We start from the raw sequence: 144,179 nt of genomic DNA on the forward strand, positions 1-144,179 counted from the left end.
ACATTCCGCCGATTCACGGACAGTGTGGAGTTTGATCGGATCCCATAGAGTGGGGGGCTTTTGATCGGCTCGAGGGTCTTTTGATGGGGGGGGGGGTTTCCTACTGTACGGGGTAATAAACAGTATCCGCAGGGCCAGGTGGTGGCTTGGGAACAGGGAAGACAGACGGGCACACAGGAAAAGGGGGGTTTGCATCAAAGGGCCTGAGACTATGAAAGGAATGAAGGGAGGTGTCGCGCTGGGAACAGGATGGGATTCTGAGGCCGATCTGCGCTGAAGAGGGGTTTATGACCCAAGGCATGTGAGAGCGAGGGGGTTGTCAGCGTGCGGGGGATGCCTGCGAGGTTAGGAGAGAGAGAGCGAGAGAGAGAGAGAGAGAGAGAGAGAGAGAGAGACGCGCTGGCTATCAGCGAGGGGCAGAGGGGCCATGGTGCTCAAAATGGCTGCCGCTTACGCGCAAGGCATGTGAAAGCGGGAGTGATCAGTGTGTGGGGGTGCTTGTGTAGGTGAGGAGCTGTGTTGGGGGTCAGGGGTGTGCAGAGGGTGGTTCTGGTCAAGGCAGCTAAAGTGGTGGGTGTGTGCGACAAAGAGTGTGGCATCGGGGCGAAAGGGAAGATGGCGCGGAAAATGTTCACCAAACCGTATTAATTTTCCACAGTCCTCCCTTTAACATTTCTAAGACATCTTGCTGGCCTATTTCCTATCTATGTCTACTGTTGTGGTCATAAGTAAGGAAGTGATAACCCAGGTGAAGGAACTGTACATAAACATCACATTTTTAAAATCTTTTCATCTGGTGGGCGGGCTCATCGTTAAGCTTTGTTGCAGGAAAGTCATAGTAATGCAATATCAGACAAAAATTATGCAGTGAGAGCGTTGGGTACAGATCATAGATGCTTGTAGTCATTCGGAATAGGAGCCGATAGGTTACCACGTAAGTAAGTTCTTTTTGTACTCGGTTGGAGCATAGTCAATTCAATGGTGGTTGGGAGAGAAATGAGACATAGTAAAAACAATAATCAGGGTTCCCAGTGTCTTATGGTCGTGGACCATTATTAGTGAGTTCTCAGCATTCTTTGTCGTCTTCTGTTGGCACTGTTGAGCACCTGTACTACAATTCGTTCTTTAGTAGGAATGTCCATGTGGGTTGAGCCGTTGGAGGTCTGCGGGCAGGAGAGTGTCTTTGTTTTGTTTCGCCAGACCTCATGGGAGAAATGCGTTACGGTTTTGGAGCAGATGCATTTTCTTCCATAATCCAGAGTGTGGTCATTAGAAGGAGACAGAAAAGGATTGTGGTGAAGGGTGCAATTGTCTTTGAGTTGTGGAGTCTGTCTGTTCTTGGGTTTCTGTGGTGGGTATTTCCTGTTGCTTCCATCATCTTCAAGGTGCTCGGTACCGGGCAGAACCACATACTTCGTTTAGCTTCTCTTTGGGGTGACCCTTGGTGGTGTTTTTAGGTCACCGTTCTGAGATTTAACACAGTTCGTGGTCTACTTAGTCGGGGCTCCCTCCCTTTTGACGCAGGAAATACCCTTCTCCGGATGGCACAGTAGGATTTAGAGGATTTTGAAAGTTCAGGTGGAGGGAGGGGGGTGTGTGAATAGTCCTTATGGCAGGTCGGAGGAGGAGGGGATGGAGCAGGGCCAGATCGGGAACAGACCAGGGGGATGGAAAATTTTAGACAGGCGGGTCCATAATCACGTTCAGAGAGCGGGGACTTTTCGGCACGCGTCGATCATAGAGCAGGGGCCTCAGGTCAGCCCTTTCCTTTAGTTTTGTCGGAAACAGTGCCTCGTCCTGCGACTCCTTACTGTTGTGGTCTCTCCTTGGCCTCCGTCGCTGAGGTTCCACGATATGCAGTCAGGCCGCGTGATCCCACATCCGGTCTCTTTCTCCTCCGACAGTGGTACCCTTAAATGAGTTTGAAAAGACAGTCTTTAGAGATTTTGCAGAGGAAGGTAATTACGTAAATCTATTTCTCTCCCAACACCAAGCAACTGGGGTAAACATCCGCTACATTAAGGTCTACAGCCAACGTATAAACAATTGATGATGGGTTTGCTGGGTTCCCAACAACTTCCCTTTGTGACTATTTCTTTGGCGTTTTGTCGGTTTATTACATTCATTTGTCGTGGTACGAGGTCTGATACCCATTCATTGCATTCGTTTATTACAGTCATGTCAGTTCTCCTGGTAGAGACCCATTTCCCTAGTACGAGTCTTGCAAGGCTAGACCGGTCTTCAGGGCTTTGTATTTTACGGAAAAGTGCAACGTGTTATTCACCATAGTCTGATAGGCATCCTTCTGAGGAATGAACATAGGCTAAACGATTCTCCATTACATCAATGCGTCCTATCTTTCAGCTAAACATCTTATTTTCAACAAGGTTTACTGCAACAAGGTCTTTCATTTTTCGATCTAATTTTAGCTTTGTAAACATCATTCTAAATTCTACATAGTTTCTTACAACCTGGCTACTTTATTAAAAACTCGGACTCGTGATGACTGTTCAACCCATCCTTGGGGTGAGCGAGGTCTAATGGGAAACAACTAGGAATATAGCGAACTGGGGCAAGGGACATTTTTTTTTTTTCAAACTCTCGTCCCGGGCAGTTGATACAAAACTGGGGGCATTCTGGGAAAACGGGGATGTCTCGATCACTTTTACTGTTTGGGCGTTGAGATAATTTCGGGACAGGGAAGGTCGCGTTTACCGGAGATATTTTATCATGGAGGCCACTGACAAGTAGTTCCCTCAAAATGGGTCAGATTAGAGAACCTTAGTCGTCTTACCTGTCCCTTTCTTTTCGGTCAATCTAGGTTTCATCAATATTTAGCAGAAAAAGAGAGGTAGTCACGTGGTATCGATGCAATTTTTATTTAAGACAAATTTGTGCAAATACTTGTGGTATTTGGAGCCAATCAGGTGGTGCACCAGGGGTAGTGGTTCGCCAATTAGGTGCCAGTCGCTAGGAAGATTGAAAGAGTGGAGGAGAGAGAGAGAGATAGAGAGAGGCAGATAGAGAGAGACAGATAGAGAGGGAGAGAGAGAGATCGCAATAGGCTAAATAGTACACGTGGTATGGAGAGTGGCCATGTACTATTTAGGCTATTCAGTGCATTACCCAACATGAGACATTTTGGGTTTGTGTTAGAATGTAGAAAGCATGCAGTTTGGGACGGAAGAGCATTAGGCCAGGTACATAAGGACATGCATTGAGTCGGGTGTCTTTAGGTGCCATCTTGCAGCGTAGATCCGCTTCATGTATCGGACATGGCGTGGCTCCAGATCTTTACTATACCCTAGTCGTTATTCCAATGTAACCTGTAGAGGGAGAAAAAAGGAAGAAAGGGAGGGGGGACAACATTCGAGCATATCAAATGTACGGGCACGAAAGTTATTTACTTACCACATACTCGTACTTATCTCCTCGGGATATAATCCCTAGGGTCTTGGTTTCTGAAGTCAAGGGGGCGGGCAGTGTGATAGGTTGTTCATGGGGGGTTCGAGGGTGGCATTATAGATCGTGTGTAGGGAAACGCTAAAAAGAGGAATCAGAGGCGCCTAGCGCGAGGTACCTGGTTTTGTAGATGTATCTAGCCATCGGGATCCTTAAATCATTTCCAAAGCTGTGATGTTCTAAGGCATATCAGTTCTTCGGTCAACCCTGTCCCTTAGTACCTTCGAGCACCATACCTTTATAACATTCTATCATTCACACCGCTTTACTTTACCCATTCTCAGAAGTCGAGGTCCTTCTTCACGCGTTAGTTCCTGAGCCTAGTCGCATATTTGGAGGCAGCGTATCATACCTTTTGATTCGATCATCAATCCAGGGCCGAACAATCATTTTCTAATAACCTTGAAAAGAGAGCAAAACGGTTGCGCACAGAATAGCCCTCCCGCCGATTCCCACATTTACAAAAGTATGCGATACCTGTTCATAGTTTGGAAAACCTTTATTTGCATAATCGTTCAGTAAGTAAATATGTGAATGCAATCGTATTTGGTCGAACACGGCGATGGCTGAAGCACATACAGTAGGGGGGCTATTTTGCAGTATTTAAAAACATTGAAAAACGTCTACTTAGTTATTTGCAAGAAACTAAAAACGTCTTTTAATAATTGAGGGATCATAGGGTATTTATTTCATAAATTGAAACACAGTCAGACTAATTGCAATCACATTTCCTAGATGTATACCGTGGGCGTGCGTCGCAAGCTACGTTATGTATCGGTTACAATAAATATCATAATAAATCGTACATTGAAATCAACATTTTAACGGGATCCTTTCAAATGTTCGCCAAGTGAACCCTCCTCCCTTTTTCGTCAAGTGTACAAAGGTTCACATACATAACTCAGAACATCAAGTCTTGTTAGTCAAAGAACACCACGAGGTGTCCGTAAGTTCCTATTGAAACCGGCGCAATTTTGGGCGATGCCGGGTTGGTTGCACCAGAATCCCTTTCGGCAGTTCAAAAACCTGTGCTAACAGAGGGGCTGGTAATGTGGACCGTCAATCAAAAGGGGGGGGAGTTAGAATCTTCCCTACCAGGTCACGTTGAGGTTCAGCCGGAACTCACTCGAATTCGTTAGCCCACAATGTTCCCGGATGGTTCAGACTGAAGCTGGTGCTGACACGAGAGCACCACCATCTTGTGGCTATGTCGTGGTCGTTTCATTTGTGATCAAGGCAGTTGTTCCCCACCGGAAGCCTGTAGAGGCCGAGGGCTTCTGGGACTCTGGTAGAATCTTCAAAGCTGTGGGGATGTTGTCGGAGGTGGGGGCTCGTGCCCAGGCGGGCAAGCGCCCGAGTTGCAATACCGGACAAAGTTACTCCAGCGGCCTAGACCCGCCTTCCAGAGGGCCCAGACGCCATTTTGAGACCCTGCAGCCGCCGCCCTTCGTCGTGTCTTTCAGGAGTGGAAGAAACTTCTTGTGGCGACAAAGACAGAACACCATGCTGTTGGAGCAGGACATTTGGTTCGGGGCGCCAGGGTGCAGCTGTGGAGCCTCCACCTGGGGAGGTGAGGGAGGCTCGTTCGTGCCGCCTCCCTCTCCCAGCGCATCCCACGCCGTCCCTTCGAATCAGGGGTGCACATGATGACCACCCTACACCCCTGACTCCGACTCTTGGGGGACCATTGTATGTTCGGTGCTGCACAAGTATGCCCGTCGGACATTGTATGTTCTGTGCTGCGAAAATAGGTCCGTCGGACATTGTATGTTCTGTGCTACGCAAATATATCCGTCGCCCGGCTGGAGGATTTCGGCGCCGGGCCGGGGCTGGGAAACCTCCTACCTGTGGAGGTGGGAGAGGTTCGTCCGCGTCGCCTCTCCCTCCCAGCCCCCCTACACCAGTTCAGCGGAGGAATTTGCGATGGCCGGACCAGGAGATACGAGGGAGGGGGTCATCTGCATCCGCCCCCTCCCTACTCGTGGCCCGGGGACGTCTCCCCAGGAAGGAGAGTATGGGAAGACCATTTCATGTCGGCCCATGGAGCCTCCTGTACCTTCTCGTCGGCGATTTCCTTTGGTCTATGGCTAATGGCTGGCCCCGCCCCACACGTGCTGTGTGTTTCACCTTCCGGATGGGCGGGACCGTTGACTTGTTACATTTTGAGAACTTCCGGAGTGAGCGTAATATGTTTTGTATTGTTCCTATTAGTACAGTTTACTTTAAAGAATGTTTTACTAGTTTTTCTATTTATCGTTGGTTGTGTGTTATCTTTATCGTAATTAAATCCTAAATTATATAACAGATGCTTGGCTTCCCTGAGTCCTTTTTCTAACGGGAGGTTGTCTACGCAGGCCTGTAATTGCTTTTGTTTTTCAGAGTGGGGGGGGGGGGGGGGCAACAGGGAGCAATCAGTCCCAGAACTCAAACATGTCGTTGAAATTGGTCTGACGAAATCTGTGCCATCGAGCATAATCAAACGTGGTGGTTCTATCCGTCCTGTCCGTGTTAGTCTGATTTGTTTTTATCTCGCGCCTTTTCCCTTTCTGCCGGCCTGTTATTTCTGTCGACCCTCCGCTCTTACCTATGTTCTGTAGAGTCGGGCATTGGGCTTTCCAGTGCCCGAGACATTTACAAAAAGCACATTGGTTTTGCCTTAAATCTGTTCGTCTTGTGCATAGTGTCGGGGGATTACTTTTGGGTCGTTGTGTCTCGGGGTTGTCCTGTCGGCACATCCCTTTACACCGTTCTCTTTTTGTGTCTAATCCTCGGAACTGTGTCGTCGCTGGCCCTTCCTTTTGCCTACCAGACGTTTGGAGGGTTGTCTGCCGCGTTTCTTTACCTACTCTGACTTCGTCTCTTTCCTTTCGTTGCGTAGCTTCTATGCGCCACATACCGAGACTATCGAGCATAATAGGCGTTGTCTTATTATTACGAAGGGCTATTTCTACTGTTTCTATTTTGTCTAAATCGAAGGATCCTATCAGTGGCCACTGTTTCTCTTGGTTTGCTTTGGTATACTTGTGCCATAGCTTACTATAGGCTATGGTGATTAATCCATACTTTGTGAACATGTCTTTATTAGGGGTGCCTTCCAGCGGGGCTAGATGGTCCACCTCTAATAAACGGTCCGGGCTGAACCAGCTATCCATCAGTGGGGAGAAGACAGGCATGACGGATCACAATGGGGATAATAGTCAGCACTACCTATCTTATCACTGCGTGCAAAGACTAGACAGAATATTTCTATTCTACGTTGTTTGCAGGCAGTGAATACCTCAAGAACCAATATCGGGCAATCAGTGTTTGGTCAATAAATAAAAATAAAAAATGGTCAATGGGGAGAATAAGTAGGCCTGCAAAGGTCTGCGTCACCTACCCTTTCACTATCTGCAAAGAGGGGGACCTATTCTTTCCTGTTTGCAGACAGAGAATCTCCAGAAAACGATCCGTAACAGTTAATCAATGGGGAGGGGCAATTGATCAGTGGGGGAGAAAGATAGGCACGACGGGTGCGTTACCTATCCTTCACTGCTTGCAAAGAGAGAGCCGGTTGTTTCTCCGTTTGCCGACAGCGAAACTCCAAATAAATTAACAAAGAATAATACTAGTATTTTTCCATCAATCATCAATCATTCCGCAATTCGTCGGGTTTACACGACCTTACCCGGACCGTATGGACAGTTTCTTGTCTTCCGAATCCAGCGCCCGATCGTCCTCTTCTCTTCGTACTCCTCGTGGCACTCCTGATGGTTCCCAGTCAGGACCGTAGATCACTCGAGAGAGGTCCGTTCGGAACCAGTGAAGTTCGGATGATCGGCTGTCAGACGAGGGTCTATCGGACAGGGTACCTTCCGATCGTTGCAGTCGTTCACTCTGTCGTCAGGACCTCTCCCACTGGATCCACGAGTCACTGATGGGCCCCACGCTTGGGACGCCAATTGTAAAAGGGTACAAAGACAACCAGTAACCAAAGACCCTTTTGTGTTGCCCGGCGGTGTCGCCTCTATGACCCACCAATATTAATCAATGAAGAAGCAGGCGCTGGAGACTGAAAGGCAGGAAACGAGGGTTTATTCTCTCCGGAGGAGAACACATCAAATCGGACAGCAAGTATCGTCACGAGGTGCTCTAACCGCATCTCTGAGGCCTGGCCTCTTATACACAGGTTTATGATCTTTATTGCACGTAACACATTCTTGCAACACTTTGATATGTGAAAGAACATCCTCGTAATCTCCCCTTCAGGCCCGTTCCCACATACATTTACAGTTGAATTCCCCACCCCGGTCACAACAGGTGATGATTATCGCGCAGCTGGACATTCCGCCGATTCACGGACAGTGTGGAGTTTGATCGGATCCCATAGAGTGGGGGGCTTTTGATCGGCTCGAGGGTCTTTTGATGGGGGGGGGGGTTTCCTACTGTACGGGGTAATAAACAGTATCCGCAGGGCCAGGTGGTGGCTTGGGAACAGGGAAGACAGACGGGCACACAGGAAAAGGGGGGTTTGCATCAAAGGGCCTGAGACTATGAAAGGAATGAAGGGAGGTGTCGCGCTGGGAACAGGATGGGATTCTGAGGCCGATCTGCGCTGAAGAGGGGTTTATGACCCAAGGCATGTGAGAGCGAGGGGGTTGTCAGCGTGCGGGGGATGCCTGCGAGGTTAGGAGAGAGAGAGAGAGAGAGAGAGAGAGAGAGAGAGAGAGAGAGAGAGAGAGAGACGCGCTGGCTATCAGCGAGGGGCAGAGGGGCCATGGTGCTCAAAATGGCTGCCGCTTACGCGCAAGGCATGTGAAAGCGGGAGTGATCAGTGTGTGGGGGTGCTTGTGTAGGTGAGGAGCCGTGTTGGGGGTCAGGGGTGTGCAGAGGGTGGTTCTGGTCAAGGCAGCTAAAGTGGTGGGTGTGTGCGACAAAGAGTGTGGCATCGGGGCGAAAGGGAAGATGGCGCGGATAATGTTCACCAAACCGTATTAATTTTCCACAGTCCTCCCTTTAACATTTCTAAGACATCTTGCTGGCCTATTTCCTATCTATGTCTACTGTTGTGGTCATAAGTAAGGAAGTGATAACCCAGGTGAAGGAACTGTACATAAACATCACATTTTTAAAATCTTTTCATCTGGTGGGCGGGCTCATCGTTAAGCTTTGTTGCAGGAAAGTCATAGTAATGCAATATCAGACAAAAATTATGCAGTGAGAGCGTTGGGTACAGATCATAGATGCTTGTAGTCATTCGGAATAGGAGCCGATAGGTTACCACGTAAGTAAGTTCTTTTTGTACTCGGTTGGAGCATAGTCAATTCAATGGTGGTTGGGAGAGAAATGAGACATAGTAAAAACAATAATCAGGGTTCCCAGTGTCTTATGGTCGTGGACCATTATTAGTGAGTTCTCAGCATTCTTTGTCGTCTTCTGTTGGCACTGTTGAGCACCTGTACTACAATTCGTTCTTTAGTAGGAATGTCCATGTGGGTTGAGCCGTTGCAGGTCTGCGGGCAGGAGAGTGTCTTTGTTTTGTTTCGCCAGACCTCATGGGAGAAATGCGTTACGGTTTTGGAGCAGATGCATTTTCTTCCATAATCCAGAGTGTGGTCATTAGAAGGAGACAGAAAAGGATTGTGGTGAAGGGTGCAATTGTCTTTGAGTTGTGGAGTCTGTCTGTTCTTGGGTTTCTGTGGTGGGTATTTCCTGTTGCTTCCATCATCTTCAAGGTGCTCGGTACCGGGCAGGACCACATACTTCGTTTAGCTTCTCTTTGGGGTGACCCTTGGTGGTGTTTTTAGGTCACCGTTCTGAGATTTAACACAGTTCGTGGTCTACTTAGTCGGGGCTCCCTCCCTTTTGACGCAGGAAATACCCTTCTCCGGATGGCACAGTAGGATTTAGAGGATTTTGAAAGTTCAGGTGGAGGGAGGGGGGTGTGTGAATAGTCCTTATGGCAGGTCGGAGGAGGAGGGGATGGAGCAGGGCCAGATCGGGAACAGACCAGGGGGACGGAAAATTTTAGACAGGCGGGTCCATAATCACGTTCAGAGAGCGGGGACTTTTCGGCACGCGTCGATCATAGAGCAGGGGCCTCAGGTCAGCCCTTTCCTTTAGTTTTGCCGGAAACAGTGCCTCGTCCTGGTTAGGAGAGAGAGAGAGAGAGAGAGAGAGAGAGAGAGAGAGAGAGAGACGCGCTGGCTATCAGCGAGGGGCAGAGGGGCCATGGTGCTCAAAATGGCTGCCGCTTACGCGCAAGGCATGTGAAAGCGGGAGTGATCAGTGTGTGGGGGTGCTTGTGTAGGTGAGGAGCCGTGTTGGGGGTCAGGGGTGTGCAGAGGGTGGTTCTGGTCAAGGCAGCTAAAGTGGTGGGTGTGTGCGACAAAGAGTGTGGCATCGGGGCGAAAGGGAAGATGGCGCAGATAATGTTCACCAAACCGTATTAATTTTCCACAGTGTGACCCTGCTAAAAGGGCCAGATTGAACATTCCTGAATTGTTTTGATGTATTAAAATGTATTGCTCACATATATCCAGAAAGGATAATTAAAATAATCCAGTTGAGAACATTTTATTAGCCAACAAGTTCATCCCAAAATTAATCCTTCTGGTTCAAGTCACAAAATATGTATTGTTTCTTACAGCCGATTAACAAACTCTTTCCTAGATACAGTTTATAGAAAGTTCATCCACCTGTTCTCCTTGTTTGGTAGGCACTTCCATGAAGGTTTGAAGGCGGTATTGTTGCCAGTATGGAATTCCAAATGGTGAATTATGTTAGGTAGATCGTACAGACATGCCCCTCTACAAGTGAATACGCCCTTCGAAGTAACTCTCACACGTGACGCTGCTTGCATTTGCACCATACTACAACGTTTTATTGTCTCACTAAAATATTTCTTTCCTTGAGCATCAGCGATGACATCATCATCACGACTCATAGTACATGTATTTGACGACTGTACATCCCTGATCATCTTCCCTCCCTTAATTGTGAAGCGCTCTGATATCCCTCGGGATCATGTTCGCGCTATATCAAACTTTATAAATAAATAAATATTCTACTGTGCAAACTTCTGTTAGTGCAATGCAGTGCTATGTATTTGCACTCCGAACTTTGCTGGCAAATATTTCGGAAGTCCGGGACCCTGTTTGCTCTTTTTCCTCCACTTTTACGTAAATTGCATTTTCAGAGTTAACATCTAGATCCTGACAACGTTCCCTTGCCCAAACACTGCTCGCTAAAATCCCTTACCGGCTGTGTGTGAGCAAGGGCATACCTGAAATGAGAAAAGCACCACTCAAACATTTTCCATTATTGGCCTTTTCGATGGAAGAATGGCGTATTTTCTGCCAACATGAGAACCGAAAAACTCGCGCTCGAGATAATAAAAACATATTAAATGATTCATAGGTTCCAAGGTCTCATTTAGTCGTAGAAATTGGAACTAAATCTGCAACGACCTAAAATTGATTGGACAAAAGGTACCAAGGTAGATGTTTTTTAATACTTGCATTCGATACGAAAAATCCCCTTACAAGAAGCTGCGTCGAATTCTGCCCTAGCTTTTTCTGACAGTTCGACTGGATCATGGATGTGCTGACGTCAGACAGCTGTCAGATAGAAACTAAATGCGTCCCAGATGATGGGGAAGCAGCTGTGGGGGGTGTGCGCAGCCAGAAAACGTACACTGCGGGCTCCTGTTTCTCCCAACTCCCACTTCGGCCTGCATGTGTTGTGGGGATCAGTGTGGGATCGACGGGTACCGATTAATCGAGGTTTCCTCCGAGCATACATCAATGTGTCACTCGGCCCCAGGACAGGAAGGCGAGCCTTTCTCATACAGGAGGAAGTGAGGGGGCAGCTCGAGCTCGCAGGAAATGAAGCGCCCTCTTTTACAGTGCATTAAAAACCTGGTGGGCGGGATCCGACCTGCTTTTACAGTCGCGCCCCCCATTGCTTGCAAAGCTGGAAAGGCAATCAATCACAGCGTGACGTCAGAGTTGCCTGCCATCAATAAACCTTTGTTGGGGCATTACTAAAAGGGAGGGCTTCTTCCGATGGTTCGTGGAGAGACACGACGTCAACATCTGCTTTTAATATGAAGTCATTTTAAAGGATGTTACATCTAGCAAAGCCAATGGCAAATACCTGGCCTGGGCAAGAACTGGAACAGGTTGGATTTCCATTTTTACTCACCACAACCACTGTCTTGCTGACAGATCACAACAGCTCGCGATCTTTATTTAAATACGAGCCTAATCTATTGCACCAAGCCTAATTAGAAATCATATCCTCACCATGAGTTAGAGGAAGGGGATCCCACCGAAAGCATTGGATTTAGTGAGCATTTGTAAAGCCACTGTGGGGCATACTTACAAGCCACTATCGCCACCACAATGTCACTTGCAGTGACGTTGTGTTGGCGATAGGGGCCTCTCCTTATTTACAAGGCAGCGTTAATGCTGCCTTGTAAATGGGGAACATCCTTTACCACGAAACGTTTACAACGCGGTACCATTATCACGCAGGTTTTACAACTAAAGTTGTTACGACGACTTTCGCTGGAGGGCGCTCTAGAATAGGGAATAGTTTAATTTACTATCCAACACCTTACCTACTATCCACGGGGACTGGAGTTGGAATAGTAAATTAAATTATTCCACTACCCAGTGCCCCCCAATGCAAGTCGTTGTAACAACTTGCGTTGTAAAACCTGCGTCGTAACGGTACGCGTTGTAAAAGCACGCGTTGTACCGTCATACATCCTTGTAAATAAGGCACCTTTTCACACTCTATTTTGCGTGAAAGGGGAGGGCAATGGGTGTTGTGGTGGGCGTTCCACCGCAACACCCATTTGTTTTTACGCTGCCCCCTATTTAGAAGGGCAGCGTAAATAGGAGGCAGTGCCAACATTTAGACCAGTGAAAACCTGGTCTTAAACAGGCGAAACGAGGATAAATTCTTTATTTCCCCTCATTTTTGCAGTTGCCATGTGTGCAGCCTTCTGCAGCACACATAGAAACAGCAAATTGCCTATGATTATTTATGTGCAGGAAGGTGTCCCTTCCTGCACATAAAGAATCCGTTAAAAAAAAATGCAGTTTTGCAACTTTTATGGGTGCTGCATTAATCAGTACACATAGAAATGACAAAATGGCATGTAAAGAGTGTTTATGTGCCGGAAGGGGGACCTTCCCGCACATAAACAATCTTCCTCCCAAAACAGACACCCTTGCACTATGGTGCAAGGTTTCCTGCGTTTGCGCTAGGCAGCTGAACTCAGTGCCAGTGCCAGGGGAAACACAGGGGTGCGCCACATTCTTGTGAATACGGCACATCCCTGTGTTTTCAGAATGGAGTGGCGTGGCGTTAGCAATGTTTGCTTTATGCCACGCTTCCACATTCTGCTGTAAATGCGCCCCGGTATTTTACTTTTGTAAATAGTTTTTGCATTCAGAAGCTCAGATTTTTTGTGCAAAAAAGGCTGTGCACACAAACCAACACAACTGCAGAAATATTTTTACTAAACCTTTCTAACAAAGTGGGGCATATTTACAAGGCAAGGGCAGAGCATGGTGTTAAGCACAAAATGCTAACACCATGCTCCGCCATTCTGAAAACGCAGGGATAAACCGTATGTACAAAGATACAACACATCCCTGCATTTTCCCTAGCGCTTGTGCTAAATTCAGCTACCAACACAGGCACCGTGGCACCATAGTGCAAGGGTGCCTTTGTTGAGTAAATGATTGTTATGTGCAGAAAGGTATCCCTTCCTGCACATAAACAATCATTAAAAAAATGACCATTTGCACCACACATAGAAAAGCAAAAATGAGGAGAAATGCCATGGTAAGACCAGGTTTACCCTGGTCTTAATTTTGGCACGGCTCCTCTTTATGCCACCCTTGTAAATAGTGAGCAGCGTCAAAATCAATGGGTGTTGCAAAGGAAAGCCCACTGCACACCCATTACCCATCCCTTTCACGTTAAGTTTAGTGTGAAAGGGTGCCTCATTTACAAGGTGGCGTTAAGCAGTATTAAGTGGCTTAACGCTTCCTTGTAAATAAGGCAAAGCCCCTATCGCCACAGGAACATCGTTAAAGTTACGTTACTGTGGCAATAGGGGCTTGTAAATATGTCCTAATGGTTCTTAACTTTTTTACTTCTGTGAACGCCCACTGATAACTACTGAAAGCCGTGGAACCTCAAACCAATATACAAAAATACAGAAACAAGTACAAATCAAACAAACACAGAAAATATGAAATATTTAAATATATTCACTTACAATTATATGAAACTCAGATTTTTAATCTTAATGGGAAGGTTAAAGCTTTTCAAACTTTAGTGTAATTTTTAAAATAAGAAGTATTAAGCTGGATAAATTCTTCTCGCTGCACATGCGCAGCTCCCACAAATCCAGATAAGGGTATCAAATTTTAGCTTCAAATTTCAAATGCATTTACATTTACAGAGCGTTTTAACAGTTTCAACTTTCAATCTTGCTTTTTTAATATGTATACTTTACTAATCTGCGAATAATATTTAACAATCGCAGCCCTCCGCCCAGGTATGAGTGGTGGACCCCAGGGATCCTCAGACCACAGGTTAAGAACTGCTGTTCTAACACACACACACACACCTGTGCATACAGACCAGCAACCACAGGCGCCGCAATGAACATAAAGCAGGAGTTATACATAATCCTGTGATGCAGAAGAAATAGGTTGATATCCATCAGTCAGGCACGGTATGATGTGTATCTTGTTGTGTAGTATGAGGACACCGGTTGATTTCAAAGAGATAGCTGTTTCCATGAAAGGCTGAGCAGCTCTTCCAATCTTAGATCTAGTTTTCGTTTGTATTCTGGCATTTATGTTTCCGATTATAAATCTATAATTATATGTATGAGAATGCAAAGAGAATGGAAATAAGAAAATGCTACTCACATCTGACAATCTGGAGAAAATGGGCACTGTTAGCATGTTTTTAATGCTTTTGATTAATCTGTTTACTTTTGCTGGGAGCTACTTGTGATTGAAGCCTATACTTTAACCAGTGTTATCAATAGATCACTAGATAGAAAGATGTCACAAATGTACAAACGGTCCAACATGAATAACTCATAACCAGGTGCAGCTGCCTTGCTGCTATTGGGCATACATTCTATCACTCCTGTGACTTTAAAAACTGGAAATTGTCATGCTGGATTTTTAGACTGTGTTCTTATATTTCTAAAAGCAAAATTACAACTTCCAGAGTCAAATTTATTTGGTTAAAAAGTTATACCTGGGTAATTGTTTTACACTACATAGGCAACGTGGTAGCTTAATATATTGCTAGGTGAGTGGAAATTGTATTAAAAAAAAAGTCTCCTCTTTATGAAATAGGAAAGTGCATTGTTTTTTGATTTGCAGCCCTAAAGTCTCAGAGCCTTATTTATGAGGCCTTACACAGTCATTGCATTACTTTCTTGTGATTCTGCTGTGGCGTAAACAATGCGACACACTGCGCTATATTTATAAAGTCACACATCTAGACAGATGCATCACTTTGCAAACCTCTGTGCTAAATTATACTTGCTTCAGGAATAATGTATGCAGGGTGGGCGATCCCCTTTAAAAAAGGCTTTTTGAAGTGGCGCACTTGTTTCAAAGCAGGCGGAAGGACTGACGCAGGTCCTTTTACATTGGACTAGCTCATGTGTAATGACAGATTCCTGGAGTTGCATCTGTTTTGTGACACACTCCAGCAATTCGTCACTACTGCGCCACCAGATACATCAGGATTCCTGACGTATCTGAACAATCCTTGCAACATGGAGCGCCGTACTGTAAATACGGGGCATCCAAAGTGTCGCAAGGAGGGCGCACTGAAAAGTGCTGCATCAATGTTTTCAACCAGCGATGCAACACTTTTCATAAATGAGGCCCTCTGTATTTTTCAGCATCAGCATGCTGGGCAATTAGTTTTATGTACACTGCCCCTCAAATATAATATCTTTCTTGCCAGTGTCTATTTTCAACCATCTCGATCCAATAAATCATTGCAGTGAAAGCCATGAAAGACCACCCATATACAAACCTTAATTTGAACAATTTCTGTGGAGAAAAAACTTACTTTCAACTGGCGCAGGACCAGTGATGACAACCTATCTAATTGTAAGAACGTTGTAAAAAGCCATTCACTGTTCGTGTAATATGACGCTGGTACCTCAACCAATAGTAAAGCCAGCAGCTTTAGATTTTCGGTTTTATATTGGAAAATTATTATTTTAAAGCAACAAAAGCTCTGTATAGCTTTTAAAGATCTTAGAGCTGCATTTTACCTTTCCCACGTGTAAAGTTATGGCATGTTCTATTAAACTTAGGAGTTCCATGTAATCTTGCACAACTCCTAAGTAAATTGCATGTGAATAACTTTGCACAGGTCTGCTGGGGATCGAATGCTGAACTAACGGAACGTATCCCGATCGAAAGAACAGGGGAGAGGAGTTGGCCTAAAGGCTAGGGTGGTTGACCTCAAATCTGGGGAACCAGGTTAGAGTCCCGGCAAAATCGCTAAACATCCTGTGATTCTGGGAAAATCACTTATTCTCCCCCTGCCTAACAAAAATGAATGTGTCCTCATGTAACGCAACTGGTGCTATGTAAAGCGCGATACCCAATACCTTCGGGTCAAGTTCGCGCTATATAAAACTCCGTAAAAAGTAAGTGGAGTTCGCCATGGCTGCGTTCTTGCACCCACGCTATTCTACTTGTACATAAATGATGTTGTTGAAGTCCTAGAAAAATATGTAAACGATTCCCCAACCCTAAACAATGGCTTCTTGCTGCACGATTGGTGAAGGTTGCTGAAGGTGGCGCTAGAGAGACGGGAACAAGAGAGGCCGAGCACTCCGCTCCACTTCCACTCGGATCTTCAGGCGGACGCAGTGGTCGCAGTGAGCAGAGCGGTCAAAGATAGAGATTTTCTGCATTTTTGTGCCGAGCGAGCCGCACAGCCATGCAGGAGTGAGGGGTTGGAAGAGCCAAGTGGGACTTTGTAGCTGATACTGCTGAAACTGCGAGCCGTGGACACACCGGCACCCGCATCCGCACGCGGAGCGGAAACGCCCCAAGGATCAAAGCGGACTGGGCGGACGGGAGGCGTAGGCGGCAGCAGGAGTGGCGGCGTGAAGCATGAGGTGAGGTCAGTGAAGCAGTGCGGCAGCGGTTTAAGCAAAGCGGCTAGAGTGGTTAGAGATCGAGAGGGCGGCACCCTTTGTAGAACTTGCAAATGCGTGCCCTAAGTCCCTTTCTCTCTACCGCCGTCTGCTAGTAGCCGCCAATCTCTTGCAGCCGCCAATCTCTTGCAGCTTGTAGCTACTTGCTGCGGCTCGCCGTGCCCCACCCCCCCACCCCCTCACTTGTCCTCTCTTCAGGTCCCAACTACGGTCACAAGCAAAACCTGGGCAAAATCTGTTCTCCTCACTCTCACTCCCTGCTGCAGACTTGGCAGCACCTAAGAAAACCTCGACAGCTCTGCACCAGCTCTGCACCTTCAATAACCCAGCCTTGCTGCTCAATGATAGTTTAGCAGCAGCAGCTGAACGGCAGTTTAGCGGCACGGAAATCCCGGCGCCCCAGCCTGCATTATTGCTTGCATCACATCACCATAAGACCACCACCAATTCACCAGGGGGAATCAAGGGGCAGCCGAGGGCAGCCAAGAGTGGTTGAAATACCTACTAAGCTACCAATCAAGCACCCACCAGCCCATCTACCCATCTATCCATCATCTACCCGCCTAATCCACCTAACCCGCCAACCTTGAAAGATCAACTTTAAAATTCTATTGGATTTGAAACAGCGGGTGGGCGGCGAGACGTGGGCGCAAGTGCGGAGAGAAACAGTGCACCTCCAGCTTTCAGTCTCCAGGCTACAGCCATAGGCAGTCAACGGCACCAAGGGAGCCAAGGGAGCAGTACATAGGACGTAGGAAGCCCACCATGAGGTCTGGAAGGGTAAGAAAACCTCCAGTGACCCAGTCCAACAAAAGAAAACGGACCAATACAAGTACATCAACAAGCCCAGACCCACCCGCCATGACCAAGCAGACTAAGCTGATTAAGAGGACCGAATCGACCCCCCGGGAAAAAAATGCGTCCGAAAACACGAAAGGGCATGAGACCTCGCTGGAAAGCACCGAAGAGGGACCCAGCATCGACTCGGCTGACGGGCAGGCCAAAGGGCCAAGTCTAGGAGCAGAGAGCAGCCTTGCCCCAGTATTTGAAACACCTAGGGCCAACAAAATAAACAGTAGTCCATCTTCAAAACAAGGGAGTCGCAAGGGTCAGAAACGAAAAAACAATCAAGAACTAATCAAATTAACAGGACAACAAAGCGAAATAAAACACAATTTTCAGCCCAAAATCTATACAAAATTAAAAAATTAAAAAAATCCGGGAAACGTAATCTACTCCTCTAATAACTCTATAACTGGTCTTCAATCCCCTTTGCAACCAGCCACTGAGCCCAATGCCTGCCCCACCAATACAGGCCTCACCATGGCAGAGATCCATATGACACCAACACCAGAAGAAAGAACTACCCAACTGGATACGGAGCAGAAAATAAGACCAACCCGGCCCATCAACAAACTAGAACATCACCAAAGGATGGCCATATCACCCAGCCATCCCCACACAAGGGACACAAAGAGGAGCTGCAACTAACTAACCCGACACAGGCATCAGTCCCAGTGAGCGAACAACCGAAAAGTTGTGACGGGAACTTTGAGCCACACAGAAGCAATCAGTGCAGTGAGCCCACTACAACAACCCAACCTATTTCCGCTGAAGAAACAGCTCTAGAGGACGAAAAAAACCATGAAAACGTAGACCATCTAGACCAAACTTCTCAAGTAAACACTGAATCAAAGAATAACTCCAATATAAGGATCCCAGATCACCTGGAGCTAAAACCAGATCATGCAGTCTTCGCACCAACTTCATCCCCAACCAAAGATATGACCTTCCTGACCTCGGAAGAATGGATTGACCTGGAGACAGCTTACATCGGCAGGCAGCCAATAAACAACATCAGTGAAGTAAGCACGCACTCGCTTCCCGAGAGGACTACGGATTCAGTCAATACTTTTTGGATCACTCTCCTTAACACAATACAATTATCTTCAACGGCCCTACAATACCAATCCGATAAGATGGACTTACAACTATCTATTCTGCAAAACCTAGCAGAAGCGACAATGGGAATAGACAGGAAACTAGCCGACCTGAACGGACTTATAAAAAGAGGACAAGATTCCGTAAAACTAACTGAAATAGATAGAACTAGCTGTACGTGTCCCTTAATAATAGACAAGCTATCATCTTTACCTACGATGCTGAGTAATCTTCTGGAAGAAATAAAACTAAATTCCTCAATACCCCCCCAAGCAGAAACCAAGTTGGAGAGGCCCGACCAAAAAACAAATGTAGCGAAGTTACCTCCTACAAAGAGAGGTCCTCGAGAAAATATTTTAGATAAGCAAAAACTCAATTCCCCAGTGAGTCAAATTAACTATGCCATCTTTACAGAGAAAAAGACCATCCAGAACGCCCTTACAACTGGACAATCAAACGAACCAGGGGGTATGACGAACGCAAGGGCGCGCCGTAAACAAAAAAGGAAAGTGTGCAACAGAAAGGTCATCGTGGATGACCACGGAGAAAACTGGAACTCTTTAGTACTGGATGGCCAGGGGCAATCAGTAACGACCGATAACTTCGATCCTCAAAGGAATGACAACCCCCCCAACAGAAACCAGAAACCCCATTGTCAACAGATGAGTTAGAATCCCCTATTACCTGTATAGGCCCAACTGAACAATCAAAGAGAAAACTGGTAGAAAGCGTAACCGAGACTGCAGTCCAAAATCAAACTGAGTCGGGATTAGGGCCATCGGATGACCACTCAAAGGAAAAGAATAAAAATCCGGAGGATGAAAGAGATGACCAGGAATGTCAAAACTCCACCAAAAAACGAAACGATCCTGAATAATTTTATACCACGGTGTCCCTGTAATAAGGTAAAGAAAACACTAACAAAACCAAACATCCAGATCTCACGTAATGCAAATATCGGTGACACGCTTCCCAGTGACCAATCTCCTCAGGGCACTCCACAGCCCACACCAAACGAGCAGAACATCAAACACTCAGAGCGGAAAAACGCAACTCAGGAGCAGCCTCTTGAGATAACGCAGCCCATAAGGGAAACAGACTCAGAAACAATCTTCTTCATACCCGAATATAAATCTAAGGGGAGAGTTGACATCTTAAATAGGGGCAACATATTAAAATTAATTAACACAATAGAAGAACTAAAGACTATAAACACCTCTGATCTGCTATCAATTGAATTCCATCCAGCAACAAATTAACAAGGGAACGAGAAAACAAGGGCAACGTGGAAAACCAAAGAGCTAGCAAAATTGATCATGAAGCACGTACCTAGTTTCTCCAAGTGGGGAATTCAGCTTGAACCGGAAATAAAACCAGCCTACCCCACTCCACTATTCGAAGACCGGAAGGAAAAACGACCTCTATTAGCTACATCAGTACTCAAAGGAGCACGAAGCTACTCCCCAGAACGGGAAAAACATCTGAGGAAACTGCAAAGTCCAACGTTCCAACGAACAGCTTCTCTCAAAGAAACAATTACTCGGACAATAAACGGAAGGGTCACAAACTGACAAATCGAGCAAGGTTTAGTGGACAAAACTGCAGGTCCCTACAAAAGAAAATACAAATTCAAAATTTGTAGTTGGAATATAAACGGCTTAGGCGACAAATTGGAGGATCCTGAAACACTGAACTACCTGCAATCTTTCGACCTGATTCTCCTTCAACATGGGAGCCCAGCGAAATAACTCTGCAAGGATTTACAGCTTGGACACACCTGGCCCGCAAAGAATCACATTATGGCCGTTGCTCCGGCGGTCTGGCAATCTTCACCTCAATACCAGTAATAGGAGAAATTAAATTACTAACCACAAACCTTACTCCGCCGAATGCAATTCAGGCAATATCAATCACAATAGGAAAAAATCAGGAAAGTCAACAGTTACTCGTAGTCAATACCTACATTCATCCTAAGAACAAGCTGTCTGGGTCAAATGAATTAGTCCAAGAATTAACAAGACTCATGGAGGACGAAGAAACGGAAAACATACTAGTGGGAGGTGACTTCAACCTCCAGTTATTCGGTGAACCGACAACGGACGAGATGACGCAGGAAATGGATACAGTATGGAAAATTCCTCCTCAAAAAATTCCCCACAGTTATAAACACAGCAACACTGCATCCAAGCTATTAAAATCTCTAGAGAAATTGAACCTGCGCGCTCTTAATGGTTGATTCAAAGAGGACATTCCTCCAGTACCAACATTTCACTCGTCACTTGCCTCATCCTATTTAGACTTTATTCTAGTTACACTCCGGTTGTATGACAATGTACAAGAATTTAAGATAGGCGACAGAGCCTAGAGCGACCACCTGCCGCTAGAAGCCAACTTAGCACTTACCTGCAAGAACGAAGCAACCGAAATCAGAAGTATGTGCACAGAACATACTACCGACTACAAACGATTACGATGTAAGATCTCGGACATAGTAACTCTTACAAACAGTGCAAAAACAACAATACAGGAAATACACAATACAACCGACAACCCCATTACCTTATGGGAAAAATTTACAACGGTACTAGGAGAAAAGCATGCCATAAGGAAGAAAGACCAAAAAGGGAACACTATTAGGCATATGTTTGGCAAAGTAATAACAGTAGAAATAAAAAATATCAAGCTCGAAATAAAGAAGATCCTCAAACAGCTCCGGCAAGATTCAAACAATCCGGAAATTCAACTGCAGTTACGCAGGTCAAAGGCATTGCTACAAAAGAAAACTTGGCAAAGGAAGCGGGAACTGAACGAAGATCTATGGGCAAAAATTTTACACAACTCAAAACAGAAGAACAGTTCTAGCTTTTGGAAGATGATTCACAGGCTCCAACAGCCAGACCACAGAGGTATCACTTCCGAAAATTCCGGAATCGGTCTGGGCCACCTACTTAACAATTCACTTTAACACAACTGACCCCGCAAAAAAGAAAGCCGGAGGGACAAACTCAGAAGAGGGAGCTTCCCACCAACCAGGAAAAAATGATACTCAGGCCAAAAAAAGAAAAACAAGCATCAAACATGGAAACAACTGGGCCACGCATTCTAGCAGAGAACAATGCCATCCGCAAGATAAAATTTCTAGTAAAACAGAACCCGGACTATCGCCCCAAGAAACAACAGACACGATCCTCAAACAAATTTCAAAGGGAAAACTCGAGGGGGCGCCAGGACCAAACGGGATCCCTCCAATATTATATAAACAGGATCCGGCCTTGTGGTGCTCCACATTGATCCCAATATTCCGTGAAGCAAGGGTAATAGGAAGAATACCAGCATCTTGGAGCGGTTCGATAATAAGCCCAATCTACAAAAAAGGCGCAAGGATCGACCCAAGTAGTTACCGGTTGATTGCCCTGATAGATGTAGAAGCGAAGTACTACGCAAGCCTCATTTTGAAGGATCTAATAACATGGGGAACAAAAGAGAACATCATCCCAGCCACTCAGACGGGCTTTCGGACGGGTCAGGGAACCCTAACCAACATCATGGCACTAACCCTACTGTCCGATGCAGCAAAAACGGCAAAAAGCTCTCTGTTTGTATGTTTCATTGACTACAGCGCAGCATTCGACCATGTAGACCGACACAAACTATGGCGGAAGCTGAGCTCATGGGGAATCCCCGCATCCCCTTCTACAGCAGCTGGAAATGCTGCACACCGACACATGGGTCCAAATAAAACTGGGATCTGGCACACATCTATCGAGGAAAATAAAGACCAGCAAAGGCCTAAAGCAGGGCTGCGTTTTAGCGCCAACACTGTTCAACCTCTTCCTTGCGGATCTTCCTGAAGAGTTAGAAACAGTTACATCACACGCACCCCGGTTAGGAAATATCACGCTCTCAAATCTGCTTTACGCAGACGACCTGGTCCTTATCAGCCGGTCTCCTATTGGCCTTCAAAACCTTCTAGATAAAACAAACACATTTTCCAAAGCTAACTCCTTAACAATAAATCTGGACAAAACCAAGGTCATGCCAATGAACTACAATAAAAAACAGAAGCCCGCATGGTATCTGGACAAACAAAGACTAGAACTGGTAGCCTCATATAAATATCTAGGAGTCATAATAGAGGGCAATGGCTCCTCCAAGCATCCACTAGATGCCATCCGTAGGAAGGGCATGACCTTTCAACTATCAATAAGACCCTTGCAGAAAGTCCTTCCCGACAGGACACTAGCGCCACTTCTACAGGTAATAAAAGCTCGCCTACTGCCTATGCTCTCCTGCAGCGAATCAATGCGGGGTAATGATGCAAGCACTCTGGACAAAACTATCAGTCGTGCATACAGGGCAATTTTCCATCTCCCTAAAAACTCCTCGCCTGCCCAAATTAGTCTTGAATTCGGACTATTGAAACAATCTGTGGAGAGGAAAGGACAATATGTAAAAAGTTGGTGCAAAATCAAAGAATCGGAGCAAGGATCGTTAAATGCGAACCTATGGACTGGGCTTCACGCCAAAGAAATCTCCCCAGCAAGGGCCTACCTAACAAACTCACTGGAGAGCCTAGGATTAAATATGCTCTGGGAAACAAGGACGGACTTTGGGACTTTTAAGAAAACGGTGACAAAGGTCACAAAACTGGTCTCCTCCCTCGAGGACAGAGCCACCCTGACCAGGAGAGCACACGGATGGGTAGTGCTCGAAGGGTATGGTACCATCAAGCCACAAGAATATCTATCAAGGGGTCTTACACAAAAAATAAAAAGCAAGTTCTTAAATATGCGCCTAGGCAACATACCCATAGCACATCACCTGGAACCTTGGAAAAGGCCTGATCCGTCTAACGCATGTCGCCTTTGTCAATCTGCAAAGGAGGATCTTATACATATTATATGCATCTGTAAAGCTTTTGCGGATGTAAGGCAGTCAATGCTCCGGCCCCTATGGAACCAGAAGGGTGTAAGATCATGTAGGCAAGCAGTAATGCTCTGCTTCAACCCCAACGAGACCCAGTTAAACTGTAGAACAGTTAAATATTTTGAAATAGTGGCCAAAAAATTAAATGAAAAAGTACAAGGACGTGAAAAACCAACCGCACTGGGACAAAGGTAGCCTTCTCAAACGACCCTTAATAAAACTATAAAGACTGCTGAGCGAAAATTAATTAAACAAGGGGAACAGAGATCCTGCAATTGCCTTATAACTACAAGAGCTACAACTAATAATAGCAGTGATCAATAGGAAGACCCACTAACTGATCACAGACTCTGAGATTTTATTAATGTGCAACATCCTTTTCGTTAGGAAAAGTTTTACATAGTCAAAAGACTTTTAATTTTATTTTAATTTTTGTGTAAAATTGTGAGTTTTTATTAACTGTGCAATAAACAAATTCAATTCAATTCAATTCAACCCTAAACAATAGGAAGGTACCAATTTTACTATTTGCTAATGACTCCCTCCTCATCTCGTACACACTCATGGGCCTGCAGACCTTGGTTAATAGATTCTTGTACATCTGCAAGTCTGGGGGTCTTAAAATAAACTTCAACAAGATCAAATTTATAGTGCTGGGTAAGGGGGTAAGGAAGTATAAAGCCATCATACGGGTGGAGAATGACGTACTTGATAGGGTAGACAGCTTTGACTATTTAGGGGTGCGATTCATGGAAAGGTTCAAGTGATTGGGCCAGATTACCAAGAGCAGACTTTTAATCAAGCACAGGTCTAATGCCATCATTAGGACACAAAAGAGAATAGTGTCACATGTAGTATCGCCAGTTTTGGAAATATATTGTGCTAAGGCACCAGGGGCTGCACTTTATGGGGTCAAAATATGGGGCTATGTGGACGTCCAGCCCCTGGCAATGGCGGAAAACAATTTTGCTAGAAAACCAGTTTGTCTCCCATCCAGTTTACCCCTTATCCCGTTGCACATTGAATTGGGGTTAAAAAGAGTAACTGATGTGGCTATATTAAGAATATTAGTCTATTGGGTCTGCCTCTGGAGTACACACAGAGTTAGCCGATTATAGGAACTCGCTCTATGAAGTACTAAAGTTGCCTGGTACTAGGTCTCTTTCCTGGGTTAAACTCGTGTACACTTGGATCGGGAAGTTAGGACCTCATAGTTTTTGGGCTGATCCCACCAGATTAACCAAAGCAGATACAAATGTACTGAAAGCCACTTACTGGGCACATATTAACGAAGAGCTTGTAAATAGAATCCCTGTGGGATCCTTGACTGTGTTTCTTGATTATACATTTTTACCATCTTTTGAACAATATCGGGATTTCATACCCACTTCTTTACCCAAGAGCCTGTTCTTATGATTCCGCTTTAGTACACTTCTCTTTGGATCATTTACCCATGAATGGAGTAAAGAACATGGTTTGCCTTATATGCAAGCAGGGTGATGAGAACAAATCACACATACTTTTTTTTTTTGCTCAAAGTATTTTACCTCTTGTCGCAAAAGGATTATTCCCATATGTCATGAATTGGCGGTCTCTCAATACCAGGTAGCACGTAGAATTTTTTTAAACTGATACATCTTTTAAAATTGTTCTAGCTGTTAGTAAACTTTTAGAGGCAGCTTGGTACAAACACAAAGTAATTACAAATGTATTTGTAAATGAACTATGGACTTTCTCTTTTCTTACACCCCCCAATTATTATTAAGTATATTATTTTCAGTAGAATTTGATCCTAGTGTTAGGATTTTTATTGTGCTCTTGCTCTGTGTATTTTTTGTGGACGTCTTTTGCTGCTCTTATCTTGCACTATGATTGAAGCACAGATCACTTTAGTTCTTGACAAGATTCTACCAGCTGGGTTTTGCCTTACAGTTTTGGGGGGTGCTTAATTTTGGAACCTTTGCTATGTTTTTTTTCTTCTGTTTTCCTTTTAACTCTGACTCATTTATCTTGTTACTATGTAACTACACTTTTTTAGATAATCGATCTGGGATACGATTTTAATACTTAATTGCCCTGTTGCAAAAGGACTCTCATCATCTGTATTGTATTAATCTGCCTGTACTGCAGTTCCTATCCGCTCTGTGGCTATGTAATGCTTTTTACACAAGTATCTTGATATATATTTTGTGTATTTAATGTTTTGAATGTATGTAGTTTTTATGCTGGGATGTACATTTTGATGGTTGTAATAACAGAATAAAGTAAATACATATATAAAGCCAGCAGTTCCCTTTGTCACACATCCCATATTTTCTCTGTTCGGCTGAATGATGCTTAGCAATAATCGAAAGCCAAAACTGAAAAGGAAGCCAAACAATTCCTTTCACAGCACAAGCTCATAAATATCATGAATAACCTTTCAAACGTTTAACAGGCATTTATGAAGAGGAACTCCAAACATCTACCACTACTCTGGCACATTATTTCTCTGGAGCAGTAACGCGTGCCTGCGCCTTTAAGAAACCAGTGTGCCTCGTTCTCATGGTTACTGTGATGGGGTAATGGTTCAAGGATACTTCAGCCTATCTGGTCCTGAAAACACCCTACCAATGGTTTGCTCTGCGTTCTGTATGGCTAGGCCAGCCCTGAGCAGAAGATCCTGAATGTTAAATGCTTCACCACACCTTTGTTATTGTAAGAACTGAAAACAATCTCAAAATAATTCTAGATCAAATGGATATGCCTACTTCTCTGTACTTAAATATGCATTGCATCACATACCTCTAAGAATGCACATCTAAAAGAAGGGATCTTGACAATCCAATGACAGCATCTTAGCAAAAGCTGCGTATCACTGTTAAAAACCTCTGCATACAAAAATTGAAGAAAGGGAATAATACTGAAAAACAACAAAAAATCGATTTGATTAAGGACCTCTACACATTTATAAAAATGAAATCAAACTCTGCTCAGAGTGAAATTTAATAATTCCAGAAGCAAATATTCGTGACTAGAAACTTCCATGGCTATTTGTTTTAGTGCATTTTAAAGTAAATCTTTAATTTGCATTTGACAATTGTAAAGCGTATCATTTAGTGTGGTAGTATAAAGTGTCCTCCAAATTACCCCCCCCCCCCCCCCCCCCCCCCGTCTACATAAGAGATCGCATTTTATCATGGCAGGTTGCCATAGGTACCAATATGCATGTGTTCACGTTTCTTTGATTAGGTATGTTGTATGTGCTTCCTACAGAAACGTCTCTTGATTCGATTTTTAGTGTAGGCATTTTATTCTGTATGTGGCTTTTACCCACACTTCCATCTCAACACCCACACCCAGGTGCAGCCAAGCAAAATAGGGTAACTTTCAAAACATGAAAACCATACTGGCAAAACTCACATAAACTCTGTAATTCAATCAGTCAACAATCTGCCTGTCATCTTACATTACATCCCCTCAGCTGCCTGCCTCACTGTAAGGCTGTTTACAATTCCAATAGATTAATGCACTTATTGTCCTCAGTTTACATAGTAAATATGCATGCATGACGTCTGTACACTTAACTGTTGCCTACATATCCCAACTCGTTGATTAGACCTTGAGTGGTCCATGTTCGGTCATAATGGGTGGCAAAATACCTTGGAAAGCAAACATTAGGAAAGCCAGTAGATCTGGCTCGCATCTGGAGTCTTAATATTAAAATTAATATTGCCGGTCATGAAACCCCCCCACAAAAAAAAATGATTGCTTTCTATATACAACTATGAGATAAAGAATTTAATATGATTCAGTGTAATACCAGATGTAAAATAATCCCTCATGCAATGCAAGCACTCCTTCGGCAGTGGTTGTATACAATAAGTGGCCAATAGTAAGGGGGGAGAGAGAAAACCTCCAAGGTGGAGCTAAACTTCCCTGTACGTATATTTTGAAAGAATGGATAGCAATAAATTGAGTGACAATGTGCTATAAAGCCAGACCTGAAAATAAGATGACACAATATTTCTTGTGGTAACAACACAATATTTATTGTTGCAATATTGGACTCGAAGGCACCTTTAAGAATCATCAGAACAATTTAAACAGAAACATTTGAAATGAGCAAGGCCTGGAAATATGGGCATTTTAGCATTAAGAAAGGCAGCTAAAAGGTGCAAACAATCATCATGTCACCATATATTTGAGATTTCACAGCAGCAAATATTACAAAAAACATAGAGAATGCAGCAATAACTGGAAATAGTCAAATAAACTTTAGAGACAGAGGCAAACCATGTCTAAAGTTCTCCTTTTGAACCTGCTCTTTTGCATAAATACTATGGGACAATGTCCTGTTTATTGGACCATTTCTATGAATCAGATGGGCTATTGGTCCAACTAGTGAAGGAATTGTAAAGAATCGTTCTATATTTGAAATGGTGATTGCACAAAAGTTATCAACCTCAACCAATGGGCATCCAATTTCCCGCTCGCCCCTGAGCATGCGTGCTTGTGATGACTTTGCAGTCAAGGAGCAGATCATCCATCTCAATGCACTGAAGGGTGTACAATGCCCCCATTGTGACTTCTGAGAATGTGAAGAGAACATATATTATGTCCACAGTCAACGGATTGCATTGATGTTATTGCATGACTGCTCAGATCTGTGAAACATGGCAACACCATCAGCCTAAAACTTCAGTAGAGACCATTTACTCACAATGTGGAGAAGATTGTTATAAGAATAGGTGTGTATGTACTTTTTAAAGACTCATATATTGTTTCATTTACCTCTTAAACTGTATGCTTCTTGATTCTGAATGGTTTTTATCAAATGTAATCCTTACTGTTTGCTGGGTGTAATTTCTACTCTCTTTGTTTAACAGCGCATGATGTTCTTATCATTTTTATAAGATCAGCGTTCATGACTTTTCTTTAAATTTGAACACAGTGGAACTACGTCATCTCACTTTGCTAGTCTGATATTTAATCCCATGATAACAATCTAGTGCTGTGAGCCTCTCGTTATGGTGGAGACCAAAAAAAAACAAGAGAGGATCAGAAAACAAAACAATACAGGTTTCTGAATCAGGCAAAAAACAAGTGCATCAAGATGGCTGCCTCTCTTGGCTTGTGTGCATGGCACTGGGGAAAGGACTGAAGAAGCTTCCTCGGAAACACTTTTTTTGTAGTCGATGCAGCTCCTACCTGATTGTATGGTTTGCTAACAATGCAAAGTAAGGTGATAATTTGTCTTTTATTAATAGAGAACGGATATAAATGAGTGCAGCAACATTTTTTTTTGGGGAGGCTTATTTTAAATCAAGAGTAGGACTATATTATAGGCAAAGGAACAGTAGAGACTATTTATTCAGAAGTGCTATGCATTTGTGTAATATTAGCAGTAAACAGACAATTCTGTAATTTTCATAGACGTGTAGTACTGCTTTATTTAAATGAAAAAATGTCACATGTTGTCACTACAGGAGTAGCCAAACTTTCCTACATGACTCGTATTGCATCCAAAGAACAGCTTAGTGCAGAATTAGGACTCCACTCTCAGCCCCCCATAATTTTTCAGTGCTCCCTCCTAGCTGACCTGCTGCTCTAGGGCATGCAAAATTGTGAATTAATCGCAAAAAAGGAGTAAAAAAAACGCCCTTCGATGATAGTTTCAAAGTATATTTATTTCAATGGGCTTTTCGAAAAGTTAATATACCACCAATATAATAGTGAGCCATGCTTTGAGAGACATACTGCAAAAAATACTCTTCGAATGCTTGACTCAGTGCTCCACCAACCAATTTTTCAAATTCATATATGGCTGCTGTGTTTGCATAGGTGCTATTGCTACTCCTCAGTTATTAACGGATAATGCTCTCTATGGGAATTTGTATGGGCCTAGCGTATTCAACCAGTGGAAAAGTACCACTTGTCTGAAGACCCCTTAAGTATGTAATGGCTGAGTGAAGCCCTCTCTCCCATAGATTTTGTACCTTTCATAGGCTGGATCTTGGATCTCCTCAAATTCCTGGCATCATTCACTTGGATAAAATGTAGGATCAGGTCAATTTTAAATTATGTTGTCATCATTGTGTAATTTTGGGAATTGTGCATTATGCTTCTTATAGGAAATTTCTGAAATTATGCAATTATGCCAGTCATGTAATTACACTGCTGTTTGATAGCACAAGAGTCCAGGAACAACGCACACAACCAGAACTCGAGTGGCTTTTTTTTGCGGCGATTGTGTATTTTTCACTTTTGTTTAGTGCAAAATGTGCCCCCATGTCAAAAATGTATGCTAGGATGCATTTCACACTAACATATAGTGCAAAATGATGAACTGTTATTTCACAGAATTCTTTGACATTTTGAAAATTTTCCCAAAATTTTGCATAATGACACACAAAAAATTATGCGAATTTTGCACAGCCCATGTAGAGTGTGGCACTTCCACGCAGTGCAAGTATGAAATATATCGACAGAGGCAATACAATCTGCAAAACTTTAGCTATTCTGATCCGGCAATTACAGGACATTCTCTACATTTCAAGCTGTCCTTCTGGTTGAAACTTTCATGATTCAAATTACAAAGCAATAAAAATCACTCAGATTTTCAAATTAAATAACCACGGATAGACAGACATTTTATGGTGTATGCCAATGTGTTGCATCTGACCTTTGCTCTCGCACCAAAAGCCCAAACTGTAATACTTATAAGTGTTGGAATGGTGTCGCACCAATTAATTATAAAAAATATTTCACCAGCACGACATCTTTCACATGAATACTGTTTCTTTCGACAAAAGTAAATCCCATGTTTTTTAAAGATGTAATATAACAATAAGTGGTGGTTTCATGTGTAATTTGGCACACTAACTCAATATCAGGGTTCTAGAGATACTTTTAAAAAAAACACTCTGACTTCAGGTTTTTTCTTTCATCATCATGTTTCCAAAGCCTTGCGCTGGGATTTAAATACAGAGTCAACCCTTAGGTCTCCTTTGCATATTTTGTGATCAGGGCCTTTATGCTGCCAACTTGTTAACTGCACAATTAAAAGATCCCTGAAATAAGTGTAGAGTTGCCAATATTTTCCTACACAGATTCTGTGGGCACTTCGATTTTCTTCAAAAGAAGAGATTATCTAAAAACATCCACAGGTTGATTTATTAACAGAACACAAATATGCTGGCAGGCTGCAAAGTTTGGTTTTAGCTTAAAAAAGTATAAAAACCTTCATTTCTAGGCAAAATAAAACTAAAATGGGACATATTTTCACCCTTTAAAAACATTTACGCACTTGAGGTAACAGGAAAAAGTAAAAAAATACAGAAAACTTCACGTGACCGATAACGAAAAAAAAGCACTTCTTCATTTAAAAAAAATCATTTTTTTTATAACCAGTGCTTGTCTGAGAGTAAGTTCTTTAAACAGAACTTTAGGATTTTACAAACGTTTTTAAAAAAAAAAGTCCTTTTGAAAGAGCCCGCCACTGCTGAACTAAACTTTCTGCATTATTTCTACCTAAGAAAAGATGCACAAAGGGTGGCAATACTTCATTGCAATTCCTTTTATGAAAGAAACAGAATGGGGGCCTTGGAGCACTCCAAAAACAGCTGTCAAGCTGAGGATAGTCAGAATGCACTGGTAAGGCAGGCTCAGGTGAGAAAAGGTAAGTTCCCTTCCATGTTCCACTGACCACAAATGGCTTCTTGAAGAAAGCATACAACAGTTTCAAAGCCTGGATGATCCACCTCCATGCTATGCCACGGCCTTAATAGCAAGCGCAGGTCACGATCACAGCAACATCTCTTGTCTCGCCATGTTTATTATGTGTCCGACCACTTTGTAGGACATTCCCATGCTTCAAAACCAAGGGGAATCCTTGCTCTTGTCTTGCTGTTGTAAACCTAATAAAACATTAAAAACTTTTTTTAGGAAACAATACAACACATACTGCATACACTATTTAACAAACCGTATCAAGACACACAAACCATATTTGATGTCTTATTATGATTTTGCATTTCTACTCAATTGTGAATTCATCATATTTTCTGCCACTGCCCCTGATTAAGGAAACACATTACCAGTTTAGTCTCAATTGATGTTGTTGCTCTGGCTTTATAGTTACAATGGAGTGGTGAGGAAAGGTTAAACTTCAAACACATCCCAGTGGTGGTAAATAGGGTGCAAGCTTCCTCAAGTCACTATGTTGTATTTTCCTTTTCCACAGTCAGTAAATAGGTCAAACTCCTTATAGTGCTAATGTTTTTCTCTGTCTGAATGGCACTATACAAATAGAAGCATTGGACAAAGTCAATAGATCTCGCTTATGCGAGACCTATTTGCCCTGTCAATGTTTTTAAGGAATGTTGCACAGCAGAGTGTGCTACTGTGCAACATGGCTTAAAGTCATGAACGAAGTACTATGACGTGGCCAGTGCTGACCCCCTCATACATTTGTTTTTAAATCCATATTGCACAGCAGCCCTCTCTGCTGTGCAATATATTAAAAAAAGAGCAAGGGGGAAGCATTATGAGGGAGAGGGAGCAGCAATAACTGACAGAGGGGGGTATAGGGAAAACAAAAATGAAAGCGGTGGAGGGAGTACCTGACGAGGGCAAGGGGATTGGAGGGGAGAAGAAATAGTACCTCCATCATGTCAGTAGCAGTGGACAGACCGTGATCAAATTGAATCAATATGAACTTGGTCCCTGCTCCGCAGAAAGGAACAGAAGTCATGCTTGGCCTGCACTTGCCAATTAGGAAGCTGCAAGGAAGAGAGGCACCAAAGCCAACAATTGTGAGCAATTGGCAGGCTCATGGCCCTTTTTGTAAACATTAGTGTCCTGCAAGCGAGAGCACATGTAGCACATGTGCTGTCGCAGACCTGACCTAACTAGACAAATAAATGAAAAAAACTATGCAGGGCCTGACTGGCCATAAACTCATCCGGCTAATGCATTTCCCTGTTCATTCATGGCATCTTCTTTGCAGGTGCTCAGATTTATGTTGGCATATCTGCAGGTGTGATGGTTGCTGCCCATTTATAGGCACACCGTAGACGACTAGGACATCTTCGGAACGGCCAGTTTTTCACAAATCTTGTTTGATAATCTACTCCGAGCTCAACAAGTCTCAACAATTCCGTCTTCTCACATTGCCCTGGAAGATGAGCAAAGGGTGAGATATGCTTTTCTCACTACTTGGTGGGGACACACGGCAGACTCCTGAAATGCAGGACAATCCTGCTAAAATCGAGAAAGTTATCCACCCTAGCAGCCTCCTCAGCAATAAAAGTCCTAGAGTTTGATATCGCGCAGAGGGAAAATAATTTTACTAGGTACTCTCAGCCCAAATGGGGAAAAAAGCATTTGCTCACAGTTACAGGGGACGTGGGGGCCCTCATTCCACTGGCCACATTAATCCCATAAATACTGCCCATAGAAACGATAATACTGCAGTATTTGTTCTTTTGCAAGCACAGTACTGGACCGCATTCTGAGTTTTGCCGATTTGAATAGGGGACAACTCTGCAATACCATATTCTTCCCCCATCTTGATGACCGAAACCTAGAAATTTAAAGAATGTGCCTGCCCACATGTATTCAGAATTTACCTGGTAAAATTTGGCAAAGAAGAACTACAGGGTCTGTGCGATCAGTTTTTTCTATAACACATTTTGTAACTTAACAGTGCTTACAACGGTAAAGTATGAAAATACCAGTAGCCCAACATGCTCAGCGCATAGTAAAAAAATAACTTATTTTTTCATACTTTCTTAGGTGGGAAACTCCATGACCTGCTTTGAGGGAGGCTTACTTGCTCACTTTGCTTGGGCGACCTCCTAAGAAAGACTTTGGGCGCCTTCACTTATGTTTCCTTCCTTTTTTTAAAAAAAAGAAAATGTAAATAAATTGAGCACTGAGAAGTACTGTTACTGCTCTCTCTGCTGATCCCGTCAACATTTTCTTAACAAAATGTTAACTTGTTTTTTAAGAGTGCGAGTATTTAAGGTAGATTTTACTCCGGCATAAATCCCCAGTCCATGTAGAGAACAAGAGTTTCTGGGAGCAAAGGTTGCTTTTGTGAACCACTCCCTGCCTGTTTGCCACACAAACGTTAACTCCTGCACCATGCTCCACACAGACCCCTCTCTTTTCCACGCCTCTAAGTTGACAGGTTGACATTTCAGTTTTGACCTCTCTGCGAGCCTCGTGGGTTTGGGGATTGCAGAGCTGATTGACTGAACGGAACAGTTGGGGGCACCCCCTTCATACTGGATTTTGAGCGTCGTGAAATGTCCTAGCAAGGGCTGTGGGAGCTCAGGGCCCGGCTGCCGAGTTGTCCCAGAGAGCTGACATCTGCAACAGATGTTCTAGCTCCCTGAGCCAGTTGGAAGCGCCTGCGTCCCTCGCCCTTCCCCGTCTCACTTTCTTACACTTGTAATTGTGTCCGCAGTTACCACTGCGATCCCCATTGTTTTCTAAAATATTTTGACAGTCCTGAGGAAACCCATCATCGTGCCGTTCTCAACAGCTGTTTTTGCAATAATTAAGGAACGAGCTGGAAGCTGCGTGGCTCTTCCGCAGAAACGCGAGGTTCAGCCGGAAGGAGGACGCGGTGAACCACCGCGCACTAGTGAGGCCTACACACGTGTCTTGTCGGCCTCAACGTGCAACTTAAAACCTGGGAAGATTAGGAGGACCGTTGATACCCACGCCTGGGCCTACTTTACAGTTCTCACGACTATCACACCAAACTTTGAAACATGTATTGTCATAAGTGAGGCAGAACGTACTGATTAGTATGCAGGTATTCATATTAGGGGTACTAATGCACTTCTGTTCTACAAGCTTTGTCTCTGTCCCACAACAGCAAAGAAAAACTAAATCTATCTGAAAATAACACTTAATGGATAAAGGAAACCTTTCTGGCTACAGCTTTGGCAGAGTGACTTTTGTTGCCGCATTTTGAAGAGGGGGCCGCATAATTGCATGAGTTTTTACGTGCACTGTTGAGCTGCCTATTTCACAATAACTGTGCCCGTAGTACATTTTGAGCGAGTCTGAGTCAAATTACCAGGCATGGGAAGCGAGCCTCTTTCACAGGTGCCTGGCATAGTGCTCACAGCACACACGGAGATGAATTTGTAATGGAACATGTAGGAAGCACTGCTTTAATGCCTATGATCGACTATTTTGCTAAAAAATCAAAGTCCCCTCCTATGTTAGCAGTGTAAAATTCTGATTCTTCTGGGCCCGCAATCCTACTCAGGTTTAAGGACAAGGTTATATCTGAATCAGGATTGTAACTTGTCAAAACTGACCACACAGCAGGAGGAGGGGAGTTTACAATCCTAGAAATTCCCAAGCATGCAAAGAGATGCATCCTGCTCTTATTACAGGAGATCTATTTTTTTCGCACCCTCATAACATGGGTGTCAAAGCTGGGGTTCGAGTGATGCAACAGATGGGTACCAGGCAAAGTGCACCGGCAGGCAACAAGGGTAGGTGGGTATTTGCCTAGGCCTACTGCCAGCTCTTACTCTGAGGGCTCACTCTGCCCCGGTGTCAGTCTGCCAGGGACAGTGCTCATTTTGAGGTGTCAGTCTGCCAGGGACAGTGCTTAATTTGAGCGGGTGGTTTCCAGCGCTCACTACCTGTGCTTAATTGTTAGCTCCAGCTCTAGTGACAGTCCACCACATGGTGGCACTGAATGTCAAATTTTTATATGAGCACAAGTGAGTTTAATAAGTCAACATAAGTTAAAAAAAAATAATACCTGGTGCTCACGCCATTAATATACCTTTGAGTGGTCTGCAATAGTCTGAATTGTCATACTGTCGGAGTGCAATGGTTAGTAGTGTGTTGATACTGTCATTGGCAACGCTGGCAGGGGCAATGGGTGGTGCGTGCTGCAGTGGCCATCCGAGAAGGGTCCTGGCACTTACATATTTTTACAAATGAAGCACTGGGCAGGGACTATTATGGAGTCAGTCTAGAACCTCTGCCGCCTCGCCTGCCTTGAAGAAAAAGCCTACTACACAGCAGGTTACAGTGGCATGTAGGTGACCATGACGTCACCACTAAGTGCCACCCCTTACAACGTGCAAAGAAATGCCTGGACAAAACTCAAACCTGGCTACACGTAGCACAGACGGGCATTTGACCCTGTAACTGCCCAGTATGTTTTCGATTGGGCTGAGTGGACTTTGGTGCTGAGCAGTGTAAATGCTGCACGCAGAAGGGATGAAATAAGTCACCAAAATGATGGCACCCTAAAGCACAATTTTCGATTTGGCTGTAAACGCTTCTATACAGCTGAATAGGAGTGACATAACAAACCCTGAGGGTGCCCCCTGCAAAGTACACAGACAGGCCCCCCTCTAGACTCACTCAGGAGCTCTCAGGCCAGGGTACTGTGCTGAGGCCCTTCCCTTGCACTGCGGGGTCAACAGGGAGCTTTGTTACGCCCCTGCAGAATGGATTCTGAGTTTTGCATGAACATCTCAATTGAGAGTTCTTCTTCCCCCCCCCCCGCACTCATTTTGCCAGGAAAAATATGGCTCAGTATGTGAGAAAAACTCACAGCCGTGCGGGTGTAAACACCGGTTCCTGCTGTAGTTCCTCATTACTGAGTGAAAAACTCAGAATGACACTGTAATTCTTCACCTCGGAAGTACTGTCCCCTCTGTGTCAAGGGCTCAGGGTACAGGATTACTAATGCGGTTATCTCTCACCTCTTGTAATGACGGCTACAGTAGGAACAGTCTGAAGAAACAACACAACGATGAATGTATCCTTGTCTTTCTTAGTAGTTATATTGTACTACTGATTCACTCTGCTGTTCTTCAGTTTTAAAATGACACGTTTGATGACATCTGACGATTTTTAAAAACGATTTTCCTTAAAGAGTAATCATTCTTCCACAAAAAAACACGTTTTTTGAGACTTCGGGAAAATATAAGTTTTTTTCATTTTCCACAGTGTCTGTTTCTAAAAGTAATGTACCTGCTCATGTACATTTTACAGCATGTGTGATTGATACAGGAAACTCAGACATTTTTAATAATGAAAGATAGTAAGTAAATTAAGCATATTGTGGTATCCTCCATTCCTATCTGGAACCTGGAACACTCGGAGTGAAGAGTTGTTCCAGGATTCCAGATGAATCGTTTGGCTCAAGCTTGATAGTGGTATATTTCTTCTCTCTTCAAAAAATCTATCTACTTCTACTACCTGGTTCCTGCATCATCATTTGGTGAGAACACTTCACATATCTGCAGGTGTAAATAATTGTGTCCACTTGGGCCTATGGCCCGCATGTGAAGGCATCCACGTCCAGTCATTAGGCCCAGTAGATATTTATGGAAATGACTCTGAGGTCTTTATATCTTGAAGTGACTCCTTGCTCATGAATGAGTATTGATTAAATGCTCCTGTTAGTTTTTAATTGCACATATTTACTCAACCCCAATCCTGAATGAAAAATTGCTAATACCTACCTATTATGAGTGGTAAAGAATGTGCGTCTGCATTGGCTTTTATGTTTTTTCTTGAGGTGCTGGAAGGACTTTGAAAGTGGATAGTCTACTGACAAGAAATACTCATCAACATTTAGACTGCAGGCTACCTTTCGTTTGGATACAAAGTGACCTCACTGTCTTAATGTTATTTGAGCTATGGATAACAGCAAGCACCATACAACCAAATGCAATTGTCAAGATCAGGCTATAAGAAGCCTGGTGCTGACAGCTACACAGGGCCGATTGGAGGCAACATGGAAGCTGGTTGACTTAAAGTGGCTCGTACAGCCTACCTACACTATTTGAAGTCACCTAAGGAGAAGAGCACGTCAGGCGAAACAGGACGATGATCACCCTTCAGAAGCTACCAATTTAAGCTTCCACTCAAGTTGTTGTGGCCACTGGAGGTAGTTTCTGATACCACCCGGCATGCCTGCATTTAAGAGAGACAGCTTGTCATATTTTTTAACTTGGGGCTTGGGCTGATAGAGGCCAATATTATATGGAATTTAGAATTATGCTAATAGAATGAAAGGATGAAGCTGACAAGATCTGGTAATAGGCCAAATCAACCATTCAGTGGGAGGGAGGGGGGCTTGTCAGCAATGACCCATCAGAATCAAATGGACACCCCTTTCAGAAAGTAATGTAAGGAGTCACCCCATTTGTTTGGGGATACTGTTCGTAATCAGGGACGAGGGAGTTGCATTTCTAGTCCATGGTGCTTAATCAAATGTGAGGTTTGAATCGAGTCTTCCATTATCTTGAGTAAAGGCAGATGACAAAGGCTACATTTTACTGACGAGGTGCCGGGGAAAAGGTTGGGATTTGGGTAAAGAACAATTCATGGAAAATGTTAATCTATGTGGCAGTATTTTAATCCATTAAAAAGGTGGAAGATAATGCTTCTACTTCACCAGAAATGAGATTGAATGAAATATAAATGGTGTCAGGTTTAAAAAACTTTCTCAACTTTTTTAAAATGGCTACCTTCAATAAGAGTTTACGTTAGGATTGTTTTCTAAAAGTTTATAAACACAAACTATTTCATCTTCTAAAAAGGTGGGATTGGTTATTCAAAAAGTTAGACAATAATTTATAAGCTTGAAAAAGCAGACAAAGCTATATCGTTGTACATATGGCCCAAAGTGTCTTGTCTTGTATCCAACAAACAAGCTGGAAACTTGAAGTACCTCAACTCTGGTGGATTAAGAAAGAAAAAAGTGCTTTGGCGCGTTTCACGCCTCCCAACCATGCTGCTGCCCTTACACTTCTACATAAGGACAAGGGATGTGCACACATGTTATTCCTAGAGCAAAGTCATATCCCAGTTAGTTGCCTCCTTGTAGTTCGTGTAGTTTCCCACTTCGACTGCATGCATCTACACCCTGGAGTCGATTTTTTGCTGCAAACTGGTAATGTTTTCTCTTGACTGCCACTTAGTATTGAAACTGGATGTGCCACCGTATTGTAAGTTAACTTTAAAACTGTTTCTTTCCGGACTGGATAGATATTTGCAATATTCATTTTTTTTCTGCCAACGCAAAAACACCTGAAAAACCTTGTTTTTTTTAACATGAAAAGGCACATTCAGAAAACTTGGCAAACACCAGATAGTAAATCCTAGTAGTTGTGAGCATTTTGGGAAAATTGTGAAAGAGAAACTGCAACTCTGAACACCCCAATAAGAACTCTCCCCCCACCCCCACCCCTATGTAAACAGAATAGTGCATTAGTGGACTACACTGTAGCTGACACAATTTACCATCTCAGCAGCCTAACCAAGGCCTGCAACTAACATCTGCGAATTGAGCAATCCATATGGTTTTTCCTTTGTAAAAATATCTCTGCTATTGTTGTGTGACTCAGTTTTTCCACATTTGCAGAATCTTGCCATTCTGCGAAATGCCAGTTCTGCAACTTATTACCGCAGTAGTGGTCAGCTGTTCTGGGGAAATGGGAAATGAGCATGCTGGGGTCCTAGTAGGATGAAGAGCCTGCACGCGAACTGCTTTTTCCATTGGAACATTTGGGAGCAGATGGAAGCAGTGTGATGCATGCTGCAAATATGTGATCCTTTGCTCTGAGTAAGTCACAGAATTCCCTCTGCGACAGTCAAGGTGCAATGGAAGCGCATTTACTTCTCCAAATGTTGACATGTACTGTCTTTCAGAGACTCACCCACATTAAATAGGCAAATTGGAAAATACTATTTTATGCCGGAAGATGCTATCAGAATAATTTCACGATTCCAAATGCAGAATCACATTTGCAAAGTCTTCTGATTTTTCAACAATGTGAATTAGGAGTTTGTTCACCAAATTATAATTTGCAAATTCAATTTTTTCACAAGTTGGTGAATTAGAGAAACAGGTTATATTTTCTCCAGAGTACTTTTTGTCATTAGTACATTGTTTTTTGAAGATGTTTTTGTTGTTGCAGAAAAGGGTGTTTTTCACAATTTGTTGATTTCAATTTTGGATTCAAAATCTGCTGCATTCACATTCCAATAAACTTTCCCATTCCTGCTCTGTGTAGCAAGGTACTGCCAATACCAAAAACAATGCAAGATATTCTATTTAGCTCATGCTGTGCTCAGCTTCACCAAAGATTGAAAGTCTGCCCAGAACTAGAGAAGTAAGGATCATGGAAAAAATCAGCTTCAGTGAGATGCATGACTGGTGGTACTTGAGCTAACGGTTGTGTATAACTGTAACCAAAATGGTCCGTGTATTACTAGAGATATTGTTTCACTTATTTCAGAAATAAACTTTTTGGTTTATAAAATCATCCCCTCTATCTACGATCAGCTTTTCACCCAAATCCTCCCTTCTACCTATGAACTCCTTTTCATCCATAGTACTGCAATGATACAATTTAATTTTCTGAACCACTGCGAGAAATTTGGCATATATTAAACCGTGTATTCCAGCTGTTGAATCTTCTGCTAACTAAGTGCTGTAAGGCAAGTCGGTAAAATGGTAAAGTGCTGCTCAGGGTCGGTCTGGCCTTTAGGGAAATCAGGCAGTGGCAGAAGATCTGGTCTGAAGGTCAGTGTGTGGGCTGTTTTTATCCCTTTGTGGGCCTGTTTTAGGGTCTGGAGGGCTGGTTTTTACTGTTGATTTCCCCGATATTACCACAAACATTGCCTGCCGCAAGCATAAATGCATTCAGTCTCCCATACCTTTCAGAGCACCTTTACAGCGAGTCTGTACAAGTTGAAAATTGCCCCAATTTGCAAATGTGTGCCACTATATTAGCTAGCGCATTTGCTTATGGGGGCTGCTTGGGGCTGACTCTTAACCCTCCTCCTGTCCTTTACTCATCTCAAACCTCCTCCTACTGCTATGAACTCCCCCCCCAAAATAAGTAATAACTTTCTAGACCCTTCCTTCTTCTATCCCTCCACTATTCCTTTACAATCCAATTAACAGACTAACATGCCCATCGCTCAAATTAATTTCATATTTTCCTATACTAATTCCCCACTAATCCTGTTTGTGTTCCGAAGTAGCGTGCTACCTGCCGAAAAGCGCCTCAACACCTCATCAGAGATAGCATCAGCTATATAAATGCAAACCTTTCACTCTTCTATCCCTCCACTATTGTTTTTTTCAATACAAATAACAAACTCACATGCCCACTGCTCAAATTAATTTCATATTCCCCTATACTAATTCCCCACTTATCCTGTTTGGGTTCCGGAGTAGCGTGCTGCCAGCCAAAAAGCGCTTCAACACCTGATCAGGAATAGCAAGCGCTATATAAATGCAAACCTTCCCTCTTCTAGTCATCCACTATCATTTTTCAATCCAAATAACAGACTAACATGTCCACTGCTCAAATTAATTTCATATTTCCCTATACTAATTTATCACTAATCCTTTTTGGCTTCCGGAGTAGCGTGCTACTTGCCGAACAGTGCTTAAACACCTCATCAGGGTTTGCAAGCACTATATAAATGCAAAACCTTCCTTCTTCTATCCCTCCACTATCCTTTTCAAACCAAATAACAGACTAACAGGTCCACCGCTCAAATTTATTTAATTTCTCACTATACTAATTCACCACTAATTCTTTTTGGGTTCCGGAGTAGCATGCTACTCAAGGAAAAAAGAGCTTTGCCACCTTGTCTGGGGTAGTAAGTGCTATATAAATGCAATTACAATATAAATGCAATTACAATTCACTTTGATCCTGGAGCCTATTTTATGTTTCAGTACGACCTTGGTGGGCCGAGGTGGGACAAAGTCTACATTATGTATCTACAGTGATGGCTTAACTGCTGATTGACCTATATTATCATTTGCAAATCATGAACGGCTTGCCAGCATAACATGGCTACATACAAAGATTGGTTCACCAAGCACATTCGATTCTTCATTCAATGTTTCATTTGAAGGAATAAACTAGTACAATACACAGTAGTAAATCAACATGCAGTGCAAACATGTCCAAGTGATATCCAGAAATGTACGTGCACTTGTTGATTGCTATGGTCCCACTGTATCTTCTGGTCACACGATTATCCTGGAAGTAGCCATGTTTATTAAAAAATCGCTACATATGTAGAGGACACTAATGTTATTAATACCCATACTAATATGCTCCTTTCATTACCAAAGGGAAATAAAACAGTGAGTTAGCTCCGCTAATATCAGCATGCTACATTTCCTTCTATTTTTTAAATATGTTTTAGGACTTGCTATTAAAACGTGTAAGAAGAAAAACCTATACTAGTTGATATCGTCAAATCTGTTGTGAGTCATATAAACTCACCAAGCGTGGCTTATATTTATGGTTCTTCTGCTGAATCTTCAACTCTTGGCAATGCCGGACCGACTTTGGATTTGTTCTTTACTGGCATTTCCTACTGCTTTTTTTCCTATCTTTTAGGAATTCTACCTACACCCCAGCCCAATTATCTTTACATGGGTCGCAAGGCTCTGTAACAGGTCTTTTTCATTTCTCTCTTTAAACTGCCTCCTTTGGTGGTATTACCTAATTATTTGGGTTCTCCAACCACCTTTAAATGGATGATACTCACATCTTTTTCTCATTTACAACCTTCAACCCCACCATCAAATGTGTATCTTTAACAGTCGTCTGTCAAGGGATTTCTCTTTGGTCCATTATGCAAATTCTCATCATACTGAAAATTTATTTCTCAGCTACTGCTGCTCCCATCTCCTTTCCTGAAATCTCGTCCTGCTCAAACTCTTGCATGCGTCTTGAGTCATTCTTCTCCAGCAGTGCAATGAATATCATGTTCCAGGTGTTACAAATATGAAAAATCCACCCTGTCTCTGCCACCTCCACTTTACTAAAGCCTAAATCAATGCAAACGGGATTTGGAAATTCAATACACATATTTTTAGGTGGTCTTCAGCTTTACTCCCTCACCTCATTATTTAATAAAGTTATAAATGTAGCCTTCACCACCCTATTTAATTACCCAAGGCACAAGCAGTCCTCTTCTTACTGTTGACAGAGTGGCTGGACATCTATAAAAATATATTGCTCTGCCCCTAGGCTTCAATAAACTCATAGGAACCCCTCCCAGACACCTCTCCCACACAGTCAGCTGATATGTCTTTAAAATAAAATCAATCTAAACATCCTTGCTGTCCCCAAGCCGCCAAGTGCTACTTCAAAAATCCGGTCCTTCAACATCCTGGAAACCTTCATCAGGAGCCTAGTTCCAACGTACCTGCATTTAGTTCTTTGCTAGTCTATCTTAAAACCCACTCGCCTTGTAGATGGAGTGAAACTTTACTTATTGATCATGCTACTTTAAATATTTTATTTGTTTATTTATGTATTTTAGAATTTTATATAGGGCAAACAAGACCCTTTTGGGTGACAACGCATTTTGTAAGAATAGCAATGGGAGGTATGTTACAAAAGGATAGGTAGTATGCAAAAGCACAGTATAAGTCACCTAAGCAAATGGTGAGAAAACAAAGGCAGATATTGGCATGGATAGAGCCCTACAGGAGATAGAATGGTGTATAGATGGATGGGAAGCACAGGAGAAGCAACTTGGATCACGGTTGTGTGGACAAGGGCGTGGCGAAAAGCTACAACACACAAGCAGGAAAGAGTCATTTATGAGAAGAGAGAGGATTGTTCTCAGTGTGAGGGGAATTTGTTCGCTAGTAGAGTTTTTACTTCTTTCCTGAAGATGGAAGTGGATGGGTTGCATCTGTTCTCGGAGGGCGAGAGTTCCAGATTTTGGGGGCAATTTCTTTGTTATAGGCTTTCTTTTTGTTAACTTTTTGTGGTTTAAGAAATAGGGAGCTTGTGCTCTGGAAGGTCTTTTTCCACCTAACAGGGTCATTGTCTGGGCCAGGTAAGAGGGGGGATTGTGGTGCAGCGATTTTATGAATCAGACATGCGATTTTGAGATGAATCCTGGCATCACAGGGTAGCCATTTCAGTGACTGGAGGTAGGGGTGATATGATCACTTTTGTTTCTGATCCAATGATGAGGTCTGCCAAGGGGAGGAAAGGTTTTAGTTTCCTTGGTGCTGGCAGTTGAAGGTGCTTTTGCATGGAGAGAGCATTCTCCAAGGTAATACCTAAGGATTTTGCAAAGTCAGTGATGAATGGAGTACAGTTCAAGGCAGTGAGATGTGGGAGGCAATCTTTGATACTATGGGCGATGGTGGGCAGTGAGATCATTAGGAATTCTGTTTTGAGGGCATTGAGTTTGAGGTGGTAAAGAGTCAACTAATGTTGTGTTTTTTTCAGGATGTTGAAGATACTGAAGGTGTCTGGTGGGGCGATTTTCATGTACATCTGGGTGTCATCCACATACCTGTGGTAGGAGATGTGTGAACGTTTGAGGATTTCGGTTAGGTTCTCCATGTATAGATTAAACAATGCCAGGAACAGAATAAAACCTTGGGGTACACCCAGGGACACTAGTGACTTATCAGCAAAGAGGTTGGTTGATTAGAATGCACTGAGATCTATTTTGAAGGGACGAGAACCATTTTAGCACAGTATCAAAGAGGCCCATCCTGTGTTCTAAAAGGTTTATTTATTTATTTATTTAATGATATTTATAGAGCGCGTGCAAATACCCGTAGGCGTCTCGGCGCTGGTATGCAATGCTGTGTATCCCTGATCAGTAGATTGGTATCTGGGTTCACTGGTTGAATAACCACGTCTTCAGTTTCTTTCTGAACTGGAGGAGCGTGGAACTTATTTTAATGTGGTTCGGTAAAGAGTTCCAGATTTTAGGGGCTGCGATAGAAAAGCGGCGATCACCCCATGAGACTGTTCTACTTCGTTGAACCACAAGTTGGTTCAGTGAGGAGGACCGAAGTGTTCTAGACGGGTTATAAGGAATTAGTAGTTTTTTGAGGAAACGCGGTCCTTGATCTTGCAGGGTCTTATAAACTATGCATAATGCTTTGAATTTAGCCCTGTTTTGAATGGTTAGCCAGTGGTAATCTTTCAGGGTGTCCGAGATGGGAGTAAACTTGGGTTTTTTGGATAGCACGCGTGCCGCTGCATTCTGCACAGTCTGAAGCTTTTTCGTGACTCTGCTTTGTGCATTAAGCAGAAGACCGTTGCAGTAGTCCAACGATGTCAGGACCAAGGAGGTGACTAACGTCTTGGCTGCTGAATCTGGTAAGTAAGGAATGATCTTTTTTATTACTTTGAGCTTAAAATGGGCGTTAGCTGCCACCTTGTTTGCATGGGCCATGAAACATAGCTTGTCATCAAATGTCACTCCTAGGTTTCTAACCTTAGCGGTGGGGGTAGGAGGGACACCAAGAACCGATGGCCACCAAGCTGCCGACCAGGCTGGCTGAAGGTTACCAAAGATGACCACTTCCGTTTTATCGGAATTGAGCTTCAGGCAATTTCTTGCCATCCACTCACCGATAGCAATCATCCCCCTTTGGAATCTTTCTGCTACCTCCTGTCCATCGCCCTTTATGGCCAAGACCAGCTGGGTGTCGTCAGCGTATGAGGTGAGGCTCATCCCGTGTGCTTTGATGACACTAGCAAGGTCCGACACATAGATATTAAATAGTGTCGGACTGAGGGATGAGCCTTGAGGGACCCCACACGGCAACGACAATTCCGCTGATTGGAAAAGGCCCATGGTGACTGCCTGGGTTCTGTTGGCCAGAAAAGAGGCAAGAAGATCCTTGGCAGTTAGCTGAATACCCAGCCTTTCGACACGGTCGACCAAGATCTTATGGTCGACCGTGTCGAAGGCAGCTGAAAGATCCAGAAGGACAAGCAATGCTGTACCTCCCTGATCACGGATGGTTCTTATGTCGTCAGCTGCCTTGATGAGAGCGGTTTCCGTTCCGTGGTGTTTGCGGAAACCGAACTGTGTATCATCCAACAGATTGTGACTCTCAATGAATTCCGAGAGTTGCTGGTTCATGGCCTTTTCGGTGACTTTTGCTAGAAAAGGGAGGCTCGCAATAGGGCGATAGTTTTTTAATTCACCTTTATCTAGACCAGGCTTTTTTAGCAGGGGTTTTATCAGTGTGTTTTTTAATGAAGCAGGATAGATTCCAGATGTCAGTATAGTATTACAGACATGTGTGATAATGGGAATGACTGTGTCTGGTACGGTTGCAATTACCGAGGTTGGGCAGGGATCCAGAGCTGACCCAGCTTTGATCGATTTTACTATACCCTTAATTTGGTCGGTGGTGAGGGGTTTAAAATTGGTCATGGTGTTTTTCGGTGTGATCATTGAGGACGTGGCAGGACTGCTGGCGGGGTCTGAATTAAAAGCTTGGTAAATGTCATTGACCTTCGTGAAAAAGAACTTAGATAAGGCATCACATAGTACTTGTGATGGGGGGGGGTTGAGATCTGGGGTATTTCCAGAAAGGGTTTTAGCAATATTATATAGCTGTCTGCTGGAATTTTTCGCGGTCTCTATATTGGTGGTGAAATAGTGTTTTTTTGCAGCTACTATCATAGGTTCAACTGGGTATCACGATTGACCATGTCAAACACTGCTGAATGGTCAAGTAAAATTAGTAGACAAGATTTGTTCTAGTCGAGTGAGCATAAGGCATCACCAACAATGTGGATCAGGGCCATTATGGTGCTATGACTCGGTCGGAAGCCAGATTGACATGTGTCGAGGAGTTGGGCCTAAACTGGATACTTCTGCTAGTCTCTCTTAAGCAGCAACATTAGAAATTTCTTGTCCTAATTTGCAGTGTAATGAAACCATAACATTTAAAATAGGGTTGGTTTCCAAAACAGGTGAAACTCTTATATTTATATCTAGTCTGTGCTTTTCCAGCCACAATAATATCCAAAATCAACTGATTAAGAAGTGGTGTCAAAGCCTAAGGCACTCATTAGAAATTACCTGGTTAATTCCAGTCCCAGTTTTGTAGCAACTACTGCATCTCCCACAGTTTTCCCGGGCCAAGCCTAAGGAATAAATTCTCATTACATTTCTAAGCATGTGGATTTGCTGAAAAGAGCATTCATTTAACATGTCATTTAAAATTATCAGTACTGATACTTGAATTGGAGACAATTATCACACTCAGGCTATCGAATTTCACCTGGTGAGATATTTAGCACAACTATGGAAAAGAAGTCCTATAGTGTTTACCAGCATTGATCTAATAGTCAAATTGATAAATACTTTACCACTAAAGAAAGAAATTACTAAAACACGTTTTTTCTTTGCACTTTCTACTGCAATGTTGCCACTTCAAAGGGATTGGAACATCATGTTAAAAGTGTCCAATTTAATGAACTCCATTTAGGATTTTAAGAGAAATGACAGACTTCTGTGGCTTTGCTGGGATTCGAACTTGCTATCTGCACGTCACTCCAGCAGTCCTCACAAAACTCTTATCAATCTCAGTAATGTTGCCACCAAACTGTCTATTTTGGACATATCTTTGATATAACCTTCACCCATCATTATTTATTGAAAGAGTATAGAATAGCGGATCCTAAAATGCGGAGAAGATGTGGTGAAATGGCCAGAGCTGCCAACTTTCGAACTAGGGACCAGGCTCTGCTCTTGGTACACACTCATTATGGGAAATACCCTTTACAACAATGCCTTTACCATACAACACTGTTACCACGCAGGTAAGTATTTGTGTCTTTATGAAGCATTCCTTTACCATGGCAGGAGGGTAGAGGCAAAAGGGTAGTAAGGATAGTTTTAGGGTTTAGGAGTGGGTAGTGGTAAATGGTGTTCAGGGTAATTTGAGGGTTTAGGAGTGGGTATTGGTAAAGGAAGGTAAGGGTAATTTGGGGGTTTATGGTTGGGTAGAGGTAAAAGTTGGTAAGGGTAATTACATGGTTTAAGGTTGGGTCGAAGTAAGGGTAATTTTAGGGTTTAGGAATGGGTAGTGGTAAAGGAAGTTTAGAAGTAAATTTAAAAGGGGTTGGTTCTAGAGTCTGCTGCAAAAGAAAAGACTTCAATTATAAAATAAATGATATATTAAGTTTTGGGGTGGGTAGTAAAAAAGGGAGGTATGTATAATATTAGGGATGGGATGCATGGTAAAGGTCTCCATTTTAAAAGCATTGTGCAAATGCCAAGAGGTACTGGTACTCTCCCTTTCAAATTAAAGAAGCGCAGATACTCAGCACCTAGCACTACCTGCCCATTTAAATCGCTGACCATGCCAATGAAGTGGTGGACAAAAGACTGTATGGAATTGTACTATAGGTTGACATTATCAACCTCAATATATTGTCGTATACCAAACAAAGAGGCTCAAAATTGTAAAACATAGATCATATGTTTCATTTGAAACCTAAAAAATATGTTTGATCAGCGAAAGTATTTGGATGGTCAGGTCTCCTGCATATTCATAGAAATCTGTCACACAGTCTGTTAAATGTGCCATCTAATCACCTAGGACACTTGCTCCCAGTTGATCTCAGTGACTTTTAAGTATTACTCCCCGGGATGGTTGGTTGCCATGAGAATAGGATTTTATTGGGCTGAAGTTTTGTGCTACCACTGAAAAGTTTGATTGTATTGCGCTTTTTGGCTGGTGGCAGAGTTTATACTCAATATCTCAGAACTGAGTTGGGTATTGTGGCAAGCCCTTAATAATGACTATAGGCCAGATGTGTTTATTTTGAAATGTTAGGATAAAGACACTAGACCAAAAGCAGGGCCGGACTGGGAACCAACACCGGCCCTGGCAAAGTGCTAGCCGGGCCTCCTGGGGGGCTAGGAGTGCGGCCGAGCTGTTTGCCAGGGACGGTTTTGGACAATTTTGTTACAGAGGACGATATTACAGCTATGCTGCAAAAACGACCCTGTAAAATAATCGACCCCCACCCTGGCGGCCCACCGGGGAAATGCCCGGTGGCCGCCATGGCCAGTCTGTCCCTGACCAGAAGTATTTATTGTGAAAACCATAAGCTAATGTTGATAGGCATTTCAGCGTAGATTATCAGTATCCTATATTATGACACTTGATCACTGTTGATTTGAATATCATTTAAGTATTACTCCACAGGATGGGTCCACTAAAATGAAAGAATATGCATTCCTGAGAAGTAAGAGTGTTTAACCCACTGTATAGCACATCATAATTTATTTATCCATTGTCAGTGTGACACTGCAGTGTTTATTTCATAGAATGTGGTACAGCAATATAGGACATAGGCAATGACCATAAAATGTGACTTAATCTGTTTAAGATGTTTTTTGGGAGGCAACAAACAGATGTAACAGGTTCTCCCTTATTTAAAAGGTAATCTACAATGAAGGGCCTAAGAAGGGCTGGAATTACCTCTGATCGAAGAGTGCTCAGAGCCCTTGCAAATAGGTCCATGTCCATTCAGACCAGCATTGATCTGCATCCTATATGAATATTATAGCAGTTTGCTGATTGATTGGCACCAGTGTGTGTACATCCAAAAGTAGTGATGTTATGATGCACATGTATTAAATATGGTGATTTTTTAAATATATTTTTCCATTGCTGACTCCAAATAATGTAATTGCCTATAACAGCAGTCTAGCTCATAGATTATCTGAAGAAAACTTCTGGCAGATACACTGCAACGGTTTCATCTATTGCCAAAGTTACAGTTCTGTGATATCCCTGATAGATGGGGCTCCTTTATCAGGGGCAGTGATAGTTATTTCCCATAAAGTTAGTTTGGGAGAGGTAGAGAAGCAATATTTTAGATTCCTGAAATAGTGCTGATTATGTATGTTATGACTGAGTATTCATGCATGACTCTAGTTTGGAAAACTCAATATACATGATTCAACATATTATGGTGGAGCATTCTTTTTTCAAAAGTCAATCTCCACCAATAAACGATATACTATCTGAATAAACAAATGGACTCAACTACCTACTTGCTAGTCTTTGTGGAGAAGTGTGGCGCACTGGTTAGAGGAGGCAGACCTGGAAGCAGAGGTCAGCCCGGGACCAGGGTTCAATTCCTGGCTCGGCGGGGTCTTGACTCCCAAAATGTCCATGGACTCAACAATTCTCGCACCGGTGCCTACTCAATTCACGGGTTCACACTCTGCGACTCTGGGCAATAGCTTGCTTAATCTCCACAACGGCCCCTCGCGGTGGGATGCCTGTTTTTCACCTTGCGGATACCCTGCCGGGTTATCTCACAGGGGAATACCAGGACGGATTCCCTAAGCAAGCGCTTAGAAACCGGTTGGTGATTTGCGCTATATAAATTCCTGTACATTTACATTTACATTTAACATCCACCAATCCTGGAAATACCTCCATGCTAAGAACAACCAGAGTTGCAGGTACTAATCTTTGAGAATGCATGCCTGACAAGTCACTCCTTAAGAAATGCCGGAAAACACAATTAATACAAACTGCATACTCCTATTATTGCTTACAGTTTATTTGGAGAGATGTTGTCTATCCATTTACCACTTCACTGACTTTGTCAAAGCCAGTTGTATTCATCGACTATCGACAATGTGAGTATGGACCAGGACGTTGCTTTAATATGGATGCCTAGATCTTCAGATCTGCGTCTATTTTCCAGAATTTAGCAAGATATTCTGAAATGAGTACCACTTTATGAAATATAGTTACTCCCCTATTAATGTAATACATTGTTACAATTTTAAAAAGAGAATATTTACAGGAAAACATCTTGCCTTGTGGTTTTTAGCACAATATATTTTCCTACCAAACTGCCTAATGGAGATGGTCTACCTGGTTGAACAGAACTGTTACAATTTGAATCAAAACAAGACACAATAACAGCAGAATTTGAACACCATTTTTTACTAGGGCAGTGGGTGCTTGGCCTTCCACTTACGAATCATGTCCACAAAATGCTTGTATTAAAGAGTAACCTCTGTGGTACATCATTTGACAGTAGCCTTCCTATAGAGTCCCAGATCTGATGGTTGTTGTGATCAGCCCTTAGTTATGTGAGTTGTAAACTAAGCATGGGCGAATTTTGCGAATTCGCAATTCTCGAATTTGCGGATTTGCGAATTCGCGATCCGCAAAATTCGCGAATTTGTGTGAATTTGCAGATTTTTTTTTGCGTGTTCGAGGGGCGCTTTGCGTGTTCGCTGGATTTTTTTTGCGAGACCGCTCATTGTTGTGCCCTTCTGCCCTCTGCCCCACGCGTTTTTGTGCCCTTCTGCCCTCTGCCCCACTTGTGTTTGTGCCATTCTGCCCTATGCCCCACTCTTTTTTGTGCCCTTCTGCCCTCTGCCACACTCGTCTTTATGCCCTTCTGCCTTCTGCCCCTCTCCTGTTTTATTTTAGAATGGCGCCGGCAAGCTGCCAGCGCCATTCTAAAATAGTTACTAAGTTAGCTGCATCAGGAAGCACTAATAGATAAAATAAAGCAGGTGCTCGAATTCAGTTAAACTCCAGCACCTGCTTCTATTAGTGCTTCCTGTTGGAGCTAACTTAGTAACTATTTTAGAATGGCGCTGGCACCTTGCTGGCGCCATTCTAAAATAGTTACAAGCTTGAAGCTTGAACTTTTGCCCCCCGGATCCGTTCCGCTCGCGGATTCGCGAATTTTCGGCAAATTCGCGGGAGTTCGCGGATTGCGAATTTGCCGAAAATCCGTAAAATCCGCGAGCGGAACGGATTTTGCGCCCATGCTTATTGTAAACACTTTTGTTGCTCCTGATCCTAAATTATTGGTCTTTGCCTTTTCACGGCAATGCACACCTTCCTTAGTAGATTGGTGCAAGATTTAAACTTCATTCACAGTGTTGCAACGTATCTGTTAGCACAAACCCCACTTCAAACACTTTCTATATTTGTCAAAGCTCCAAATCTAATTTAACATACTTGCCTTTAAAGTTCTTCATAATTCAGATCTAGAGTGTCTGTACTCGGGAAGAACAAACAACGGGAAAGGGTAAGTCGTTTTAAGAACGGGCGGCTGCAAACTCGAGAGATTAAGTGGAAAACGGCGAGAATAAGATGGATCGAATATAATTTCATATGGAGATTGGAATTGTGAATAGAAAGCCATAGAACCAATTTGCACGCCCTGCAGGATTTACACGGATGCGGATACAACTTTTTCAACTGACGCCTGATACTAAAAGTAAAAATACTGGAGACGTTCTCATTTCCAGACAGGAGGTTGTAAACTGAAACAGAATTGAGCCCTGAGGAAGCCGATGGGTAACAGTAACCTCGGCGTAACGTGTTGGCATGGGATTGGAGTTGGAAACGAATTAAATAAGAAGAAACTTCTAAAGAGCCTGTTGATTATATTTTTTGTGCTTTGAAGTAATGAGAAAACTGTTAATGTTATAATAAGTGGTGTGCTACAATTTATTTGATCTTTAAGTATGCCTATTCTTAGTTATGTGAGTTGTAAACACTTTTGTTGCTCCTGATCCTAAATCAATGGTCTTTGCCTTTTCACGGCAATGCACACCTTCCTTAGTAGATTGGTGCAAGATTTAAACTTCATTCACAGTGTTGCAACGTATCTGTTAGCACAAACCCCACTTCAAACACTTTCTATATTTGTCAAAGCTCCAAATCCTATTTAACATACTTGCCTTTAAAGTTCTTCATAAGTCAGATCTAGAGTGTCTGTACTCGGGAAGAACAAACAACGGGAAAGGGTAAGTCGTTTTAAGAACGGGCGGCTGCAAACTCGAGAGATTAAGTGGAAAACGGTGAGAATAAGATGGATCGAATATAATTTCATATGGAGATTGGAATTGTGAATAGAAAGCCATAGAACCAATTTGCACGCCCTGCAGGATTTACACGGATGCGGATACAACTTTTTCAACTGATACCTGATACTAAAAGTAAAAATACTGGAGACGTTCTCATTTCCAGACAGGAGGTTGTAAACTGAAACAGAATTGAGCCCTGAGGAAGCCAATGGGTTAACAGTAACTTCGGCGTAACGTGTTGGCATGGGATTGGAGTTGGAAACGAATTAAATAAGAAGAAACTTCTAAAGAGCCTGTTGATTATATTTTTTGTGCTTTGAAGTAATGAGAAAACTGTTAATGTTATAATAAGTGGTGTGCTACAATTTATTTGATCTTTAAGTATGCCTATTCTTAGTTATGTGAGTTGTAAACACTTTTGTTGCTCCTGATCCTAAATCAATGGTCTTTGCCTTTTCACGGCAATGCACACCTTCCTTAGTTGATTGGTGCAAGATTTAAACTTCATTCACAGTGTTGTAACGTATCTGTTAGCACAAACCCCACTTCAAACACTTTCTATATTTGTCAAAGCTCCAAATCTAATTTAATATACTTGCCTTTAAAGTTCTTCATAAGTCAGATCTAGAGTGTCTTGAGGAGAATGTTCACTAGTAATGCAACACTAAGACATGACCTTAAGTCAACCAACATAGGCAGGCTTTTCTCACCTTGTGTTTCTCAATCTATATTAAGATAACAACCTTCTGAGTGTGACATATAGAGTATTGCTAACTGTCCCAGTGCCCTTAGGTACTGCTAAATCCATAGACTATTTGAATACTTTGAAACAAAAGTGTTGCTCAGCATCACAAAACCACTACTCCAATCTTTAAAGCAGAGTGTTTGGTATTTTTAAAGTTTTATGAATTATACAGTGTCATGGGGACCTACATGAAAAGTTGATTGATTAGGTTTGGATATACATGATTACATCACAAGCAACATGCAGCAGGCTATATAGGAAATAAATGCAACTCTAGAGACTCACCTGTGTCAAAGCTAAAATTGGGAACAATGTCCACTGTGCCATGAAATGCTCCAGCCCAAGTGGAGGTAGCAGTGGTAGCAGTAGTAGGGTCAGTCTTTGCAATGTCGCTTTGTGGAGCAGGAATCCTGGCTGCTCGTACAGAAGGCATCAATAAGGATCCATATCGTGGGTCAAGATGTGAGCTAGGATGGTGATGATGGTGCATATGTGGGTGAGAGTGGTGATGCATGTACACGTCATGCATGTGAGCATACGAAGGGCTTGCCTGAGATGTCAATGGATAATGCCATGTTTCAGATACAGCAGGAGGATGCGATGGTGCAGTCTGATGAAGGCTGTGTCCAGGCCAGCTGCTAAGATCTGCTGATGAGAAAGTACATCCTACAGTCACTGGTAAGTCAGGGTGTACAGTACCCAAGCACGGTGGTGGTGGAGGCTGGTAGGAACTGGTCCAAAACGAAGAAGGAAAATTGCTACGTTGACTTGAATAGGTTGAGCTCTCTGATAAACAGATAAAAAAACAAAGATTATTCCAGATATAGGTATGTTTTACAATCAAATCAGCTTTTTGCATTATTTGAATTGCCTAGGTCCCTCCACAATAACCAATAAAGCACTACATCACATTTTATTCAATAGCCACAGTTGGAAACTTTTTTATTCACTGAGGGTAGGGAGGAGAGGCCTGCTGTTGTATTCCAAGATTCAAGAAGATTCCGAATGTCACCAGCATGTTTGGCATCCGCACTTGAAGGCACGTAAAACATGACATTGACGTAGATAGCCAAGGGATGTTGGGAGAAGAAATGAAAAGAAAATTACATGCAGTGGCTTAGTTTGACGCACACACCTCAAGAAAGACATCTTTCTCGGTAGAAAGAGTGTATTTAGAGAACTGAGTCTGTATTAACTGCAAAACAATTTCATTTGTAAAATAAGTGAAAGAGTTTGTTGTGTGGTTAAGAAAATCCATTGCAAAAGTAAGCATACAATAAAAACAGTAATCTCAACAGTAAAACTAAGTGGTAAATAACATCAATGACATCTGAATAAAGTTTAAAAAAGGCTCTTTTTTAACTCTTATGTTTGACTTTTTACTTTATATGTTGGCATGAGCAAATATTCTTGGCACTTCGGCTGTTTTTGTGATTGAAGTACTTACCCACCCTCAATAATCTTAAGGGGTGGACAATTCACTCAGATGTCCACTGCTAGAACAGTAGTATGGACAGTGGCAGCAAGAAAACTGGATTTTAAGAGACAGCGTTCTTCATAAAGTAAATGAGAACACACGCATAAATACTTGGCAGAAACCGAATGAGGATAAATACTGGATCTTGTAAGAATGAACAAACAACAGGTTGAGCTGTAACAGTTTGCTTGAAGACAAGATAATGTGTGCTATCATACCACATCTCTAAAAGATTTAAAGGTGACAGAAACTCAGGCAGGTGATTACTCCAAGGTCAAGAAGAGGAAGCTACAGAGTTTTCCTGAATCATACCCCAGACCAACGCTTTCATACACTGAGCAGGGGCAGATCTTTCAATGTGGTAGTACTTTACAAAGCTTCATATCGCTGCAAGTGTTTGGGTGATCAGAACAAATTCTAGTCTAATCCGACATTGCCTCATAGAGGAAGGGAGAGCAAACAGGCACCCAAATAAAGCAGATTGTATTAAATCCAACCAATTTGCAAATCTGCCCAGAAAGCCTTAAAGTGCTAAAGTAGTAGCATGGAAGGAATTGTGCCTCAATTATGTTATGAATACTATCAGAGGGCTGAATTAGGAGCTGAGTATTTATGAGTATTTATACTCATTAGGAGCAGAGAGCGTACTCTGTGCATGGTGAAAAATTCAAAGTTAAACTGATGTTTGGATGGAGGTAAAATGTCGGACTGTTGTCATGGTCTTTCAAGACTCCAATAAAATTAAACATGTAATACCTTTGTCAGTTAGAAACCATGAGTAGCTTTTTAAGTTCCTTTCAGAGAAGACCATTAACTTCCAGTCTGTAGAACTATTGCCAGTACATCTATCAATTAACATCATGTCCCTTTGAAGATCTATTGTAGTAAGACCAAATTAGACCAAGTTGTCCAAATACTACAGAAATGGGAAGCATGCTGTGTGCTTTTGTGAGATATTTATTTAAATGCGAGTGACAAAGTCAGCTAAATATAGGCTAAATAGTGGGGAGCGATCCCTGCATTAAGCAGAGATTGATGCCTATCTGAGGTGTTACATGATAGTATGCTTGATCTAAATTTAATTTGCGACCAAGTGTTCTTGTATAGGCCCATGACTTACTTATCTGGCTTAGAACAAATAAGGATCCTGAAGACACCCTCAAAATTGTCCATAAAATAGGTGAATCAAGCAATAAATTGAACCTGTTTACAATTGATATACCAGTGGACTAGCATGTTCAAATCAATTATATGTCTAAAGTCAAAAGTCCCAGAAGAAAAGAAAGACCAGTCTGAAGTAGTTGAATTAAATGTCTGTCTGATTAATCCTGGATCTTCTTCAGCAACAACATAGCATAAAGGTTTTCCTGGACGTTCAAAAGAGTGAAGTTAGTAACATAGATTATCCCTAAATGAAATAAGATAAGGTAATTGCTTGACATAATGTGTTATGTAAGTCAATCGAGGTTTAAAATGCAGAGAAGAAAATGATAAACTCTCAACAGAATGATGTTTGCAGACCTTAATATATCAGCCTTCATGAAAGGTGGCCCAACACTGCTCAGTGATGCAAAGATAGGTGTTAGCTTTCCTTTGTGGAGGGCTGTACCAGGTCTTCACGATTTCGCCCTAGAGGGTAGTAAGGTCTCACAATGCCACACACCCAAAGACTGACAGATCTAGGTTTAGTTCAGTGGGTTATGTGCCATACTGCATTATCTCAATTTTAGTGGACGAATGTGGGAATCGAAAAAAGGTGATCCTCCTTGATGTAATGTTAAGTCACTTATGTAGAGTACCTTAACTTCAATCCTACTTTGAATAGTCACCCATGCAGATTTTCCAGATCATCTAGAATTATATGGCCAAAAAACCTGAGCTCGAGGACATTTTGGCTGCGTTATTTTGAATGTCCATCAGACAACAATCAAGACATGCCCTCAGGATGAGTAAACACTTCAAACATAGTCAGCTCTGGAAGTTGGAACACAGGCATTTCCTGTGCATTAAAATGTTAATAAATAAATATAAGGTGTCCATGAAAATGAGGTCTGCACAAAGTAAGTGAATCTTGGCAATGGAATGCAGTGTCTCAGGTTTCAAAGGCAAAAAACTGTCTTTTCAACTAAATCAGTTTTGCACAACTAGTTAGTCAATATCCACCAAAAACGCCTATGTTGCTTACCACTTAAAATGGAACAAAGACAGTTACCAGTGCTTGTCTCTAGATCTCTCCATGATTGGGGTGGGTTTGGCTCCTTGTTTTTGGGCCCTCATGCCACTGTGCTTGTTCATCGCAACACCCCTAGGTATGGCTTCTACCATCAACATGTTTGTGTTACCAAATGCCAGACAGTGTTTTGATAGGAGCAACAAACAGTCTACGGGAGGTATAATGTCAAGCGATGATATACCAAGCCTATTCAACACACCCACAAATTAAGAAGAATTGTTTGATGAATCAATCTACTGTCCTCACCTGATAATTTTAGTTTTCCAATTCATTGCTAAAATAATGTGGGAAGTTTTGCATTTTATGTCTGTGACAGGGATTTCACACTCTTTCACAATTATTGATCACGAGAGCTATTTATGTGGTTTGAATCGAATTCTGCTGCCATGATATCTCGAATAATCCAATGTGAAGTATTCCCTAAGGACACATCTGGTGGCCTACCACAGATCAGATTGCCCCTTTAAACTTAATAAAGTTTTGGAAAGATGAGCTGTAATTTAATATAACTGCTTGGGCTGGCCACTCGAACATACCAATGAGACAAAATGCCAGGGTAATGTTGCCATTGACATACAACGGTACACAACTATTCATCTAAATAACTTGTAAAAACATTTGTCAATGTCTTTCACTGTATGCCTTTTAAGGCATCCGAGAAAAGAGACAGAAGGAAACATGCACATATTCGCAGAGTCTTCTCTGATGCATGTAAACCAACGTTTGTTGAAATTCGTTTTTGTTCTTGTTTACAAGACTTATGACACATCGTTATCCCGTATATAAATACAGCATAACCGCAGTTTATTTTAGAAATTATCTGCCATGGGCTGGGCATTTGGTGTCCGTAACATCCTGGCAGCCCTGAAAAGCATGCCAAGTGGCAATGTGGTGGGTCTACATATTTCACTCTCCTTTCATATCTAGATAATAGAAAGGCAAATATGCAAAGAATGTACATATCTGCATGTAGGGCTACTCAAAGTTCAAGGCCAGCGTTTTGAGGAATAGGCAACCAATTATTTATTTGTGTGGGTGGCGGGAACCACCACTAATTGTCTGGGTCTGGGGCTTTTTTTCATCATCACACTTTAAGACAAAACAAGGATGAGAAAAGTGAAGGAGGGAGGAGGAAGACATGAAATAGTGACAAAGCGAGAGAACAGGAATGAAAACGAACCCTTCAAGAATGAATGTAAAAGACAGAAAGTGTTGTGTGGTGGAATGAAGAGGCATTAGGTGGACTCAAGACTAGGCAGCCTAGGGAATCTTGAACCCTGGTAATTGGCAGTGCCCTCCCAGCAGCCTTAAAAAAAAATTATAATCGACATTTTTTTTCTCCAAAATTAAGTACTGCGGGCAAGTGACGAATAAAACAGTGGAGTACTTATTTCAAGACTCAATAATAATCAATTGAACAATCTGGCTATGCTTTGACTCACTTCCGTGGTTATATTTGAATGCCAGAACTCTGAAGGATTGCCGAAACAACAAGTTCACGACTTTCTAAAATTCTGCTTCTTCATAGCCTCTGACAATAATATTTGGTGCAACCTCCCTTAACTAAATTATGCAGTCACTCAGTGCCCATTCGTCACAAGCTCTGTGCAAGACCAATACTGCTACCCTGGTCATACAGATGGAATAATTGCTAGCTACTTCTCCAGATCATCAACTTCCAATTAAACTCCATTGCCCCTACTTATCTCACTCTGCTTCTATGCATGTGAATAGTACTTTTAGCAACAATGCAATAGCTGACCTCTCCACAGTGGGCTGGTCCCCATCTTGGTCTTCGAACCGGCACTTTCTGGGTTGAAACTGCTGGCTTGGCTCAGGGCCCTTGAGAAGTGTTCATCCACCACCGACCCAATGTCTCCCTGGAAATAGGTGAACAGGACACAGCGGGAGTTTAGGTACTCCATCTCTGCCGGCTGCTCCTTCTCATCCTCTTCTTGCTTGGTGGTGGCAAGTGTTGCCTCCAGAGCTTCTTGCATCTTGGTGTGCGCAGCTAGCTTCTTCTGAAAGGAGAAGGTAAGTACAGTATCACTTGTGAGCAGTTTGAAAAGTGGTGTATGCTGCCATGATGCATCCTTAATAAGCCTGGGTGAAATCTGGGTGATTTCTGCATGTTGGACACAAGGATGCATTTTGCACTTTAAAAAATCACAAAATCGCGTATGACGTGAACAACAGTCGCTTGCGGTCGCTTAATTAGTTTTTTTACTCGTGCTCCTGCGATAGGATTTTTACCTGACCAAAATATAATTTATATGATGGGATCTCAGGCATTTTGTGTAACAATCACATCATGAAATACCAGAAATCAAGCAAATTACGCCTGCGTAAATTAAATCTCGTCGCAGTTCAGTCCTCAATCACATGAGCCTAGAGGTTTCAAGCAATCCCCCATTCACACACTCACATCATATAATTGCCTGCATCTGGTTGGCTGTTTGCCTGGTTCCAACGCTACAGGAGATCGTAGATGCGTGCATTCAGCAGCAACATACTGCCATGGTTTGTTAGTACTAACAACCATGCAGTCTTACACCCAACCCACTTCTCCTCACTGTAGACTTAAAGACGAATGATCTCATTCTGAACCAGTCGAAATGTAAACCTATGATTTTCCCTTCCCAGAAAGAATGAGTTATCTTTTAAGACACACACAAAATAATAGACCAGCCCACGGTGTGGGTCTGTTTTTTGTTTGTGACGTCACTAGGAGTAATAGCTCTCAAATGTTGAATATTGAAGGTATTCCTCGATCCATAATACAAACGCAGCACCAAAACATGTTTGCACTCTTTGCACTACAAGTAGATAAGAAGTGGCAAGTTGACTCTTTTAGTATTCGACATCTCAAAAAACAACCTGCAGAGAACGGGATCAATTATTTCCACTTAGGAATTAGGCACCTGACTATGGAGATCTGGGTGGAAATCACAAGTTTGTTACAATGGCCTTTAAATAATGGCATACCTAGGTACAATGTTGTGCTAAGGCAAGCAATTGAGCAAGATAACCACTGAAGAACAGAAGCAAGAAGTCAATTTAACAAAATCTTTGTTTTTCTGCCATGCTTGCAAATCACAACAGGCAGACATTTAAAAAAAATGTTACAGGGAACACATATAACATTTGGAGATGAAGAATGTGGTGGAATTCATCCACTATCATTTTAGAAATCTAAACCCAAACTTTTCATATTGAAAATCACACGTAAATACTTACACTGGAGTTTTCCAAATTCATCTGTGGCATGATTGTAAACATTTCACAGAAGCCTAAAGTGTATTTTGATTAATGAAAATCACAGCGCCTTAGTCATTACTTAGAGCATTACACTTAGTTATTCTCTGTACGTTTGTTTATATGATTGTTGTTTTCAATTTTAGAATTGTTACTTTAGATATTAAATAACAACACGAGTGGACAAGAACCCAGATGAAGCCCTAAAAGGCAAGCCTGTTGTTATCTCAGAGCCTGGTTCATTGACATCCTGTAAACATTTTAAAAAGTATACATCATTCATCACAGACTTATGCCGAAAGTTCACATAGATTTATGCATTTTAGAGAATTTAAAAATTATAAACAGGATTACACCAGTAAATACAGGCACTTTGTCGTTTTCCCATTTTACTCCTACCCTCTTTTACTTACTCCACTGGATTATCAGCAGCATGGACAGTAGTGTAAATGTGCATCAGCAACTTTTCTTTTTTTACTATTTTATTCTACATGAAGAAAATGCACATGTAGATAAAAGCCACCCTAGAGAAATAAGTGTGCATGAATTATTTTCATATCCAATTTATATACTAATAGTCTGATTAAGTGGTCCTTTAAATTGTAATCATTGTCCACACAACAGTTTGTACAGGTATTACAATTTCAAGTGGCGTGATATTCAATGCACTTGGTAATTGCCTAGTGTGATAAAGATACCACCCTTCCTGAACTCTGGGCAGGTTAAATCTGACAGAATTTATCATGGCAAGGGAAAAGAGCTAGTATTTATGGGAACATGCTGATTTTGGAGCAGAGCACCAACATCTGCATATTGTTCCCCAGAATTTCGGAATATGTGCTAATTATTTCACCCTATAAATTCCGAATGTCTCAGTGTCAGATTTTTATCGGAAACAATGATTACCATTTCCAACAGAGCCTACTAGTAATTAGTGGTGGGCAGACCTCACAGACTTTCGCTCTGCGGAGTTACATCAAAACTCTGCAATTTTCCACAGATATCGACCAATGAATGGAAATATGCAAGTAAAGCTGCTCACATTGAGATTTAGTGCAAGTGGTGTGTTCTACCTTGAAATGTTAGCGCAAACTGCACTTTGCAGTGTGCAAAAACATGTGGCTATTTGATTTGATATTGCGGCTGCTGGAGTAGATAAATCTACCTGAGAAGCACGCCTCTGACCGCGCACGCTAGCGACTGCTCCAATTAGAAAATCTCGCTGGAAGTCCTCCTCGTGACTGGAAATTGTGCTAAGGGGTGCCAAATCTCACTCGAGCTAACCAGCTCACATTTCTGGTGCCCGTGGGAGAAAAAAATTCAGCTACAGTGATTTATGGAACTATGCCAGAACTCCATGTTACAAGAGTGACCCACAGTTGCTCAAATTCCACCTATTCCCCAAGCAAAATGTTATTTCCCACCCAGGTCTACTAGTGAGACCCTTACTTATGCATTTTGAGCACTAAACCTAAACATGCATATTGGGAGTAAGCAGGCAAGCTATGAGTAGCTGTGCATACTGTTAAGGTAGAGCCACGTGTTTTGACCACATTCACAGTGGTCAGTACCCCACCTATGAAAACACAAGTCATCTCACCTAAATGTAAAATATGGCCCGCGGAAGTCTTCAATACTGGTGTATTTTTTTCTGCATCATGATTTTTTCTCAGGATGGTCTACAAATCCTGATTCATCTTTTTGGAATTCAGACATTAAATCCTACTTTTTGGGAGAATAAGTTAAATGTTTTATAATGCCGGCTATTTGCCATTGTAGAAGGATGTTACAGTATGACTATGAAGCCTGTTAATCATTGTTTGATGGAAGTGAACATTTTGGGCATGTGAGTTAAAGATTGAGAAGAAGTGAGAACATGGAATGGCCTAATATGAGAGTAAAAGAATGTGCTAACTCTGTATTGATTAGAGACAGGATTTCAGTATTCACTAACCACTTTAGATACTAATCTGCATTTCTAAGCTAAACCCCTTTATGGAATCCTTCTGTTTGGTTATCAGGTAATCACGCAATGCTCACTGTGTCACTGGATTCAAGCTATCCTGGCTGATGAGGGGTGAAACCCCGAAACTGGTCCTAGGATGCCTGTTTCCGGTCCAGGGAGGACCTGGCCTGGCAGTTCAGGTTGGACTGTTCCCATGAGGCACAGGATCAAGACTGTTTTGCATATGGCCAGGTCTAAACTGGGGTGACATGGTGAGCAAAAGAATTATGGATTTAACCCAGATCTCTTGATTGTAGGTGAAAGTTTGTATTTGTTCTGCATTCCGTCCATCAATTGTGTCTTTTGATATCTGTTCTCTCGGCATCTTTGACTAATAAACAGAAGCACTGGCATAAAGAGATAAGCAGAATCAAATCATGTAAGAAACAGACTGGAAGTTCACAAGAGACTTGCATCAAATATTGAGTCACCAGACTGAGTGCATTGGCCAAATAGTATAGGTCATACTGCCTACCTTCATGGTTGCTTTGGGACATAAGGAGCAGCACAGACCACATACCATGGTTTTGAAAAGCAGCTCATGTCACACTAATCTTGAAAACAGCTAATGCAGATCCAAGTGACCCCGTTAACTATCGCCCCATATCTCGCCTCCTTATGTTGGGTAAAGTTCTGGAGACTTAAGTCAACAAACAACCGTCCTCTTATTTGGAGACCCCCAGTTTGTTGGTTGTCTCTAAATTGGGCTTCAGACCTTCCCACAGTACGGAGATTTCCCTTCTTGCAGTAGGAGAATACATCAGGCTATCTCTTGATGCTGGAAATCCCACAATGCTGGTTCTGCTCAACCTGTCAGAGGCATTTGATACAATTTCTCATTACATTTTGATACAATGTCTTCAGCAGATAGGCAACTCGGGCGCTGCCCTTGAGTGGTTCAAGGACTTTCTAATAGACAGGATTCAGACTGTCAATTGGCACCTAACACTCATAAACCATCCTATTGGACTAGGGTTACCCTGTGGGTTTGAAATACTTTCCTATGCTGACGACATCCAACCGGTTATCTTACGTGGGCATGACAATGAGAAAGTCAAACAGCGATTTGCCATTCGGATGTCCCACAGTTGTCTTCAAATGAACGGGGGCAAAAAAGAGATTCTTCTGTTTGGTAAAGCCCAACAATATTTTTCGAATGACTTGTAGTCAGCTGTGTGCCCAGCAGAACAGCAAGGAATCTGGGTATACTTCTGTCTGACACTCTGTCCATGAACGACCAGATCCTTTCCACCTGCTGCACTTGGTTTGGCATACTGCACCTTCTTAGGAAAGTCTTTCAGTAGCTTCCTTTGAGTTCTCCGAAGTCACTTATCCAGTCACTAATCATCAGCCGCTTGGATTACCGCAATGCACTGTTACTCACCATAAATAAATCCTTTGTAGACAAAATGCAGGCAGTTCAAAACCACGCCTTTCACATGGTTGACAACCTGCCTTTGCTGACACCATCAGCTCCCACACACTGAGCCCTCCTCTGACTCTGCATTAAAAAGAGAGCACTGTTTAAACTATTTTGCCTCTCTTACAAATCTTTGTCAGGCTTAGGTCCAAAATATTGCCAGGACAGACTTACTCCATACCTCCCTGATAGGAATCGAAGATCTAAAAATCAACTCCTGCAACATCCTCGGCGCATTTGTATGTCAAAATATGGTGGCTGGGCATTTTCCTCTCTCACCCGGCATCACTGGAATAGGCTCTCTCGGTCTATTCCTGCATGTCCCAGTTTCTTTGGTTTAAAAACACATTTCAAAATGTGGCAATTCTAATTAGCTGCCTCTCTCTTCTCCTGCCTGCCAGAGCGCCAAGATGTCCCTTCGGGGTCAAGTCGCATGCTATACTTCGAGCCAATTAACATACTCACTTCTAGTGTGAAAAAACGGCTTTATTGAAGACAGGTGCACATCACATACATTTTACCCGAGGCATTGCCTCCCAAAACTAGACCTCACTGTACATTACTTTACCTAATTCCCCATACCCACCAACCCTAAATGTACTGCTCCCGTTTAACATCCTTATCTTGCAACTGTAACTCCTACCCCGGCATTGAACTGTCAACCTTCACAATGATAAACAAATTGACCTACATCTATTATCATCTAAGTATCTTAACTTTTTCTTCCTTCAGGTTTAACTTTATGATGCCCCCCTCCATTTTCTGGCTTCCCCCATAGTAACAACCATCATCTTAATGAATAACCACGTCAACTGCATTGCCTAAGACCTGCTTCAAGCGACAACAACTAAAAAAAAAAAACACCCATCAATTTCTTTAAAGTCAAAAGGCATCCTTCGTTTAATATAACCATAATCCCAAACTCCTCCCTCTAGGAAAGGGTGGGTGGGGCAATTTTTCTTACAGCTACTGTCGGCCAGAGTGTCACCACAAAATAGTGTCAGGAAACATAAAATGGCAGTTTTTATATCATGATATACATCCCAAAGAAGCACAGCCCAAAAGAAGCCCCATGCAGCCTTACCTGCACCATATCCCAAACTCCCTGGGGGGCAACACCTTCCTTCGGTCGGCTGACCTCCAAAGCCTAATGACACGAAGAAAATGTGAAGGCTATGTAAAGCCTGTTCTCCGAGTCAAAAAAGTCATACTTTGCTATGTCATACTTCCATGCAGCTAATCAATTTTTGATAATCTCTAATCTCTGCATGTATGCTCGCTGGTAAAACAACTTCACCATCACTTGACGTGACTGATTTCTTGCCTGTTGAATGGACGATGCCTCAGGCACTTTGAATTCACTGTTTATTAGGTCGAACCTGGCAGCGCATGTGCTGTTCTGCGAGGCATGCTTTATTGAGGTAGGTACTTGAAGCTCCACCCACTCTCCTCCCACATTTTTCATTGGCTTGTGTCATTGTCCACTGTAAACTGTGGCTGTTCATTGGTCAAAAGGCTTAGTAGTCCTACCTTAGCACGGCCTTGTCTCATTTTGTAACCTCCCACGGTGACACTCCCTATTACGTGTGTTGTTGCTGAGTAGGCTTTAATTACCACCTCTGAGCACTATTTTCTCAAGTAGCTCCGCCCTGCCTGCTGTTGCAAGCAGGACACGTTCCCTCCTAACATTTTATATTTATTTTTATAGCACGCATTTGCAGTGCAATAGTACTTGCATTTGCAAGAGTTTAAGCTATTGGCATTGCAAATGAAGCCTTTTATTTATCTGTTTTAAAAACAACACATAAATAAAAGGCATTGTCATTTGCAATGCCTATAGCTCAAACTTTCATATATGTGAGGCCTATTGCATTGCAAATGCTTGTTCTCTGAGCTACTTCGAGCGTTCTAGTAGCCTTAATCACAGGACAGATGGTGGCTTGGTAGCAATAAAACATCCTCACTAATTGAGATTCCTTCTCTTGCTTTCCCATGCACATATTCATTCTCTCTCTCTCGCTCTCTCTGTATGCATATATATATATACATGTATACATATATAATACACTTTTCCAATTACTGATTTATGAGAGGTGAATGGGCAGGAAAGTAAATCATTTTCAACACTTTTCCCACAAAGGTGTAAATATTCTGTAGGTTCATCTGAATAGTTTGTTTAATAAATCTGTAGAGCGCCAGTTATTTTTAATTGCTCATTAAAAATGTAATTTCGAATCTAATATTATCTATTACCTTTTTAGAGCGCATTTGAAACCGTGCCACAAGAAAGCACAATTTTCCACTTACGCTGCTGTTGAAGCAGACAAGGTCATTGGCACTTCTACTGAAGTAAATGTCTCTTGTTCAGTGAGTTAAAGACTGGCGCTTGTCTAGGATGCACTCTGCCCATGGAATAATAAAGTCAAACACTGGGCTCTCTTGAAAAATCAAGAAATGCCAAACACGCGCAGGGGTTTTTGGCAGAGCTCTCTGGATGAATCGCCCCAATTCCATTCCTTCGAATCAAACCGGAACGCTGGAACGAGAAGCACTTTTCACGGAAGATATTTTTCAGATGTTACACTTTGGGCCCTCTCAGGGCGGAAGAAAGCGCATCACACATGGAAGAAAACTGCATGAACTTGCAATGGCGAATTCCCAAACGTTTCTTACACACTTGAGCAGCTGAGGTGCTAACACACACTTTTCAAACGAGGACTTTGTAACTCTCTGGACGATTTATTTACTGAAATAGGGGCTTGTCTCCAAATATGTGGTGGGATTTCCATCCTCGCTTTTTGTCTTCCACTCTGAACGAAGAGTGCGGAAGTCCTTGTAACTTTCACAATGGATGACTTCTGGTTGTGTGCTCGTGGTGTGATGTGGTTAGGCGTTGAGATGCTTTTTCGCCAGGGATTTGGAGCGTCAAACTAGGTTTAGGACAGATTTTATATTTCGCTTAAGAGGCCAATGCCAGACTTCATCTCATAAAGAATGACATGGACAAGTCCTCGCATTAAAAGAAGCAGCGGCCTCCTGCACTAGGCCATGGCAGAAGAAGGGCAGTGACACTTTGAATCAGATGATCTAAGTGCTCTCACACTTTGAGTAATCTGATTTACGAATTTGATGGGTTGGAGATAAGATTCTATTAATTGAATTTCATATGGCCCTCAACCTGTTAAGCGATTCCTAATCGTAATAGACTCCTAGATGTGTTCCCCACTTCCTTAAACCATTAATTAATTGAACTGTAGAATTCTAGATTATCCGCGGAATTTAGACATTATTTTGTAGCCCATGTGACATAGTTCAAACCTGAGTTTTATCAGTGACCCCTCCCATGAGTCGTGTCTGTTGAGCAGAAATAAGTAGGAAATGTCCTTTGGGCAGCTTTATTGAAACACTATTTGATGGGCTTGTGAATTGTGAGCGGAACCACTTATCACAAAATGGCTGAACAATTTACAATGTAGCAGGCCACTCATTGGCAGCACTGCTCATACACATATGTTTATTGCATATGTACTATTGTGCTAGCATACCTACTTGGGACCACTTCATTGAAACGCTGTAGATATGAAAGGCCTCAACACCAAAGCTCTTCGAAAATAGACTGAGGCAGCTAAACCTGAGGTAACGATATATGAGAGTGCTCCAAAGGGCGCAACTAGAGGTGCTGCTACTCTAAGGTAGTACTAGGAAGTCACCAGTGCAGGCTTTACTCCTGATTGGTTCAACAAATAAGGCTTTAGGGGGTGGGGCGACCGATATCACTTCCTTTAGGAAACCATAGATCCTGGCATTGGCCTTTGCAGCAACCACACTACCTTAATCACAACAACTGTGATGCACACAGAACGAAGGCTCCCTGCCATCTAGTCGGACATTTTCCTCTCAATTGAGGGGCATGTACAGGTTACTTTAACGCTAAATTCAACCATTCAACACTACTTCAAATTTCACAATGAAATTGTCTTATGAATCCACTTTTTTAGCTACAATTCCTCCATGGTGGAAAATTCAGATGGTAAATGGTCTCCAGTCAATAAAGTCACTGCCATGTGACATCAATTTAATCTTAAGACTGGTTATTGGTATCTAGTTGTGTGTGTGTGTTTTTTTTCAAATTTCTAAATAAATTAAAAATGCAATATTTTTCCTTGTTTATTTCCCTATGGACTTATGGTGGTTAATGTCTAAAAACGTATAAACTGCAACCAGGTTCATGAGAAATTATTTGTAAATGGTCAAGTAGGACTTTGACCAAGGCGATCTTTGTCCCCTCGGGTGTTTGCACTTTTCTCACTACTTATTGCAGCTCCACGGTGATGCAGCTTTCCAATGGCTTCATCACCAATCTTGGTGATCGCATGGGCCTCCTTTTCTGCACAACTTGCAAGAATCGGGTGTGTTGCCCTCTTGGATGGAAACTGATCAATAATCGACTATTATTTTACAAGAAATAGCTCTAATGTAAAAAATACATTTGTTGAATGTGCTCATTAAAATATCTTGGTTTTATCTGAATCTTTAAAAATTGTGGCTTTGTTTTGTCATTTTTATTGGTCCTCTAGGAAATGATCTTGCCATACTCACAAAGCTGCACACAGCCTCACTAACATGCACAACTTCGAATACAGTTCATGTTTCTATGGTGCAAACTGCTGGCAGAAATATGTGGGACAGCCTTATACATCAAGTTCACTTACACTGACGTCCATTTTGGACTTCAGCTGGCAACTCAGGTTAGTTTCTGTGGCCCTTCATTTTGCACTTCTCTATTACCATCCACCACAAATCCCTGTTCTTGCTGTTAACCAATTTAATGGTACTTAATTTGCTAACCTCTGAACGATAAATGGCTGTGTCGACCCTGCTGCTGATCAATGTATGTTTAAGGGGAGGGCATTCAGCTAACTGAGCTATGCTGACAGTTTGATTGTAAGTCGTATGCTATGAAATGTCTAAAAGAATCACAGGTTGTGATAACCAAACCCCTTATAGACGGTGCCCTTGCAATGAAGGGTTATGTCATTGCATCTACTTAGCCCATCCTGCTAGAGTTCTACATATAGTAGATTATTATATGGCACTGTATGGCATGGACGTTTAGTGAGGGGGTTTTCGCATATTAGACCTTGCAGTTGGCACACAGTTGCAAACTGTGGACCTTATGTTGTAGTTTATTTTTATAACTACAAGAAAAAATGGATACATCAAACTCAAGTGTAACCTTTGCCAAAACAACTCCTAAATAATTGTGGAACAAGCAATCAATGTGTATGACTGTTCTTCTTTAAATGATAAAACATATGCATCAAGATTGTTATAATTGATCCTTCCTGCTGAAATGTTGTATGTTTCGATTGACAGCTGGGGCCATAAGGCGGCTCTGTGAGTAAAAGACCCATTGCTGATATCTGCTGTGACTTGCAGGTCACCAGTTCAAATTACAGCCTGGCTCACTCAACAATCCATCCTCTCGAGGTCGGATTGAATAAACTGTGTAATAGAACATGTTATTTTCAGTACTTTTCAACCATAAACATTGTGCTATTTAAAAATAGGAAATCAAAACTAAGCAATCAAAAACAATGTTGTACCTCTGTTGTGTACCGCCCCTCCGACCCTGTCGCTGAGATGTTTTTTTCTAAAACCGAATAGTTTTATCATGTGTGTCATCGACAGGCCAACAGGTACCATATAGCCTGGTTTTAAAAAAGAGATGCCTACTCCAGTTTGTGAGTATTAATATGCACAATGAGCATTTCTTAAGTACTTTTTGAGCCTTTTAAAAATTTACATAGACATCTTACCCATAGGAGTATTAAAAATTAGCCATTTTTCTATTTGAAAACGCCTTGCGTAAATTATGCTATTTAATCTGTAAAATCAAAGCAGGGTTCCACTTTCTAAGCATAAAACTCCAGGCCTCAAATTCAAATGAAATGTAGGAAAGCTTTAATAAACTCATGGTAAAACGAACACCATTAAAAAATTCGACACAAGATACACTGTAAAGTAACATGTGAGAAGGAGGCTCCTATTTTATTTAATAAAAGGATTCCAATTTCCATGAACCTTGGTACAGGAGAGTACTAAGTCAGAAAGCTCTGTCTAGTTTAGGATACGTCCAGCTGAACCTCTCTCTCTCTACCAGGGTACGCCGGACCGATGAACCATTGTGGAAGCACATGCTTTCCTTGTCCTACCCGAATAGATTTTTTAAACTTCTTTAAGCCCCTATGCAACTCCACAGTCGGTTCCACACAACTTTTAAAGCACCATTAGAATGCATGAGTTTTTAACTCCACCTCATACAAAAAAATAATAAAAAATAATCATTGTCGTACTTACGCCTTTCCAAAACATGGGATCGTTCGTCCAGACAACATGAGTGTTTCTTCACTGCAGACCTTCAGCGGTGCATGCTAAGCACAGTCATGTGCAGGCTGTGGGTACACTTGCCCTACAAGTGCCCGACACATAGCCGCTCTCCTGAGTTCATTCTCAGAGCCGGCATCCGTGGGTGATTTTGCAGCGCATTGAAGACACAAGGCAGGCGCTACACCCCGCAGAACCTTCCGAGAAGCGTCTCCGCGATGGAATGTTCTCCCGTCCAGCCCGAGTGAAAGTGATTCATTTTTCCAGCTCAGCCCTTCCCACAGGAGAAAGGAGTTATCATTTCACGTTACAAGGCTCCCCCGGCAGATGTTGGACCCGCTGACAGTCGTTGTGTAATCGCAAGGCCAGCGCACGCTGATACAGTGCGTTCCTCTCTGGAGCACCCACGTGTCCGGCCGCGCGGCTCCGGTGCGCACAATGTCCCTGGAGCACTACTTTTGTGAAAGCTTCTTTCAAAGGCATGACGCCGCTGTGAGAGCTTTGTTTTTGTGCGTATTTCGAGGTCTCTTTGCAGACGGCAAAGTAGCGTTTGAAGGTTGTGTCCTTTACCAGTCGTCATCAGCTTGCAAGTTTAATGCGCGTGGCCCTCTTTACATGCATAAAGATCTATGAGAGGAAGAAAAGCGCGTGGGCAACGGCGCAGCCTTGGTTACTGATGAAGGTATTCACAGCACAGGCCTGAGGAGGTGAAGAGGGGACAGACATGGGCGCAGTGGGTTCTAGACGACCAGCTGTGATTAGAAGGACATAGATACGTTTGGAAATGTACCTATGTCCGCGCCGTTTTATGAGGAGGGAATACTACAAAGATGTATCACCTTTTTGGTAAAGGTAAATGAAATGAAAATAGCAATGTTTAGTTTGCCTTCTTAAAACGCCCTGGATAGAGTCAAATATTTCCACTCCAGCACTTATTTAAGTTTTGCACAGGCAATCCCATCATGCATTGCGACATACACTATGGCATGATATTACATTGCGTCGTGGCGTGAGGGACGCACAAACACCAGTGAAGAAGGCCTCTGTCTGTTATAAAAAAAAACTGGGAAACCTATCAAGGGAGATGAGGTAACTTGATTTTTTTAACAGGGTCTCTAAAATCTTGAGACTGCTTCATAACTTGTAGGTGGATCATTATCTGACATTAATCTCCAGCTGGTTTTAGAGACGTGTGACTGATATACCGGATGTGGTCATACGCTCTTGGAGGCATTGCGCTATTTACACTCTTTTTGAATGACCATATAAAAAAAATACGTCTCGTGACCTAATTGACTACTCCTTAGATATGCTAGGTAAGAAACATGATGACCTCACATTAAAAAAAAACATAAGCACAACCATTGTTTCCCAGACAGCACTAATATATTATTTAAATACGGTAGTGAGCTTCACTAGAAAAATGTGCTCTAACCAAGCATCACAATAACTATTTAAGAGAATTTCACCACACTACACAAAGCTCACACCTCACATACCCACACTTCATCAAGCGGCTATATTAAAAAGATCTCCGTCAAAGAGCCCCTTTGGGGTGCCCGTCGGGCACTCCAGCACCGGTCCGATGAGGAGCATGCCCAGATGATGAAGCACAACACTTTCGAGGGGTGAGAGGGCACTTGCTCCTATTGGCGTGTACTCACTGCACACTTTTATATTTCTAAGTTACTGTGATAAGGAGCATGTGTGCTGGACCTACCAAAAATAAAGCTCCTTGTTCCTTATACTTAAATTAATATAATGGACTATACTCCACCAGGTACTCAGTTATTTTTTGAGAAATTGCTAATATTTCACGTCAATGACTGGCAGTATTTTCCATCCTAGAGTCAATTTTTTAAGCAAGGTCGGGCAAGTCCATGTTGAAGTTTTAATACACATTAAAAGTCATTGACTTCACAAAGCTGTTTCATACAGATAAGGGTTTAAAAGAAGTGTACAGAGGTCCTCGGGTGTTTTCTAAGTGAGGAATTGGCGCCTACCAAATATATGCTAATGTCTCCTAGACTTATTATTGCGGTACAGAGGTGAGGGAGACTAACACCCTAACCCCTCAATTGGGGACCCAAGACGAGATCCACTACAAACAACAAAGTTTAAAAGAAAATAAATTCCCTAAGGTGATAATCACTCAGAACAGCTTTACACTTAAAAATTAGGCAGACTGTTATTTCCGCTGTCTTGTGAAACTTGACTAGGACATTTCCCTAATCTGATCCTTTTGTGATTCTGGCTTCCTTAAAGATATGTTAGTGATTTCCTGTAAAAATCATCCATAGCAACATAACAAAAAGATACTGAACACTGTCAGTACAAAAATAATCAAATATTGAAATGCTCGCACCTAAATCAAAGCTATGACGTCACTTCATTTTCATCCAATCAACATTCAGACTCCGACAATGTGGCCATATATGATGAGTTTCGGTTCATAGTTTTTCCTGTTTCTTTCACATGTCTTTAGTAAGCAGCAAACAATGCAATGACAGCAGGTATCCTTGATTATAGATATATTTATGATAGCAGACCCTAGCCATGGTGTATGGAATGCACCTCGGGATCAACTAAATATACCATCACAAACATAATTTGGAATTGCAGTGAGTGACCAAGGCTTTAGGGCCCCTGTAATTCACTAGTATAAAACGTAAACTGATTGACACCAAAGTCATATAAGTAGCACAATCAAGGCCTATGGTCTCCTGTTCCATAGATAAGTATCTATTCAGATTTCAGTGATACTTGTGTTTTAGTAACAATAGGGACCATACTAAAACATAACGCTTTTGCTGATAATTCTTTTTTTACTCATTGCAATAGAAATCAAGTCAGGTTTTACTCGCCCACACTACACTGCATTGCTTCAACAAGTAGAAAAACAAAGAATGTATGACGTTACAACGCATACTTTTACAACGCCTACCTTTACAGCGCATTTTTTACAACGCAACATCCATTACAACGCATGCCATTACAACGAATTTTTAAAAACTACCTTTACCACACATTCCATTACAACGCATACTACCTTTACAACGCATTCCATTACAACGCATACCATTACATTGCATGTATGGTAAGTATTGGATAGTGTGGGGCAAAAATTACTATTCTAACTCCAGGGGGTGCAACAGTAGGGTAAGTGTTGGATAGTGTAAGGGCACTATGCGTTGTGATGGTATGTGTTGTAATGGTATGCGTTGTAATGACTGTGTTGTAATGACATGCGTTGTAGTGGTATGCGTTGTAGTGTCATGCGTTGTAATGGTTGCGTTGTAATTTCATGCGTTGTAATGGATGTTGCATTGTAAAAGTTTCGTTGTAATGGTAGTGCATTGGAAAAGTTGCGTTGTAAAGGTTGTTTCCCAAAAATATATAAAGATTACAAAATAGAATGGGACCTAACGGCTAGGGCGGTCAACCTCAAATCTGGGGAACGGGTTCAAGTCTCGGCAAGGACGCGCAACATCCTATGATTCTGGGCAAATCACTTAATCTCCCCCTGCCTAACAAAAATGAAGATGTCCTCTTGTAACACTACTGCTGCTCTTGTAAAGGGCTCTGATACCTTATACCTTTGTGTCAAGTTTGAGCTATAAAAAACTCTGTAAAAAAAACGTACAAAAATAAAGTGGAAAATAATACTGGAAGTAGACAGCTTGTGAAAGGCCTTCCAAATCAGCATTCACAACCCAGAAATTGACCTTAATATGTGTTCTTGATCTTAGTGAGCCTGTGTCCACTATCTTCATTGACTTATTCCTCATGCCATATTGTTTCCTATTCGGTGTCTCAGAAGAAACCTCTAGTGTGCCTAAATTTATGCTGTTACTCCTCTGCCCTCTAACAGGGACTTTAACCATTTTTAAAGTAGAAACTTAACTAGAATAATCATTGTAAGACAAAAATTTGATATCCCCGGTAAAAAAAGAGGCGCAAATTACATTTGTGTTGTACTTGGCATTCTGTGAACGCAAGGGTAGGTTTTGCGTACTTATAATTGTCTTCACTGTTAGCACAGTCATCAGGAGGCGAATTCCATAACATTAATATGCAAATTTATAAACCTACGGATTTCATCAGTTTTACACCATCCTCAGTTAATGTTGAAATTAAAAATGTTATTTATTGTGACCTCTATGAGTGTCTCTCTATTAACATGCTAGTAATGCTTAACTACACCTAGGGCTATCAAAAGAATACCTACATTTTTACTGCTATGAAAGGCCACATGATTTTAGATACTGAAAATAGCAAGCCGCAGGGAATGTAATTATCTCAGAGACAGAATGTAGAGTCCTTCTGCTCTTGTAAACCCACGGGCCAGTCAGTAGCTTGCCATAGATGAGCTTAACTAATAGCTAAGAACTAAATGATCAAATCTGGACCAGTACAGTAAAAAACTGTGCCAAACATGCAGTGTCTTAACCCTATTATAGCCGGCCACAAACGCCACTGCCAAAGTGATAGGTGTCTTATATAAATGATTCTCACCAGGCATGCTACTGCATTTTGATCCATTGTTGTGGCCAGTGAATCAGAGAACTTTTTATCCCAAGCTAAAACCTATTTGCCACAGTAAATTACGAAGAGAGTATAGTGATAGTTCCATAATTTCATAGAAACCATCACCAAGAAAATTAGGTATTGTCTTTAAGATCTTTAGGTGAACAAAGTGGGAAGTAGTCAATTTGTTCATTTCAAGGAATACAAGGAATCCCACATATCTAACCACCAAATATGTTCAGAGTCAAAACAATCAATATGTTCCTTCTTTGGTTCAAACTATTGAGCAACAGATCCTCAAACTAGTATAGAAAACAGGACCATCAACTTCACAGGTCATAAGTTACTGCTGCACTGACCTGGCATTATTATTTATGACAATTGGCCTTCATATACAGGGCTTAATACCAACCATCCTATAAATTGACCAAGGGAATTAGGCCAGGACTACCTAAATAGTCCTGCAATAATTTTTGTTTAATAGACTACACTGAGTGGTACAATGGTATATCCCCTACATTTGCAATTTAAATACCTCAGATAAATCACGGACACAATGTTTGAACAATTAATAACCTAGAAAATCAGGGTTTCGTGTGAATCATTGTGGAGAAAATACCCAGTTCATTTTATGATCCTATGTTATGTTATGTTATGTTATGTTATGTTATGTTATGTTAAATTAAATTTATTAAGCGCGCGTACGCCCGGAGGCTTCATGGCGCTGTGGAAGGCTGGCAAAACATAACATGTGACAGAAAGAAAAATTAACTAAGGATAAGCTTGCTTAAAGAGCCAGGTTTTGAAAGCCTGTCTAAAGGCTAACAGATCTTCGTGGAGCCTTAGCGGCTGTGGCAAGGAGTTCCACAGGGAGGAGGCTAGGAAGTGGAAAGATCCTCCTCCCTGACGTTGTTTCCTGATCCGGGGCACCACTAGCAAGTTCTTCTGGCCGGAGCGGAGAGCACGAGAGGGAGTATAACTGACAAGCAGGCTGCTAATGAATCCAGGGCCCTTACCTTGTAGAGCCCTGAAGATAATGCATCCCGCTTTGAATGCTGCTCTCTGCGCTACAGGCAGCCAGTGGAGACTAGCCAGTCCCGGTCTGATAGACTGCCACTTAGGGATTTTGCAGATCAGCCTGGCCGCTTGGTTCTGGACCAATTGAAGTCTCTTGAGCTGCCCCGCTGGTAGACCCAAATATAAACTATTGGAGTAATCCAAACGGACAGCACAAGAGCAATAATGACCTGAATCAGAGCAGGGTGGGTTAAGAGGTGGGCAATCTTCTTAATCTTGCGAAGTTGGAAGAAACTTGCAGATACCACAGTCCCTACCTGACTTTTGAGCGAAAGATCTTCGTTGAAAGTGATCCCTAGGCTCTTAACTGTTTGGGATTTAGCTGGAGGGTCTCCCATTTCTACAGGTTCAACAATGTAACAGTTCAGCTAAAATGCCACACAAGGACAGTCTATGCTTTATTTCAATTGATGATCACCTGATGTATTTCACAAAATCTACGTGATCTCTATAGAACCATTAGTTGTAAATTCCAGTGGGAGGCAGCAGTTCTATGTCATCTACATAAAGGAGTACATGAATGAGTTTCCCCCAACATAGGACAAAGGGTTTTGCATTTGACAGTATCATAAACTAATCTAAAATCTTTAATTTAAATAGAAGAGGAATGTGAACACACTTGTTTTACTCTGCTTGGATCTGATACTGACATATTCAATTGAAGAGTGCCGTGTTTGAAACGTGGATAGCAAAGTAAAAAACTTTCACCATGCAAAAGGTTGTTTTTCCACAAGCAGTCCCTTTTTGCATGGCCATCTGCTGTGGAAAAGCCAATAAAGTTCTATGAAATTATGCTGACAATTTCTATTTAGCACTTTTAGCAACCATTAGCCTTAGTAAGAGATTGTGTATTGTTAATAATTTTTCATGAACTCATTCTCCTACAAGTTACCCGTTAGCTAACAGAAGAGAGATGTTTTCAGTGGTGTATGAAGTATGAGAGCAGTGGAATGTTGAGCGCTCCATTGAAGACAATGGAGTGCTTTGGGCTTCTAATGGCTGGTAGAATCCCAGAGCATCAATATTCCAATGTTTGTTCACAACTATTGCTGTAAATAAAGGCCTCACGGAGGCCGAGGAGATTTTACCCCCTCATGCTTCGTGAGGACTTTGTTTTACAAATTAGAGCATTCTGTCCTATAGAGGAGGACTGTTCTAATAGCTTTGCAGCCCTCCATAACGGGCTCTACTGCTCATTAAAGGTCCGCTCCATTGATAAAGGCCCGAGTCTGGAACCGGCCTCTAATGGCCAGTAGAGTCCGCTACATCGGACTCTAAGACTATATGAGAGCACTGGAACGTTGAGAGTTCCATTGAAGACAATGGAGAGGAAGTGGGCTATATACACTGGTATAACCGTGAAACCACCAACATTCGGTAGTAAGGTGACTTTTCCTCTTCTTGCTGTGCTCCCTCTTTCGACTTGTTGTTCAGCCTGAGTATGTGTGGAATGTTGATTAGGTCATGAAATGTTGGGTGTCTGATGTGAGTCAGTTGGTGTCAGCCGGCTGAGCAGCTAGGAGGCTGCTCCTGGTGGGGTGTACATACAGGCCTACTTACCATCTTGGCTACAACTTAAAGGTTCTGTAACTTGTACCTGAATAAAGTTACTACTTGGAACTACAACTTGGTCTTTTTCTTATTTCCGTTACTTTTTTGCATTGAGATACTGCATGCTTGTTTTTTTTTGTTGTGATTTGCATGATTTGCGTTCTGTGCTCTCTGTGGCATAGCTTTACTTTTGCTGTCTTTCCCTTGTGAGAATAGGGGATGGGTGTGGTTCTCTTCATTTTATTGTTATGTTTTGTTCTGATTTAGCACCTGCTTCCTTCATGTTATATTTCTACTGGGTGCATGTGTATATTTTTACTGTTGTTCTTATGTCTTTCCTGCCTATTTTATGATATTGTAATTGTAATTTATATTTATATAGCGCATTATCACCAACGGTCTCTAAGCGCTTGCTTTGGGAACCCGTCCTGGTTTTTCCCAGTGAGATAACCCGTACTGGGCACCCCCAAGGTGAAAGCCAGGCATCCCGCCGCGGGGGGGCATAGTGGAGATTAAGCAAGCTATTGCCCGGAGTTGCAGAGTGTGAACCCGTGATTCGAGCAGGCACCGAAGCGAGAATTATCGAGTCCGTGGACATTTTGGGCTCAAGACCCTGCCGCGTCGGGAATTGAACCCTGGTCCCGGGTCTGACCTCTGCTTCATGGTCTGCCTCCTCTAACCATTGAGCCACACTTCTCCACTTATTGTTCCATTGTTATTTGGCATTCTGTATTAATTGTCATGTTATCTCTTATTGCACATATTTGCTCAAATGATGTATTTACATTTTTGCACATCTTCTTACTTTGTTTTGTTTTTAGTGTAAAGAAAGAGGATATGTAGTAAGGTTACTTTTCCTCTCCATTCTGTGCTCCCTCTTTCCCATTGTTGTTCAGCCTGAGTATGAGTGGAATGTTGATTAGGTCATAAAATGTTGGGTGTCTGATGTGTGTCAGTTGGTGTCAGTAGGCTGAGCAGCTAGGAGGCTGCTCCTGGTGGGGCGTACATACAGGCCTACTTACCATCTTGGCTACAACTTAAAGCTTCTGTAACGTGTACCTGCATAAAGTTACTACTTGGAACTACAACTTGGTCTCCTGTGGAATTTTATACTACAACACATTCCAATCAAATAATCTGCATTCTTTGTCTCTCCATAGCCTCACAATGCTTAATTGTGAAGTGCAGTATGAGAGGCAGAAGTTGAGGGCAACAGAAAGGAACAGAGGCCTGCATGTAGACTCCGATTATGGCTCCCACTGTTAATTAATTAGATAATGAGCCATGGAAAGAGAGAGAGGAAACCTCCATTGTCCTAGTATCTCCTTCTGCAGTACCAAACTAAACAAAGCCTATTGTCAGAGCCAAAGGAGTGGTTCCGTTTCTTTAAGTTACTCCTGGGGCTGTGCATGTGGCAGTAACCTACAAGCGTGGATAATAAGAGCTTTAAAAGAGGAGAGCACTAGAGAGTTGCTGGGGAGTCTAAAAATCCTTGTATATGCTATGAGTATTTTTCCTTTAATTAAAGAATTCGATTCCAATAGGGCGCAATATTCTGATTACATTATATATCACCACAATGGGCTATACAGACAACTTCAGTTCCAATCCCTTATTTTTTGCTGATGCTATGGCATAAGGACCATTAACACTGTCCCTTTAAAAGTCTGATATAGGATGCAACAGTGGAAAACAAGGTTTACCATCACACGTGTATGAGGAGAAGTGAAAATTGATCCAGAGTTGTGTTTAGTAGCTCTGGATAACCACAGGTTTCTCACTGTGATTGGCGATGGTTTCAATTGATAGGCTTGAAATGAGCATCCACACATCACATCATCCAGCTTAAGTTGACATGTCTTCTTAGATCTACAGCAATTGTGCTTGGACTATTGAGGGACATGATGCATGGTCGGAAAAACCACTCTACTTTACGCAATGAAAATCACATTTTGGATATTTCCATCAGCCATGTATTACTGCCTAGGTTGAACTGTGTAATGAATCGATGCATTCTTTTGCACTATTTTATTTTTATTTTCCATTGAACAATACTGAAATTCTTGCCAGAGGCAATGACTTTTGGATTTCTTGATTCTATAGTTTGATGAGTTTAGAGAGAGTTGCGAACACGAATATAGTTTTTACATGAAAAGGTAATCTTCCATGTGACATGTCACTGCAAACTCTCAATTAGAAAATAGCAAACCAAAAAATCCAAGTTACTTTGAATTCTAAATGTGTGTTAAACAAAGGGTCCTAATCAGGAAAAAAGGAGCAACTCTGCACCTGTAGATTCCCGTCTACATGGGTGTGCAGCTTTACTACTTATTCCTATTCACAAACCTCCCTACTACTAAGTCTGTTTAGCGGCACCAGACACTCGTGGGAAGGTCAAATAACTTTAAAAAAGAGGCTCATACTCTTCAATAGGACGTTCCCTATAACTGACTAACATATCACCCACTCAAATCGCTTTCATATTTCACTACACTAATTCAGCACTAATCATTTAAGGGTTTCTGAGTAGTGTGCTACTCACCACAAAAGTGCTGCGATACCTCGTCAGGGGTTGTAAGTGCTATTTAAATGCATTTCCAATCCAAAAGCAGCAAACTCTACGCAGGGGGAATAGGATCCCCTGTGCAAATGCACATTGTTTTTGTGACCGTCGACAATGGTGCATAATTGTGAGCGTTCACCAACTTCCTGCACTAACCACACCTTGAAACACCCACTTTCAAGCCCTTTGAATGGAGTATAAATGTGCACTTGTGGCAGACATCTCCACATGTAAATGAGCTTATGATGACAGTTCGAAATCCCTTTGCAAATTTGTGGCAGGTGTGAAAAAGATCAAATCGGTTATAAAACTGTTGACAAATGTATCTTTGTCAAAAGGGCTCTTAGTATTTAGCAGCTGAAATTGAGACAATAATGCTAAAGGCAAATTGTAATTATTCAAATCAATAACCATGAGCCACTGTACTGTTTTTCGAGGAAAACTGTGGAAATATAGTGTTGAAAACAGGTTAAAAGTTGCTGTTAAAATAGGCTCTTTATATCAATAATACTGAGATAGCGTTTGAAATATTTTAAGCCCAATAAAGCTATTCATGCTGAGATCTGATTGTCTGCAACCACATCAACCAGGATGTTACTATCTTAGGACTTGGGACTTGGTCCTGACTCCTAAAAAAACACAAAAAAAGACATAAGGGCATGGTAGGGATACCCTGGCTTGCTGGCTAGGCCGGGGGTGGACTCCCAGAGGGACCCTGCTTAGGGCCAAAAAATGTTTTTTTGTATATTACTATTTAAAACTCCCTCTTTGGTTCTGGGCCTGGGGCTCAGTACAGCATATTTGTTAGGGGTAGCAGGGCTCGTGGTCCCCCTCCCCAAGCCTCAAAGAGGTCCCTGGGGTCATGAAGTAAAATAAAGGGGCGGGGGGCCATGAGGCCCCCCTCCTGAGTCATATACTGACTCCAGGGACACCATTCCCCCAGGTCCGGCTCAGTGATGGTGTCCATGGGGCATCTATTTCGCTGCCCGTGGGCAGGAAAATAGCAACTGTTCTCCCACAGGTCGAGAGCACAAAGCTGTTCCGCCTGGAGGGAGAACAAAACAATTTCCTGCCTACACTCTCGGCCAGGGAAATGCATTGAATTGCTTCCACCCCGCAGGAGCAAAAGAACACTGCTACCGCAGGGTAGGAGCAAATCCGGCTCCTGCTACACCCACAATGGGTGCAATCAGAGAATCCTGGGACTCTCTCTGAGACCCCAATGTGGGAGTAACTGTGGCACGCCCCGGAAGGGAACTAGAGCACACCACATAAAATATGTGTATATTAATGTCAGCTCCTGCAGACGAGGGAGCCAGCAGGGCTGCAGGAGGGCTGAGAGTGTCCTCACGGCCCCCAATAGAATAATGACTTGAGGTGCCCTGGTTGGGCTCTGAGGTACCCCAAATCTTTTTTTTAAAGGAAACGTCGGCTTCTGCAGTGCCTCATAAGGCCACTTGCAGGGAGCGGGTGGAGCTGCAGGGCCCAGAGGCTGCCTCCATGGCCATCTACAGAAAAAAACAGTGGGTTTCCCGAGTGGGACTGGAATACCTGGAAATATAATATTAAAAAGTTAAAAAGTGAATCAATAAATGAGTGGCCACATCCGCTCCTTTTTTTTTCACTGCTCCTTCAAAGAGCACTCCCTACTGCCCTAGGAGGGCTTTTTACATATATTTTGTTTTTGGTAATGTCCCTGGAAGAGGCTGGGACATCACCAAAAAATTGTTTTAATGTTGTAGGGGAGCTACAGGGAGTTCTGCACCCCCCTCACCCCAGCAACACTAGATAAACAACTTAAGTCTCCTGGAAGTTCTACCTATGAGCTGGTTGAATGGTTACATTTTATATGGCCTGAAGGCCTGTACTGTACATGGTTATTTTTATGATTGCATTTTTTTGGGGGTGTAAAATGTTTAAAGGTAGACTCAGAGACATTTTTGTTTTCTTTTTTTTCTTAAAGAAGAAACAATATATCTCACTATTTGTGTTGACAATATCACCCCCAAAATGTAATAATAAAAACAATGTTAAAAAAGTCACAGAAATAGAATATGGTTTAATAAAACGTTATAAAATATTTTTCAGGTATTCAATAAACGTTGTTGTGTGCAGTATTGAAATATACATTTCAATAACGTTATTGGTAATTTTTGGAAGGGAGGAAGAGGGAGTGGGGAAGTATGGCCGGGGTTTTGACTGCCTGTGGGGGAGGTGATTGGCCTGCGGACAGCCTCTGTGGCTACTCCGTGCTACGCATGGCCTAAGGCCGTGTGCAGCAAGGGATTGACGCGATGCATGGTAATAAAATATTACTTCAAATAAATTTTAAAAAAGAAATATGCTGAAAAAAACAAAGGTTAAAGTAATGTTAGAATTAGGGGAAATATTCAGTATCAATGTAACATTTTAAACTCTAAAACCCATAGAAATTCACCAGTTATAGTTATCTCAAGTAACTATAACTCGTGCCCTAAGGTGACCATAACTCTTGCAATACATTGCTAATTACCTCATATTTTACATCGCTCATGACATCTTCTATGCCATCATTGATGAGAAAACTGTGTATTGCGGAGGCACAAGTTATAGTTACCTTAGGGCACAAGTTAAGTTAAAGTTACTTGAGATAACTTTAACTACAACTAGTGAATTTCTATGGTGTTTACATTTCACCTAACTATAACATTATTTTAACTTCTGGTATTTTTCAGTATATATATATATATATATATATATATATTTTTTTTTTAATCTTTATTTATTTAACCCCTTCGATGCTCATGACGGAACGGTTCCATCATGAGCGTCGGTTGGCCTGTGTTCATGACGGAAGCGTTCCGTCATGAGCCCGTTGGCTCATTAGAACCTTCAGCACAACGCGAGAATTCACACCGCACGGAAGGTGTTAAATATGCACACACACTTGGAGGGGCTTTCAGTCAGCCCTTTTCATCAAATTGTCTGTTGTTGTCTCATTCTATTTTTCTCCTGCCAACTACACCATGGGCCAAAGGGTTGGAGCCCACTCAGCCATTGGCTAACTTCACTGGGATTGATGGCACTCTGCTCTTTCACTAGGAGCATATCCGTACACAAGCAGTTTCCTTCCTTGCCAATGACTACTGTGACAATGTGTGCTTTTTCAGAAGAAAAAAAATGTATGCTTTTAGCCAATGTTTTTGTTTGTTATAATGGTATGGCTCCATCAGCTCTTCCAACAATAATTTTACAAGCAAAATGACATAGCAAAACAAGCATTGACAAAGCCAAAAGACTGGCACCCAACACCAAACCTTTTGGCTTTGCCAATGTGTGTTTACTCTTTCTAATGGGAATTTTACTGGAAGGATGTAACCTTGAAGCCTCACCCAGATGTTGACTAGTCTTCACGAACCTTTTTTACGTCGCTGAACTTTGTCAAACAGCTCCTTAGTTATAAAGAATAGAAAACTATTTTCTTAAGGATTAACTTTAATTAGCTAAATGCGTAACAGCCAGATGTTTAAATTGACAGGAAACAGCTGCGATACATCCGAACATTTGTTTTTCCTGCATTTTGATTTCCCAGCAGGTGCAATGTCTCTCCCTTGAAAACGGTGGATTTCCACCACAGTTTGTTTCTCATTTGTCAGCGAGCTGAGAATTCTGGATTCATGTGGGTGGCAGGAAGTGAATGGGGTGGAATGGAAATGCACACTAAAACCAGTAATGGCGTGGGCTCCTATAATGGCTGGTGCGTATATATTTTTCTAAATTTTAGTGGAAATGAAACTCTCCACAGGATGCTGTAAATGATGTTGCAGATGTATCCTTTCGCAAAGAGTTAGAGGTCCTCTCTGGGTGAACACTGAATTAAATTATAACTTATCACTAGATTCCCTTCATACAATAATTTTGTGGTATTCTGCATTTGTATTTTTTATTGTTGATTTTATGAATAGTACTACTAATAATAGTAAGTCAGTTAAACGAGGGGGCTTTGTTATTATTATTGATTGCATATGTGGTTTTGGCTGCATAATCTGTGCATCGGTGTTAATAACTTAGATAAAAACATTGAGAGCTCTATATCAGCTCATGCACATGTCTGCAAAAGTTGAGTTCAGGGTATTGTTAGACAGACTTGACGCCCCTTATGTAACCTATCGCTCTTGTTTTGCCCTGAGGGCCCGATTAAGAGTTGGGTGGTAGCTGGAAATTCTCTGATATTTAGGGGAAGTGATAAGTCACACGGGAATTCCACTTGTAAAGTTTCTCCTCCATTGAAGAAATAGTATCATTAAGGAAATTCCAATGATGGATTCTCTTATATATTTAGCTCTTCCTGGAGTAATCGCTGAACTTTTCGTCACCAATCAAATCTTAGTTAGATCCTTAGTGAAAGTTGGACATTGATCTACGTTGACATCGAAGTGGCTGTGGGGTAAGCATAGTTTTTCTCAGTGTCGCAGTGCTTAATTTGAGCCGGTGGTTTCTGGTGCTTGGTACTGGCACTTAATTGTTGGCACTTGCACTTAATTGTCTATACTGGCACTTATGACTGCTGCCACATGGTGGCTGGCATTGTGGCTATAATTTAGAGATGAGCAGCACTGCATTTGTTTAATTCAGTAATCATTAAAAATAACTATAAACCTGCCGCCCAATCTATTTTAATAGCTATAGGGGCCTGGAATAGGCTGAATTGTCACACTTGTAGAAGTGTGATGGTTGTTAGTTGTGTAGGTTCTGTCATTGGAAACGCTGGCAGTGGCAATGGGTGGTGCAAGCTTCAGAGGCCTCCTGACTAGAGCCCTGGCACTTGTTTATTTACAAATTAAGCACTGCACCAGGGGCTGGTTCCATTTTACAGCAGCATAACAAAGTATGTATCCAAACCACTACCATGTTGTCTAAGTTCTATCAGAGATTGGTTTTGAAAATCAACGATTTTGACTGTATTCCTTATTTATTGATGGAGTTAGCAGATGTGTTACAAAGCTATTCTTATTGCTAAATAATTAATTTTATAGGTTTTTCCAGAAGCGATATAGGGCTGCCACTATTGAGGTGTGTAATATATGTACGAGGTCCCTTAATTAGAACAGTATCATGATGGAAATGCCTCTGGTAGATTTTGCTCCAAATGTACTATTACCTCCATAAGCTGAAGGATTTCATTTACCACCAATTCAGGTCCTAGAAGTGCTCATTTTCGAAGCCTGTGCCAATAGAGACTTCAACATGTACGAGTCCTTTCACATACTTCTAGCAGGCAGGGAGAGAGGCCTGTTGCACGGATTACCGCCCAGCAAGCAGGGTTTACAACTTGAAAGCAGGAGTGAATATTCTAAAGGTGGACAAATTTGCACATTTTACCCTGCGCTGAACATGCGCCAATTGTCATAAGAATTATAAGTGGCATGCACTTTTGCTTGCGTGGTCATCGGGGGTGATTCTTCACTACAAATGCCTTTGTGTAATAAAATGAAACCAGATAAACATATCGTTATGCGGTTCCGAAGTCCTGCCTGAATGTTTTAGTTATGGTTCCCATCACATCACGTTTCACAGTTGCTGCGAGACATTTTCTGTTCAAACCATTCCTCCTGCAAGCGCAAATGATGTCACCAGTAAAACAAAAACAAAAATTGCACAAAATACAAGAAACCCAGTAATCCACGTTTACAGAAGAAAATAAGTTATTGACGATGAGTAATACAATTTTGCAAAGCCCTAGAGGACATTCCCAAATACTTACAAACATAACGGCGTCGAGTCTCAGAAATTGTGGATATTTACTTTAGCACGATAGTTTGCATTATTGTGCTGTGGTGTCAGTACCACAAGTGTTAACAGGAGTTGTAACCTTTCGGGAATGCATATGAAGTGGTTGATTACATTGTTTGAGGGGCAGCTGGTATGTGACAACTTTGTGGCTCAGAGTAAAAAAATGCAACATTAAAACAAAAACATCTGTACTGTGAGCGCGCCCGGGTGTCTGTATACAAATACCAAGCAGAGTAGTTAGAATTAACTGCTTAGGGGAAAGAAGAGGGCTCCTGACAACTTCATATTCACATTCCCTCGACTTTGTGACTTTTTCGCAATTCAATAATAAAGTTATTGTATGCATCAAGCCGAAGGGTTGGCAGTTGCGCCTCTAATGTCCCATTTTCCTGCTTATGCCGTCTTGCATACTTGTACTCTTTCATCGCACTTTTAATTGTCGAGAACCGCAACATTCCACTGAGGAGATGCGCGAGTTAAACAAAACGTTGCGCTACGAGGGACATCTTGCACTTGGAATAGTGCAGTGGAAATTTGCAAAATATGTGAGCGTCATGGCCAAAACATCTCGGATCCCGGAGAGCCGGAGGCGCGCCAGCCCTCACCGCAGAAAGGGTGACACGGCAGAAACGAGCGCACGAAAGTGCAGAGTAACCAAGAGCATTCAATCTCGGAGGAATGTGTCTGCGAGGGGCTGGGAGCAGCGCGTGTGAGCGCCGGCCAAGGGCTGGGAATGCGTCCGCCCACACGCATACTTAGCATACGTGAGCGCGGCCTCGGGGGAGCGGAGGCTTCGCTTCCAGCTCTCGCTGCGGACTTTCCGCGCAGCCCCTAGTGGCGCGTTTACTATGGCTTCCTCCTTTGGCAACATACACCTAGCATTGTTTGCTGGGCTGACTGACCTCATGCAGGAGGCTTTACAATAATATAGGGGTGAGTTTTCAGGTGTGAAGGTCTGTGCTGAGGTGAATTGGGTGGTTGAGTAAAGCGTGAACAGTAAAATGACTTTCACTCTTTTCTGGCTAAATATTTTTTTCCCGCCATCCTTAAAAATGTAAGACGGAAAAATAGGCAGTCGTAGTTCGCACGATCTTTCTTTTGCAAGTTTCCATGTGCCATGCTGACACTGTAATCTAATGCTGTTAACAGGCCGATCACTACGGAAACATCAATTTATGTTAAAAAATTAATCCCCCGGCACTTTTGTTTTGATATCTAAAGGCTAACAGTCCACCGAGAATATAGTTACTTGCCCAAGAACACACAGCAGAATAAAGTGAGCCGACAACGGAGGGCTTCCAGGTGCCACGAGCATTGCAGGTGCACTCAATCCTGCCCCCTCACCAGCACGTGCCTGTGAATTTCCAGCAGGAAACTCTGCACCCTTCCTCCAGAGAGAGGCGGTTATTTGGGGCTGCCTCCCATGTATGGTGAAACCGGTCTTCATAGAGAGTTATGATAAAACCGCATGGAATGCAGCCGCCACAGGAAGCCTTCATCCTTGGCTGTAAACGGCGAGGCCATGTCTGCCTCGCTTCACCCCTCCAAACACAACTCCCCAAAATGGCACCGAGCCCATAGCACTTCTCAGAAGTTTTCATAAGTCCAGTGGAGGCACACACAATCACATTCATGTTTTCTGTTAAGGACCGTAGATTACATATGTTCACGTTTCCAGTAGCTCTATATTCTGACAAAATGTTTGCATGTTTAAAACTTTATTCTCAATATTTCCAAATAATTTAGCTCAATTTCCCCTCAGGTACCTATGTATATAATAACTGCTTCAGACTATCCACATATGCAGTTTTAACCAACGTATGGAACTTGTGGGGTGGCGGCTACAGGGGTCTCTAGAAATGCTCACACACAATGATGGGCAATAAACAGGCGACCTGGTGTAATCACACTCCTCCCACGCGTGGGTTCAATGTCATGCACACACGGCGCGCGCTTGCAACAGTCCAGCGATGGTGATAGTGCTACAATGCTAACACGCACACTTTTTTTTGCCTTGTGGTTAAGACACACACACAGAGCCTTACATAGAGTAGTCCTTCAGATAACGGATTTGAAAGCCGACATACTAATTTAAAGCGCTACGAAACAGCTAGAATGCTATCACAGTGACTTTATTGAAGGACAATGTATAATCATTAAACTCCCTTGTCATCGCACACCCCATCGCCCACCTCTATAATGTATTCTCTCAGTAAGTCATACTGCAGACTTCTTCAAAATAGGCTCATCGAAGAGGGGCATTTTAATGCACGGGCAGAGTGGGTACTTCCCCAGCCCCCCCCCCTTTATACGGACCCCTTTGGGAAAGTGAACGCTCTATTTCTACACTACAACTTCTACCCCCTCTGACTACCTCAGACTCCGTCTCTCTTTAGCCATTGCCATCTCAAGGATGTCTATGATCCCAGAAATACATATTTCATGTTTTTTGCGTGGCCCCATTTCTATAAGATTGCTTGGCATCATTCCATCTTAAAGTAGCAGAAAATGCACACACACCAAAAAAAAAAGCCGGAGCCTCTAATACATATGTTGCACGGCGCCCCATGAACCCAAGACGACAACACTGTCGTTAGGCTACTTGTAGCATCCCACCTTCCTACCCCCGCCCCTTCCGCCCGCGCGCGCTCAGTGACAGGTTCTCACCTGCTGGCTCTGGTGCGGCTGATGACAGTACGCGGCGGAACACGCTGACGCTGACGTCGGGGCAGGCAGGTACTGGCGCACTCCATAAGTTTGGTGGTACATAACATCCAGACAACTCATGGCAGGTCCTGAGACTCCCGAGCATAAACTTTCCCCGTCCTTCTTTCTGTCCTGTGTTCTAATGCTCGGAGCAAGCTTCCACTTTGAGTAAACGAGCCAGCTAGCGGGGTTGCGCCTCCTTTCACCTCCTCTTCCACTTGTTCCCCGTCCCCCGTCTCCCCCTCTTATATATGGAGCCTTTGAGAGGCTCACTCTTGACAGCTCCCGCTGCACATGGAGCGGCCGCAGAGACAGAGGCAAAAGGCTGCAGCTATTGCTATTTACATACGGACAATGGGAGCGCCCGTCCTGGCCAATGGCAGCTCCGCCCCTGTAGAATCACAGAGCAGACTTGCCCAATCACCGCCGACCATAGGCACACCCCTGAGGCGATGGAACGAGCCCTGATTAGAGTGCCCTCATCTTCAGCACTTTGAGCATCCTCGAGACTTCGTAGGCTAGAGGTCTCACCTCCGTTAACCACCCTCCGAATTTGCCCCCCACCCCACTTCCCCAAATATTTGTTCCTTGAGCACTTTTTCGGCACTGAGTGCACTACTCGAATCCCGTATTGGCGACTTTTCCATTACATTAATTCCCACATAGCTGCCAACCATGTATTTCCTGTATGAATGTTTCCTCACCCTTAGGCAGGGCTTTAAGTAGGCCGGGTCCTTCCGGTACTGAGCACCGACAGTTCCAAAAAGCAGGTGCTGGGAGGGGTCGCTATCGGGCTCTCCGGTTTTGTCCTCACCTTCGGTGGAAAAATTAAATCTTAACTCTGGATCGATGCCACCCTCCACTGCTTGTGATGTAACTTCAAAGAGACTCGTTATAGTTCTTTCATTATCACCTTTTCAGAACGGAAACATTTTCAATATTTTATACAACGAAGCCATAGTTGTTGCTTATTCATCTTTCGCAACTAACAACCATTGACAAAGCCAATAGCCTGGCTTGTTGCAGGTGTAATATTGCTTGTTCTAACATATATCTCGATGCAGTGGACAGAAGCAGCAAAATACCGGCAGGCAACACACCATGCTAAGCACAGATTTTAAGTTTACGTGTTTTTAAGCCTTGCCTTTTATTACATTGACCACGCCCCTTTGAGAGACCTCCCCAGTTTTTCCATTCCCCTTAAAGCCCTGCCCTTAGGGGTAAGCCGCCCTCTGTGTCTATCCGAGGGCCACTCACACTAATATCTCCCTTTCCCCAGGATTCACAGGTCGCACAGCCGCTGGAGGTTTCCTGAATTTGTGAGTGTGACATTTACTCCTTAGAGGTAGACGTCTGAAACCCCAATATTAGTCGTGCTTCATCTGAGTTCCTCCCTCGTGGCCTGCCCCAGCTAGATGTCTATGGCACATTGCTTACCCGTAATACTTATGCCTTCTTCTCCCTCACACGAAAGCCCAAAATAATCTAATAACATCCGCGGTACATCTTCACAGTCCTGTTCAACTTCTAACGAGGTGTCTCACCCTGCTTCGTATGTGCATTGCATGTACCAATTGCTTTCACCTTGATATTCACTCATCCTCACTGAGTAAGTATAATGATTACCATAGCTACTTTTATCATCATTTCTGTCCCATAGCGCTCTAATAGATTCCTCCCACCTCATGGTGCTCGTTTAAAACTAAAAGGATTAAAGGCTGTGTTCGCCCTGCTGAGATTCAAGCCTGTGATGTATCAATCAGACATAGAGCTTAAAAGCGAGCGCTTCAATGGATGAGCTGGCTTACCCTTGTGTGTTCCTTGCTGCCGGGAACTTTCCCCATGGTTTAAGTGGGCTAACAATTACGTGGGTCTCCAGATCGGCTCTGTCAGAATAACCTTTATAACAGGTATGACCTCTAACTAAAAGACTGCACTAGATGTGGTCCTCTGACCCCAGAGGTGCTAGACCTCCAGATGTGGTCCTCTAACTCCAGAGGCGCTGGACCTCCAGGTGTGGTCCTCCGGCTCTGGGGTGCTGGACCTCCAAATGTGGTCTTCTGACTCCAGAAGTGCTGGACCTCCGGATGTGCTCCTCTAAGGTGTTGGACCTCCAGATGTGGTACTCTGACTCCGGAGGCGCTAGACCTCCATATGTGGTCCTCTGGGGTGCTGGATTTCCAGATGTGGTCCTCAAACTCCAGAGGCGCTGGGCCTCCAGATGTGGTACTTTGGCTCTTGGGTGCTGGAGCTCCAGATGTGGCCACCTGGCCCTGTGGCAGAGGACCTCCAGATGTGCCTGTAGTTATCTGGCTCTTGAAATGATGCTTTTAATTTTATATATCAATGAGTTGCATAATGATCTGTCCAAACTAACTAAGGATGTCCCAATGATTAATGGCAAAACGTTACCCGCTCTGTTATACGCAGATGACGCGGCACTAATGGGCCGCACACCTAATGCACTGCGCACTTTAGTCGGGGGCTTCGTAGATTTTATGAAAATGCTAGATCTTTGCACAAATTTAAAAAAATCATTTTTAATGGGCTGCGGACCTAAAAAATATTCTTTGAATGTAATTCATTGTGGCATCGAAAAATTAATATGCACACACACTTTTCCATATCTGGGATTGGTATTTTCGGATACTGGCTCCTGGGCCGCTCACCTGGCACATAGTAGGAGCAAACTTGTAAAAGCTAACAATTCTATTTTGTACATACCACAACCAAGAAGAACTGAGGTAGTGCTCCCTCTGTTGAAAATATATAAAACTCAGTGCCTACCCACTGCAACATATGGAGCAGAACGGAGGTCTGAGGTGTCTGGGAGCGCATAAAGAGGGAGGGGGAGTTGCAGCGAAAGTTAGGGCCAATTATGATGAGAGTGAGGCAAGAGCGTGGGGGAGCCGCGAGGAGGGCCAACTTATAGACGCAAGAGTAATACAGTCTGGTGACAGCAAAGTAGCCAGTCATGTACATAGCGTATGGTAAGGTGGGGTCCCTTCTTGGTGGGAGAGAGGAGAGGGGAAAGAATGCGTAACTGCCCCATGAAATACTCATGGGAAGGGCAATGAGGCAAGCAGGTGTGCCAAGACACAAGCTGTTAACTATATCGGATGACTTAGTGTTGGAGTACGGGAAAGAGTTGGCTGATTGGAGGCAATAATCAATCTTTACTCAAATACGTGGGTGCAGATAAGGAAAGGAGATGGCCGCACCATAACAAACAAGATCCCAACATCAAACGGTCTAAAACAGGGGTGTGTGTTGGCCCCCTGTTTATTCAACATCTACACAGCTGATCTTGAGAAGTGCCTCCAACAAGTGCAAATCGACCCACCAAAATTAGGCAAAACACCAATCAGCAGCCTTCAATACGCAGATGATATTTTGCTCCTAGCACAAACACCAATAGGCCTGCAGCGTTCATTGACACAACTAGGATCTTATATCACCTCTGCTCAATTAATAATAACCTTAAGAAAACAAAGGTATTATGCTTTAGCAATCACCACAAAAAAGGGTCAAAAGGAAAATTCACCTGGAAACTGGAGAAAAAACCAATATCCCAGGTGGACTCATACAAATACCTAGGGTTCCAACTTGACCACTAACTTAAATACAAGCTACATTTGGACCAAGGGCTGACCAAGTGCGTTCTATCTCTCACCAGGTTGGGGAAGACGCTGTGGCTAGACAATCAACTCCAGCACATGATTTGCACCCTGGAGATTGGGTAGTGATAAAAGATCACACCCGGGAATCTTGCCTAGCACCAAGGTGGGTAGTGCACACCAAGTGATACTGGTTACCACCACAGCTGTAAAGTGCAAGGGAATTCCAAACTGGATCCATGCCAGTCATACCAAAAGGGTAAAAGATCCTTACGAAGTAGAGGCTGAAGGTTGCGCAGCTGAAGGGTCTCAAGAATTTGATCCTGAAGTAGTTGACAAAGAACAACCGAGCACCAGTCAGGATGAATGGATTCCAGTAATTGACATACCTGGAATAAGAATAAGAACAAGAAGCTAAACATATTTAGAAAGACAGAGTGATAGTGAGGATGAGACAGGAATAGAAGAACACACTCAGATTACAGAGATCCAAGCTAATGGTAATCATGCGGAGGACCAGAAAAGGAAAGAGCAATATACTCAGATCAATGAAACATCCACTAGAACACCTCTGTCTGAGGAGGGACAGACAGGTATTAGAGAAAACGCGCAGGCAGAAGACAATCAAGAATTTGCAATACCTGTGCAGTCCCAGACAGGATTAGCAAAACGGATTCAGGAAGAAGAACACATTCTAAGCCCAGCAAAGAAATATCCTGAAGCAGGTCAAACTAGTGTAGAATAACCCACCCAGGCAGAAACGTCAACGGTAATAAGCCCTGGACAAGGTCAGATAGAGAGGATACTTGAAGACGACGAAAATCAAATTGTGCTACAACTAAAAGAAAAAAAAAGAACATCTGAAGAATCCGAAATCACAGTGCCAGCTAAAAGACTTAGAAAAGGCGATAAATGGCCTGGTTTTGTTAAATGACTGAAATATCGCTTAGTCACAATAAATGAAGAACCTGAATAAGTTGATGAAGTAACAAGTCAAACTGAACCATCAACAAGTAATCAAAGAAGAAGAAGTCCACGCTTGAAAAGACTGAACAATAAATTCAAAGGTCATTAATTGACTTATGTTATTCTCGAAGAATTCAAGAATCTGGAAATCAACGATAAAAGTGATGAAGAATTGATTGCTGAACAGTCTATCAAAGAACTGAGACCAACTTAAGATAAATTCACCGCTTTATTCTGTGTAAAGTTTACAAAGAGGGGCAACGTCTCCATAGTCAAAACATGGCTGATGCCAGAGTTACTGGAAAGAAATTATATAAAGACATGCTGTAGAATATGCATATGTAGTCTATTAATAGTGCTTATAGTATGGCTAGGACTGACAATAGCAATACTTTACTTGAGGGCTGCTAAGCAAAATGACATTAGTGTACATGGAAAGGTAGCTCCCCATAAACAAGACAGAGTAGACTTAGAAGCACCATATGAGATAGAATTACATCATTTTAGAAATAGAAATGAAACAGATCTGAACGTATTTGCTTATCTATTAGTACATTATGTAGAGACAATGAAAGTTTGTGATTGCTATGTCTGTATGAAATTACCGACATCAGTAGCAGAAGGAGTTACTTACCACCATTTACCACTGACATATGGTATTTCATGTAGTATATTAAGTAGTTTGTTTTATAGAACTGGAAAGTTACATTATTATTATTATAATCTAGACGTCATTTTTTTTCTGAAATTCCTATACGCAGAAAACTGAATCCTGTTCTTAGCAGTAGAGACTCACAGTTCATGGGTGAATATTTTCTAACAATGAAAACAATAGATATAGCTAAAGCAGACAAAGACAATTTACCTTCTAGATTACATGAAGAAGAGAAAATATTTTTTAATTTAGTAGGAAAAAGGAGACAGGATTTCCATAGAAAAGCCACTGAGCCAAAACCCCAAATACCCAAATGGGCTGAAAGGGAAGAATTTATGGCAACTGGCATGAAAAAGAAGGGGAAAATCTGTCTCCATAGGTTGAAAACTGAATATAACAATGTATTCATCTGTTCCAGTGAATGTGAACAAAATTTCCTGATAATTGGGGGTTGGGGACTAAAAGTGGGAACCGATCCAGTATTTCCTCAAGTCTATTATATTTGTGGGAACAAAGCTTATTTTAAGCTGCCTGATCATTGGTATGGGAGTTGCTATTTCGGAACAGTATTCCCAAAGGTATACCATGTAAAAAGAATCACTGAAAGCAATGAAAACAATAATGAACTAAAACGACATAAAAGAGCTAGTTTTTCAGAAATTGTAGGTGATATATTTAGTGCATTGATACCTTCAATGGGAGTAATTCTGAACACTCAAAGAATTTGTAAATTGTCTACAGTGGTAGATCGGTTTTCGACTGTCACTGCTGGAGGATTTTTAATGATCAATACTAAATTAGTTGCGATCAGATCGATTGTTTTACAAAATCGACTTGCTCTTGATATATTATTGGCAAAAGAGGGCGGAGTCTGTGGAATGTTGAAGGCACAACATTGTTTCACTTATATACCTGATAATATATATATATCAGCCCTCTCGAAATAACATATAATTAATGAATCAACATGTTTTGTTTACTAATATTTGCATTACATGACATTAATAGTAAGCTGGGGAAGCTTGCATATGCGCTTTTACTAACAGTAACCCGAATGTCCTAAAATGGCCGCCGAAAACGCGGGAACCTTTCTGCGCATGCGTCTGCCACATCTACGAGGTGTGAGGCATCTCTGCTTAGGTGGAAAATTCTTGCACATGCACAATAGTGCCAAGATGGCCACTTCATGTCTCACACACTAAAGCTTCTGCTATCGCTTCAACTACATTTTGTTCGTTCTGCTTGACTATTAATGCTATAGTAAAATAAAGTATTGGGGTTAGAGTGGAGATAAGTGGTATGCAGTGCATTCATTTATTTTTGTATTCTAATGTGTTTTTCTTTGACTTTGTTATTAGCTCGCATTTGGGCCTGAAGGGTGACTTGAATCACCATATTGAATATATTCTGCGCATGTGCCGTGAGCACTGAAAGACCTCTCGCAGTGGTATTGAAACCTTGCCAAAGACTGTCTTACCCGTGATGCACCTGGGAACCTCACCCCATGACCTGGGAAAAGGAAGACAACTTGCAAATTTTTTAAACATTGTATACCAAATGAAATAATATCGCTTGGCGGAATAAAACTCATGGGAAAGTACATTTTAAGTATGGGCGGAAAATTCGTTCCACTCGCGAATTTGCAGATTTTCCGCGATTTCGCGATCCGCGAATCACGCAAAATCGCGGCAAAATCCGCTAATTCCCGAGCGGGACGAATTTTGCTCAGGAAGCACTTACAGGGTTACAGCAGGTGCCCAAGTTGAAGCTAATTTCTTTATAACCATTTACAAAATGATTACAAAGAAATTAACTTCAACTTGGGCACCTGCTGTAACCCTGTAAGTGCTTTCTGAGCGGCGCCTCCGTGCCTACTTGTAACTATTCTCTGACCCTGCTCTGACCCTCGAAGCAGGGTCAGAGAATAGTTACAAGTAGACAACGAGGCTCCTGCAGGAAGCACTTACAGATATAGATAAAGCAGGTGCCTGAGTTGAAGGTCAACTTCAGTAACTCCTTAATCAGCCCAAAAAATATGTGTGCTTTGTCGAGGCTGGGCAGGTGTGTGTTCTCCCCATATCTACTGTCGAAAATTAGCTATGATGCTTGATGGAGGCCTTTGCATCCTTGACTTTCACGAGCTCTATCCGCGTGCAGTTCCTCTGACCACAAGCTTCTTTCTCCTCATCTGCTGCTCTGATCGGTGCCTGTCCGTTTATACACAGAAGAGGCATGTGAACTCGCAAAGAAGCCCCCCCGTTTGCCCCCCCACACACACTAGCGGTGTGCACCGTCTTCCCGCCCTTTAGCCACGATGATGGACAGCTCACTCGAGGGACCCCGGCACCCTTAGGCGCTATGGCAAAGTTAATCAGCCCCCCAAAAATGTGCATTTTGTCGAGGCTGAGCAGTTCCTATGACCACGAGCTTCTTTCTCCTCATCTGCTGCTTTGATCGGTGCCTGTCCTTTTATACACACAAGAGGCATGTGACCTCGCATAGAAGCCCCCCCCGTTTGCCTCCCCCACACACTAGCGGTGTGCACCGTCTTCCCGCCCTATAGCCACTATGATGAACAGCTCACTCGAGGGACCCCGACGCCCTTCAGCGCGATGGCACAGTTAATATGCCCCAAAAAAATGTGCGCTTTGTCGAGACTGGGCAGGTGTGGGTTCTCCCCTTATCTACAGTCGAAAATTAGCTATGATGCTTGATGGAGGCCTTTGCATACTTGACTTTCACGAGCTCTATCCCCATGCAGTTCCTGTAACCACAAGCTTCTTTCTCCTCATCTGCTGCTCTGATCAGTGCCTGTCCTTTTATACACAGAAGAGGCATGTGAACTCGCATAGAAGCCCGCCCGTTTACCCCCCACACACACACTAGTGGTGTGCACCACCTTCCCGCCCTTTAGCCACTATGATGGACAGCTCACTCGAGGGACCCAGCACCCTTCTGCGCAATGGTAAAGTTAATTAGCCCCCCAAAAATGTGTGTTTTGTCCAGGCTGGGCAGTTCCTGTGACCACGAGCTTCTTTCTCCTCATCTGCTGGTCTGATTGGTGCCTGTCCTTTTATACACAGAAGAGGCCTGTGAACTCGCATAGAAGCCCCCCCGTTTGCCCACCCACACACACTAGCGGTGTGCACCGTCTTCCCGCCCTTTAGCCACTATGATGGACAGCTCACTCGAGGGACCCCGGCGCCCTTCAGCGCGATGGCAAAGTTAATCAGCCTAAAAAAAATGTGTGCTTTATTGAGGCTGGGCAGGTGTGTGTTCTCCCCATATCTACCGTCGAAAATTAGCTATGATGCTTGATGGAGGCCTTTGCATCCTTGACTTTCACGAGCTCTATCCCGGTGCGGTTCCTGTGACCACAAGCTTCTTTCTCCTCATCTGCTGCTCTGATCGGTGCCTGTCTTTTTAAGTACACAAGAGGCATGTGAACTCGCATCGAAGCCCCCCCTGTTTGCTCCCCCCACACACTAGCAGTGTGTACCGTCTTCCCGCCCTTTAGCCACTATGATGGACAGCTCACTCAAGGGACTCAGGCGCCCTTCAGCGCGATGGCACAGTTAATCAGCCCCCAAAAAAAGTGCGCTTTGTCGAGGCTGGGCAGGTGTGGGTTCTCCCCATATCTACCGTCGAGAATTAGCTATGATGCTTGATGGAGGCCTTTGCATCCTTGACTTTCATGAGCTCTATCCCCGTGCAGTTCCTGTGACCACTAGCTTCTTTTTCCTCATCTGCTGCTCTGATCGGTGCCTGTCCTTTTTTACACAAAAGAGGCATGTGAACTCGCATAGAAGCCCGCCCGTTTGCCCCCCCACACACTAGTGGTGTGCACCGTCTTCCCGCCCGTTTGCCACTATGATGGACAGCTCACTCGAGGGACCCAGCACCCTTCGGCGCGATGGTAAAGTTAACCGGCCCCCAATAAATGTGCGTTTTGTCCAGGCTGGGCAGTTCCTGTGACCACGAGCTTCTTTCTCCTCATCTGCTGCTCTGACCGGTGCCTGTCCTTTTATACACAGAAGAGGCATGTGAACTCGCATAGAAGTCCCCCCCCGTTTGCCCACCCACACACACTAGCGGTGTGCACCGTCTTTCCGCCCTTTTGCCACTATGAGGGACAGCTCACTCGAGGGACCCCGGCGCCCTTCAGCGCGATGGCAAAGTTAATCAGCCCTAAAAAATTGTGCGCTTTGTCGAGGCTGGGCAGGTGTGTGTTCTCCCCATATCTACCGTAGAAAATTAGCTATGACTTGACTTTCACAAGCTCTATCCCAGTGCAGTTCCTGTGACCACAAGCTTCTTTCTCCTCATCTGCTGCTCTGATCGGTGCCTGTCCTTTTATACACTGAAGAGGCATGTGAACTCGTATAGAAGCCCCCCCGTTTACCCACCCACACACACACTAGTGGTGTGCACCGTCTTCCCGTCCTTTAGCCACTATTATGGACAGCTCACTTGAGGGACCCCGGCGCACTTCAGCGCGATGGCAAGGTTAATCAGCCCAAATAAAATGGGCACTTTGTCGAGGCTGGGCAGGTGTGTGTTCTCCCCATATCTACAGTCGATAATTAGCTATGATGCTTGATGGAGGCCTTTGCATCCTTGACTTTCACAAGCTCTATCCCGGTGCAGTTCCTGTGACCACAAGCTTCTTTCTCCTCATCTGCTGCTCTGATCGGTGCTTGTCCTTTTATACACTGAAGAGGCATGTGAACTCGCATAGAAGCCCCCCCGTACCCCCCACACACTTTCGGTGTGTACCGTCTTCCTGCCCTTTAGCCACTATGATGGACAGCTCACTCGAGGGACCCCGGTGCCCTTCAGCACGATGGCAAACTTAATCAGCCCAAAAAATATGTGTGCTTTGTCGAGGCTGGGCAGGTGTGTGTTCTCCCCATATCTACTGTCGAAAATTAGCTATGATGTTTGATGGATGCCTTTGCATCCTTGACTTTCACGAGCTCTATCCCGGTGCAGTTCCTGTGACCACAAGCTTCTTTCTCCTCATCTGCTGCTCTGATCGGTGCCTGTCCTTTTATACACACAAGAGGCATGTGAACTCGCATAGAAGCCCCCCTGTTTGCCCCCCCCACACACTAGCAGTGTGTACTGTCTTCCCGCCCTTTAGCCACTATGATGGACAGCTCACTCGAGGGACCCCGGCGCCCTTCAGCGCGATGGCAAAGTTAATCAGCCCCAAAAAAATGTGTGCTCTGTCGAGGCTGAGCAGGTGTGTGTTCTCCCCATATCTACCGTCGAGAATTAGCTATGATGCTTGATGGAGGGCTTTGCATCCTTGACTTTCACGAGCTCTATCCCGGTGCAGTTCCTGTGACCACAAGCTTCTTTCTCCTCATCTGCTGCTCTGATTGGTGCCTGTCCTTTTATACACACAAGAGGCATGTGAACTCGCATAGAAGGCCCCCCGTTTGCCCCCTCCACACACACTAGCGGTGGTGCAAAATCGCAAAATAATCCACGATTTCGCGGATTTTTTTCCGATTTCGCACAAATTCGCGAACCGCTGATTCGCAAAATTCGCCCATACTTAGTACATTTTGGGGGGGGGAACTTGATCAATATAAGTCAATGAAATGATTCCATCTTAGTATGGTGTGATGACCCCTCCTCGTCTTTCTGACCAATCACTGAAGGGGAACACATAAATTTGCAACATTTAAGGGTTGGCACATTGCCCTGGAACTAGTATAACTAAGGTAGGCTTAGTTAGAGAAAATTGTCCGACTTGTCTGATTATCTGACCTGTCACTAACCCAACGCATGCTATAGGAGATCGAGAACAGAGGTGCTGGCGGAGCACTCTGTCAGAAGAATCGGGGTGCTGCTCAGGGAGAAATTATTGATTACCAAATCAGGGTATCAGAATTTGGCATAGAGAGGGTTGAGATGCTGGCGTCGCACTAGTGGAGGTTACCTGTCCTGTGCTGCAGCTGTCCTGGCCCGTTTGGCACCTGATTAGTCGGGAGCCCCATCTTTGCCCCAGCCCATGGCCAGGGTTGGCCCTCATATCATTCTAGGTAAATATAATCCATATGGTATGTCATTGTGCTATTTCCCTTTCTCACCCTTCCCAGGTGCCAATGCCTAAAGGTGTTACTGTGATTTCTTAAAAACTATATGTTTTATTGATTATATTCTTACTTGCAAAATTTCTGGTCACTGTATTATGGACACTGACTCAACAAAACTTGCATAGATAAAGTGTTTAAATTTTCTCCAGAGTCTGTGATTATTTCAGAAACAGTAAATTATTAACTGCTACTTATTATGCTAACTCCCTTTTCGATCCCTAGGGCTTATACAATAGGTGACAAGGATTGGTAAGTCATGGTGTACAGGTATAAGTCCTAAAAGGAATTAAAGTACTGATAGGCTGTAAGTAGAAGCAGGATTACTAGTTTCTAAGTGTGAATGTTTATCGGCCCAGATGAGTATGGTAAACTGAGCTGGTAATCCCGCATGCCATCGATACCTTCCATTGGTATCATGATCAGATCTAATAGCAAGAATCCTTTGATCTATCTTTGGGATGGTGATCGTTATTTCTTGTTGTGCAGTTTGAGAAGGTTACCATGTCTTTGAATAGTTTGATGATACATTGAGGTTGACCATGAGTTTCAGGGGTCTGTAAGTTATGTGTAGGCATGTGGCGTTGATTACTCTTCTGATGGCTACTCTCACACCCATAATTAACTCTTTAGCTGCTTGCTCTCCACCCAACTCCTTCCACCCCCACAGTGGACCCCTTTTTGGCTATTTGGGGTATTTCACGCTGAGAGCGCCATACCTTTTTTTCCTATGAAGTATCCATGCCAAATTTGTGTATTTTTTTCCCCAACATCCTGGGAATTCAGGCTTTGTGGATTCCACTGGAGCGTGGCAAGAAAATAGGCACAATATAGAAAAATCTTGAGGTTTTTGAGAAAAATAGGGAAAAAGTGCTCCAGACAAAAATGTCAGTTTTTTTCCCTCAAGAAGGCATCAACAAACAGTTTTATGTACTAAAGTCACTGTCTTCCCAGCTTTCAGAAGCATGCAGAGCTGAAACAAAAAGTCTAATTTGTACGACAGTTTTGGCATTTGTCAAAGAGTAGCCTATTTGTCCTATTTTTTGTACTCTCAACCTACATCCAGTTTGTGGTTGAAACCAGTGTGATGGATGATTCAGGAAAGCTATAGATTTCAGAAAAGAAGACAAAATCCAAATTCAGCAAGGGGTCATATGTGTAGATCCCTCAATGTTTTCCTAATCAAAATGACTGTTGAAATAAAGATAATATGCCCCTACTTACAAAAGCAATAAACAGTTACCTCCAACAGACCCTTGTGGTTGTAGGAATATATAGGGGTTGTGGGTTCTCCAAGAACCCAAGGTAGCCAGAGCCACCAACTAAACTACACTATCCAATGTTTTTTCATTGAGTACCATGTGAAATAGGTAGAGTGATAAATGGGTATCAAGGAAACCTTTGTATTTCTGAAATGGGCATAAGACATGGAGTTTAGGATCAGTCATTATTTGTACACCACTGAACTTGTGGGTACCCATGCTAGCATATGATTTAGAGGGAAGTTTTTTAAATGTCTTCTTTTTTTATACACTGGTTTACATTCGAAAGGCTTAAATGTAGCAAAATCCAATTGATAATAATAAAGGTTCTACCATTCTAGGCTTGCACAAGTCACCTGATAGAAATGGTACCTCACTTGTGAGGGTAGACTTGGTGCCTGCAACAGGAAACGGGCCGAAACACAACATGAACACATCACATTTTCACATGAAAACTGACTATTGTTTTCCAATGTGGGTAGCTCTAGATTTTGGACTCTAGGTGGGTAGCTCTAGATTTTGGACTCTAGGTTAGCCAGCACATAGGGAAACCTAGCAAAAGTGTGCATTTTTGAAACCTAGACACCTAAGAGTATCCAGGGTGTGGTGACTTGCATGGATCTCATCAGCTGTTTTTTTACCCAGACTCCCATGTGAACCTCAAACATTGACTAAAAACAAATTTTCTTCACATTTCTGTAATGGAAGGGTCTGGAGTCTGCAGGGAGCCACAAACTTCCATCCACTTGGCATTCCCCCAATTCTATTTGGTATTCCTAACATTCTGAGCAGTCAATTAATAGTGAACCTTCAAGAGAAAAGTGAGGTTTAAGACATCTTGGGAGAAGGATTAGTGATTAGGCTGCTTTGTATGAGTCTGTTGTAAGGTACAGTCGAAGTAGGCCTCTTTCTGCACCTCCGATGTTTCTTTCTGCACTTCTCTTGCTTCTTTCTGTTCCTTTCTTCCTCTTTCTGAACATCTGCTGCCTCTTTCTGCACTTCTCTTGCTTCTTTTTGCGCCTATCTTCCTCTTTCTGCAAATGTCCTACCTATGGAGGCATATTTAGAAATTAGCATTTAAAAAACCTTAGAAATTCACAGAAAAAACCAAAGGTTTCAGGCCTCATAGTTAGTCTGACATTTCACTCATACAAAACCAGATAAATTAGTCCGTTATAGTTAGTTGAGCTAACTTTAACTCGTGCCCCCTCAATGCACTGCTGATGACGTCACATATTAGATCACTTATTACATGGTCAGTGACATTACTGATGACATCACTCATGATTTCTCAGTAAGTATATATTACCTATTGTTGGTCACCAGTAGGTAGTTATAGTTAGGACCTAGTTTCCATAGGAAAACCGTGAAATGCTGTACAACGTTAGATTAACTAGAAGCAACTGCACAGTTTGCTCTGAGAAAGCTGTTTCTTTAATGGCTAGCTCAATATAATGCAGCACCTTGATTGGCTGTTGTCAACCAGTGTTAAGGTTTAATTCACAATATTGAAAGTGTGTTGGTATGACTGAGGGATGAGAAATGTGAGGTCGGGATGATGGATGAGAAGTAGGGATGGTGGATGAGAAGTAAGGATAATTAATGATGGATGAATGGTAGGGATAACGGATAATGGATGAGAAGTACAGATAAGTAGCAGGTATGGTGGATGAGAAGAAGGGGTGATGTACGATGGATGAGAAGTAGGGATGATGTCTGAGAAGTAGGGAATATGGATGAAAAGTAGAAATTATGTATGAGAAATAGGGAGGAGAAATAGGGGTGATGGATGAGAAGTAGGGATAATAGATGAGAAGTAGGGGTGATGGATGAGAAGTAGGGTTCAGAAGTCAGGATGATGAATGAGAAGGTGGGATGAAAGCAGGGATGAGAGATGGGAAGTTGGGAGAATGGATGAAAAGTAGGAATGATGGACGAGAACTAGGAAGAGTAGTAGGGATGATGAATGAGTAGAGATGATGGATGAGAATTATGGATACCAATTAGAAGTAGGGATGAGAGCCAAAATGCAATGGAGACATATGCAGGGTCAAAGACAAACATAAAGTTAATGTCTTATAGGAGCTGTGGTGGTTTCTGGTCTGTTTATGCAAAGTGTCCTTTAAAAAGGTACATCTTTAACTCTTTCCTAAATTGGAACAGTGTAGAGGTGTCCAGGAAGATATGGGGATAATGTTCCAAAATTTGGGTGCATTGATGGAAAAGGTCTACGGCTTTATTTTTTTGTTTTAAACTTTGTAGCCTGCAGTCTGATGGTCCTAGCTGTGGGTGTGCTGAGAACCACCAGAGACGGTATTCTTGTCTGCAAGATAAGCAGGGGCACTTATCATGATGGCTTTGTGAAGTATTCAGCTTGTTGTGAAGATGGTGTGGGCTGCAAGGGGAGGTAATGGAGTCCCATCAGGATTTATTCAGCCCCTGGACGAGACATGCTGCACATGTATGATGCCGTTAGAAGGTGTCAGTGTGAAGTCACCACAGTCCAGATATGAGAGTACGAGGGATTGAACAGCAGTTCTGCAAAATAAAACACACCACTATAGGGAAGCTAAAAGTCGAACATAAATTTAATACAGAAATAGCAATAAGTAAGCAAAGCAATTTCAATGATTGTCATTTCAACAAACCAGAGCTTAAACCGAACCCCCAGTTAGAAAATGTAAATGCATAATACATACATTTAAAACATTTTCATATATTTTTCTCTCAGTATAAGTCAATGAAAATGTGAACACCTAATACAAACTGTTACTTCAACAAAACTAACCAATGAGAAGGAGGATCAATCTTTTCATGAGACAGAATGCAAAAAGTCCTTCAAAATAGATATAGATACATAAAAAAGCACGGACTCTAGACGTTTTTAAAATTTATGCTTCATGTTGCCTGTTCTCAGAATGCTTACTAAATGGTACAAGAAAATGTGCAGTTTTACAATACCAAATAAAAAGTACTCTCGATCTGAGAGATTCATGAAACTTGGCAGATGCTGCAGCTAATGTTTACTTAGTTTTAACTAGTATGAGAACGACCTTTTAATTCAACAAATACATGTATCTGTGTACATTGAGATGTATTTCTCACAGCATGTAGGAGTAGACAGGGCAACAGCTTCACTTAAAAATGGTTTCATTATAGTCATGACTTTTGATAATATCTATTTCACAGCAACAATGTATTTAATCACCAACCAGATGCTGACAGCAGCATCAGAGATAGCTTGTCAGACTCACAAAAGGGATGCATTATGCTGCAGAAGGCCTCTTACCTATGACATAGGTGATAACGATGAGAAGATATGGGTGCATCATTGCAAGGCTTTGGTGGGATAGACAAAGGAGGTGGGTACGAGTGGCATGGCCCACTGACCAGAATTGGAGCAGCAACAGGGATGTTTATGGCAGAGGACCTTGTCCCAGGGCTTGAGGCAGAAGAGGGTGTACTGTTGTTTCTAGGTAGAGCAGCTTGCTTGCACAAGTAGGTGTGTGCCCAAGTCACCAGACCTTGAAATTTAACAGCTGTGTTGATGATTAGTAGGATTTCATAGGGCCATGTCAGCAAGGTTGCTCAGTGGTATTTAACTGGCGTATCTACATGTAGACCCCCTCGCCAAGTAAGGTAGGTAAAGTAAGGTAGCTTGGACCTGAAAATGGAAACTGAAAAGATAGCATATAAGCTTTCTGCAAAAGTCTAAAAAAAAAATTGCATCATCATTCAGTTGTAACTCTAACCTTGCAGCTGAGGCTGAAGGATTTAAGAAATGTGGGCCCGATTCACAAAAGTAATCTGAGACAAAATCATAACTTTACGACTTTCGGTATTCAGAAAGGGCATGTAGGAGTAGTAAAGTTAGGATTTTTTCTCAGTTAAACTTAGGTTTTGGTCTTAAATAAAACTTAAGACAAACTTAAGTTTAACTGCGACAAAATCCTAACTTTTTGACTTTTTGTATTCACAAATGGCATTTAGGAGTAGTAAAGTTAGGATTTTGTCTCGGTTAAACTTACATTTTGGTCTTAAGTTAAACGTAAGACAAACTTAAGTTTAACCAAGACAAAATCCTAACTTTACGACTTTTTGTATTCACAAACAGCATTTAGGAGTAGTAAAGTTAGGATTTTGTCTCAGTTTAACTTAAGTTTTCGGCTTAAGTTAAGCTTAAGACAAACTTAAATTGAACTGAGACAAAATCCTAACTTTACTATTTCCCTTTGTGAATACCGAAAGTCATAAAGTTAGGATGTTGTCATAGATTACTTTTGTGAATCGGGCCCAACACAATCTCATAGGATCTCAACATAATTTTCGGAGTGAGTACGTCTATAAAGAACCATTTTTTTTTTAATTTGTTTTTATTGCAGAGTTAGAAACCACAGAATACAAGTAATCAACCAGTCCACTCGTGACATCTCCCCCAATCAACAGTAATGCGTATATCATACACAGCCATTCAGCCCGCATCCCGGAGGCCGGGCGGCATAGTACTCTACTTGGTAGGAAAACATCACGGTGAGCGTCCCATAGGGACCATGGTAGAAAGATCGTTTTACGTATCTGCATTTTACCCCCCCACCCTCAACAATGCCTTCGTCAGCCATTCCGCTTGCGTGATCAATGCTACTGTCCGTTCCAGGGCCCACCCCGAGCGCTGTGGAGCCTATCATACCTGGCCGCTCCTCCCCACCGTTCCTAGCTCCGCGCAGTACCTAACTGACCCACTTAACTCGAAGTCGCCCTTGCAGACAACCAGCTTCCCGGCTGCCGTCCCACCCCAAACTCCCACTGAACAACCCCCCATGTCCCCACCCCGGCAACTGCTAATGGTGTGTGCTTCGTGCTGATGTGTTGGATGGACCCACCACAGTGTCAATGACAACTCTGTGTTCGTTTGCCCCGCAGTGTCCACTGGTCCTATTCCCTCAGTCCTCATCCTCCACCAAAGAATCACGCAAAGCCTGCACCACCAACTCCCACGCACGCGCTGCATCCAAAGCCTTCTCATTACCAAGCTTGACAGCCTGCTTCATCCGGAGCACACTCTCGCATTCAGACCACCGCAGCAATTCGTTCTTCCATCTCCGCAGTGACGGCCCGCCCTTGGACTTCCAATGCCATGTTATTTCTCTTTGCGCCAGTATCAGACCCAGATCAATAAATTTGCTCGTCACCTTGGTGTGTTTGGTGTGCGGGAACCAGAGCAGCAAGCACGCCGCCATGTCAAATTCCACCTCCCTGTCGGTCACCTCGTTTAAGAGGTCCCCCACTTCCGCCCAGTAGGCCTCCAAATGCGAGCACCTCCAGAGCAAATGATCCATGTCCGCTCCTAGAGACGAACACCGCGGGCACCGAGCGTCCTGTACCTGGAAATACCGCCGTATTTTTTCGGGGGTCAGGTAGGCCCTATGGAGCACATAGAAATGCACTTGCTGGAAGCGCGCATTTCTCGTGCCCTTCCATGTGCGCCGCAAGATGTGACTCCACGCCGTGTCCGGAATGGGTCTGCCCACACTCTCCTCCCATTTAGCCTTGAGCCCCTGGAGCGGTTCCAGTCCCTCGTTCAGCATCCTATTATGGAGGCATGTCACAGCCTTGAACGTGCCCGCTGCCATCACCACATACTGGCACGCCATAGTTGTGGTCGGTTCCATGAGCCCCCCTTTCCAGTGCTTCTGTATAGCCGCCACCACCGCCGCGTGTAGGAGAAACCCCCCCTCGGGCAGCCTGAACTGCTCCCGAAGCACCTCAAAGGGTACCAGGGCCCCATTGATGTACAGGTCTCCTACCACCTGCAGGCCCGCCTCCTCCCAATCCAGCAATGGGGACCAGTCACCCCCGTGCGGCAAGGCCGTCAGCATACCGATCGGGATCTCCGGCGCATAAGGCCGTGTCGCCTTCGCTCTCCTAAGGCTCCTCTGCCAGCACAGCCTGAGTGTCCGTTCCTCCATAGTGAGGCCCCGTAACTCAAGTCTCTGCTGCATAACGATGTAGGACAACACATGGCGTTGTATCCCCTGCTCTCGATTCGCCTCCGGCCCCCTAAACACCCTGGCCACGTTCTGCGTGAGGACCTGCAATTGCGCCGCTAAATAATAAAGCTCAAAGTCGGGTACAGCCATGCCCCCCTCGACCTTGGGGCGAAGCAGCGTGCTCAGCGCCACTCTACGGCGGCCATGCCCCCTTAGGAACCCAATATTCATCGTCCTCAGGTCTCTGAAGATCCCCTGAGGAATCCAGACAGGCAACGTCCGGAAGTAATACAGGAAGCGGGGGAGCGCCACCATTTTTAAAAGTGCTATCCTACCCAGAACCGTCAGCGGGAGGGTCGACCAGAAGGCCATGCTGCCCCTCAGCGCCCGAACGCACCGACCGATGTTGCCCTCCAATAGGTCCGCGGCCGCGTGGTAGATGCGGACTCCCAGATAAGTGAAGCAAGATGGCTCCCAGAGCACCCCCAAGTCATGAGCAGGGCAGGGCGACTCCGCTCTCAGCGGGAACACACAGGTCTTCGCCCAGTTGACCTTAAGTCCCGACAGCCGGCCAAACTCCGACAACAGATCCATCGCTCCTTCCAGGGCCCGCGCCGTATCATTGAGATACAGAAGTAGGTAGTCCGCATACAGCGATATGTGATGTTGCTGCCCACCGCTGGTTATTCCCGCATACTTGTCACCCGACCTCGCATGGACCGCCAAGGGTTCCATCGCCAGAGCAAACAGTAAGGGGGAAAGGGAGCACCCCTGTCTCGTGCCCCTACCCAGCAGGTATGCCGCAGACACCAGTCCACCCAAACGCACCCGCGCCGTCGCCGAGGCATATAAGACTTTCGTCCACCGGCGGAACCCCTCACCCATGCCAAACCTCTCCAGCACTCCATCCAGGAAGGTCCATTCCAAGCTGTCAAAGGCCTTCTCGATGTCCACGGACAGGACCGCTTGGGCCCCGTCCCCATCCAAGATGGCGTCCATTATCCCCACCAGGCGGCGAATATTCAGCGCCGTGCTCCTCGTGGGGATAAACCCAGCCTGATCCCTGTGCACCAGGCCCGTCATGTGTGGGGCCAGTCTGGTGGCCAATATCCGGCTCAGGATCTTGTAATCCACTGTCAACATGGACAGCGGGCGATAGGACCTCACGTCCGTTGCATCCCTACCAGGCTTCAGGAGCGGGACAATCAAGGCCTCACGCATGGACCCAGGCAAGCTCCCTGCCTCAAAAGCTTCCGTGTACACCACCAGGAGCCTGGGGGCCAAACTGTCGGCATACTGCTGATAAAATTCTATTGGTAACCCGTCTACCCCGGGCGTTTTATTACGAGCCATATGTTTCATAGCCACCCGTATTTCAGTGAGCGTGATCGGGCCACCCAACTCCTTCGCATCCTCTTCATCTAGGACCGGAAGCTGCCTCGCCCCTAGGTACTCCGCTATGTCCTGGACCTCCACTCCCAACTGACTCTGATACAATTCCTGATAGTACACCCGAAAGCACTCCAACACCGCTGCCTGGGAATACACCATTTCCCCCTGTGCGTTGCTAATGCTAAGGATCGGGCAACCCCTAAGTTCCGGGTTAGCAAGTCTGGCCAAGAGTGTGCCCACCTTGTCCCGTTCTGCATGCGCTCTAATGGTGTACTGCCTGTAGTCGTAGCACCTCAACCGTTCCGTCTCGGTGGCGACCACTTCCTTCGCCTCCAACAACTGGGCCTGTAAGTCCGGGCTGGCCGGCCTGCGGCGCTCCACATCTCTCAAGGTCTCTTCCGCTTTCATAAGTGCATTCAACACAGTCGTACGAGCATTCGAAAACCTACCCAGGCACACCCCTCTCACCACCACTTTCATTGCATCCCATTCAGTGGACCGACTCGTGGCCGTGCCCTCATTCTCATCAAAGTAACGGCCGATACCCTGCTGGACAGCGTCATGAAATACTGAGTCCTCTAGCGTCTCCGGCCGAAGCCGCCATGTTGGTATCGCCGAGCGCTCCCGCTGCCACTGGATGTGTACCAATAGGGGGTTGTGATCTGAAATGGTTCTGGCCAAGTACTCCGTATGAGAGATCAATGGGGCTAGGGACCCACTACAGAGCACCGAGTCTATCCTCACGTGCAGCGCGCGGAGAGCAGAGTAAAAGGAATAATCCCTGGTGTCTCTGTGCTGCTCCCGCCATACATCCAGCAACCCCCACCTGTCCTGCCATTCCTTCCTGTGCATGGCCAACTTGCGCACCGGGGAGTCTACTAGGGGGGGATGGGACCTATCCAGAGCCACATCCGTAATCGAGTTGAAGTCCCCCCCTAACACTATCGGGCCCGCCAGGAAAGAAGCCAAGGACCCAGAGAGGCCATCAAAATACCGAGCCTGATCAGTATTTGGCGCATACACACAGCAGAGAACCACATCCCTTCCATACAACCTCCCCTCCACTGCTGCAAACCTACCATCAGGGTCCACCACTTGATTCAGCACCTGGAACGGTATCCCCGCTCTCACCCAAATCAGCACCCCCCTGGCATATGCTGAGTAAGTGGTGCCGAACACCTGGCCCCGCCATCTTTTTTGCAACGCAGCGCACTCTTTTTTAGTCAGATGGGTTTCTTGCAGCATAGCAATCTGTACCCCTCTTCTCACCAGGTATGCGTGTACTTTGTGGCGTTTAACCATAGTTCGTAGCCCCCGGACATCCCACGTCAGGCATTTCAGGTTAGGTAATGTCCCCATACCAACATCGAGCAGTCCGATCCAAATAACAAAAGTGCACAACCCTTCCAAAGCAGTTGCCCCCCCCAAAACACACCCTGAACAAGGAAACACCCCAAACTCCACTCCCCAGGACAGAGCCTACAAACCCAATGTCAGCCCCAATCCAAACCTCGAACCAACTACCCATATTCCTACCCTGTGGTCTCCACCACAGCAGGCCTTAAGGGCCCAAGGGGGGTGGGTTATCGCCGATCCCAGCTAGCGGAGCCCGCACCCCGCGCCCTCATCCCCTACTACACGCTCAGCCCCCCCCCGGCAACCCACTCATCTCCAACAGGATACCACCCTACCATTAGGTCTCGAGCAAGTCCCAGCACAGTCTCAACCGCAAAATATTCCATCAGATGTCTGGGGGGTCACCACCGGCCCCTTCGAGCTTTCCGCCTCTGAGAGGTCTTCTCCCGTTCTGCTGCCTTCTCCGCCCGAGTCCGTTTCCACCCGGTCACTGTTCTGTTGCGACCCCGTGATGGCCGCCGTCGCTGCGAGCGCATCTCTCTTTTCCGCAGCCATTTGAGCCTCCCGTTTCTCCCGCTGGCGCCTGTTGCGGGACCTGATGCGCTGCGATTGTCTGACCCGGGGCTGCTTAGGCTGATCTCGCCTACTTTTATGTGATCTGTCCGTCCCCGCTCTATACGACTCCAGCCATTGCCAAACTTCGTCTGGGGTCTGGAAAAAGTGTGTAGTTCCGTCAAGTATGATCCGCAGCTTGGCCGGGTAGAGCAAGGAATGTTGGATGCCTTCCTCCCGGAGCTCCTTCTTCACCGCTAGGAACGATGCCCTGTTCTTCTGGACCGCCTGAGTGTAGTCCGGGAAAATCGTGACCTTGCTGTTTTCCACCTCATACGGGCCCGACATCCTAGCCCGCTGGATGAGGAGATCCCGGTCCTTATAATGGAGGAGCCATACCACCATCGGTCGGGGGGGGCGGCCAAGCCCTGGTGGGCGAGCGGGCACTCTGTGGGCTCGCTCCAGAGTAAAGAAAGGAGTAAGCCCCTCCGGTGCCACCACTGTGCGAAACCAGTTCACCATGTAGGCCACCGCATCCTCCCCCTCAATTCGTTCCGGCAGGCCTACGACCCGCACGTTGTTTCGCCTGTTGCGGCCTTCTGCATCCTCCGCCCGTCGTTCCAGCGAGTCCAACCGGGCTAATATATCCGTGATCCTGTGTTCTGCGGTCACCACCGACGGCTTCAGGTCCAACAGCAACTGATCATGGTCCTTGACCCTATCCGCCAGCTTCGCATGGTCAGCTCGCAGTAGCCCCAGTCCCGTGGCCACTTGTGCAATGTCCTGGTGCAGCGCCTCCTTGGTCGAGGTGATCGCATCGAGTATGGCGTCTAGCCGTCGGTGCAGCCGCTGCTCCTGATCCAACTCCGGCAGGGGAGTCTCGCCCATTCGGGACGATGCCGCCAAGTCCCCCTCAGCGCGCTCCTCGGCCACCAGCCCTCCGGCCGCCGCCATTTCAGGATACTGCGTCACAGGCCAGCAAGCCGACCAACTTCTGCTCTCGTAGTCCGGTGCTAACGACCCGGCACTGAGCAGGGTCAAGCGCCGCCACCAATGCCCTCAGCACTAATGGCCAGCGTGGCGGGCACTGTTCCGCCGGCCCCCTCGGAAGCCTGAGGGGGGAAGAAGGAGACAGAGATGGCGGCCAGCGAGGGACTACAAGGCCCGGGCGGGGCGATTCACTGTTCCCCGACCTCAGGAACTGGCGCCTCTGTCCCCAATGTCTCGGTCTATCGGCTGCAGGGCCTCCCGCCAGCCGGCGACAACTCGGCTCAAAGTTGATGTCCGGGGCTGCCCGTCCTCATCGGCGCCATTTTCTTCTCACTCTCGGCAACACCTCGGCCGTCGCCCAACTCGGTCTCCTCGGGGCCAGCAGTCCCCCAGCAACTTTCCGTCTGTGCCCGGCTGTCCCCTCACCCTTCAGAGGGCAGGAGCGTCGACCTCGGGTCACCCAGGGTGCAAAAGACAGGAGAATTAGCGGGATTCCGCGCGGAGCTGCGAGCTCACGCCGCCATCCCGATCGGCGTCCAAGCCACGCCCCCTATAAAGAACCATAATGAGTAATTCTATAAAGAACCAGAATGCTAAGGGTAGGGAATTAAACCATTTCAATTGTGTATGTGAACATATATTTGCTATCTTATTCTTGAGTGTGCCATTGTTCTTTTCCTATTGGTTCTGGTTGGGATGCTCAGTGGAAGCGCCTATCTACCGCTGAAGGTTTTACAGACCAAAACATATAAAAAGATATGAACCATGGCACCTTCTAAAACCACCTTATGGAACCCTTGTTGGAGGATGAGTAGCAGGTGGGGGTCTTGAGCCTTTTCCAGCATTGTGGGACTGGAAGGTAGCACAGGAGTGACAATGAATTTGGGCCATAGAAGAAAAGAAAGGTGCATATCATTGTGTTGCTGTCAACACGTAATATGCCATCTTTACTGACTTTGGCTGCTCCATGATACAATTTTGCGAGGTTAATCAGTAGAATTTTTGGTGTGTCGACACTCCTAATGCTCTCTCTACACACTCACTCAGGGTCTGTTTCACATATCTGTTTGATCCAATATAGTTTTTTACTTTTGGAGACTTGTTCCTCCATACAAGACAGGTATTTCAGAGATGGTGCATGGAATTAGTTGATTTTTACAACATACATGACAACAGCTGCATTTTCAGATTAATTCGCATTCTTATTAACTGAATTTGCCAGGGCCTATTTTTTAGAATCCTCGCCATGGAGATGTTGGTGTGCCACACTCTTGATCGTTGCCATTTTTTTCTGTGGTCATACTAGTACAGTGAGAAGATTTCGAACATATTGTCAATTCTTGATGATGGGGCTCCAGCAGGTATTAAAACCACTGTGTTGCATCCACAGGAGCCCAAATTCACACATGACTGAAATCGCATATTTTGAGTCCATGTACACAATCACAATTTTGTCATTTGCTGAGAGAGACAATTTCACATTTGACAAGCAACAACTCTCAATCACATGGTATACAGTACATACAGGATAAATTGCCACCAGGGCGCCATCAAACCGCTTGGTGATTTGCGCTATATAAATTCCTGTACATGTACTTGTACATTTACATAAATTGCCACCAGGGCGCCATCAGTATTGTTGAGACAAGACCCATTAACAAATTACATTAGCTCACAATGGTGTTTTGGTATACTTCATTCAAAACAACAGCTTAGTTCATGAACAGTGACAATTAAGCAATCGTGAGGCTCTCCTTCCTTAAAGGTAGGTATCAGAGAGGCTTTGGTTCAGGTTGGGGCAATGAGCGAGGATGATGTGAGAAGCTTACAAGAGGGTCTCATATTGGGACAACCATGCTATAGACTGGTGGTGAGTCTTGGTGGTGATAAGGAGAGTACACAAGCATGTGTTACTGCAATAATCAAAGGGGAAATAAATACAATATTTTCAGAAGCTTGATCAAGATTTGCAACAGCCGCCACAAAGTGCAAAAATGGAGGGAACCCTGCTGTGACTGGGTCCAGCATAGAGGAGAAGCAGGCTACATACCTTTTCTGAACTCCATGGCTCCGAACCAACACCCCAAGGGTAAAACCTCTGCATTCATGACAGTGCAAGATAAAGGGTTTAGCAAAATAAATACCTATGGTGGGTGCAGAATTCAATGCTTGCTTGATTTTAACAAAAGCAGCCTTGGCTTCTCTAAACCACTGGTAAATTCAGGATTGTTGTTTCTGATGTAATCTTGTAAAGGCTTTCCTATTCTGGTCAGAAGATAAGTAGTGTTTGCCAGTAAAAATTCCATGAACAAGGTGCAATGCTCAAGAAAGCCAAAACTATAAACTCCCCTTTGAAGCTGTATGCCTCTTATTTGACAGTTTTTGGTGAGGAAGTAGATGGTATCCATCTTGCAGTGATCTAGAGTAACAGATTTCAACAATATAGCATCAACATACTGAACCAAAGAGGAAACCTGGGAGGAGATTAACTAGTCAGGATCTTTCTTTAAAGGTTGTCAAAAGATTGACAGGTACTCGGTAGATACTTGAAAGTTGAGTTCCTGAAAATAAGAATGTAAATAGAAACTGACTCTCTTTCGTCCATAGAGATAGAAAAGAAGGCAGAATAGAGGTCAAGAATGGTGAACCACTGGGCATTCACAGAGATGCAGAAAAAGTCATGGCAGAGTCGGGAACCAGAGTGACACCTGGGATAACCACATTATGAATCACCCTAATAACATAGACACATCTGTACACGTTGGATTTACCTGCTTGGCTTAATGGGAAATCAGAGTGTTACATTGGCTAACAATTTTTACAAGAAGTCCTGTTTAAACAAATCAGCTATTGCAGAATGGATCAATTTCTCCACCTCAGGTTTCAATGGATATTGAAGTATCATGGGTAGCTTTTTCTGAGGGTCGATCTTGATTCTCACTGGCTTCAGTAATGATATAAACCCCCCCTAATTTGCCCCTGTGGACCATAATGTTGGTGGTACTTTGGAAAGTAACTCATTAAAATCTGAAGACAAAAGAGTTCTATTCTTTATATAGTGGCAATTTATATTCTTCCATAGGAGAGTAAGAGCTTTGTTATCACATTGTTGGGTATGTTTAAACAGATACAATTTGGGGCGCAAAACACTGTGCAAATGAGCTTATACAATATATTGCAAACTAACACACTTCTGGGAGAGTTTTGGCTGTGTAAAAAGGAATGTTTATCATAAATAGGTCCCAAAAAGATAGAGATTGGATCAGAAATCTGGTGAGGGACTTGCTGGTAAGAAATACCAGCTGCATCTATGGACATGCCAGCGATAGGTAGTGAGTGGAATTCAGAGGCCAGTAGAGTGGAGTGACTAGTGCAGTGTCAATGAGGCATTTGATACATCTACCAACAATAAGGCAACATACAATTGATCTTCTGAGATTAGGAAATTCCCAACAATTGGAACCTCTTAGGCTGTCTTAAAACTAAACAGAGGAATTTAGAGTGATCTAATGAAACTCAGGCTGATTGGGGAGACATGGCGTAGTAGACAGAGTTTTAGGGCAATCCTGTTTCCATTACAGCAGCTGACCACAAGAGCAGCAAAAATCTCCTGCACCCATGGCCTCCCCTTAACCCCATCTGTTTCCTTGGCCTGCTCTCTCGCCACCATGTCCTCCCTTTCCCTCCCCTGTTTTCTCCCTCCTTTGAAGAGTACACTTCCCCTCTCCTTTCACATCCTTTGCACATTCTGTGATTTTAGTGACCTGTTTGATTCAACATTCTTTTTCTTTACCGTGAAGCCATTGAGTGATTGAAAACAGCTACTACTTAATCTGTTTTTCTATAACTGGCATCTTACATTTGGTAATAATTCCAGAAGTTACACCAACAGCCTTCCGAGCCATATGAGTTAGAAAGGCTATGTCCCAGTATCCTTCCAACACATCCTTGAGGTTGTCTAAGTAATCGGTGTTTGCTTACAGTTCGAGATGTCAGTTTCCACTGGACACACATGCACAACCGCAATTAACAATGCATTATTTGCAGCGTTCAAGGCTCCATCATTGCCAGGGTCAATACTCTGCCCAGCCAACTTTTCCACTGATTGGTCTGTCATTTCACCCAGCTCTACCAGTCGCAAAAGATGATTCACATCTATCGAGTTGAGTTTGTTCCTTTCAAACACTCTATGGAGTTCTTCTCAGAAATGACCTGGGTTTTCTCTAATGTTAAGAAACTTTTTCTTCTACTTGTGTCAGAGTGGGTCCAGGGATAATGGACCATAATTAAATGCCTGGCAGGGGAGTAGTTCATCAAGGAAAGAAGGGCTTTAGTGGAGTGGCACTCATTATTGTGAGGAAGCGAGGTTTATCTCATTCTTCAGGTAAAGTCATTAAATAACCCATGCCACTTGTCCCATGAACTTTTTGATTGTCAGCAAAGACAAATAAGGAGCGATCATCTACATCAGTGCAATAACATGTTAAATCAGATATGATTTTCATTCAGACAATACAGAGAATAAATGAGTTTAAGAATTTCATTTTCAATTCTTTTAGTTTTCAATCGTTGTCTTCATTAGGTATTAAATTGTAGATTTCATCAATAAAAGTTGACATGATCCATCACTCGATATTTGATTATAATATTGAAAATAGTGTTTGTTAAAATCACAGTTAATATTGAAATAATGCAGCAAGCTTGTTCCAAAAAGGAAAGTTCCCTGTTTTAACTTAAGCTTAAATAACATGAGAAAAATGTGTCCCTTTAGATACCCATAAAGAGTACTGATAAGAGAATCAATGCCACACATAATCCCGTTGCATAATAAGCTGAAAAGAATTCTCAGCACAAAGATATCAGTAAACAATCAACACAATCTAAGTAAAGCAGCCTCTTATGAAGATAGGCATCAGAAACCCAAAAAGTGAGTCTCCTGTCAGAGAATAGGGGGCCAAATCCTACTCTTCTCTAGGAATATGCACTAATATAAACACAAAGGGCCTTGGGCCAGATGTACAATAGATTTTAGCATGCGCAAATGGATCTTAGACCCATTTGTGCTTGCTAAAAACCATAGGCCCATGCACAAACAGTATTTTGTGATTCGCAAATAAATCGCGACTCGCAAAAAACTGTTTTGTGACTCGGTATTTGGAAAGGGTGTTCCCTTCGAAATAGCGACTCCATAGCCATGTACGAATGTTTTGCGACTGCAATTGCAGTCGCAAAACACTCGCAAATTACCACCTACTAGGGAACCCCTTCCCCATTGCAAATGCGTGCAAAATTATTTTTTAAAGGCAGGCAGTGGTCCCAGGGCCCATTGCCTGCCCTTATAAAATGAAACAAAAACATTAAACATTTTTTTTTTTAAAGCATCGTGTTTTCCTTTTAAGAAAGCTGCTTTATTTTAAAGCAGCCCCATACATTGTGGTCTGCTGAGCCCAGGAGGCCACCATCCCTGGGAGGGCCAGCCATTCCAAATGGGGTCGCAAAATGCGAGTGGCTCATTAATATTTACAAGCCTCTCATTATGTTACCCCATTGGGAATCACAAACAGTCTCGAAAACACGGTTGTACATGCCAAATAGCGGGTCGCAAATTGTGAGTCACAAAAGCGACGCAATTTGCGAGTCCCTATTTTGCAGGTTGTACATCTGGCCCCTGATTCACAAAGGGCTTCTGCACTCATGTCAGAGGCCCTGCAGTCATGGGGGAGTCTGGGCATTAAGGGCGGAATCGCCACAATGAGAATTCTCACTGTAGAGATTGTACCCTGAGTGCAAAGACTCCCTCACGACTGTAGGGCCTCCACCAGGAGTGCAGAGGTCCTTTGTGAATCAGGCCCACACTTTTCAATGTTGCAACATTATTTTCTTTTACCCCCTGAGTACTCCAATAGAAATTCAACAAACTCGTGAGAATGAGCAAACTCCACATTTTTGCATCCTGGCACAATAGACTTTCAGACATTAGACCTTGAAAAGTTTCATCATTGAAATTTTGTGGTCGAGGGTGTTCTTTTCATGACTCATTCTTAATGCGTGTATGGACTAAGTCCCCTTGAGGAAAAGAAAATGCTATGTTTTCTTATATAAGAAATCACAGCATTTTCTTTTCCTTATGAAGGGTCCATACAAGCAGTTAGGCTCTTTTTGGTATTAATACACATCAGTAGGAGGACGAGCCCCCTCTGTTCCAGTTCCCTCTTTCTCCACTCGATTTTTGAAAGTCATTCTTTATCTTGCCTTCTCTCTTCCTGGTAAGAACTCTATCAGTTGTCTAATACAAAACAAATGTCTATTCACTAGCTAACAGAAGGCTTCTGGAAAAATGCAACATCTGTAACAGAGAGAAAAACATTATGCACAAACAACTACTCAATGTGAAAACAGGCCTTTCAATGTTAATACAGGATTTTTCCGTTACCATGGCATTGACAGTAAGACTAACTTAAATTAGCACTTATTTTTCACATCCAGGCCTATAATATTTAAGTATGGTTCCCGGCTCGGACCATCTTCTCCATCCTCCATTAACCCTGCGCTCCCAGCAGTGGCTGCCCTGCTTGACGCCACCAAAGCCTTCGATACCTTAGAGTGGCCCTTCCTCTTCCATCTCCTCCCCCGCTTAGGCTTCAGCCGGTCTTCACACGTAAAATGTTACTTCTCTATACCCTTCCCATTGCCCGTCTCTGGATTAACGGTCAAATATCTGAGGCCATCTCTATCAAGCGTGGTACCAGACAAGAATGCCTGCTGTCACCAATGCTTTTTGCCATCACAATGGGACCCCTTGCAGCTAGACTTCGACAGCACCACGCTCAGAGAGGCCTCAGCTTTGCGGCTTGTCCTCTTGTTGTCTCTATGTACACGGACAACGTTACTCTTTATGTCCGCAATCCTCAGGAGAACCTCAGCCCACTAGTTCGTGAAGTGGTACGGTTTGGGGGCTACTTCGGCATCCAGGTTAACTTGCATAAGTCTGTGCTTTTTCCCCTCACTGATGTCACGGTGCCTTTCACTCCGGATTACCCCTTCGTGTGGGAGTCAGATCCCACTAGATACTTAGGCATCTGGCTGAGTAGGGATGTGGATGAACTTGGGAGAGCTAACTTTGGCCGTACTGTGGACTGGGTGAGTCCAAGATTCCCTCCTGGAACCGGTGCCTCTGTCTCTGATCGGTCGCATAGCCATCACCAAGATGGTGGTGCCCCCAAAGTTTTTATACTTATTCATCAATATTCCCTTCCCACTCATTGCCCACTTTTTTTTTTAGCAAAATCCGCTCTTTGCTCATTACTCTGGTCTGGGCCAGTCGACAGCCCAGGATTGCATGTAATTAGGCTTTCCTGTTTTCAGTTTCTATTTTTGGCAAATTCTGGTGGGGGGTTTTCAGTTTTTTCAATACCATAAAAAATAGTGATTATCAGTGTTTACACAGTTTTGTGCCATTAAAAACAACAGAAACCGTGATTTTCTGGAGTTTATGAAATTTCTATTTAATTTTAATTATTGCTTGCTTTCTGCACTGATAGTGCATGTTTAAAGATAGTGTATGCACAGGGTATCTGAGGTCCAAACACATTTTTACTGCACCAGAATGGACTACAAAGTCAATAGCATTCTTCAATAACTCTGGAGATTGTAAAGATGCTTTCAGCATACCATCTAGCAATTTACAAGGATCTCTGACATGGAAGCACTACAGCTCAGGTATCGATTTTGACAGACTATCATAGAACCTTTTCACATATGTAGCGGAATTACTGCAAATAGAAACAATATCACTCCAATTGTTTGAGAACTTGGTAAGAAACTTTTTCAGCAGCATTCCAAGTGACACTGCGCTCCATGTTTACCAAACGTCTGGTATCATGTTTTCACCACTATCTCAGATGCTTGGTAACAACATTCTTTTCACATATACATGTCATTACATCTTGCATTGAATATTTAAAGCTTGGGTTGTTTGACCATTTACTTACAATCAATACTGACTCACTAGGAAAGGGGGCTGATGTATCCAAGGATTTCACCCATTCTCCTTATGTGGGTAAATGTGATGGTACATATTCGGAAAGATTCTTATGAAACCAGCCTTTTTACCTATCAGTGAAATCATATGTAGCCAAAATATTAAATATGATTTTGATATTTGCAACTTCTCCACAGTTTATAAAATAACTGATTCCGAACCAAAACATGCTCTAAACACTGCATCTTTAGATAAAAAACCACAAAACTGAAAAAAGCAGAATGAAGAATATTCCATGTTTTAGTGACATCCCTAAACAACAAAACTCAAACGAATACTGCTAGCCCAGTCTTTCTTGATACTACCTTGTATAATAAAGTTACATTGTATTGGCCCCTTCAGGAAGAAATAAATGGTACTTAGTTTGTGGTTGCAAAGGTGTTTTTTCAGTGTTTATATGTTTACACCGGTGATGGCTATTTTCCTTTCTGTGGCTTTTATCAGTTTTTATAGGTTTAAACCTAAAACCATGTAGCCTTCATATAATATTATCACCCTCCCGATGTCGCGTGGCGGCATTGGTGCCCCAGATTTTAAACTCTATGCGCTTATGCCCCAGGCCTGTTTTCTTCATTTTTGGCTCCACCCCACTCCTTTACAGCCGCATGTCACGGTGGAGGCCGACCTTTGTGCCCCGTGGTAACTCACAACTGTCTTGTTAGCCCCGGCAAAACTCCCACACACTGAGATCGATACGGTGGAAACCTTGCTCTGGGCCTGGGATGGGCTCTGTAAACTTTCCGGCTCTGATATTCTTTCCGCGAATACTATGCTTTTTGCTCCTCAACTGGCTTTCCCTCCCCTCCAGACTTCTGGGATGGTTACACATGCCACCCGCTTGGGGCTTTCCACAGTGTCAGACCTCTACCCTGGGGACACATTTTTCGCACTCGCTGCTGACTCTGGCCCCATGGACACTCTGCTTTACTATCAACTCAGGGCTATCTGCAGGGAGCTTCACTCCTCGTTCCCCCAGCCCACTCCCTCAATGGCCACTCTTGACTTCCTTTACATGTCCCCTTTCCCCCAGAAAACTAGTCACTAAAATGTACACCCTCACACTGGCAGCATCTCCCATTTCCACTGAATGGGTGCTTGTGGCATGGGGTGAGGACATGGATGTTGAAATCTCTCAAGTTGACTGGCTCAATTGTTGCAATCAGATTAAACACCTATCCCCAAGCTACCGTCTGTGCCATATCCACTTTAGGTATTTACATAGGCTCTACCGGACTCCTGCCTAGTTGCACAAGATGGGACTTATCCCCAATGATGGATGGCAGCGCTGCTCTGCTCCTGTGTCAGACTTTTCCCACCTCGCCTGGCTGTGCCCTCAGGTCTCCGCATATTGGCGTGAGGTCTGCGCCGCTATTTCTGAGATCACCTCATCTCTGATCCTGCTGGATCCTTTGCTCTGCCTCTTAGGCTTCGTTAAATTTTCTCCAGATGCCTTCCGCCACTTGACTGATGTGCTTCTTATCCTCGCACGGAGTAGGGTCTCCATGTGATGGGGTTGCAGCTTGCACCTAAGGTCACCCTTTGGCTCGAGGATGCATTGCGCTGTCAGACGCTCCTGTCCAAATTTTGGGACCTCATGCCAGCCAAATCCCTCCCAATTGACATATGGGGTCCACTTGTGTCTTACCTCTTAAGTCGTCACTCTCAATGCCCTGCGACCTCCCCCGCGCTCCCCACCGGATCTCCACCCATGGTGGCCGCCGGTGATGGTCATTAAGTAGCTTGCTCCCCGCTCACCCTCCTTTCTGCTCCATTAGCCTCTCTCCCCTACTCGAGGTGCCTCTTTCCGAGGATCACTGTACTAACCTACTGCTCCCACGATATATCTCCTCTGTATTGATTCCACGTGTTACGTGTTCAAGGTAACCTTTGCTGCAATATACTGTATGCCTGTATATAATGTCTTGATATGGTGCAATCTTGTAACCTTGCTGTGCAATTGTGTTCAATTCTCACTACACCACTGGATTGAAGCTAGCTGGCTGTTGAAGGCTGATGCCCTGAAACCAGGTTAAGGATGCTTGTTTACGGTCCTGGGAGGACCTGGCTTGGCAGTTCGGGCTGGACTGTTCCCACAAGGAACAAGGTCAAGTCTGATTTGCATATGGCTAGGTCTAAACTGGGGTGGTGTGGTGAGCAAAAGAATGATGGATTTAACCCAGATCCTTAAGGCTGGGGGGTAATGTTTGTATTGTCCAGAATTCCGTCTCCATCAATTGCTTCTTATGGATATGTCGCCCTAAGTGGGAAGGGTAAGCCCAGATATGGGTCCCATGCTCACTACACCACTGGATTCAAGCTAGCCTGGTTGATGAAGGGTGATGTCCTGAAACCGGTTCCAGGATGCTTGTTTCTGGTCCATGGAGGACCGGGCTTTGAAGTTCGGGCTGGACTGTTCCTGCAAGGAACAGGATCAAGACTGATTTGCAAATGGCTGGGCCCAAACTGGGGTGTTCTGGTGGGAAAAAGAATGATGGATTTAACCCAGATCCTTGTGGCTGGGGGTTAACGTTTATATTATCCAGCATTCCGTACATCAATTGTTTCTTTTGCAAAGATCTAAATCAGGTCATCTGTCTTTGTGATATCACGGGTAAATTCAATAACTGTTGTATAAGGGTGTTATTTATTTGATAGAGGGCATGCACCAGTATTTGTTTGTACTTTTATTTCATTTTTTAAATTTTTTGTTGTGGGTGGCCCACAGTTGTAGTAGGGGCCTGGTTATTTTTTGCAATTAATTTTTTATCTTTTGTAAAGGAAACATGTTGCACAGTTCAGTACGCTCTCTCCAATTTTGCTAATACATTTGTAATATATTTATTACAGACACGTGCAGGTACCTTGCTCCTGCTCAAACATTGCCTTGTGGGGGACGTTTTGTTTTTAAAACTGGAAGCTGTTTTGTGTATTTTAACATTGCTCATTTTGCCTCTTTGCACAAAATTATCACCTGATCTGCAGGGGGTTCCTGTTTCCACCGTGCACCCCGGTCCACCGCAGTCTTTACCATTTGTGTGGAGGATGTAGGCGGCTCCATTGCTCCTCTGCAGGCTGGCGAGGGTCGGAGACAGGGGGGTTAGCGCTCTAGTGCGCTAAACCTTCATAAATAGCCAGTTCTGCCTGCCGCGTTACAGACGAGTGCAAGTATCTTGCTGCTGCTCAAAAATTGCCTTGTGGGGGACATTTTGTTTTTAAATGTGGAAACTGTTTCGTGTATATTATATTAGGTCAGCAAAAAAGAATCTCCTTACGGTTCCTAGGTTAAAAAGGATGTGATGGGGCAGGAGAGCTTTTTTATTTGCTGCTGCCAACGTTTGGAACTCTCTCCCGGAGGATCTTTCCGGGCAACGATCTCACACAATGTTTCAAAAGACTTTAAAGACCTGGTTGTTCCCTGAGAGGCGGGTTTTGAGTGTGATCCTGTTTGCCTGCATGCTGTTCTGTATTTAGCGCCTTGATGCCCTTGGGCTAAGTCTGCGCTTTAAAAATCCTCTATTCAATCATTCATTATACAAAGTACCATTTAGGGCATGGATGGCATTGGTTTAAATTAAAAAGGTTATTTTTTGGGTATTTCACATTTTCGTCCTGCAAAAAGTGTATAGGTGGGGTAATATTTGATGCTTTGGGAGTATATGTGTTGTTGTGAACTGTTTATAGCCCAGTTAATTTTTGCAATGCTCAATTAATGGTAGTGTTCTCTTCAGTGTTACCACGTCTCCTTTGTTTGGCCTGTGCGTTTGTCATAAGCCATCATTTGTATTTTTTTCTCCATGCAATGTGGCCAGGGGTCATTTTGTGTAGTCAGTGTCCATAGGGCTGCTTGTGCTCTATGTTGTCTAAGCCTTCTTCCTTGTTGTTTGACCAGAAGCCATTTTAAGTAGCCAGTCAATGTGATTTTGCCATTGTCCTGCATGTGTTCTTTGTTGTAGTCATGCCTCCTTGCTGATTGTGGTTGTTGTTTGACCATGTGACCGGAGGCCATTTTGTGTACCCAGCCACTGTGCTTATGCCATAGGCCTGTACATGTTCTTTGTTGTGGTCATGCCTCCTTGCTGGTTGTTGTTTCACAATGTGGCCGAAAGGGGAGCCGTTTTGTATAGCCCTAGCCAGTCAGTTTGCTTTAATGCTTTTGCCATAGGTCTACATGTGTTCTTTGTTGTGGAAATACCTCCTTGCTGGCTGTTATTGTTTGACCATGTGTCCAGTGGCCATTTTGTGTAGGCAGCCAGTGTTCATTTGCCCTAGGAATGCATGTGTTCTTTGTTGTGGCCATGCTTCTTAACAGGTTGTTGTTGTTGGTTGACAACGTGGCTGGCGGCTATTTTGTGTTGCCACCCTTAATTTACTTTTTTCCAGTTTTCATTCACAGCCATTTTCCAGGGAGATTGATAGGAGAGGCTAAGACTTTTTTTGTCCAATTTTTTTAATTTTCTCTGATATTAGTTTACTAATGTTTGATGAGTATTTTATTATATGTATATTATGATTATCGAGAACAGTGTTTTATATTATATGCATCTTTTTACTTGCACCTTCTTAACTTCCAATGGGTTTCTCATAACCCCTAGTACACCAGCAATTAATTTTTTGTCAGTTATTTTTTTACTATAAATTGAAAAAAATGTTTTATTTTGTTTTACGTTTTCATACCATCCATTCACACATCCACCCCATGCCTGCCATAGGCACACAGCCACACACAGCATTCATTTCTTAAGTAACATTCCATTTACACTTGGATCCAGTGCCTGCCATAGGTGCAAACACCATCATTCGTTTTTAAGGATTATTCCTTTACCCCCTGGGCCCTAGTGTCTGTAATACACACACATCAGCATTCATTTTTTAAAGATTTTTTCCAGTTTTACCTCTGCACCTACCTGACTGCCACAGGTGTCTCCCTGGCTTGGATACACATCAGGCAAACATTTACATCTATATGTTGTTTGTGCTGATTGGAAATAAAATATTAATGTTATGGTGGTGTGGTTTGTCTTTGGAACGGATACACTTTTGTGGGTAATCATTTAGTATCATAACTTAAGTAACCACATTAAATCATATAATCGTTGCCTGTTCTGATTCAAGCTGCAACAAAGCCTCTTTTCACTAAATGTTTTTCTTGCTTGTTTGCTTTTAGGTGCACAAGAGACATCACCCTAAGTACTGCCAAAGAGAAAGCTTGTACGAAGTAACATGCCCACACAACATGCAACGTCATGTGAGTCCTCCAATGTCTTCCACTTGTGCACAACAGCGGCCCGGGGAGGGAGTTGCGGTGGGGCAGAAAGGCAGGGCGGGGGAGGGGCAGGGTAGGGGATGCAAATTCAAATTCAAATTCAAAAAGCTTTATTCGAATTGTAAAAACAAATTCTTAAAAGCAAACAGATAAAAATACACATTAAAAGACTGTAAGTACTATACATGTTGAGTTACTAGAGTTACAGTAGATAATTAAAAGTAATGCACAGGTTGTTAAAAACATTAAAACAAAGATTTCTTGATATAAATGCGGGACTCTGTTTGAGAATTCATTTTGATTTTTGATTTTTACAGTTACTATGGGCTAGGCATGATGAAGAACATGTTACATTTACATCGAATTTCCATGCCTTACAATTGCCTTTAGGAAGGAAGTTACAGTTCCAATGGTTCTCTCATTTTCTAGAGATTTTAATTTATCATATGACCCTCTACAAGTTCGCAGGCCCCATGATGGAAGTAAATGTTTCAACAGGTTTTTCCTGGGATAGGAATAAAAAGTGCAAAAGAGGATACAATGGATGTTGGACTGATAAGAGGCGTCTTCACAGGGACACGTTCTTTTTTCCTTGGACCAGTCATTGCACTGTGGTAAGGTTTTTACCCTGAAAAATGTATCTAGCCGGAAGCAAGCAGGAGCATACGGTTAAAGGGGGGTTGTTCAATCAGCAGGTACAGCTGTACCCCTTCAGTAACTGTAATCATGTTGTGATCCATGACTGTCCTCTTATGTTTTTCTGCCCGCCATCTTTTACTCTCTAGATGTTGCATGAGAAGTTTTTTAAGGGCAGCTCTAGACACGTTCATCATACTATCAGGTTTGAAAAAGCCTTTTGCGATGCAGGGTGCGCTACGAAATTCGTTTTATTTATTAAATTGTTTACTTACCTCCAATTATCCATATTCCGGTTTCTAGCATCCCCCACCCTGCCCCTCTTCCCCCCGCCCCGCCTTTCTGCCCCACCGCAACTCCCTCCACGGGCCGTGGCTGCTTGTGCAGCTAAGTGCCACTGACAACTGATAGCTTCAAGATGGTCCCAAAGATAGATGCTGCCAAGAAGGTGGACACTGAGAAGAAGCAGCTTTCTATCACTGGTGTGCCGACCGGAACCCTTTTTCAGGGACCTGGTGCCTGCCGCCCGAGTCTTCAGCCAGCAAGCTGGGAGCAGCACTCTTGCATCGATGGTGCCACCCCAAACTAAGCCCAAGCTGATATCTCACTGAGGCAGCCACTGGAATCTTGGTAATGCTGACAAGCAGTGACATTGAATTGGATTTGCCTCTTTCACAAAGTAGTACCCAATTGTTGTAGGAAAATGAGCACAGTGGATAATAACTGCAGTTAGTAACAGTAGATCTTCCTGAAATAAGAGCGGAACAGGATGTTGATCTTCCTGCTGAGCAAGAAGAACCTCCTGTTTGAGAACTATTGAGTTCCATATTTTCAGCAAGAAAATGGAAGGGTACTCCACCATGTTCTCCAAGCCACTCTTCAGATGATCTGGACATGTATTGCACCCCGGCAGAGTACAAGACACTCCAGGAAGGGCTCAAGAAAAGGAAAGGTCCTGCAAGCCTTACAATTTGGAATTGGATGTGGAAGACGCTCAGCCACTCATTGTGGAAGCTGGCGCACAGGAGACAGACATTACCCCTCCTGCTCGGAGGGAAGTGGCGCCAGCACCAGCTCCCATATTTGTGAGGCCCCTGCTGAGACCTGCATCCACTACTAGCTCAGTAGAAGTATGCACAGCAGAGAGCCCACTATTGACACACCTGCCTACCTAAAGTTCTTGTGTTATTGGCAGTGGCACCAGTGACCAGTGACCCAGTGGTAACAGGTATCTCTAGGTCTCGGTGCTGAAGAAGGGTTTAAGGGCATTCGTAGAATGCAACAGTAGCCATGTTCTCTATGGATAACTCCCATACTGCTGCAAACATCTTTGAAGACTTTAACATCAAGGTGTTTGAATGGCTGCAACCAAGAGTTCTCAGAATTGGATTTGTTCCCATTGGCAAGGGCAGTGATATAGTTAAGGCCATGGCAGATGGTAAATATTTCAGGGTCCTGTGTTTGGTGCATTGCATAAACCTCATTGTACCAGACTATTTCATAAAAGAAGACATAGTCAGCAACTTACTGACCAGATTCAGAAGGATCTGCACTAATTGCAGCTATTCTTTTAAAGGCCGTAAGCAGTTGAGAATTATTCAGCGTGAAAATAGATAACCAGTCAAGGCCCTCATGCAGTAGGTGCCAACACGTTTGAACTCATTCTATTACAGCATCTGTTTTAGCAGTACAACCAACTAATGAGTATGTCACTCAAAGAGGAGGGGATGCAACTGTAAAAACCATGTCCATTAGGATGGACAAATGGGGCCTAGTCAATTGCCTGATGGAGATGCTATTTCCTTTTGAAGTTTCACATGGGACGTCAGAAAGGAGAACAGTATGATGGGCCTTGCTATCCCGTGGTTGCATCAGCTACAGGGCCAGTTAAAAATAGTGGCAGCTGAAAGCTACACAGGTGTGAAAGAAGATGCACATAATTTGGTTCAGAGCTCAATCTTTTGCTTGGCTGATAATACAAATGCAAAAATAACAATTGATATTCAGAATGCCGCAAAATGTCATACATTCACCCCAGTACTGAGATATGGGCCTAAATCCATCATTCTAACTGGGGTGGCATTGTGAGCAAAAGAACAATGGACTAAACTAAGATCCTTGTGACTGGGGGTGAATGTTTGCATTGTTCAGCATTCCGTCCATCATTTGTTCCTTTTGCTTTTGTCACCCTAAGTGGGGAGGGTATGCCCAGATGTGGGTCCCATACTCACTGCACAACTGGATTTAGCCTAGACTGGCTGATTTGGGTGATACCCTGAAACCAGTCCCAGGAAGCTTGTTTCCAAGGTCCAGGGTCCAGGGAGGACCTGGCTTGGCAATTCAGGCTAGACTGTTCCAATGAGCAACAGGGGCAAGACTGATTTGCATATTGCTGTGTCCAAGCTGGGGTGGTGTGGTGAGCAAAAAAACGATGGATTAAACCCAGATCCTTGTAGCTGGGCTGAATGTTTGTATTGTCCATCATTCTGTCCATCAATTGTTTCTTCTGCATATGTTGCCCTAAGTGGGAAGGGTATGCCCAGACATGGGTCCGGTGCTCACTACACCACTGGATTCAAGCTAACTTGGCGGATGAAGGGTCATGCCCTGGAACCAGTCCCAGGATGCTTGTTTCCCATCCAGGGAGGACCTGGCTTGGCAGTTAAGGCTGGACTGCTCCCACAAGGAACAGGATCCAGACTGATTTGCATATGGCTGAGTTCAATCTGGGGTGGTGTGATGAGCAAAAGAATGATGGATTTAACACAGATCCGTGTGGCTGGGGCAAATGTTTGTATCTTCCAGCATTCCGTCCATTATTTGTCCTTTTGCTTTTGTTTACCTAAGTGGGAAGGGTATACCCAGATATGGGTCCGTGCTCACTGTGCCACCGGATTCAAGCTAGCCTGGCTGATGAGTGGTGATGCCCCGGATCCGGTCCCAGAATGCTTGTTACCAGTTCAGGAAGGATCTCTCTTGGTAGTTTAGGCTGGACAGTTCCCATGAGCAACAGGGTCATTAATGATTTGCATATGTCTGGGTCCAACTGGTGTGTCCTGGTGAGCCAAAGAACGATGGATTAAGCACAGATCCTTATGACTGGAGGTTAATGTTTGCACTGTACAGCATTCCATCCATCATTTGTTCCTTTTGTATTTTCGCCCTAAGTGGGAAGGGTATGCCCCGAAGGGAGGTCCCATGCTCACAGAACCACTGGATTCAAGCTAGCCTGGCTGATGAGGGGTGATGTCTGGAAACTGGCCCCTTGATCCTTCTTTCTGGTCCAGGGTGGACCTGGCTTGGCAGTTCGGGCTGAACTGTTTCCATGAGGATCAGGGTCAAGACTGATTTGCATATGGTTGGGTCCAAACTTGGGTGGCGTGGTGAACAAAAGAACTATGTACTAAACCCATATCCTTGTAGCAGGGGTGAATGTTTGTATTGTCCAGCATTCTGTCCATCAATTTTTTTTGTGTATATGTTGCCCTAGGTGGGAAGGGTATGCCCAGACATGGGCCATGTGCTCACTACACCACTGGGTTCAAGCAAGCCTGGCTGATGAAGGGTGATGCCCTGAAACTGGTCCCAGGATGCTGTTTCCAGTTCATGGAGGACCAGGCTTGGAATTTCGGGCTGGACTGTTCCTGCAAGGAACAGGGTCAAGACTGATTTGCACATGGCCCGGGCCAAACTGGGGTGGTGTGATGAGCAAAAGATTGATGGATTAATCCTATCATTTGTTAGTTTCGCTTTTGGCTTATAATACAAGGCTGCAAAAAGACATAATTTCATCCAAAGACTACATTTGTGCCACAGTACTTAATTAAGGGTACAAGAATCTGTTGTCCACTCATACAGAGGGGGCCCCTGAACATAATAAAGGTATAGAACAACAGGGGAAATCAGTAATTCACTCAAAAAGCAAATTCTCAACCTGTGCGGATCATGTAGAGCAATAAGTCACTAATTCGTATTCAACTAACAACACAGGCCTCTAAATGTGACCACACCACACATGAAGTATTAAATAATATTAAAATATTTTTTTATTGTCAGTTCAACAATTTTTGTTTGTAAATATGTATAGAAATAAAGTTAACATTGAGCACATCCCACACCACACACACTGAGAGAGTCAGACATCCGAATTCATAACCACACATACTCACACGTCCAATAAAACCAGGCATCCCATAATACAATGATCATAAGTAAATGAATGTGAACAAGTCCCCCAGAAAGACGGTTACACAAAAGGTATTATCCACCTCATACAAAACATCAGTGTAACCAGATGAGAGATAGAAAATAGGTCAATAAAGATATACTGGAAGGTCAAATGATAGACAAAGTTCATATCCATAAAGTGATAAGTAATCATCAGGGGGATAAATTTGATCATAAAGGTCATCATCACTATTTCAGTGCCAACAAATGTTTCAGTGTTAGACCCTGATGTGGGTCTCACCTTCCTCAGGGCGCATGTATCAAAAAACAATGGTAGTGGGACGTGCCTAGAATAGGCAATAAACAGAATTGATACACTTGCAGTACAAAATGCAATTACATAAAGTTTACATGATATAATCACATGAGTCACACACATAATGTGCAAATATATATTAAATAGTCACATAGTGTGGTCACAAATGCACAGGTTGGAAGTGCAATATACAGATACATAGAATTTGTAACTTGTGCACACTGAGGAAAACAATACAGAAAGACAATCAATAAGGAATGAATAAATATTGTGTACTATCCATTCATGTTGTAGCACAAATACCTGAATAGTATTTTCAAAGCACATGCAGACTCCAGAATTTCTAGTAAGGAATTAAAAACATAGTTTCAGAGAGAAAGAATCACAAAAAATCTCAGACCAGATAGTATTAGGAGAAGAGAGCAGGAGTTAGAAGAACATAAACCCATTTAAAAATAAGTCAAGCGCGAAAGATAATGGCAACACACATATTGAGCCGAGGTACCTTAAAGTCTGAGCAGGTACACAGGTGGTAACACCAGGATATCATCAGGGGCACGATAATTGCAGAGCCTGGGTAAATGCAAAAGACAAAATAAACACAACCCAGTAAGTCTAGTGATAAGTAGATGGTGAAAAATGTAGGGGTCTCCAGGGTGTGGTGCAACTTACCACACAATCAATCAAGATCAATCAAGAATATTTGTAAAGCGCGCTACTCAGCCGCTAGGGTCTCAAGGCGCTGGGGGGGGGCTGCTACTGCTCGAAAAGCCAGATCTTGAGTTGCTTCCTGAAGGAGAGATGGTCCTGGGTGAGTCGTAGGTGGGGGGGAGGGTGTTCCAGGTCTTGGCCGCCAGGTAGGTGAAGGAACTTCCTCCGGTGGTGGTTCTGCAGATCCGTGGGACGGTGGCGAGGGCGAGGCTGGCGGAGCGGAGCTGGCGGTTTGACGTGTAGAACGTGAGGCGGTTGTTGAGGTATTCGGGGCCCAAGTCGTGGAGAGCCTTATGTGCATGGGTGAGGAGTCTGAACGTGATCCTTTTGCTGATGGGGAGCCAGTGCAGGTCCCTCAGGTGGGCGGAGATGTGGCTGTGTCGGGGGATGTCCAAGACGAGTCATGCTGAGGTGTTCTGGATGCGCTGGAGTCTTTTCTGTAGTTTGGCTGTGGTCCCAGCGTAGAGGGCGTTCCCGTAGTCCAGACGGCTGGTGACGAGGGCCTGGGTGACCGTTTTCTTGGTTCCAGTGGGGATCCAGCGGAAAATCTTACGGAGCATGCGGAGAGTGTTGAAGCAGGAGGAGGTATTGGCGTTAACTTGCTTGGCCATCGTGAGGGAGGAGTCAAGGATGAAGCCCAGGTTGCGTGCGTGGTCCGTGGGCTTGAGTGGGGGGCCCAGAGCAGGGGGCCACCAGGAGTCGTCCCAGGCGGAGATGGATGGGCCGAGGATGAGGACTTCCGTCTTGTCTGAGTTCAGTTTCAGGCGGCTGAGCTTCATCTAGTCTGCGATGTCTTTCATTCCGTCCTGGAAGCTGGCTCTGGCGGAGGTGGGGTCGTTGGTGAGGGAGAGGATCAGTTGGGTATCGTCGGCGTAGGAGATGATGTTGAGGTTGTGCTTGCGTGCAATGGCTGAGAGGGGGCTCATGTAGACGTTGAAGAGGGTGGGGCTGAGCGAGGAGCCTTCAGGTACGCCGCAGATGATCTTGGTGGCTTCTGCGAGGAAGGGCGGGAGACGGACACAGTGATATGCGACAGCCAGAAACAACCCGATCAGAGTAAGAGACAGTAGAGATCCTGCGAATCAGCAGTAAGTCTCAAAATTGCTTGCATAGGCGAGAGAGTGATGATGTCCCATGGATAGCAGTGACAGATAAGTGTAAGTCCGAAATGCGACCGACTTAGGTGAAATAAATACAATGGGCGTCCCAACGATGATGATCGCTCCGATCTCTAAAGGAGGAATGAAAAATAAACAGACTAATGAAGCCTGTCTACCCCTGGGGGGCCACCGAGTAGACAAACAACTCTCAAACAGCTCAGTGTCTCACCTTAAGCTTAAAATTGGGAACATAAGCAGAAGCTCTAGAGCTGCATTTAAAGCTCATTTCCTCAGTCTTTTCTGTTAGATCATCTGGCCCCAGACCGGCCTCCCTGCTGAATGCGGTTGTTGCCATTGCGCATTACCTCGTGACGGTGAGTGATGGTGAGATTTATCAGTCGGCGGGACCTCTCGCTGCCAGCGCCTGACTTTAACTTGGACAGTTAGGCCCTAATAGTCTATTTCTTTGTTCTTCCTCTCAGGGGCTCTGGAGCATTGCCACTGTTTGTACGCCTGGCGCCATCTTACTGAGTTGTGTTTATTTGGTCTTGGGCCACAGGGGGTGCAGCACAAACCACAACAAGGTTGTTAAGTGTGGAAAAGGCCGCTTTATTGAAGACAGGTGCACCTTACAACAAATATTCTTGGCCTGTGCCGTACAAAAGGAAACCTCACTAACTATGTTTTTCCTGCCTTGCCCTCCACCCCCACCCCTAAAGTTTTCCCATACCCTCCACCCCTACCCCTAAAGTTCCCCATTGCAACCATTTATAACCCCCAACTTTGTCTTTCCTTCTGACTCATTAAATGTGTAACGTCTTATCATTTCCTAAAATAACTATCTATGTAACCTTCCCATGTTACTTCCCCTTGCTGCGTGTACCCGGAGTGACATTTTTCAACCAATAAACTTAAACTGTAAACAGATCTACCAACTATTACTAAGGATAGCGCCACACAGAAAATTCTGGCCCCAGACTTTTCTGACCCCCCAACTAGGGACCTCTTTTTATTTGTCCGTTCAAGGCCCCATCCAACCTCCTGGATTTGTTTGCAGTCTAACCCCAGTCCAGAAACGTGACAAGTGGGCCCCCATCCTTTCCGATGAAATGAACAGCAGCATACCTAAGCTCCAGACTTTCTATTCTCCCTGTGCCGCCTTGTCACCAAGGCCTGGTAAACCCCCTCCTGCCCTTATTTAGCGCTGCTGTCCGCTCTGCCCCCCTCCAGTGCCTTTGTGATAGGAATTCTATCCATATAACTTAGCAATCTGACCCCTGCTGCCTGACCCCCAGGAGATCCTTCTTCATTCGTTTTAACAGTGCCAAGCCTTACACTGACCCAAGTCATGTCCCCCCACCTGAATAAGTAAAACATTGGTACGAATATCCCCCGGAAGCAAACCGTGTAACGTATGAAACAACTTGTGCCACTTCTTACCCCGTATCGTGCCATGAACAATGAAACAACAGTGAGACCAAACCCAAATTCAAATTTTTCCCTTCAGACTTTCATAACGCTCTGCCCATATGACAAAGGAATGTCCCAAGATCCATATGGAAAAGTCCACCACCGCAGGCCCTGCCACCGCACCTGAAAAGACACATATATGAGACCAAGAATTGAGCACTTTGCTACCCCTTCCCCGAAGCCCCGCAGCCAAATGTATGTTATAACGCCGCTCGACTTCCAACGTCGTGAACGCATAAACTCTACCCACCAAACACCTATTTTAAAAAAGGTCTGCCTGGCCCCTTTTACTTCTCGTACCATCTGTTTTGCCCTGATGTGCGGCGTCTGTAGTCACTACTATACAAAAAGGAATGAGTCCCAACAGGGCTAGAGCCTGTTTTGGCTTGTTTGAGCCGTGCTCCCATCCCGGTCCTTCAGGGCAACCTCCCCGTTTTTCGCCCCCCGAAATTCCGAAACCAGAAATGCCCCGAAGTACATCCCAGACCTTAACAGACAATAGACACCCCTTCTTCTGCGTCCCGGCATAATCTGCTGCAGGACCCGATAAAGCCATCCAGCAGCCCGACAGACAAAAGCCACGTGCCCAACCGTCGTTACGCAACTGCCCAATTCTCACGCCGAAAGCGCCTAACTACAACATACTTTGCCCATGAAGGTTATGCCCGACCTCATACCTGCTATAGATACCTTAGACCGACCGTTGTCAATCATGGACAATATAAACTGCCCCACCTGCTCCTCCCTTTCCCTTGCCCTGCTCTTCGACTTGGGCCCCCTTCATGAAGTCCATTCCAAGCCTGCTCAGATGGCCTTCATGTGGCCAAGGCCAGTGAACCCAACACCAACTGTATAGCACTTTGTCTCCGACATACCGCATACCAGCAGGGACTGGCGTCCTGCCCTTGTCTGCCTTAGTGACTAGCATATACAAACTTTGCCCCAGTGAGCGAGACCAAGCATCTGCAGCGTAAGTGTCCACTTCCGGCCCATGCCTGGCCCGAAACAAGATACCCTGGCCCAAACCTCTGCGCACCAAAAAAACCTTCCTGAGTGCCAATTCCCCAGCCCATACTGTCACAGCCACCACCAGTGTAACGCGTTCCAGCAAGCCCAAACCCTTCTTCCCATTCTTCCAGGGTTGCGGGTACCAGTAAAACCCAAAACCTCTCGCTCCAGCTGCGGGTGAAAGATCGTCCTCCCCATTCCTCTGGTGTCGCCATGGGAATGATGTTGACGAGCCCAGGAAATCTGCGCCACCTGCGCAAGTCCCCTCTGTAGTTCCGGCCAACAAGAGCACATAAGGATGGAGCATTGTCACACCTGCCAGCGTCACCCCCAACCTCCCATGGAATGGCCGCCCCCACCCTACAGCCAAAATTGTGGCATCTTAGCAGAACCCGTACTACCATACCCACCCTAACCATCACCCCCTGCGTGGCCAGCGACCCCTTGATCCACATCAGCAAGTGCAGTTGTTTGTCTATCCACCAGCGGGCTTGTATTGCCCCACCACCATCTCAACACCAATAATTGACAACATTGCACTGGGACCTTGTGTCCACTCTGATGCCAAAGGCAACCCAGGTAACATGTGAGCTCTAAAAACTTGTCAGTTGCTGCAGACAGTCCGCAGAACCGGGCTGGCCCCCCAGGAAAAGTCATCCAGGCAGTGTGTCACCATCTCTGCAACAGTGTGCCATGACGCTCCCCCCAAAAACAAGCAGGAACGCTCCAATAATGCACCGGTTATGGATCCTCCCAGTGGTAGTTTTTGTCTGTAAAGACGGAACCTCTAACGTATGTCTGCCTTGCAAGGGGAGGAGTGGGCTCAATCTGTAGTGCCCCGTCTGTCTTTGGCACCTCCCCAAGTTTGGAAATGCATGGTTGTCCAGGGGGTACCTGCAAATGGGCCCACCATGCGCCCTTCCCAGGGTTCTTGGTGCCAATCTGCTTATATCACATCCCCGTGTGTCGTAGCAAATTTCAGTTTCCCGCAAGAGCCCTGCGTCTACTGTCCCTTGATAAAATGCCCACAAATGATCCAAAGGCCCCGGTGCATGTGTGGATTAGCCTTTCCCAGATACCCCGAGCTATGCTGCCACCCCTGCCCCCGGCGGTATGCTGCAAGCCCTGTTTGGACCGCTGTCCCCACACGATAAAAACCTGTCCCATAGCTGCGCACCAAGGGTTGACTGCCTGAGCACTACGATCCTCCATGCTTAAACTGTCTGGCCCACGCATATCCAGTGGAGTCCTAGCATTCCCCAAACCCGCTCCCCGTGCCATTCACCATGTACTCCCACCCCCCTGCGGGTGGGGCAGTTCCAAAAGGAGACGACAGACTAGCAGCATCCGATTGGCCGTATATAGAATCTTCTCACACCCCTCCCCCACCCATTATCGCTGGTATAGGTTGCTCAGCCCATTTGTGTATGACTAAGGATCCTATGAGTTGCCTCAAAGTATGCATACATATGTTACAAAATTATTATAGTTTAGGTGGTTCCTTCGAAGACATCATCACTTCACTGGCAGTTACTGGTTCCTGGGAGTAGAAAGCTCCCCCCGTTGCTCCCTGGGAGCTTGCCAGCTTGGACTCAGAGGTAAAGATTGGGGTACCAATCCCCCCACTCAGCTTCCACGTCCCAAGCTACCTGTGCCTTCGACTCTTCCACCATAGCGTGACCACTTGTATCCCCCTCACGTTACCGGGGCCCTTCTGACCACGTCCATGGATTTCCACCATGGGACGGGCCTGTCTGGATATTTCACCGTATACCCCACTGGAGATCAATGAAGTCAGCCAACCAATCCTCAATGCCATGGCCACCCTCGGCCTCTTAGCAAGCTCCCACTCCTCTTCGGTGGACCCCCTTTTGCCGATAGCTTCCCCTGTCACATACCCTTGTAATCACCCGCCCAGATGTGCTCTGTGGTGGCCAGCTTAAGGGCGACTACGGGCCCACCTGTATCCCTCCCATAAGCACCTTTTTGTTAAAGCTCACCTCCCATTGTTCCAGCCCCCCATGCGCCTGTATCCACTGACCCTGCCAAGCGGTGTGTCACCCATGCGCATGCCTCAGTGTGCTCTGCCGTACGTCCTCCACTGCTTCTCCTCTTGTGGCATGCCCCCACCCACTGCGTGTGCACCTGGGCCTTACCTGGCGCCAAGGTCGGTGTCCTGACTGGAGCCCACCGCCTAACCAGTGGTGAAACAAGGGGGGTGCGAGCACTCCATCCACCACTGAACACCATCTGTCCTGACCTTCTGCAAAACTAGACACAGCATTAGTGACACCCCCCCTTTTAAAGCATTCATAACCTCTGTTACCTACCCCTTCAACACAATCTCAAAAGCCAGGGGCCGTCCTCCACAGACTCCAGCCCGTGATCCCACAGGAATGGGCTGTCCCCCGTGAACTCAAGCCCGTGATCCGCACAGCAATGACCCATCCTCTGTGAACTCCAGCCCGGGATCCCGTAGCCATGGGCTGTCCTCTACGGACTCCAGCCCCTTCTCTAAATGCAACCGGGTCGTCCCCAGGGACTCCAGCCTGCTCCATGTAGCTCATTCCCTGCCATAGCGGATCAGTCCTCCACATCCAAACACTCCAGCTGCGGTACCGCAAGCCTATCTGTTGTATCCTGTTGTGGTGTCCCGTACCTCCTTGCCCGTGCCCCCAGAGACCACATCGACCCACTGGGCCATGACAGTGGAGACCGTTCGTTCCTCCTACTATGGAGTCCATCTAACAGGTCTCTCGTTGGGGTACGGCCGCTCGCACGAGGCAGAGCCTGCCCATCCTCTCGGTGGGGTGGAGCCGCATGCAACTCACCCGAGTACCGTGCCTGCCGCCCCTGCAAAGTAACAAGGAGTCTGACATGCCAGGGTTAGTCCTCCTGTCTGTCCCTGTCACCACCAGGTACCCCCACCAGGGCCCAACCGCCACCCGCCCCATGTCCGCGAAAACAACGGATGGCCGCCCTCCATTGAGAGCCCAACCCACCCCTCGTCTGGCACCCCCAAACCCCACCCACTCCCACCCCCAAAACCCTCCCCCACCCTAGCACTCCACTCTGACACCCTCCTCTTGCCTGCGCTTTCCTCCCCACCCACCTACAAGGACAGCATGGATCTCCCCGCGTCCCCACCTTGCTCCACCGGCCCTGCCAAGCCCATCCACCATCCCACCTTGTGTACGAAGATAAGGGCGTGGGTCAGCAGCAATACCAGATACCCCCTTTGGATGGCTAGGCAAACCCACCCGACGTACTCCAGGCCACAAGCGTTTGCCCCCGTACTCCTATGGGACCCCAGCACGTGCTGCCATTGCGTGTAAGAAGGATGGGGCGTGGAGCAGAAGCAGTACTAGATGCCTCTTGTCAAAGCTAGGCAACTCAGGCGACGTACCCTTGGCCACAATGTTTTACCCCCAGCACTCCCACGGTCTCCAACGCCGGACCGTACTTATTATATAACAGAGGCAGTGGCGGCAGACAATTGGGAACGTTATCTCACTTGAGCGAACGAATTATGACAAAAGCCTTCCCCGCTTTATCTTTCCAACACCCGGCACCAATAATGAGAAGGTGGCTCCCGGTGGGCACTTGTGTGTAGCGGCAAAGGCACAGGTTGCAATCACTCGCGGCCGACATTAATAGCTGATCGCCCCGTGGGAAGGCGCTCGCCTGGGGGACCATGTGTATTAGCCCAGCGCAAGCACCCGCACCTTGAGACCGGCTCACCCCCTAGCGGAAGAATTCCGTCAAAAGCTCTCCCCGCGTAAGATTTCTGTCACCCGGTGCCCACACTGGAAAGCGATGGGAATAACGCATAGCGGGAGAGGCGCGGGTTGCGATCACTCGCTAAGTGCCGAGGTAGCAGGAGAAACGCATCAAATAACACTCACAAAGCAGACCTACTTTCAGGCAAAAGAGAATAAAAAGAGCGCCAGAAACATATCCATTTATATTGCACACCCTTATCCTATTTACCGCCAGCCTTCTGTTGTAGAAGACATAAATGCAGGGCCACAAAATCAGACAACATTTTCTCACCCTAACTATCCCCAAGGCCGGCTGCCATGTCACCCCACCGAAATGGTGGCTGGTGACCTAAAATGGCCGTGTACATATCCCCCAGCCCAAATGTAGCCCAATTGGGCTCTGGGCTACACCACCAGCCCAAAAATCCCCGGGGGAGGCAGGCCTCCCATTGGTCAGCTGCCCCCCCTCCCCAAAAGTCCTATTTTGTATTTACCCAGGCTCTGCAATTATCGTGCCCCTGCTGATATCCCGGTGTTACCACCTGGGTGCCTGCTCTGACTTTCAGGTACCTCGGCTCATTATGTTTGTTGCCATTATGTTTCGCGCTTGACTTATTTTAAAACTTGTTTTTGTTCTTCTAATCCTTGCTTTTTTTTTTCTAATACTATTTGGTCTGAGATTTTTTGTGATTCTTTGTCTCTGAAACTATGTTTTTTATTCCTTACTATAAATTCTGTAGTCTGCATGTGCTTTGAACATACTATTCATGTATTTGTGGTACAGCATGAATGGATAGTACTGTTTATTTATTCATTCCTTATTCCTTTGAGTGTCCTTTTGTATTTCTTCCTCAGTGTGCACAAGTTATCATTTCTATGTATCTGTATATTGAACTTCTAACCTGTGCCTTTGCGACCGCACTATGGGACTATTTAATGTAAATTTGTACATTATCTGTATGACTAATGTGATTATATCATGTAAACTTTATGTAATTGCATTTTGTACTGCAAGTGTATCAATTCTGTTTATTGCTTGTTCTAGGCACGTCCCACTACTATAGTCTTTTCGTACAACTGCCCTGAGGAAGGTGAGACCCACATTGTGGTCAAACACCGAAATGCCCCTCAACGCTGAAATAGTGACGTGGACCTTTAGGATAAAATTTCTCCCCCCTGAGGATTACTTATCACTTTATGGATATGAACTTTGTCTATCATTTGACCATCCAGTATATCTTAATTGACCTATTTTCGATCTCTCATCTGGTTACACTGATATTTTGTGTAAGGTGGATAATACCTTTTGTGTAACAGTCTTTCTGGGGGACTCGTTCACGTGCATTTACTTATGATCATTGTATTATGGGATGTCTGATTTTATTGGACTTGTGAGTATGTGTGGTTATGAGTTTGGATATCTTACTCTCCGAGTGTGTGTTGTGTGGGATATGCTCAATGGTAACTTTATTTCTATACATATTTAAAAACAAAAACTGTTGAACTGACAATAATTTTTTTGGTTGATATAATTTAATAATTCATGTGTGGTGTGGTCACATTTATAGGCCTGTGTTGTTAATTGACTACAAATTAGTGACTTATTGCTCTATATGATCTGCACAGGTACAGTATTTGTTTTTTGAGTGTATTACAAGAACCTGTTGCCCACTCTCTTTCCTTTTCAGAAGGGATATTTCACAATACAAGACATGGATTGTTCAGTGAACCACAGAACTGGAAGAACAATGACAGGATTTTATTGGACATGTGAGTATGTGTGGTTATGAGTTCGGATGTCTTACTCTCTGAGTGTGTGGGGTGTGGGATATGCTCAAAGGTAACTTTATTTCTATACATATTTAAAAACAAAAATTGTTGAACTAACAATAAAAAAACTTTTTGATATAATTTAATAATTCTTGTGTGGTGTGGTCACGTTTATAGGCCTGTGTTGTTAGTTGACTACGAATTAGTGACGTATTGCTCTGTATGATCTGCACAGGTAGAGTATTTGTTTTTTGAGTGTATTACAAGAACCTGTTGCCCACTCTCTTTCCATTTCAGAAGGGATATTTCACAATACAAGATGTGGATTGTTCTGTGAACCACAGACCTGGAAGAACAATGACAGGAAATGTGAGGCCCACCCTAGGTTTCAAGTTCTGTAATGCCACCTTCAGCTTCCAGAGGGGGCAGCCCTGTTGTCTCACAGCAGCCAACACCAGCAACAATATTCGGCCAAAACATCTGCATTGGGTTGGTTTCCATTTTCAGGGCTTTAGTCCAGTACAAAGGTGAAGGTAAAAGAGTTCAAGCGAGTAGCAGTGCCAATGAACATTCAGAGGCTGCTTCAGGACTATACGGATGACCCAAGAGAGGTCTAAGAGTATCAAAACCTATTGGTGAATTGGTATGCAAAGATGTGCCAATTGCCAGAGCTCAGCAGGCTGGCAGTAAAGTATCTGGCTAGTTCAATAGCCAGTGTGCCTACTGAGCGATTGTTCAGGGCAGTTGGCACAGTTGTCACAGTGATCTCTTTGCATTAGCGTTGAGCAGAATCTCAATCTCACTCCCCACATAAAAAACTCGACAAAAGGTGCCCTCTTCACTCTACATCACCTTAAAATAATTATACCCTTCATTCCAGCGGATGACTTTGAATCAGTTGTTCAATCACTGGTCCTTTCCAGAATAGATTATGGCAATGCCACCCTTGCTGGCACCTCCAAAATCCACCTAGCCCCTATTAAATCCGTTCTCAACCTCAATGCCAGGCTTATCTCTGACTATAAGCAATATGATCACATCTCCCCTGTCCTCAAAAACCTCAAATGGCTTCCAATCGAAGGCAGATCCACCTACAAGATTGCATGCATCACACACAAAGCCTTCACCAAAATATCCCTTTCTACCTTTCGTACAAACTCCAAAAAGCTGGGTGTACAAGAACATGAAGAAGCACTAATGCTCTTGTCCTTATCCCTCCTCAGCTAAAAAAGAAAGCAAAGCAATCTTGCTAATTCTCTGACAAAGCCCCTTCTATCTGGAATACTCTTCCCAAAGATCTTCACTGTAACCTATCCTACCCCTTCTTTAAAAAAAACCTCAAGCTGTTTCTTCTCAATAAATATTGGGGTTCTTAATTATACTGACCTCTCTGGCAATTTACACCCCCTCTATTCACTACTTTTACAGGCTCGCCTCTACCTATATTCACCTCATCCCCCCCCCTTCCACAAATTTTCTGAAAATATTCCACCTTCTTCCAACTTCAGATTTACTATATAATTCTTTTCTGTCCTCCTGATCTACTCTTCAATTTGCTACATGCTTTTGAACTTCTTAATTTTTTTTTCACTCTGAAAGTTTGACTGCCCTACTTTATTTTAGCAATTGTTTCCCAGTTTGATCTGTTCTCGATGTTTAACCTAATCCTGTAAAGTGCTCTGATACTCTTGGGTCCAGCTAACGCTATATAAAACCTTTTAAATAAATAAATAAAAATAAATAAAATAAATGGGAGAGATTGACCATGATCCAAATGAACCGTTTCATACCAAACAATAACACCATTCCTGAAATAACATAGGAGGAGGATGAGAGTGATTAGTCAGACTCAAGTATGTTAGATCACGATGACCAACTTCTGGGCGAACCACCTGAGTTTGAAGAGAACCTTTACTTCTTTGACTAAGAGTAGGCCACCACAGAACTTTTTAGTAATATTTCAGCAAACTGCTTTGTCCCCCCCGAAAAAAGATATAGCTAGTATAACATTATATTTGTGTCGAACCTATGCAGCCCCATCATTTTTAGACACATGTATGGCTGAGTTAAAGTTGGACTAGTGTACTAGTGTACAGTTAAAAATGCACCACATTCCTTTTAAGTATATTGGAGACAATGCCTGTCTCCCTCCCATGCCTATCGTTTTATCATCACCTTGCAGGGCTACCCTAGTAAAGATAATTTGATTTACATTACTGACAAATTCCAATAGTTTGTTTGCATCAAAGAGAAGATATAATTGTGTACTAACTTTCTACTTCCCATATTTGGTTGGAATAATGTAACTAGCTATTGAACCAATTAATTATATAATATTGAGTGATTGTGAGTGATGATTGAAGAATCATGTGGTGGCAAATAGCGAGGGTGTGGACTAATAATTTGCAAACTTGAATTTAAGGATTCACAAACTTTGGGGCCGGATGAGTGATCATTTTTCCTGAAGGTGGAAGGTGATAGTCCCTTTCACACTTGGGAGATTTGCTAGGAGGGTCCACTCTTGTTTTCTGGTTCTTCAGAGACCAAAACAGTCATTTTAGTTAGCAAAAAGAAATCTACACAAAAAACTTAAACTCGGTTTCTCTTCTTGCTCTTCAACAGCAGTGCATTGCAGGTCTTCAGATGGAGTTGGATTAATTCCTTACTCGGAGCCAGGAGGAAGATGGAAGGACTCAGTGTAGGACTACACCAACAGCAAGAAAAAGGAAGATATTGAATCTATCACCTTCAAAGGGAAAACAACATGATAATGACTCTGAGGCATACTCAGCTCTATGGACTGAAGAGAGGTGTGTTGATTTGAGAAACACTGCTTGGTGTGTGTGCTGGTTCAAATGTGAAACTCCTCTTATGTAGTTGTGGTTGGAGTACCTGTTGCTTGTAACTGGAAACAGACTTGTGATGCCAAATCATCATCATCATCACATGATGCATGTAGTCATCTACATTTTATGATGACAGTTGTGAAATTGATCAACCTGGTACATGCATCTACTTGTCTGTTTGGTTGGAAATTACTCTCACTGCTCAGATTATTTGCCATAACTGATAAAAGGAATGATTGCAGTAGGCTATGTAGCAGAGTCTTAGTAGTTGGTACACACCTCAAGAATCTTACCTTTTGTCCTTTTCTTTGACTTTACAATATCATTTCTGTTTTATAGTCCGCTGGCCTCTTCTTCTCCTGCACTAAAGGAGAAAGCTCCATAGCACTCCTACTTACCTTACCGGACTGATTCAACTAGGAACCAAAGCTGGACATGTGAGGAATGCAGATGCACCACCTACTTAGGTAATCCAGTATCATTCTTAATTTAATAGTCATTATTTTTTTAATTTTATGAGTTCACTAACTACAAAGGGAGCCAGGCTGCACAAAATGTGGTCATGGCTGTACAGTGAGGAAACAGAAATTTTATGTGGTCAGTGTGTCCCCCACTCGCACCCTATCCATGTACCTATGCCCCATGTATGTTCATGTTATCATGTAATTCCCTTCCCGTGCCTGTAATAATAATGCCCCTGCATTTCCGTCTAAAGTTAGCATGTCAGTTATTAGGCCTTCCATGAATGAAACGTTAATTCTGCACTGAGGCCTTCGTTGCCAATGCATATACATGGCACACGTTTAAAAGTCGAGAAGCACACGTTTTTGTGGCCCAGCCGAGCCAGGCCCTGAATTCAGGCTCCGAGCCTCTTCTGTCTCTGAAAGCTGCAGTTTAGGTATGCATCCCTGACCTCTCCCTTACTCCCTGCTCAGCCGAGAGGTGCCCGGCCTGGCCTGTCTGCCAAGACGGTATTTTGCCTACAGTTATCTGCTCAGCCTCCGCAAAAACACATTCCAGTCTAGTGAAAGAGGTAAACATTTTCCGCCTGCAGAGCATAGGGCCTAGCCTTCCTGTCTCCATGCAAGTGATTTACTGAACCCGTTGCCATAGTAGGCCCATGGCCCCCACGCAATGCACAAAGAAATATATGCGCACACTAGCATTTAGTGATGAACAGCCTTTACTCGAGAGACCTTTACTTCAGACAATACATCCTCCAAACACAAGATATCAGATGTGCCAAAGGTGCAGGTCGTTCTGACATCCCAGACTCCAGACTCCTCTACTAGTGCTAAAGTCAGCCCCCCAGCTCTCCCCAGTTACACGTCAATTTCACTTCATGACCAGTTGCTCGCACATGTAGGGTAAAGGTTTCTGCTGACCCTGCAGACCTCCTCTATGCATCCACCCACCTATGACACACCTATGACTCATCAAGTGAACACCCACGTGTACGCCTCCTTACACGCCTTCTTTTACGCCCATGTGTTCTTATCTCTCTCTGTCACTTGCTCCGCCTGGAGTGTTCCGCCTTCTCTATTCATTGCAATTGTATGGTTTTACTATATATAATGTGTTACGTGAATAAAGCGTCAGATATCCCTTCCTGAACCTTAGTGGTGATGGAACCCGATTCTCCCCTGGCTCGAGCCATTGAAATAAAGCCCTTTTGACTCGGACACCACAGACTCTGACTCTCATTTTATGAGCTATCCTTATTCTTTATTAATGTATAGAAACTATGTCCGGGTAATTTAATTTACCACATAATTCTGGCGCCCGAATAGGGACGAGTCCCCTTCCCCACGCGCCGGCGATGTAAGCGCAGCCTCCTGACCCCTTCTATAGCCGTGACGGACTAATTGTGTGCACATCCTCGGGATTTCCTGCCAACTCCCTCAGGCCCACGGAGGAGACGGAGACTGCGACCAGGCATCCACACGAGGCGGTGAGGATTGCGGACCATCCCGACCAGAGCCCAAGCCGAGAGAGCAAGGTCCGAGGTATCCCGAGGCCCACCTGTTCCGAGGCGCATGCGCAGCAGGAGCAGTACCAGAAGCCGTAGCAGTCCAGTCCAGTATCGAGTTTCCGAGGCCTTCAGTTTTGCTCCCCGGTGAGTACCGTTGTTGGGAACGCATATAGATGGGTTCATTTATTTGAGCCCGGTCAAGACGGGTCTGGGTACACAGATCCGGTACAGACGTGTCCATTTAGGTGGATGCGGTAAAGACGTGTCTCTTTATGAGACCGGTATGACTGTACTGTTCTA

At 43.9% G+C, this 144,179-nt stretch overlaps 1 protein-coding gene across 2 annotated transcripts; it reads right to left on the reverse strand.

Moving 5' to 3' along the window:
* Positions 1–27,550: 27,550 nt before the first annotated feature.
* On the reverse strand, positions 27,551–88,257 carry VGLL3 (vestigial like family member 3). 2 transcript variants are annotated; one of them, XM_086934081.1, is made up of 4 exons: positions 87,899–88,257; positions 58,437–58,695; positions 53,250–53,750; positions 27,551–31,443 (listed from the first exon to the last, which is right to left on the reverse strand). In XM_086934081.1, exons 1-4 carry the CDS (start codon positions 88,016–88,018, stop codon positions 31,400–31,402), a joined length of 924 nt encoding a protein of 307 aa, XP_086790207.1. In that variant the 5' UTR covers positions 88,019–88,257; the 3' UTR covers positions 27,551–31,399. The 2 variants fall into 2 exon arrangements, with proteins under 2 accessions (XP_086790207.1, XP_086790208.1); XM_086934082.1 differs by lacking the exon at positions 87,899–88,257 and adding an exon at positions 69,715–69,823.
* Between the last annotated feature and the right edge of the window lie 55,922 nt (positions 88,258–144,179).

Source organism: Lissotriton vulgaris, chromosome 8 (genome assembly GCF_964263255.1).
Source record: "Lissotriton vulgaris chromosome 8, aLisVul1.2, whole genome shotgun sequence".
NCBI classification, from domain to species: domain Eukaryota; kingdom Metazoa; phylum Chordata; class Amphibia; order Caudata; family Salamandridae; genus Lissotriton; species Lissotriton vulgaris.

Bases quoted from the DNA above. Each gene is read 5' to 3' on its own strand.
- VGLL3 (XM_086934081.1), bottom strand. From the start codon at position 88,018: ATGAGTTGTCTGGATGTTATGTACCACCAAACTTATGGAGTGCGCCAG. The intron at 53,751-58,436 runs GTCAGCTATTGC...TCTGTTTATCAG, and splicing joins GACCAGCCCACTGTGGAGAG to AGAGCTCAACCTATTCAAGT. The intron at 31,444-53,249 runs GTGAGTCTCTAG...ATGTTTTATTAG, and splicing joins CAATTTTAGCTTTGACACAG to GTTTACAACAGCAAGACAAG.